Genomic DNA, 144,179 nt, shown 5'->3' on the forward strand with positions numbered 1-144,179 from the left:
AAAGACACAATAGTTAGCCTAATTCTCCAATGTTGGGTCCAGAGTTTTGTAATATATTACAAATTTGCTGAAAGAAACCTTTCCATAAAGTGAGAATTTGTTTCAGGAACTGCCTTACGTGAACATCAGAAAAGTTTTTTCTTTCTTTTCACTCAAAGGACAAGAGAAGTGAAATATTTCCTGCCATATCATTAAACAAGGATGTCACAGTTATCAGCAATTGCAGCCCTCCAGTGTAAGCCAGTGAGCTTTGAGGACCCTCAGGAAGGAGAAGAATACCTGCTATCTAGCCGCCATCAGACAATGGCCACTTCCCACAATGAGCCCTGAGGAAAGGAAGCTCAAGACGTGTAGACCTTGGATACTGGCTCCAGATGCTGAGGTGCGTATGAAAGGAATGATTTCAGTGAGCCCAGACTCTTGCATCTTTCCATACAGAGAAAAGCGCTAAATTCCTTAACTTGGAATATTTGGTTTTCTTTAACAATAATCATTTGATGTTCAGACTGCCTGCCCTTTGTTGCAAAATGGTATAACCTGGCTCCTCTCCCTCACCTCCTCGCTCAGCAGTAACCCTAACATCTCAGGGTTACTTGAGATGCTTGCTGTCTCCTGGGTTTGAAGTCCTAAAACTTCCCACCAAATAAAACATAACTCTCAACTTTTAGGTTGTGAATTTTTTTTTTAAGTCAACAGACATAACACTGTACTATATAGAAATGGAAATAAAGGCTTTAGTTTGAACAGTTCTCTATGTTAACTCTGGTTGTAAAGCTTGGATCCTGTAACACTTTCAGATTGGTTTATATTTATCTTTACTATTGAACACTGTGAGAGAGACAATGCTGTGTTTACCAAATCTTTTTTTCTTGTTCCTTTTCCCCAGCACACAGGAAGTTGTACCTCCCAGCCTTCTGGGAGTCAGTCAAGTTTGGCCATGTGACTAGCTCAGGCCAATGAAAGGTCAGCAGAAATGAAAGGTCCATAACCGGAGGAGGCAAAGAAAAGCCTTTGCAGAATCCTCCAGTGTAGCTCTTCTGCCGTCTCTGATGTGGAACCTCACATTGGGTTGGCAGAGCCAGAGATGGAAGCAGCTGGAAATGCTGAGTCACCACGTGGAGGTGAGCTGCCCTGGAGAGTCACCTGACCTACAGGTGACTAGTGCAGTACTATATATAACCTAGCCCATCCTGATTCAAACACAGGTGTTGTTCAGTTGCTAAGTCGTGCCCAACTCTTTGCGACCCCATGCCAGGGGACTGCAGCATGCCAGGCTCCTCTGTCCTTCACTATCTCCCGGAGTTTGCTCAAATTCATGTCCACCGAGTTGGTGATACTATCTTACCACCTCATTCTCTGCCACCCTCTTCTCCTTTTGCCTTCAATCACTCCCAGCATCAAGGTCTTTTCCAATGAGTTGGCTCTTCGCATCAGGTGGCCAAAGTATTGGGGCTTCAGCTTCAGCATCAGTCCTTCCAGTGAATTTTCAGGGTTGATTTCCTTTAGGATTGACTGGTTTGGTCTCCTTGTTGTCCAAGCGATTCTCAAGCAACACCACAATTCAAAAGCATCAGTTCTATGGTGCTCAGCCTTCTTTATGGTCCAACTCTCACATCTGTATATGACTACTGGAAAAACCATAGCTTTGACTAGATGGACCTTTGTCAGCAAAGTATAGTCTCTGCTTTTTAACATGCTGTCTAGGTTTGTCTAGCTTTCCTTCTAAGGAGCAAACATCTTTTAATTTCACAGCTACACTCACCCTCCGCAGTGATTTTGAAGCCCAAGAAAATAAAATCTGTCACTGCTTCTACGTTTCCCCCTTCTATTTGCCATGAAGTGATGGAACTGGATGCCATGATCTTAGTTTTTTGAATGTCAAACACAACGCTGGATGCTTTACCGTCATTATAAGTGAAGTGAAAGAACAGAATTCAGTAATGATCCTCTCTACACTCTAAGATAAAATTATAATGAACAAACTATAGCTTCAATTTTTTAAAGTTGTTGCCCTTAATGAGGCAGTTTTGCTATATAAGTATCCAGCTACCACTGCAAGCTACTAGAATAAGATATTTTCTCTTATTCCTTCCATTGCAACTCTAATCCTAACCAGCAGCCCTAAAACTAGTTCTTAGACTCTTAAGTAACAAAAAAGTGCACTCAAAATTTAAGAAATTGTACTATTATTAACTTAATTGGTTTCTGACAATTTTAAAATAATACTTTGCATAATCAGTATAACTTTTATTAACTTTTAAAAGTGTAGAGCATGGGAACCCACTACAGTATTCTTGCCTGCAGAATCCCATGGTCAGAGGAGCCTGGCGGGCTACAGTCCATGGCGTCACAGAGTCGGACATGACTTAAGCGACTCAGCACACAGCATGCACTCAGTAGAAGGCACGACAGAAAGGACTGGCTATTTCTGTCCTTTTATATGCTTTATAGGTCATGGAGTATACATAGATTTTTTTGAGTGTTGAAGTATTTTACTCATAACACAATTTTCCAATAATTTGCTTTAGGGTGAATAAAAATTTGTTGAAAATTCAGCTTTGTTTGCCATCATTAAACTCAAGATTTGAGAAAAACGTGGAGCTTTTCACCCTCCTTTCGGTCAGAATGCATATCCAGTATAGGGATTTCCAAGCAAAACGTGTTTAAAGAACTCCATTATTCTTATAAACTTCTCCTTCCAGATATTATGTAAAGATCCGGGCTTCACAATTTTCTAAAAGTGTTGGCTGTCCTGGGTTCGATCCCCGGGTTGGGAAGGTCCCCTGGGGAAGGGACCGGCTGCCCACTCCAGTATTCAGGTCCGGAGAATCCCAGGGACAGTATAGTCCGAGGGGTCACAAAGAGTCGGACACGACCGCGCGACTTTCACAGTCACTCACGCATTGGCTGTCCCGGGGATGCGCGCGCTTATTTCGCCATTCAGATATAACTACTAACTTTTCCGTTTCAGACTTTCAATAATTGAAACAGGGCATCCGCAGCTCAGAAATTGACCTCTCGCGGCTGTGCAAGATGGGGAGCGCCCTCCCCGGCGCCGTGGGGCAGCGCCCTCCGTGGCGCCGTGGGGCGTGTCGGGAAGGAAAGGGGACACTCCGTGGCCTGCGGCCCAGGGGGCGGGCCTGAGCCCGGCCTTCCCGGCGTGCCCCGCGCGGCGAGGGGGACTCTTAACGTGAAGCGCCGGGTGACTCAGCCGCGTGGCCGCGCGAGCTGGGGCAGGGAGGTTCGGGGCGCGCGCCGCTGCGGCACGGCCGGTCCCCGCGGCGGCTGCTGGCGGCGCCGTGAGCGCGCGCGCCTCCCAGGCGGATTCGGGCCCCGGGCTCCGGAGCGCGGCGGGAGCGTCAGGTAAGTGGTCCGACGCGAAGAGCCGGCAGGGTGAGTGCGGCGGCGGGCCTGGCCCCGGGAAATGCCTTTGTGTCGGGGGGTAAGGGGACCCGCTCCTCAGGACGGCGCTCGGGCGGCAGCCCTCCGGGTCGTACCCCCATCGAAAGGCCGCGGCGGTGCTATCATCTCGAGGAAAAACGTTGGCAAACGGGTTCCAGGCGCCGGTTTTCGTGCTGAGGGTAAAGCCTGGTAATCCGGGGAAGAAGAGGGGATCGCTTTGCGTGGACATAGGTCTGCACATTCGGGGGACAGCTGAAGTATAACTTGACTTTCCTGCAGGCCTTTGGTGTTTTTATCCTAAAGGAGGAGAAATAGTGAGAGCTCGGGAGTGTTTATAGATAAAACACTTGCCTGCGTGTTTTTGTTTTTGTTTTCTGGCAATTCATTGAATTCACTAAAAATTAGGTAGTTGGGTCGGACTTCTCGCTCTTTGCACCCCTTCTTCAAAATCTTCCTTCTCTGCCACCCACAAATTACCAGCTTTCATCGGTGCTGAAGAGCTGGGGGAGACTGAACTGGTAATTTTCATTTAAATAAAACCTTACTTTTTATAGCGTTGAGTGTCTTCAGTTCTGCACTATTCAAAAAATCTCTTCTCTTTTGGAGTTTGTGATTCTTTCTGAAAATTCCGGGATTGATCCGATTTATTTTTAAAGGAGAAACCAGTGAATAAACTAGCAAGATAACAGGCGGCAAGGAACTGTTAAACCCGGTTATGAAAATGCATTTTTCAGGCCCTTTAATTGTCCCCCTCTTAGCTGTTAAACAACTAGGAGCAGCTGTTACCTGAGAAATTAAGAGTTTTTAATGGTCCCCAAACAGTGCTGTTATCATAGCTGAATTTGATTAATCCAGTCAAAAGAACTTCATCCTCAACTTATTCTCACCCTCCCTGCACATCTGGGACAGTTCTTAAACATGAATTTGCGCCTTGAAAATGTAAATACCCCCCCCCCCCAAAATGTAAATACCCGTCTCCCAATTTTTTGTATATATTAAAATTGTTTATATAATTTTAAAGATTACTTTCCACTTGCAGTTATTACAAAATATTGGCTATATTCCCTGTGTTGTACAATAACATCCTTGAACCTGTCTTATACCTGGTAGTTCTCGCTTCCCACTCCCCACACCTTTGTTACCCCGCTGCCACCCTGTGATCACTAGTTTTTCCTCTATATCTGTGAATTGGCTTCTTTTTTGTTACATATTGGTTGTATTTTTTTTTACATTCCACGTATCAGTGATACCATACAGCATTTATCTTTCTCTGTCAGACTTTTCACTTAGCATACTGCCGTCCGAGTCCATCCATGTTGTTGCAGATGGGCAAATTTTGTTTTTCATTTTTAGTTGAGTATTAGTCCATGGCATATATTTATTACCTCTTTATCCATACATCTGTTGATTGACATTTAGGTTCCTTCCGTATCTTAGCAATTGTAAATAATGCTGCTATGAACATTAGGGTACGTGTATCTTTTCCAATTAGTGCTTTTGTTTTTTTTCAGATGTATCACCAGGAGTGGAATTGCTGGGTCACATAGATCTCATTTTAGTTTTTGAAAAACTTCCGTACTGTTTCCCATAGTGAGTGCACAAATTTACATTCTGACCAATAGTGTAAGATGATTCTCTTTTCTCCACATCCTTGCCAACATTTGTGTTCTTTTTGATGCCAGCCGTTCTGAGAAGTGTGCGGTGATAACTCATGTGGTTTTTATTTGTACTACTCTCAGAAATTTGATTCTGGAAATCAGTGATGGGTCCTGAGTCTGCATGTTAAGCAAGCACCCCCTTTCTGGGTCTGTTATTGGTGATCCAGGGACCACACTTAGAGAAACAGCAAAATAGACTGGCCTGAGAATTTTTAGAACCGGCCAACTTCCTTATCCTTTTGTTGATTTTTATTCTCCTTTGTCCCCTAGCCAATCATAAGCCAAGAAGGTCTGAGTCTTTAGAAGGAAACTAAAGAGTGCTTTCTTGGACTCTGCCATCAGGGTGAGTGAGTGAAAGTCACTCAGTCATCTGACTCTTTGAGACCCCATGGACTATACAGTCCATGAAATTCTCCAGGCCAGAATACTGGAGTGGGAAGCTGTTCCCTTCTCCAGGGGATCTTTCCAACCCAGGGATCACACCCAGTTCTCCCGAATTTCAGGTAGTTTTTTTTTTACCGTTTGAGCTACCAGGATATTGGGGTAGGAAATACATATTCTAATGCCTTAGAGATTACTGTGTACTAAGTTGCTTCAGTCATGTCCAACTCTTTGTGACCCGACGGGCTGTGACCCGCCAGGCTCCTCTTGTTCATGGGATTCTCCAGGCAAGAATACTGGAATGGGTTGCTTTGCCCTCCAGGGTATCTTCCCAACCCAGGGATCGAACGTGCCTCTCTGACGTGTCTTGCATTGGCAGGTAGGTTCTTTACCACTAGCCCCACATTGGAAGCCTGCCTTGGAGATAGTCTGTGCCTGTTAATCTGTCCTTTTATCTTTCAGGGGCCTGCTTCCGTATCATCAGCTCATTAGAAATGCCATTAGGCTAAATCTCCCCCCTCCCAACTAATTTCAGTCTTCTTCCCTTTAGAACCAGGACAGCTAATGCTGTGTAATTCTCATCTGGCCTTGAACTCAGATTTCCTGTTATGTAGCAGTACCAGTAGCATTTACAAGGGCTTTCAGTTTATCTGAACATTAATTCAGTCATCAGATACCCCAGTAATGCCTATTTTGTAGTAGGCCATTTTAGCAACAACATTACAAAGATGTCACAGGGTTGCATTGCTCCCTTGAGGCAAATATGAAGGCTGGATAACCTCTGCTGCCGAAAGCTTTTTCTGTTTCTTAGTCCTTCAAATATTAATAGATGTGTAGGGATGAGCTTAGAGTTAGGCTATGTGTTTTCTGACTTTTTTTTTTTTTTGTCTTTGGTTTCTTCTTAGTGTCTCACTTTTGTTCCTAACCTATTTCTGTTGATTCACAAAATACTGTTGTCTTTCCTTCTATAACCTGGGCTTCTTGATTATGGCGTCTTCCTCAGGGATGGGGGAGGCTGTTGGGCTGCCATCTATGGGTCGCACAGAGTCGGACACGACTGAAGCGACTTAGCAGCAGCAGCAGCTGCCCCTGAATCTGTACATGCCTACTCCTCCTTGGCTAACTGGAGTAGAAAGTGTAGGGAAATTGTTGGAATGCTGAATGATTTCTAGTTGGAAGACCCAGAGTCATGGAACTGTGAGGCTTAGAGATATAAGGGAACCTATTACAAATTTATACGGTGCAGTCCTCTTGCTTTTTTTCCCCCCGCCTCTTGCCTTTTAAGATGAGGAATCTAAGAGATGAGATGGCAGAGTGAGGACCCCTGGCTCCTAGCCCAGTGTTCTTCGCACTAAATCGTCTCAAGAAAAATGCTTCAAAAAGGGAAACGGTTTAGAGAAATTCAGTTATAAGTAGATGAAGAAAACTGAGACTTTCACATGAATACAAAAGCAATATTTGGAAAAATGGAGATGGAAGGAGAGTGTGTTCTAACCACATAAACCAGGAAGAGTAGGAATACTAAAATAAGGAATTCTGAACCTTGAAATAATGAGCAAATAGTTCTCTTGTAATCCCAAGAAATGTTATGAAGTTGGTATTTTTTTTTAATTCAGTAAAGGTTAAGTACATTGAATTTTTATTAAATGTTGGATGTTTGAGCAAAGTCCAGAATTTTTTGAACTTGCCATGTAACTATACTGTTGTCCTTACCCAAATTATTAGGTATCTCTGTTGGAGACAGAAAGTAAGACTGATCTAACTGCTAATCTGATTCCATATACCTCTTATGAGAAATGAGATTTTTGGAATAGTATATGCATTTCTGGAATAGTAGGAAAGAAAGAAGTACAGATGAAAGAAGAGAACCCCATGCTATTTTTCTTAGAGTCCCCACAGTAGATGTTTTTGGATTGTTCTTGTATATTCAGGAAGGTAGAATTAGAAATAGTAAGGATTTGGAACTTTCCTGGCGGTCCACTGGTTAAGACTCTTCACTTCCCCAGCAGGGAGTGAGGGTTTCATCCTTGGTGGGGAAACTTAAGGTTCAGCTTGCACCAGGGTGTGGCCGAAAAAAGAAATAATAAGGACTTATTAATTAGTAGACATTATTATGTACCAGACTGATTAGTAGACATTGTTTTGTACCAGACTCTTCACTCAATGTGTCTACATTTCTCATTTAATTTCCTCCATTTTATAGCCAACGAACCTAAGACATAAAGAGCTTAAGTTTGCCCAAAGTCATACACCTGTCAGTGGCTGAGCCAGCGTTCAAGCTTAGACCGACTCCATCAATTAATACTTATGCTCAGTAGTGCCCTCCTTATTCTTCACTGGGCAGTGGTTAAGAATGTGGGCTTTGGAGCCAGTTTTTCCTGGGTTTAAATCCTAGCTCTTTCATTTACTAGCTTGGACATTCATCAGTTTCTTTCTCTGAAATAGAGGTTGTAATAGTAGCTACATCAGAGGGTTATTGGGATTGAGTTAATTCATGTAAAATGCTTTGATCTACACCTGACTATTGTGAGTTCTCAGGAGATGCTGATTGTTAATTGGTTTTTTTAAAATAATTTACGATACTGTTGATATTTTCTTTAGATTTAGATTGTCCTTTCAGGTGTTGAAATGTTAAGGCTTTTATAGTGTAGATATAAATTAAACTTTCTTTCTTACTGTAACATGGGGGAGGCAGGGCTTACTAAAATTTTGGAAAGCACTGGGGTGTAGTACAAAGATCTGTGACATGATTTGGTTAAGGTTACTAGAGAAAGTTCACCTTTCTTAGAATAAAACAACTAATGATCTATACTTCTATAGGAGGGCCACAGTATATACCTTAAAACCATGTAAGATTCCTTCAGTGTATTGGCCTTAAAACTCTTTTGGTGGGAAAGGATAAAATTTTAATTTTTGCAGTTATATCTATGTATTTGTTTGCTGGGACTGCCATAACAAAGTACCACAAACTGTGTGGTTTAAACAGTAGAGTTTCCGGAGGCTGGAAGCCCAAGTTCAAGGTGTTGCTGGGGTTGGTTTCTTCTTAGGACTTGCTCCTTTGCCTGTGGGTGGCTGCTTTCTCCGTGTCTTCACATGGTCGGTCTTCCCTCTGTGCCTCTCTTGTCCTCATCTCTGCTTAAAAGGACACCAGTTGTATTGGATTAGGGCCCACTAATGACTTCATTTAATCTTGAAAAGTGAGTGTTAAGTCACTCAGTCATGTCCACTCTTTTAAAGAGCCACCACCTCTTTAAAGGCCACATTCTGAGGATTTAGGGTAACAGACTTCAACATATGAATTCTGAAGGAAACACAATTTAATTTAGCTCATAGCAGTCTGTTTAGGGAATTAAATGCCAGGTAATCTGTCCCTGGTGGCTCAGTCAGTAAAGAATCTGCCTGCAGTGCAGGAGACCTGGGTTTGATCCCTGGGTGGGGGAGATCCCCTGGAGAAGCGAATGGCAACGCACTCCAGTATTCTTGCCTGGAGAATTCCGTGGAGAATTCCAGAGGAAGCTGGTGGGCTGCAGTCTATGGGGTCACAAAGAGTTGGATACGGCTGAGCAACTAACACAGTCTGAACGTTCTCCACCTTGGGACTTGAGGATCATGCTTTATCCTGTGCCTGCCCACATGTCCTGCCTTCCACCTGTTCCTTAGAGCTTGCTGTTGAGTCCCCTAAGAAGCGCATCAGGCCTCCACCTTAAGTCCTTGTGTTGGATTTAAAGCTATCAAGATTATTCTGTCATCCTATTGAGTAATCTGCTTGAGAAACTATTTCATGTATTTAACCTAAATTCCTAATTTGTCTGGTATTCCTAATATTTCTTCTTGAATCTAGATGGAAAAAATGTCAAGATCTCTTAAGTAGTGATATGTCATTTTCCTCTTAAACTTTAAAAAATTTAAAGTATTCTAAGATTTTTTAAAAACTTCCATCATTTTCTCAAAGAGTTCCCTGTTTTTAGAGGTACATTTTCCTTTTATTTTTCTCATTTTAAAAGTAGTTAACACATTCATTTTAGAGACTTTGGCATAGTCAATAAAACAGTTTTTTAAAAATCACATATGATAAGCCTGTAGTTAAGGTAGAATATTAATATTTTTAATCTTTTTCTATGACTAGATTGTTTCAACTTGCCTTTTTAAAATCTAGTGTATCAGTACTATTTGATGCTATTTTAGTTATTATAAAACATTTTTAGTCTTTTCATGTGATGAATTATATTAATTTTTAGAATGTTAAGCCAACCTTTGTATTATCCTTTTTTATGTATCTGGGTTTGTTTTTTTTTTAAATAATTGGTATAGGATTTTTGTGCTTATGAGAAAAAGTCATCCATAATGCTTTTTGGTAATGTCCTAGTGAAGTTTTGAGTCAGTGTTATATGCAGGCCTCAGAAAATGAATTGGGATGTATGCCCTGTTTTCCTGTTCTCTGGAAGAGTTTATATTGATAAGATTGATACAATTTCTTCCTTTAAAGATGTGGAAGAATTTGCTAGTCAAGCCACTTGGTCCTGGAATTTTCTCTAAAGGATGGTTTTAATTGTGGATTATGGTTCTATGTACTATTTATATACCATCAAAATAATATATATCATCTATTTGTATATAAATACAGGCACATATATATTAAGTTATTTGTTGAAGGGTGTTAGTGTATACCATGTGGAGATTGGACTAGGACAAATTTTTTCTTCCTCAGAGAACCTCAGTTCTGCTCTTAAAGCCTTGGAATTGGTTGGATCAGGCTCACGCACATTATCTAGGATAATCTTCCTTATTTAACCTAAAATGATTAAATACTTTAATCACATCTACCAAAAAACTTTATAGTAACACCTAGATTAGCATTTGATTGAATAACTGGGACTGTAGCTCCTGGGCTGACATCTAAAACTGACCATCACAGCTCCTCCACAGTCTTGGCTCTCTTGCTAGTTGTCTGATGCCTTCAAACAGATGTGGGGTTTTTTTGTTTTTGTTTTCTTTTTTGGTTTCACCCATCCCATTCTGATGGATGCATTATTCTAGGGGATAGGACTTACCAATGCATGGAAGTCATGGTGGGAGCAGGGAGGAAGGCAGACTTCAACTTGGCACAAAGGAAAAAAAAATCCCCCCCCCCAAGCATTAGTGGCCGACAATAGGATGAGCTAATAATAAGCAAGAGATTCTTTATTTTGGAATATTTTTAGTTAGACCGGGCTGAACTAATAGTGTTTTTGTAGTCCTAGATGGAAGGTGATTTGGACCCCAGATCTTTTTGAGATTTATGATTGTGGGGGTAAAATTGGGAGCCTATCATCATCAGGTGACCAGCATTTAAAAAAAAACAAAACACCTATCATTTTCTGTCACCATTATTTTATAAAAGAAAAGACATTTAATATAAAAAAATGAAGTAAAACTTAGTTTAGGTACCAAGAAAGCATTAAACTAACATCTGCCACAATTCTTTAGTTCACATTTTAATATTTTTTAAATCAGGCTGTGTCTTAAAATCATGTATGTAATATGATAGCACTTTCTTGAAACACTGTTCTTAGATTGATGTCTTAGTCAATGTCAGTTGTCTTAGAATTGGGATAATAATTATGTTTGTATGCATGCATTACATTATCTCCGTTGCCCTCATTTTTGCTATGTCAGTGAAAACTTTTGACACTGATTAATACTGGTCCTTGAATCATCTTCTGACACAGTGACTGTAGATTGTCTCCAGAATTTTCAACATTTGTTCTATTGCTACAGTACTGCTTCATAGATCTGTCCCCTAAGACCTTCAGATCTTGCCATATAAGAACTCAGCCTTTCTTATCAAATGGCCTACTATATTGAATAATACATTTAAAATTTAAAAAATTGTACACCCTTGTACTGTTTAAGACATTATTGCTAATAGTATAGATCTTGGAAATTTCCTGGAAATTTGCCATTAAGTAATCTTAACTTCAGTGTCTCTTCCTGTTATATACCTTGGATTGTTCCTAGCTTAAAGTTGTCATTAGAATGAGCATAACTAGTTGAATCCATTAAAAGATAGAAGCACCCTGTGTGGAAATTACAGAATTTGATCTACTCTGTTTTTAGGTAATAAAGTTGAGAGTTATAGCAGAATTAAGTAAGGTCTTAAATTGAACTCGGAACTCAAGATTGTAAAATCATCTGCTATCTGGAGTTAATTGATTTAGAGGTTGTTTCAAAGCAACTATTTAAACAGAAAAGGTGCTAGGGGTGTTCATTACTGGCACGGAAAGGTCATATGTCTTGGCTCCAGATCTTTGGCTTGAGATCATATCTCCAAACTTGGGAAACTTAACATAGACTTCATGAAGTAAATCAGAAGTAAATCTCCAATAGGCAGAGATAGCACAGCTTAAGGGTACCATGCGTTTGACTCTGAAGCCAGAAGCCTATGTTTGAAGCCTGGCTGTACTATTTATTAGCTGTGCGACTGTGAGAACTTTTCTTAACTTCTTTATTACTCAGTTTCCTCATCTGTAAATGAGGATAATAATAGCAGCTACTTCATAAAGGTTTTTTGTTGTTTTTGTTAGTATTAAGTTAAATAACATTTATAAAGTACTTAGAATAACATGTAGCAAATGATATATGTTAAAATCAACAAAGGTTAGTCCATCTAGACTTAAGATGGACTGTTTGTGGTAATTTGGCATATTGAATCTCAACTGATTAATTAGTGATTCTAATGTAGAATGTGTTCTTGAGTAATTGGGTTTAGATTTGGTCATTTAAGGATGTAAGAAAACTTTGCATCTTGAAAGGGGTTGCAGTATTTAAAAACTTCTTCAGATAAATTAATGAATCTAAGTTTAAGGATTTACTGAAGGTTTTTTGAGTACTTTAAGACTGGCTTGATAGGCAGTTGAAGTACTAAAACGCAAAAAGAGCATGTTAAAAGATTATGCTGCTAAGTCGCTTCAGTCGTGTCCGATTCTGTGCGACCCCATAGACGGCAGCCCAACAGGCTCCCCCATCCCTGGGATTCTCCAGGCAATAACACTGGAGTGGGTTGCCATTTCCTTCTCCAATGCATGAAAGTGGAAAGTGAAAGTGAAGTCGCTCAGTCGTGTGTGACTCTTAGCGACCCCATGGACTGCAGCCCACCAGGCTCCTCCATCCATGGGATTTTCCGGGAAACAGTACTGGAGTGGGGTGCCATTGCCTTCTCCCTAAAAGATTATAAGTATCATTAAAAATGAAATATCAAACTTAGGATACTGGGGATTCAACTATATTTGTCTCTTTTTTGTCTTATTAGTGAGTAAAAAAGTTATTCTCTAAATCCTTTTGTTTAATAGTTCTTTTAATTAGGTGATTTGATAAAGTTGTAAAGGAAATTGTTTAAAGGCCTTTAGACAATTACTAATTGAATGTAAGGTCTTTAAGTCTTAAATTCAGGTAACTGTAATACAGTCTTCTGGCACAAAAGCTGTTTTTGGACCTAAGTTTATTGGCAGAAAGGCTATCAGAGCAGTAAGTTAGGAGCGTCAAGTAAAGGAGACAGGGAAGTGTATCCAAGCAGTTACAATCTCACCACTGCCGTCCTTGTGCTTTTATCTGCCAGCCTGGCCTCTGCCAGCAGCTCATACGCGGAAATGAAGGCCGGCGGGCACACTGCCTTTCTCCCCTGCATCTTCCAGCTGCTACCCTTCTTTCTGTCACCCCACTGAGATCCTGTCTCGTCTAGACAGTTCCAGTAACCTCTTACTCTCCTTGTCCATCTGTGGTTATATTTATTTTAAAGCAACATGTTGAATATGAAACTTCTCTATATAAAAACTTCACCTACAAGACAAAGTCCTTAACTCTATTTTACTTTATAATTCAAGGCCTCTGTAAACTAGCTGCAACTTATTTTTCAACCTGTGTTCTCCTAGGGCTGTTCTGTACAGCCATCTAAGTCGTGTGTTGTGTAGCTCCTTAAATGGTGGTGTGCGTGGGGTTCCCTGAAGTTGTATGGTATGATGGTTACTCTGTTTTCTGCCACCCTTTTGTATTAATCCTTCACTCTGACCTGGCTGGTCTACCCCTCCACTCCTTTCTTATAATAATAAAGCACCTTTTCACTCTTACTTTTCTACCTGTTATACATCATTAACCCTGTTTTATGCCCTTTCTTTTCTTTAATAGGTAGAACCAAAGTTCTACATCTAAGAACCAAAGTTCTCCACATCTAAGAGTGGAGTATTAAACAGCCATTAAAAGAATGAGGAAGATTTCCAGTCACTCCTGCGGGGTGAATTTTGAGATACGGTGTTAAGAAAAATAGCAAAGTACAGAACTGGATATGGTATTCCATCTTTTGCATGAGAAACAGAAGAATTAAGAATTTATATGTATATACACATATTATCTATAAAGAGAAACATGAAGGATAAACAAATTAATAAAACTAGTTATGTGCAGGGAATAGATAGGAAAATACTGGAGGGGAAGGGAGAGATATCTCTGAGCATTCCTTTTTTGTAACACTAACTTTTGAACCATATAAATGTTTTACATAATCAAAAAATAATGAAAAATAAGCTATAATTGAGTGATTAAAAAACAAAAATGAACCTAAATTACAGGACATACAGAATAAAATAATATAACTAAAAATAAAATAAACATAGCATGCTGACGATACATCCCTAGTGAAATGTAATTCAAGGACAAAAAGAATTAGCCCCCAAAAGACAATTAAACTTAGTGGGTTTAAATGTTAGTAACATTAATGTTATAGTTTTAAAACTGAATTATGAACCAAGATTTTCATTGTGAGAGAAAAGATATAGTACTAATATAAAATAAGTAAAGAAAAACCATAATGTCAAATTTGAGGTGAAAATATCAGTATAAACTCTGTTTGTGTTTTAAAAAATCTCCAGGTTTGCTTCTAAACCATTTCAGTAGACTGTGACACCCCAATAGATAAGACACCTGGTGTTCACATCTTGATTTATAAATGCTTTTGTCCATTAAAAAGAAGAAAGTCTTCTGGAGAATTGGCTGACTGTAAGTCAGGGTCAGAGATGGTGAAAGGTGAGCTTAGAAAACTTATATAGGAAGTAGCCTCAAAAAACCAATAGCTGCTGCTGCTGCTAAGTCGCTTCAGTCGTGTCCGACTCTCTGCGACCCCATAGACAGCAGCCCACCAGGCTCCCCCGTCCCTGGGATTCTCCAGGCAAGAACACTGGAGTGGGTTGCCATTGCCTTCTCCAATGCATGAAAGCGAAAAGTGAGAGTGAAGTTGCTCAGTCTTGTCTGACGCTTAGCGACCCCATGGACTGCAGCCTACCAGGCTCCTCCGTCCATGGGATTTTCCAGGCAAGAGTACTGGAGTGGGGTGCCATCGCCTTCTCCAAAAACCAATAGAATTGTGTTTAAATGACAGATGAAGGCTTGAAGGGAATCCCACTAGCCATACCTGGGACAATTTGAACCAATAACTGGAGAAGTTAAAAAAAAAGATGGTAATGGATCATTTTAATGCATTATATTAAAACAGATCTTTGAGTTCATAATTAAATTTTAAAAGGAAGATACAGGGAGAGTGAAGTAGTAGTTCTACTTCACAGAAGAATGCTAGACAGTAAATGTAGGAAGAATGATAAAATTAGAAAGTCATCATTTTGTAGTCCCAAACGTAAATGTATTAATAATTGGTTTGGGCAAGAATCATCAATAGATGCTGAAACCCCTGGGTGAAAAGTTACTGGGAGATAGGATATCAGATTTCTTTACAACAGAAAGAGCTGTTGCCACCACTTCATCCACATAATCAGACATTCCCTGTAGTGGGGCAGCCTGGCATTACGTGACTCTGATGTGATGGCAGTTTGAAGGGTACAACTGTATTCTTGTTTAAAAAAAATTTAACTTGTATCACATCACATGGAAACAATGAGATGGATGTTAGAACTGACCTACACTTTTTAATTTAAAATAATTTTTATTGAAGTATAATAGATTTATAATATTTTATTAGCACAGCAAAGTGATTCAGTTATATATTTTTTCAGATTATTTTCCACTGTAATTATTATCAGCTACTAAATGTAGTTATGTGTTAGATGGTGAATCCTTGTTGTGTATCTATTTTATATGTAGTAGTTTGTATTTGTTAATCCTGTTCTCCTAATTTGTCACCCTCCTCTTTCTGCTTCGATAACCAAAGTTTGTTTTCCATGTCTGGCAGTCTGTCTGTTTTGTATATAGATTCATTTGTATTATTTTTCAGATTTCACATGTAAGTGGTATCATAATTGTCTTTCTCTGACTTAGTATGAAATTCTTTAGGTCTGTCCTCCATGTTGCTGCAGATGGCAATATTTCATTCTTTTTTATGGCTGAGGAGTATTCCTGTGTGTGTGTGTGTGTGTGTATGTGCGTGCATACACGCGCACACGCATCTGTATCTATATATCACATTTTCTTAAGCCAGTCATCTGTTGATGGTCCCTTGGGTTGTTTTCATGTCTTTGCTGTTGTACATAGTGCTGCTGTGAACACTGGGGTACGTGTATGTTTTTGAACTAGTGTTTTTGTCTTTTCTGGATATGTGCTCAGGAGTGGGATTGCTAGATCATATGATGCCTCTATTTTTAGTTTAAGGAAACTCCATACTGTTTTTTGTAGTTGGCTGCGCTAATTTATATTCCCACCAACAGTGTAGGAGGGTTCCTTCTCTGACCTAGACTTTTTTTAAAAAGTCAATTTCATGTCAAACAGCTGTCCCCCAAATTGCGGTGGTAGGGACAGAGGATGCAGAATATGAAAGATTCAGAACAGCCAAATGTAAGGGATGAGCCTTGATTGACTTATGGATCCCAAAAAAGATGATGCAAGAAAATACTAGGCCAGTTGAGTAAATTTGCTTATTGGTTATATGTTAGATTATGCAGATGTTCCTTTTCTTAGACATGAGAGCAGTGCTGCTGCGTGTTTTTAAGAGAATGCTCTCATGCTTAGAATGTGCTTGCTGAAGCAACTTGGGTGAAGTGTTGTAATGTTAACTTTTAAGTGATTCAGAAAAACTTGTGTGGTGGGGGAGCAGATGATCATTGGTAGATCTGAAGGATATATAAGATTTTACTGGTTATAATAACTTTTTCAATTTTCTGTAGATTTGAAAAGTTTCAAAAAAATAATGTTGAGGAGAAAATCTTTGCTTCCGAGCCCAGCTCAGATCTTATCTCATATGAAGACTTCCTTTCCCAACCACACTGTCTAGAGGTGATTTTCGCTCCAACTTCGGTGTTTATTTTATAATCCCCGAACCTGAGTGCCACATAAGAGCTGCCTAAGAAGCTGACTGTTTAATTTTTAATCACAAATTCCAGACTCATTGTAAGAATAGGCCCGAGAATCTGGAACCGCTGGTTTGAACCACCTGTTCTGTTTTATTACCTAAAGTTGCTTGTCTTTTTCATATAGCCCCACCTCCTCAGTGGGAGCTTGGGGCCAACCCTTGAGAGCATTGCTCAGTCCTTTGTGTTGCTCCGTGCTGGCACACAGTGTGCCTTCCACACAGTAGGGGTTTGGTAAATAAGTGCTGGCTATAATATATATGTTGGGACTAATTTGTTGATAATCTGAAGAGACTACCAGAAACTTCTCCATGGTTTTGAGAGATTAAAAAAAAAAGAAACCTAGCTGATAAAAGCACTTAGTCAGTACAAAAGGTCCAATAGAAAGATGTGTAGTTTTTAGTTCTAAAACTACAGGTTTGGTTTATAGAAATAACATGTTTGTTACCAGCAAATGTTTGGAATTAAGAGTTAACAGTGGTATCATAGTTGAGTTTTATTGCCTCTGCAAGTGGATATATAAGGACTCTAGTACTTGATCTCTATGAAAACACAGATACCCAGAGATAGTTTTCTCCCTTCTACACTTATTGATGTGATTGACACGTGGCACTGTATATGTCTAAGATGTACAACATAATTTGACTTACTTACGTAATGATATGACAGTAGGTTTAGGGAACATAAATCTCATATAGAAACATGACAAATAGAAAAAAAGATTCCTTTTTCCCTTGTGATAAGAACTCTTAGGATTTACTCCCTTAGCAACCTTCATAGGTGAGGTAAAGAAAGCAGTGTTAATTATCTGTATCATGTTGTACATCTCCAGCACTTATTTATCTTATAACTTGAAATGTGTACCTTTTTTTTTAATGCTAAGATGATTTTTTTTAATCGGATAATTGAGAGGTTTTGGTATTGAAATTGAGATAATGAATGAAAGTTGAGGTTAGGTGTTAATGCAGGAAAGAAGAAACAATTAGAGATTTAAAAAATAAGGTCTTTGAAGATTTTTATAGGCTTGAAGCTGGTTTTGAGTATATAAAAAGTAATAATAGCTAACTTTTTTTTTTTTTTTTAGTGTTTACACATGCCATAGATTGCTTTGTCAGTTCCCTTAATTTGAGACTTAATGAGGAAATGGTATGGGAAATGGGAGAACATTTCATAGCATTAGTTCTTTGAAAAGAAAAAAAAAAAAGAGTTAGGGGAAGGGAATTGATCTTTACCAGGGATTAATTATATAGTTGCTTAGACCCACAGGAAGAGTATATAAAAAAGGCAGGTGTATGAACCTTGACCAGTATTCAAGAAAAGCAAAATCTTGCACAGAAAAGTATTCTAGTGTAGCTGCAATAGTAACCTAACTTGTAAATAATGTATTTATGTGTTAAAATAGCTGAAATAAACATTTTTACTTTGAATTAAAAACTTGACTAAACACTCTTATAAATAGTAAAAATGCTCTAGTATTAATACATCTAATTATGCACACATTTAAAAAATATTTCATTGGAATGAATTATGGCAGTAATATTTTTGGGTAAAGCAAATTTTTACTTCCATATAGTAAGAGAGCAAACAAAGCTACATTCTGAGTAATAAACTGGTATGCGTGCAGCTGCCATCTCCATTAAATTTAATGCTTTGTGAAACTTAATAATTCTAAACTAGCAATCACTGCAGAAAAAAAGTGAGTGGTTAAGATATAATTTTAAAGATTAAAAGAAAAAATTTCCCTGTTGACAACTTAAAAACCATTCTAGAAGTTCTAGATAAATGACAGAAAAATGATGTCAAGATTGTTAAATTGGACAATTGTATTGACAAATAAGATTAATCCGTGGAACAGAGTTTAAAAACCAGACCAAGCATAAATTATGTTAGTGTTTGATTAAAGTGCCATCTCAAATCAGTGTGGGGAAAAAACAGACTCTTGAGAATATATTAAGGCAGTTAGTTGGTTAGCCATTTGGATTTTGTTAGATCTGTGCTAACTGGGCTTCCCTGCTGGCTCAGCCTGCCAGTGGTGGGAGACAACAGTTCGATCCCTGGGTCGAGGAGATCCCCTGGAGAAGGAAATGGCAACCCACTCCAGTATTCTTGCTTGGGAAATCCCATGGACAGAGGAGCCTGGTGGGCTACAGTCCATGGGGTCACAAAGAGTTGGACAGGACTTAGCAACTAAACAATAACAAATTCCTGAGGGAAAAGTGGAAAGACACAAAAGGTCAGGTTCAAAGGGCAAGTTAGGCAACTGAGGCAAAAAATAATTCAGAGAATTCTAAAAGTAGTAGTTGTTTAACCTCTGTCCTGTCCAACTCTTGCGACTCCATGGGCTATAGACTGCCAGGCTCCTCCTCTGTCCATGGGATTTCCCAGGCAAGAATACTAGAATGGGTTGCTATTTTCTTCCCTTGGGGATCTTCCCAACCTGGGGATCAAGCCCACATCTCCTGTGTTGCAGGTGAATTCTTTCTCCTGAGCCCCTGGGGAAGCCCTAAAGGCAGTACCATATGTCATTTTGCTGAAATCAGAAAGAAATGTAGCTGAAATCAGTAGAACCATACAATAGAACATAGAAAGTATATTCAAAAGTGGAGGATGACGCGCTTCAAGAGCCCAATAAATGGTAACTAAGCAGTTGTATAAGGGAGATTCATATAACAGATGTGTCTCTTGCTTTTGTATAGCACTTCATGCTTTTTTTCCCATACATCTTAATTGAGAAAGGACTATCTAGCTTTGTAGTGGCTGATATCATCCTATTTTTATGGATGAAAACACTGATGCTTAAAGAACGTTTTCTTGGTGGTGAGGCTTAATTATCAATAGTAACAACGCCAAAGCCAGAAACTGCTTTGCCTCAGTCTAGTGGGTGGTCTTCGGAGAAGGCAATGGCCCCCACTCCAGTACTCTTGCCTGGAAAATCCCATGGACGGAGGAGCCTGCTAGGCTGCAGTCCATGGGGTCGCGAAGAGTCGGACACGACTGAGCGACTTCACTTTCACGTTCATGCATTGGAGAAGGAAATGGCAACCCACTCCAGTATTCTTGCCTGGAGAATCCCAGGGACAGCAGAGCCTGGTGGGCTGCCGTCTCTGGGGTCGCACGGAGTCAGACACGACTGAAGCGACTTAGCAGCAGCAGTGGGTGGTCTTGTCATCATACCTTGTCATTTATACTTCTAGGGAGATGAGAGCAAGCCATGGAAACATCCAGTGATTCTCGTCAAGCCCGACAAACTTGACGTGAATATCACTGCTATTACCCAATGTTTACCCAGCATGGGATTTTTTTTCCCTGCCTACTGAAATCTTTTAAGGCTCTTAAAGGTGAAATTTTCCAAGTGTTGATGAAAATGAATGACTTTTTGCTTTGTGACAACCTAGAGGGGTGGGATGGGGTGGGAGGTGGGAGGGAAGAAAGTCCAAGAGGGAGGGGATATATGTGTACCTCTGGCTGATTTATGTTGATGTATGGCAGAAGCCAGCACAATATTGTAAAGCAATTATCTTCCAATTAAAAATTTTAAAAAGAGTGAATGACTTTTCAATGACCACACTATGAGCTGTCATATTTCACACTATCTCACTAGCAAAGATGAGGAAGGTTGATATGCTGTTAGCCAGAGTTCTGGAGAATGGATGTTCTGTGCTGCCAGAAGGAGTATAAATTGGTATGTTTATAAAGGACAGTCTGGCAGTATACATCAAAACTTATTTACGTTTTTCTATAGTGATTGTATCTCTAGGCGTTTATTCCAAGGATATAATGGAATATGTGCCCAAAGATACATGTGCATGTATTTTACCACAGCTTTGATTTTTGAAGTATTTATATCTTTCTATATTGACTTTTTTTATTGAGCATAGATTGCTTTTATAAGCAGTAAAACACTGATGCTATTTTATATATGGAAAAATACAATTATTCTATCACAGGATTCTTGGATTATGACTATAACTCCTCGTATCATTAGCAGTCTGAAAGCATTATGCTTTTGAGATCTGTCCATGTGAAGTTTGGCCCCATAGGCATTCCAACTACATTTTCTTTTTTTTTTTTTAATTCTTTATTGAATTTGTTACAATATTGCTTATGTTGTTTATGTCCTGGTTTCTTGGCCATAGGGCATATGGGATCTTAGCTCCCAGACCAGGGATCGAACCTGCACCCTCTGCATTGGAAGGTGAAGTGTTAACCACTGGACCAGCAGGGGAAGTCCCCCAACTACATTTTCAAAATCTGAATAGTTCAGTTGCAAGATCTGAACTCAGTTACACAAATCACGTTTCCATAATCTTGTTTTCTTCATAAATGATTAGAGGGAATTGTAAGTAAAAAGAAGAAAATACATAGACTCATTATGGATTAATACTTGAGAGGGACTATGTTCTAGGGAGAAACCAACATGTCATTTTTTTTAGGTGCAAAGACTATATGGAGCAAATTCCACTATCAAAGATTATACACACATTTTCCAAGGTGGGGAGATTATAGTAAAGGTTTTGCCGTTCCGGGTCAGCTAGAGCAACTCTTTAACAAAATAGGGGCCTTCACAGGAGGCCTATGAAATAGATAAATAATATAGAATAGATAAATAATAGATAATAGATATATGTATTTGTGTAGCTCTTTAGAGTGTTTAAAACATGGTTTCACATTCTGTGTGGAAGTGATGCTTGAGCTGGCTCGCTGGATGTTTGTTTTGTTTCACAGCTCTACAGTCAGAGTTCCATTATTTATGTGTCTGTAATTCCTAGTTCTTTTCTGAAGCAGTCTCTTCAGTTACTGTTAGGTGTACCAGGGGTGTGCATGATCCTTTGGTGCTTGTCGTTGTATACTGCTATGACTTAGGTCTGTGTTGGCCACAGACAGTTTTGTAGCAATGGAGAACTATATTCAAGTGCTTTGCTTATTTCTTTCTTTCTTTTCTTTTTTTCTTAGATCTATTCTGAGGACCAAGATGCATTTGGGGGATGGTTACAGAAATGAGCCATGGTAGGCAATAAAAATATACATTCAAAGTTGAATGAAACATCCATCCTGGAAGGGGAGCAGACCCTTACCATAATGTTGAAACTCATTGCTTTGTTATTTGTTGAAGAATTCAGTGTCTGTCAGTTTGCTTCTTAGGTTTCATAGATCAAGAGGGTTTTCTTCTATCATTCTAGGATTATAGAAGAATTAGTTTATAGGGGACTTTGAGAAATGATGGTGGTTTCTTAAAGTGTGTGCCACTAAGCATTAATCCTGAGATGGTTTCTTGGGGGAAAAAAATGTTTTGAGGCCAAATTCTTTTGGAGAAACTGCAAATTGGGTCCTGTCTTGGAATTTCATGGTACACTTTGATCCTATTTATTGAAACATTGTAATAGTTAGAAACAACTTAATTCATAGATAGGAAAGCAGAATCATAGAATATTACACAGCAGTTAAAAATGAGTGAACTAGATAGATGTGTCTTCTAACATGGGTGGTTTTAGAATGTTAATTTCAAAAAAAAAAAGCATATTACCGAGTGAGAATGTATAGTTTGTATGTTTTTTTACAAATGATATGCTTTTATAGTATACCTGTATAACGCTTGAATTCTTTTGCTGCTGCTGCTAAGTCGCTTCAGTCGTGTCTGACTCTGTGTGACCCCATAGATGGCAGCCCACCAGGCTCCACCGTCCCTGGGATTCTCCAGGCAAGAACACTGGAGTGGGTTGCCATTTCCTTCTCCAGTGCATGAAAGTGAAAAGTGAAAGTGAAGTCGCTTAGTCGTGTCTGACTCTTTGCGATACCATGGACTGCAGCCTACCAGGCTCCTGAGAGGGAGAATTTTCATGTTTTATTTATAATAAAAATTAACTAAATACAAATAAAATGCTTGTCAAGTGCTCAGCAGGTTACTTTCTTTTTCTTCATTGGAGATACCTGCCCCTGCTAATTTTCAAGCATGTCTTTCTGTTTATTAATTCATTGTTGTAAGTTAAACTGAATTTTGAGCCCTGGTATTATTCATAGACTAGGAAGAAAATGTTTTCATTATAGTCTATTATAATGAAACTCTTTCACACATTGTAGGGAATAAATGAAGTAACTTATATAATGGTCTCGTCTGTGCGGATTCTCAAGAAATCTGTTTATTCAAAGTTGTTTTGTTCCAAGAGATATTTTGGAGAGCAACAAAAAGAAGTTTGAACTCGGTTCTGGAGCAGCTAGTGAAGAGTTAAGCAGCGCAAGTACACAGAGTGGAACGTGGTTCAAACCCAGTTAAGCTGACAGAAGCAGACCGCCTTTTGGTCCTTCCGTGTTAGTAGTGCTTTGTCCAGTTTCATGGATCTTCTTTATCTTATTCTCTAGTCTTGATTTTCATTTTGACATCTTCTGAGTCAAACTTGAAGGCAGTGGTGATTCTATTTGACTTTACCAGTTGCTAGGGATCAATTTTAAGGGGCCACATGTTTTGTGTAAATACATAAATACGTTTTTCTTTAAGAAAGGGTAATCTGGAAAAAGCTGTAGCCATATGTCAGGTTTTCCAACAGAACATTCACTTTATCTCCTCTGTGTGCCTTACGTTGTAAGAGCTGTTATCTGAGAATTTAAGATTTCATCAACTGTGAAAGTGTCTCTTTAAAATTATTTGCTTTCAGGCATCTGTACTGGCTCCTTTCTTAAAAAGGGCTCATTATTATATTGATATTTTGTGCAAGTTAAAACAGGACTAAATGATCAATCGTTATGCTCAAAAATGTACTAATATAGATTATGAAGTTATTCAAAATCGAATGCAGTTTAAAGTGTTTATTGGCACCTCTACGTGCTTGCATGTCAGGAAATTCAGAGTTATTATTAAAACATGTTCCTGATCTTAGTGATGAAACTTCTTCCTAAAGCATAACTTCTTCCTCCTGTATTGTTTTCATGCAATCCTTAGGCATAAACATTGCTAGTAATATGCCTCTTCTATCAGAACACCTAGTGGAACCTAGTAGAGTATAACTGGGAACGTGCTAAGTAGGATGACTTTCAGGGATGTTTGCGGCAGCTGGGCAGCCCCAGAGGGTGGAAAGGCTGCGGGGCAGGGTGGTCACCCAGAAGAGAGGTGCGAGGCGGCCATTCTGCCCAAGCAGCGGCTGCGCGGCACACGGCATCCCTCGGGAGGTGGTGTTCACCACGGCTGTGCACTGCTGGAGAGAGTTAGGCTTATAACCAGTGACATCTTGCTGTAATTTTGAGATAGGGGTCAAGCAAAAGGTACAGAAAGTGAAAGAGAGAACTTATAAAGGAGAACTTGAGCACCATACGTAAATTTATTATTTAAAAAAAATTATTTTTAGTGCCCATGACTTCCGGTTTCAACTGTCACGCTCGCACTGTAGTTGTGATTCTCATTTCCTAGTGCTCAACTGTTGCGGGAATGTATCTCTCAAGTTTTTGAGACATATGGGCTGGTTTTCTTTAATTGACAATTTGAACTCTCTGTCCCTTATGTGAATCTGTGGTATAAACACCACCAAGTTATTTTACCACCAGTTAATATGCAGAATTGAATGTGAATATGGGCGAAGTCAGTGGATTTGATGTCTGTTTATAAATAAAGTTTGAAATTATTCCCTAGTAACAAGTTTATCAGTGTTCTTTGTGATTTGGTAAATACAACTCAAGTCAGCCCAATTCCTCTCAGTATAAAATCACAGAAATGTTTACGATGTCATTTCTTCTCAAAACAAGAATAAGAACTCTCTGAGAGTTCTCTAGTTAGTTCTAAATCGTGCATATTGCTGTCTTCCAGGATTTCCCTGTGATCAAGCAGACAGTTCAGGACACACAGTCCAAGGATGAGTGTTCGCCGCGGCACTGAGAGCGACAGGCTACTGCAGCAGGAGGCCAGCTGCCTGATGGATGAAGCTTCAGCTGCAGCTCAAGAAAAAGAAGCAAACAGTCCAGCTTCTTCTGGTCTTCAAAATCTTACTTATCCTCTAGGTCCCAGGAATGATGGTATGATGATTAGCTCTTGCTTTAGTCTGGAGGGCTTTCTGACACCTGAGCACCTATTCTCCCAGAAGGCATAAATGTTCTTACTCTAAATAATATGTCCAGTTAATTGGCTTAGCTTACATATCACAATTATATAAAGCTATCACCAAAAAATCTCCACTTTAAAAAAAAATTATTTTTTTGGCTGTGCCATGTGGCACATGGAATCTTAGTTTCCTAACCAGGGATGGAACCTGTGACCCCTGGATTGGAAGCATGGAGTCGTAACCCCTGGACAGTTAGAGAAGTCCTTTTTTAAATTAGAGTATCAGATCAGATCAGTCGCTCAGTCGTGTCCGACTCTTTGCGACCCCATGAATCACAGCACGCCAGGCCTCCCTGTCCATCACCAACTCCCGGAGTTCACTCAGACTCATGTCCATCGAGTCAGTGATGCCATCCAGACATCTCATCCTCTGTTGTCCCCTTCTCCTCCTGCCCCCAATCCCTCCCAGCATCAGAGTCTTTTCCAATGAGTCAACTCTTTGCATCAGGTGGCCAAAGTACTGGAGTTTCAGCTTTAGCATCACTCCTTCCAAAGAAATCCCAGGGCTGATCTCCTTCAGAATGGACTGGTTGGATCTCCTTGCAGTCCAAGGGACTCTCAAGAGTCTTCTCCAACACCACAGTTCAAAAGCATCAATTCTTCGGCGCTCAGCCTTCTTCACAGTCCAGTTCTCACAGTACAGTTGCTTTAAAATCTCCATTTACTTAATCAGTTTAGTACATCTAACTTGGTGATAATAGTATAAGAAAAATAGTCTTGGGTTTGGAGATTCACATTCTAGCTGTAACCATGAATGAGCGCCTTACTCTTTCTGAGCCCTGCTTGCTTAATCTAGACAGCAAGGATGTTAATATTCTCCTTACCTCACAAGGCTGGAAGATACTGAGTTAATGGATGTCAAGGCTCTTGATAAATTGTTAGGTTCTTTTTAACTTTTAATAAAAACAGTAGCAACAAAAATAATAGCAGTTACCATTTATTGAGCACTCACTGTGCTAAAAGTTTATTTTTTTTAAATCAAGGGTGGCAGACTGATCAACTCTGAACCACTACCTGTTTTTATAAATAAAAACTTGAAACACAGCCATCATGCCCATTCATTTACATACTGTCTATGGCTACTTTCCTGCACTGTGGCAGAGACTGTGACCCACAAAGCCAAACATAATTACTTTTTAGCTCTTCACAGAAAGTTTGCTGATCCCTGCTTAGATTAATCTTTTTACAGATGGGGAAGCTGAGGCTTCAAAGGTTATTAGTAACTTGCTCAGGTTCACACTGCTAAGAGGTGGGGGACTGGGATTTAAACCTGTGTCTTTCTGGCCAGCCTTTGCTGACAGAAAAGCAGAGTGTACCTGCCACCCTAGAGTGCCCATTACAGAGAATTTATGCAGCGAATCTCATCCTGCTCACCCATTTAAGTAGGATGGAACCTGAGGCGTCCTTCAGGAATCAGCCCAATTTAATTGCCTCTTTGCTGGGGGAAAATTCAAGTATTCTGCAGAACTGAGGTAATAAATTAGGTACCTAGTTTCATTTTTAAAAACAGCACTTACAGTGTTGAAAGCCTGGCTTGGTGATTAAAGTTTTTCTTGCTACAAGCTTGCCCAAGGATTTGTAGAAACTTAGCTCTTGGTATCCAAACAGAGAGCCACATTGAAAATTTACCAGAGGCTATAGGATGTGAACCCTAAACAGGTTTTTGGTCTAAATTTTGGTTTCCTTTCCTCTAGAAGCAAATGTAGAGAAGGAAATGGCAACCCACTCCAGTATTCTTACCTAGAGAATCCCGTGGACAGAGGAGCCTGGTGTCCATAGGGTCGCACAGAGTCAGACACGACTGAAGCGACTTAGCATGCATGCATGCATTGGAGAAGGAAATGGCAACCCACTCCAGTGTTCTTGCCTGGAGAATCCCAGGGATGGTGGAGCCTAGTGGGCTGCCGTCTATGGGGTCGCACAGAGTCGGACATGACTGAAGTGACTTAGCAGCAGCAGCAGCAGCAGCAGCAGAAGCAAATGGGGAAAAATCAAGTATACTCTAGCTAACAGTTTATTTGATTATCTTAAGTGCCTGAAATAAAACTAATTTCTCAGAGGTCATGGACAGTAATCCTGTTCATGAATTATTGTAAACGAATTTAAAAGACGTGAAGAGTGGGAGAGACATGAAGGGTGGGAGTGAGACATTAAATTGTACCTATTTCATTTCTTTCTAAAAAAGTGTGAAGAAAATTTAGGAAAATGTTAACCAAATCCAGGTGATGTACACATACTGTATTAACTCTAGGCTTTGATATATTTGAAATTTTTCATTAAAAAAAACACATTCTTTTGCATTAACATAAATATACTAGGAGAGGTCCCTAATTAAAAGAATCTTCTGGGACTTCCCAAGCCATCCACACCCCCACTGCAGGGGATGCGGGTTTGATACCTGGTCAGGAAACTAAGATCCCAATGCTGCATGGTGTGGCCAAAAAAATTTTAAAAACAATCTTCTGGTAATCCTTTTGAAAATATTTTTTCCGTATCATCTTCTGTATACAGCCAGATTTCAGATATCTGGTTTTCAGCCTATTTACATGAGGTGGTATTATACATTTTTAAGTGCTGTTTTAACTGTTATTTCAGTTGATAGTTAAACCAATCCTGTGAGGTAGGTGGAGTGAACGTTATTTTCACTTTACAGATAATGAATCAGGTTTAGAAATGTCAGATTCTTTAAGGAAATGGCTCTTTGGTGATACTAAAACAAAAATTTTGATTCCATGAATGAATTCTAATCCAAGGCCATTTGCATTGGAACTTTTCCGTTGAGAGCAAGACCTGTCTGTTCAGAAAATGGTGTTGGTAATGTTAGGATTCCCCTGTGCGTAATGAAAATGCATTTTTCAATGAATTTCTAGGAAAAGTGGGGCAATTAAGAGACTATCACTATCCTTTTTGGAAAATAAAATTTAGAAATGTTTTTTAAGAATGTGGAAAACGAATAGTGTTGGCTAATGAATTTATCAAGTTTCTTAAATAAAATGCAGGAAATTTGGTCAGTATTTAGAGATAGAAGTGAAAATGAAAATAAAGTGCCTGTGAAACAAGACTAGGGGAGGTTTGAAAATATGGCAGAGAGTTGCTTGTTTTCCATAGAAATTCTTCTCCAGTGTTCAATCATTTTATTTTTTGGCCATGCCCCATGGCTTGCGAGACTTCCTTCCCTGAACGGGGATCAAACTTGGGCCCCCAGCAGTGGAAGCAGTGAGTCCTAACCACTGGACCTCCAGGAAATTCCCTGATAGTTATATTTTTAGAATGCGGGCATTACTGCCTTCATTGCCCTCTCCCAGCACACAAAAACATACACAACGCAGAAGGAAAAGCTCCTGGGCATCCAGTATGGGTCTCTAGTTTGTTTTTTCTTTATGTGCCCTGGACAAGAGTTTTTGCCTTTGGATATCTAAAGCTTGGGCATTTTCTTGTTTAATGTTTTTTGTTCTTGTTTTTTTAAAAGGACAAGGTTTATTTTTCTCCCGAGGCTTTTTGCCGTCAAGTTATTTTGGTTTGTTTGTATCGTATGATCTTTTAGACCTTCCACTTGACTCTGCCTCTCAGCCAGCAAATCTTCCGTTCCCTCACATGATGTCACTTCCTGAAGATGTCAAAGGCTCTTGCTTCCCGAGTGGGAATAAACGGAGTCATGAACCTTTCATTGCTCCAGAGCGATTTGGAAACAGCGCTGTGGGCTTTGGCTGTAACGTTCACTCTCAGGCGCCAGAGAAAGTGACACTTCTTGTGGACGGTACACGTTTTGTTGTCAACCCACAGATTTTCACTGCTCATCCGGATACCATGTTGGGCAGGTAATTGATGATAATTTCCTTCCAAATTAACTCTCTTCTCTATGAATAGAAATACCTGCTGTTTGCCTTGCATTAGATGTGAGAATGAAAACATTGAATCGCTTACTTTTCTACCTTGATACTTTTGTGAAACAGCATAAAAACCTTACATGTGTTGGTGATTTTGGGGGGTAGGTACTTTTGAGCCCCCACAAAGGGGAGTGCAAAAGGTCCAGGTGGCATCAATTTCTAAGACCTCCATCACTAATCAAGCTTTCTGAAACTAGATCTTTGTAACTGGCTGTTTTGTATGATGATGGCTCTCTCTGTTCTTCATGTTCCATTCTCTGTGCTGCTTCATTCAGAATATAGTCTTATTCTCCCCTCAGCATCTCCTGCCTCCAGCTTTTTATGACTCGAGTTTAGGAAAAGGAAAGCATCTGTTGAGGAGGATTACCGTCCCAGAAGTATTCTTAGAGCCTGGGCTGGGAGTGAGGAGCTCTCCTTCTAGCCAGCTGTACACACCTTAATGTGTAGAGCAGACTGGGATAAGAGTAAAATAATTTGAGTGTATACACACACAAACATTTGGCTTTTCATCTAGTACTTAAGAGTGGATCTCATCTAAAGATTTAACCTCTCTCCAGACTTTGAACTGATTTTAACTGAATTAGAAAACAGAATGGACCACACCATTTGCTGAATTTTAGGCTAAGTGAAATCTAAGCTATTCAAATATGTGTCTACTTACATATATACAAATGATGAACTGGCTGATGAACCAGCCAGTTTTAACTGAAGCCAAACCTATATATTTCTTAAACATATGACTTAAGATTAAGCTAGAACATTAAAACATTTTCTAAATTGGTCCTGTTTTAGACTTGACTTCATGTCTTCAGTCTTGGTATCTTCACCACCACTTTTCCCCAGGTCCCCCAAAGAAGGTGCTTCTTAGGATAGGCTATCTGTCTGAAGTAAGCTGTCTCTGAAAGTAGTGCTCAAGAAAAGAAAGGCAAGCGTTTTCTGGGTAATAGATCCCTTTATCTAGGTGGTTCATCAGTGAGTCAGCCGAGGTCATGAATTCTGAGAGTTTCTTGGGTTTGTTCTGTCCTGTGGCTACATAAAGTATTCATATCCCTGGCCACTGAGCATACAGATGTGGGCCACTAGTCACAGAGGACAAGCTGAGAAACAGAATGATTAGTGCAGATCCACGCCACTCCTGGATGAATGGCTCTGAGGTGGGGTTATGTTTATGGCCTGTTGTTCACTATTTTGATTCATTGCTAGTAAGCTACACTTCACCCAAAACATTCCAGAAAAAAGTCAGCATTCTTTGAAGACTACTTTTATCAGATGGATTTTTTATGTACAGTGCAGATTTGGAGAGCATGTGACTTTTTTTCAGACCTTGGAAAGCACCCAGTTCAGGGTGGAGCATAACAGTTTTGAACAGCTGGACAGCAGGGCTTCCCAACAGGTTAAGAAAGGAAAAGGCAGTGAGTCCCCGTCGGGCTGACTGACGATACCGCCTGCCCTGTCCTTCGTGCTGGCTTCTCCTTCCACAGCTCCTGCACAGACATGCAGCAGGGGTAGTAGGAGTCATGGGGCCAGTTTTTCTGGAAGGGATCTGAGAGAGGGAGGAGGGATGGGAATGGATGAGTATAAAAACAAGGTTTCCTCCCTGTGCTTTCATGACCTCTGAAGTCAGCCCAGAGCAGGCCTGCCTCTCTGAAATATGTCAAACTGTTGATGATCTAGTTCTTCCTCTCTTTTTTGGCTTGACCTGAAATTCCCATCATTAGTTACTCCCTGAATTGAAGAAGGGCATTTTTTCCAGAGCTCGGCTGTAAAATGTACCAGGAAAGGGAAAGCACTAACATCTGCACGAACTAGTTCAGATTTGTCTATCAGATGTTGAAAAGCAAAACTCAGAAACATCGAGGATGGCGTGCTGGATGGGTACATGCTGATGGGTGAGGGGGAGGAACAGGAAGGCTCAGGGGGAGACACTGTCACCCAGGATGCCAGTGCTCCAGAGACTTTGCAAGTGCCGCTGTGCGCCACAGAAGCTCACTGCCGGTGACCTGGGGAGGCTGCTTTGTTCCTTGTTGCACTCAAACACTGGAAGCAATTGCTGCCGCCTTTTTCTGTCTGAAGGGAGTTTCCTAAGACTTAAGTGTGTCTTATAGGGGTTGAGTCCTGGTGCTCTGTTTAAAATTATATTGTAAGAGGGGAATGGAGTCTTCCAGGATAAGGTGAAGAAGGGAGAGAAGTTTCATCTGTGGAGAATCCTGCTGGAGAGGGTAACACTGTTGCCTGGGTATCTTTCAGGATGTTTGGACCAGGAAGAGAGTACAACTTCACGCGTCCCAACGAGAAGGGCGAGTATGAGATTGCAGAAGGGATCAGTGCAACTGTGTTCCGAACGGTGCTGGTGCGTAGTGCCCTCATGTTCCATCCTCTTCCTGGGGGCATGCGTAGTCAGAAGCCTTCAGAGTTCCTCAGACTGCTCTGACTTCAGGGTTTGTCATTTCTAGTTATTGCCTTTCCTGCTTTATTTTCTCTTCCTGTAATTCTTAAGTCCTTCTTGCTTGTGTGAGCTCAGTCAGGTATCAGGTTGTGATTAAACATGTCAAGATGGCCAGGAGTCACTTTGCTGTCTAATGAATCACCAACTTGGTGATAGTTCTAGTAACCCAGCACTTTACCTGAACCAGGAATGAATGAGTCAAGGTTGAAGAGGGACGTTTTCATCTTGTTCTTTGACTACATTTCCTCTTTTCAATCTCTTTATAGGATTATTACAAAACTGGTATCATCAATTGTCCTGATGGCATCTCTATACCAGACCTTAGAGATACATGTGATTATCTCTGCATTAACTTTGACTTCAACACTATCCGATGTCAAGATCTGAGTGAGTACAGGAGAAGCTGCCAAATTGCATTTGAGCAGCTAAACTTTGAATTTGCTTAGAATTAACATTTTTATTACTAAACAGAAAGCATTTTCAGTGTGGGTTGAAGATCATCTGCAGAGAAGAGACATGGTACTAACCATTCCCTCTTTTGCTTCAAAACTCTGTGAGGAAGTAGAGTAAACACAGGAACGTGAGCGGGCTCTAAGGCTGGCTTGACCCCATGAGTCACCAGGCTAACTGCTTCCTCTCTTGGGATCTCAACTCTTTAACAGATAAGGATACTGATCCTCAGATACGACGTAAGGTTCAGTAATAGTCACAGGACATAAATTGGCTGGGTACTTCTTACATTTATCATTAACTTAGTGTTTGTTAAGTGCTTTATAGATGTGAAAGTGAAGTCGCTCAGTCGTGTCCGACTCTTTGCGACCCCATGGACTGTAGCCCACCAGGCTCTTCCCTCCATGGGATTCTTCAGGCAAGAGTACTGGAGTGGGGTGCCATTGCCTTCTCCAGGGGATCTTCCCGACCCAAGGTTCGAACCCAGGTCTCCCGCATTCCAGGCAGACGCTTTAACCTCTGAGCCACCAGGGAAGCCCTTATAGAAACTTGCATTAATTTTCACAATTAACCCTTGAAAGATGGGTGATAATCTCACTTAACAAATGAAAAGATGGAGAAATTGGCTTGTTCAAAGCTCTAAACTTTAAAGCTGGGATAACTGATTTCTGAATACAGACTCCATGCTCTTATTACCTAAGCTTTGTGAAATGATTTTAAAATTCTTTAAAGTTCATGATACATTTTCTTTCATGTTCCATGACGTTCTCTGGATGTGTGGTTTCTCCACTGAGTCTAGTACCCACTTAGAGAAAGTCCCTTGGTGTCTCCAAACCTTAGATTATTCCTCTCCTGTGGTACTCTAAATTGCAGTCCAGAGCATCTTCAGAAGAGGTGCTATAAAGAGTCATCCCCAAATAATGGTTAACCATTAACATAAATTAATGTTTGTGTTCTGATATTGCATGTTGAAAAAACCTCAACTGATCAGAATGCTCGGGGTTTATTAAACAGGAGATTGGTAGAATGTGTAAAGCATGTAACAAATTCAGCTTAATTATCACCTCAGAGCAGGAAACATTCTCTGCCCTGAAGTGAGCCACGTTTCTGGACCTTACCAATGATGACAGCCATTTACCTCATCATTTCACTCCGGTAGCGCCTGCGTTTGAGCAGAGGGTGTTCTCTTGCATTTGTCTCCCAGGTGCTTTACTGCATGAACTGTCCAACGACGGCGCTCACAAGCAGTTTGATCACTACCTCGAAGAGCTGATCCTGCCCATCATGGTGGGCTGTGCCAAGAAAGGGGAGAGAGAGTGCCACATTGTCGTGCTGACGGATGAGGATTCTGTGGACTGGGACGAAGACCACCCCCCACCCATGGGAGAGGAGTATTCTCAAAGTAGGAGCCCCGGCACGATGTAGATGTTTTCAGCAAGAAACGTGCTGCCCAGTCGTAGCTAGACCTTAGAACCAGTGGGCTGTCGCTGGTGAGCTGGTGAGCAGCACACTCACCTGGATGATCAGTCTGGTGATGCAGGTCTTTCATGCTGGGGCCTACCGTGAGCGTGCCTGCTTCCCACGCCTGCCCCTGGCATCCCTGCTAGGTCAGCACCGGCCACACGTGAAGAGGTGCTTTCATTCCTTTCTCCATCTGTTTCATTTTTAAACCCTTTTGAATTGGTAGTAATTCAAAATTCAGAAAATACAAAAGGATATACATCGAAAAGTTTTCTTCCCACACCTGCCTCATCTACCTAGTTTTCCTCTTCAGTTTCTTTTATATTCTTCCAGATTTATTCAGTGCACATACATAAGCAATTATGTACATGTTCTTTTCCCCAAATGATACCATATTGTAGAGGCTGTTCTATATCATGTCTTAACATTAAAAGCTCCCACCATCTTTTTAATACCTGTATAGTATTCCATTGCATGACTGCCATAATTGATTTAACCAGCCCTTTTGGTTACCATTTAAGCTATGAATTATGGCTGATGCTCCAGTGAATTATCTTTTTAAAGAAAGTCTTTTCACACACGTATATCTCTGTAGAATAATATCCCTAGAAATGGAATTTCTGTGTCAAAACCTTTGTGCTTTTATGATTCTAATAAAATTTGCCAAATTATCTTCTCTAAAGGTTGAGCCAGTTTATAACTCACAAAACAGTATATGATGAGTTTATTTCCCATTTTTCACCAAGACACAGTTTTACTGAAATTTTATATTTGCCACTCTGGTAGGTGAAAAACGGCATCTTGCTGGAGTTTTAATTTGCATTTCTTATTCCATGAATGAGACTGAACATCTTTTTAAAAGCCGTTTTAATTTCCTTTTCTGTTAACTGTAGTCATGCCTTTGCCCATTACAAAGTTGGATCGTTAGTCTTTTACTTAGTGGTTTGCAAAAGCTCTCTTTGTGACTACTCTCCATAGATATCAAGGAAATTAGCCCTTTGTAATAAGAGTGGCAGGTATTTTTCTCAGTTCCTTGTCTTCTTAGCTTTGTTTGGTTTTGGGTAAGCAGAGATGTTTTAGTTTTTCCTTTATGACGTCTAGGTTTTATGTCATATCCAGAAAGCCTTCCCTACTCTGAGACTATGAAAATTTCTTAACATGGTTTCTTATGGTTGATTTATTATTTAACATTTACTCTGTGATCCATATCAATTTTTTGGCATCAGGGCTCAGGTCATTCATTAGTCTGAATCTGTTAGCTCATCTCCTTTCTCTTACAAAGGTATTCACTCCATGACTAACCCCAGACTTATTTTTTCTTTTCCAGTTCTTTATAGCTCTAAGCTCTACAGATTTTTCAAATACATTGAGAATCGGGATGTTGCTAAAACAGTGTTAAAGGAACGGGGCCTGAAAAACATTCGCATTGGGATTGAAGGTAAAGAACAACCCGTCAGTATCCAGCTTGCATGGCCTGTGGGTATAGTTGGAGCTGTGGCCATATCTTATGTCCTTAAAACCTGGTTGCTGAGGGCCTAGAGAATAGAGACCCACATGGAAGCTACATTCCTACCCAAGTTTGAAATTCCAGTTTTTGTTTTGCCCGTATGTTTTCTTTTCATTTCCAGTTGAAAATGCTTTAAAGCAGCTGTAGGAATAAGTTCCAGTTAACTGCCTCAGGATACAGAGCAGTCAGGGCGAAGGACACTGGAGGGAAATGCAGGGCTCGTGGGCTCGCCACGTGGGAGGGCCATCTGTTTAGTCAGCTGTCCTGGTGAGGACCTTTCTGGGATCTGGAAGGGTCCTTCTGACAACTACCTTGGAGACTCGTTTTATTCCCTGCATATCTCTGAGGAATGTCTGGGTGTATTGACAGAACTGCTTTAAATGATTTGAGCAGGGGCTCCCAACCTGTGATCTCCATGGAAGCGTACTGGAGACTGACTGTCGGGAGAGTGCGGAAGCCATCCTGGTCTCCCCTCCGCAGGCCTTTTGACACCTGCGTTTTGCTGCTGTAGCTGTCTCGGTGTTGCCCACAGAACCTGTTACTGTGTCTGACTTAGGTTGGAACTTAAACTTGGAAGAGATTTTTGAGATCATCTATTAAACCTCTTTCTATTATGTCCTCCTTTATCTCTTTGATAACCATAGGGACAGAGGGAGAGGGGTCACTCCATTTCGCAGAGTAGCCCATCAGACTGTCCTACCATGAGAACATTCTTCCACAGTTGGTAGATGACCTCCTCCCTCTTCCGTCTTCGTTCCAGTTCTAGTCTGCGAAGGTGAATAAGATTTCTCCCATTTCCGTGTGACAGCCTTTTAGATACTGTAGGCAGCATCCCAGTTTTTCCTTTAGGCTTAAACATTTCACATTTCCTTACCTATTCATACAGGATGCCCTGTAGGCAACAGAATTAGAGGGCCACAATAGGATTTGTGTCCTGTAGTGCTGAAGCCAGTAAAAGACAGACCTGTGAAATTAGTAAGAGGCTTCTCCCCCTTCCATTAGAAGGAATACACTTTTTTGTTATTTCCCTTTCAGGGACAAGACCTACTAACCTGGGCAGGAGGGCAGCAGGCCGTGGGCACCGGGGGCTGGAGAACATGGTCTCCTCCCTGTGGTTTCACACAGTCTTGGCGATTTGGGAGGAAACTGATGCGGTTATAAAGAAGGAAGTATGGGAACCCGAGTGATCGATTTTCTGGGGTTATGATGGCCTTTTTTCCCCGTTTCAGGTTACCCTACCTGTAAAGAAAAAATTAAGAGGAGACCTGGCGGCCGGTCAGAAGTAATCTATAATTATGTGCAGCGCCCCTTTATCCAGATGTCCTGGGAAAAAGAAGAAGGGAAGAGTCGCCATGTGGATTTCCAGTGTGTCAGAAGCAAGTCCCTCACAAATCTAGTCGCTGCTGGAGAAGATGTCTTGGAGGACCAAGAAATATTAATGCACCATCCACCCCAAGTGGATGAACTTGACCGGCTGAATGCCCCACTTTCTCAGATGGCTTCTAATGACTTTCAGGATTAGGGCCGGCTGTGGGTCTGTCCCTCTGCAGGCCTTGTCTCTGTGTGGGATGCCCAGCCAGTCCTCCCCTGGTTTGTCTCACTGAGCAGGAGACATGCTTCTCCCCCGTCCTTTCCTCTTCTCCCATAATTAATCTGTATCCTTTTCAGGAAGCCTGTGCTTCCAGCAGGGGATGAAAAAGCACTCGCTGGTAATTAAACTACCAGCTTTGCAGCAGCCCTGGAAACTTGAAAATTTGGGGTCTGGTGCTGTTCACCAGGTCTGCATAACTGTGGAAGCAGAGAAGGAAGTCAGGACTCCTGTTGCCTCATATTCGGCAAAGCAGTTCTCATCCTTCGCACTCTGTTCTTGGTTGTTGTTGATTGTTTTATACCAGGCACATTACTTAGCAGCAAAGGGACCAAACTTAAAAGGAGACAATCTGTACCTTCTACAAGCAAACAGTGGTGGGATGCTCATTAGAGGTTAGTGAAGGTACCATCCTGGTGGCATCTGTGCCCAGGCTGCCTCTGGGAAGAAATAGGCTCTTATTCAAAATGTCCAAAAGGAAATTTTAAGAGCTTCAGTTCAGTTTTGTTTTTCATTATTGCAGTGAACAATCTAAAACCTCACGGATTCTTTGACAGGAAGGATAATGCGTAACAGTGTTTATGAAACCTTTTTAGCTGCAAGGTTTTTGAGCCTAAACAGATTATTATTCCTTTGGAATGAAATTCACACCCAAGTTGAAGAAGCTCTCCAGATCAGGCCACTTTGATTCTCCTGGCTCGGAATCTGGCGTGAAGCTGTAGTCTTCACCCTAGGCTAGCATGTTGTCTGGGTGTGTCTGGGAGACCTCAGATATGGTGTAACAGGCTTTTAAGATGTGAGCAGTAAGTTTCCAAAAGTACTCAGTTTCTCAGTAGAAAGACCAGTAAGAGCTCGGGAAGAAGGACGGGGGGTGGATCTGAGTGGGGAAGCGTCAGTGGTTAGGCTTTGTCCCAGTGTAGGATTTTTCGTTGTAGGTTCATTTCATACTATGGAATACTTTAGGTATCAGGGTATTTTGATTTTTAAATAACCTATCAGTTGCTCACACACTAGGTAAGAAAACTGTACTAAGATCAACCCCAAAAGAAGAAAGGGCAGAAGGGATCCAGCTTAGTGATTGCATCGCCGTGGGGTCACTCCTGTCTATACTGATGTCCCTGTGGCTGTGAACAGCAGAGCTCACTTCAGAGCTTATAGCTAGATGCGTCTTGAGACTTTCTCCCGTTTTGTGGTAGAGGTTGGCCTTCCAGTCACCGAGCCTGAGCATTTAAGAAGGGACACAGTTTCCTTCAAGTTCTTTAAGAAGAGGCCTGGTTTTCTTAAATTCCATATGATACCGCGTGTCCCATATTTCCATAAGATACTATAGGGAAGCTACTCAGTGCCATTTTATGACTGCCCTAGTCACAGTCCTCCAAAGGGAAAGTCAGGAGTGTGCTGACAGCTGTTTTCCAGGCTTGATGAACAAGAGTGTTCTTAAGGCGTGTGTTCTGCACATGTGACCAGGACCAGTGTCCCAAGGCACGTCAATGCTCTGTTCTTATTCAGAAAAATTAGGAGCAAGGGGTTAAACTGAGCCAACCCCCAGCTACAGAGTTACTCTGATGAACACTGGCATCCATTTGTATGGCTGATGGCCAGGGATGCCGTTGAGGGTTAGTGTTATTTTGTAGCCCAGAGGGTAGTTTTAATTCTGTGAAAAGAACGGGCTCATATTTGAGGTCAGGTTTGGCTTTGACCTTACTGGTACTACATTTACACCCATGAGTAGTTGACCAGCCCAGATTGTTTAACGGTGCTTCCTTTACACTTTTCAGTTGACTTCCATGCCATCACAAAGGAAACTGGAGTCAAACTTTTGTGTAGTCTGTAGTAAGTATGTATAATTTCTGTTTTATAGCTTATATATTAACATTTAGGGGTAAACGCGTCTTAGCTAACACAATTAGTCCTTGCTTAGGTACAAAGCTAGGTATGAAAGTATGGCTTGTACTCTGTTCTGTGTAAATAATTTAACTTCCTCAGGCTTTCACAAACTAGGTCTTTTTTCCCCCCAGAATTGGGCTGACGTGCTTTTGGACCCAGCGCTCGGGTTTGAGTGTGCTGGAAATGCATGGAGGTGTCACCAGGCGCTGGGGGCTGGGGGGCGAGCAGGGCCTGCAGGCTCCCTCTGGTGGAGAGGCGTGTCTTCGGCGGCCCCTCCCCTCTGGCCTGGAGTGAAGCATCGCTCTAATTTGGTGGCTCCTCTCAGCCACAGCTGCTGTCCCCAGGGCCAGGACATTCCACAGTTCTCTCAGGGCCAAGAGCTGGGTTACAGTCACTCCCATCAGGAGTCAGCTACTGGCCAGCTGGGCAAGAGGTGTTTCTCATGAAAAAGGTAGCACTCAGGTTTGGTGTTTTTTTCCTAAGTGCCTAAATAAGAAAGCCAGGCTGTTTGTACAGAAACATTTTCATAAGAAAATGGTTTTGCCCAGACTGTCTTATTCAGAGGTATCTGTGTCGGCAAGCAGATAAACCTGAATTGAGGTTTAGGATCTGAGTCTGTGTATGCATCAGGTCATAGATAGCTGATGAGGAAACAGTTGCCATTAAGGAACTGGATGCAGGCATGGAGACAGTGTTAAAATGTGTCTGAGATGACTTAATGGTTTCTCCAAAGTGGAGAAAAGGAATTAAAAGAATGACAGAAAAAAGGGTAAGGACGCTAGAAAGTAGCTTAATTTATTGCACAATATGCAATAGCCAATGCTGTTGTGAACTAAATTCCGTGTGGTAACCTAACATATGCAGGTCTGTGGAAACACTGTGGAATAAGCCCAGGAAGGATGGATAGTGTTCCAGCTGGTCCTCCTCGGAGGAAACACAGCCAGAGTGTGCTGGGAGCCTTAACTGAGTAATAGTCAATAGAAGGTTAAGAGTCAGTCTTGGTGATTCACTCAGTGCCACTTCTTGCCATCATTTTTGAAACTGTTAAACTGGGCATAGTTCAGAAAGCAGACCTGAGGCCTTTGTGGGAGATGGAGCCGTTCGTGCTCTGGCGGGATACCATCTGCAGGAGAACATGACATTTCCTCTTTAAGGCAAAAGGCTTGTAGGTTTTGCCTCTTTACTTTGTATTTACCTTTAAAGTTCCATTTGTTCACCTACCAGTGTTTACCAAGTCCTTACATTTGGGATGCTTTTTCTATAATAAAATGTTACCATTTGTGTCCATGTTGTTTTGTTGTTGCTGGTTTTAGAGTAGGTTTGGAGCCAGGGCGGCACACAGGCTGTCCGGAGGGTCTCTTCCTTCCCACACAGCTGGGAGCTTACCTGGAGTCCATGTGCGCTTTCCCCGCCCTGCGGCTCCTTGTGATTCCCAGGTTCCAGAGCCCTAAGGGTCTGCCTTCTCAAGTGTCTGGTTAACTTGCATTCAAGACCTCTTGAACCCTCAAATCCAACTAAGTAGGACCCTACAAAGCCAAATGTAAAATAAGGTAGGACAGCTCATATGTCTTATGAACTAGTTTTGGTTTAGAGCAAGTGAGGAAACATGGCAGGAGTGAAAGGCAGGTGAGAAGGTGGGTCCCTGGAAAGGACACCTCGCTCCTCCTCTGCTCTGTCTCGGCCTCTACTCGGGTCCTCCTGGACTCCCTCCGCTCACTTCGCCTGGGAGCTTATTCGTGATACAACTTCAAGGGTGCTAAACAAGCCGGCCTCCCTGGCAGGCCTGCCCTTAACAGCACAGAGGTTAAGAACATGCTCTGAAGACATGGCCTGTTGAGGATGTTCAAGGCCGAACTGCTTAATCATGGGGACACGCTGCCTAGGATGCAATTCCCTCCCTCAGAGGGCTTTTATAATTGCCTGGAGAAGACAGATCCATAAATAGTTGAGGTCACTTGGGAATCCCAAAAGGGTAGAGTAGCCAGTTCCTGTGAGGATTAGAGGAGAGTTCATGAGAGGATTCTATACATGACACATGAACCGAACTGTTAAAGACAAACAGTACTTTTGGATCCATGAATCTAAATGGAAGATATTCCAAACCAGTTCAACTGTATAATCAAAGATGCGAAGGTGAAACAGTTGCCTACTGTCATGAGGGAAGAGGATGGGGGCATGCAGAAGTAAGGCCAGAGTAAGGACTCCTGTATCTCAGACAAGGTGTTTGGTCTCACTGCATAAGCTATTGGGAGCCTTAAGGGTTTTATCAATAACCTCAGATAGGCAGATGACACCACCCTTAAGGAAGAAAGTGAAGAGGAACTAAAGAGCCTTCTTTGATGAAAGTGAAAGAGGAGTGAAAAAGCTGGCTTAAAACTCAACATTCAAAAACCTAACATCATGGTGTCTGGTCCTACCACTTCATGGCAAATAGATGGGGAAACAATGGAATCAGTGACAGAGTTTATTTTCTTGGGCTCCAAAATCACTGCAGATGGTGACTGCAGCCATGAAATTAAAAGATGCTCCTAGGAAGAAAAGCTACGACAAACCCAGACAGCATATTAAAAAGCAGAGACATTACTTTGCCAACATAGGTCTGTATGGTTTTTCCAGTAGTCATGTATGGATGTGAGACATGGACCATAAAGAAGGCTGAGCACTGAAGAATTAGTGGTTTTGAACTGTGGTGTTGGAGAAGACTCTTGAGAGTCCCCTTGGACTGTAAGGTCAAACCAGTCAATCCTAAAAGGAATCAATCCTGAATATTCACTGGAAGGACTGAAGCTGAAGCTCCAATACTTTGGCCATCTGATGTGAAGAGCCAACTCATTGGAAAAGACCCTGATGCTGGGAAAGATTGAAGGCAGGAGGAGAAGGGGACGACAGAGGATGAGACGGTTGGCATCACTGACTGGATGGACCTGAGATTGAGCAAGCTCTGGAGTTGATGGACAGGGAGCCTGGCATGCTGCTGTCCGTGGGGTCGAAAAGAGTTGGACAACATTGAGTGAGTGAACAACAACAGGTTTTATGCAGGAAAATGACATGACCAGATCTGAAATTTTAAAGAATTTCCTTGGCAGCAGGGAGAACAACAGACTTGAAAGGGGAAGGAATAGGAACAAAGAGGCCAGCAAAGAGACCACAACAATGGATTCAGCAAGGAATGATGAAGACTGGCAGGACGGACGAGCACACCCAAGAATTATACATGTTCACTGATGGGAGTTGTGTAAGAAATTTCTGGCTTGGATGGCAGGAAGAATGAGCTAGAAAGAAGGCAGTGGAAGCAAGAGAAGCTCCCTAAACAGTTTGTGCTGGTAAGAGGCCTTCCGGGTGGTAGTTTCTGATAAGCACTTGTTATGTGGGATCTAGAGTTCTGGGGAGATATTCTGGGCAGGATGGTCATTTTGAAGATCTCGCCACAAAAATGGCAGTTGAAGTCACAGTATGAGAGAAGTCATAGAAGTGAAAAGAAGGCAAAGGCACTGTTCTGAGGAGCCCCAGCACTTAGGCAGCAGCAGAACTACAAACGGGAAGTCAAAGAGGTGGAGCAGTTGTTTGTAAGTCAGCAGTGAGAGTGCCGCAGAGTGGTCAGGTAAATGGGGGCTGAAGAGAAGCCAGTGGACATGGCAGTTAGGACACCAGTGACCAGAGGAATGCTTAAAAAAATCAGTAGCATGTTTTGCACATGGGTTAATTAATACTAACACATTTCATACAACTGGAAGAAGCCAGAAGAGGGAAATGGAGTTAACACTGAGAAGTGTTCTTTAGAAAGTAATACTTATTCGTAGCTCCATGCCTCCGTCACTGCAGGGGAACGTACCTGCTGCTGCTGCTAAGTCACTTCAGTCATGTCCGACTCTGTGCGACCCCATGGACTGCAGCCCACCAGGCTCCCCCGTCCCTGGGATTCTCCAGGCAAGAACACTGGAGTGGGTTGCCATTTCCTTCTCCAATGCATGAAAGTGAAAAGTGAAAGTGAAGTCGCTCAGTCGTGTCCGACTCTTAGCGACCCCATGGACTGCAGCCCACCAGGCTCCTCCATCCATGGGATTTTCCAGGCAAGAGTACTGGAGTGGGGTGCCATTGCCTTCTCCGAGGGGAGCATACCTACCAGCCTCCCAAATCCTGGCCTGCACTTTCCCCTCTGTTAAATCACTGCTACTTGTAAACATCTCTGAGAAGTGTCCTCAACCTTCCCAGGAACTCAGGGTTGGCTTAACAGTACTGTTACAGCAACACTAATATAGTAGTAACTTTATAGTTGATGCCACAATTCTGTTAAGCCAACTTGCTGGCTGGGAACTCTTTCCTCACACCGATCTGTGGTTCAGAACCACAGTGGGCTCCCTACTGCTCCCTCGAGTGCCTGGGATTGAGCTCTGTGTTTTATGGATGCTTAAGTATTATGTGGGCAAGAGGTTTGTCTCTGAAAATATGCCTGAAAAGCATCACAGAGCCTTGTTTTTAAGTCAGTGTTGGCTTTGATAAGACAATTCCAGGGAAATGTTTGCTAACTAGGAAAGGAAAAAACACCATTCACTGAATCCTTTTTGCATTCAATTAAAAACACCATTTGGGTAACACACAGAGGCCCAGGAGAGAGTAACAGAAGGTGATCCAGGAAATGTATTTTCCAAGGAAATGATTCAGAGAAGGAGTATTAGCAATCAGTGGCAGAGGATTCTTATGTTATATAGATGAGCACTAAAATTAGCCATCTGCTAGTCAGTGCCTATAATCCCAAAGGAATTTGCCTCTTTTAAAAGTAATTCTTAAATAGGTACTGAAGAAAATCCTGATGTACTCCTGAATCAAGGAGACTGAATGCATCAGTATTCAGTTTCACTTTAGTACGTGGTACAGTTAAGTTCTATTATTTTCTAACTCCCCGCTAAGAGACAGAACCCAGAGACAATGGTTCCCGACATTTCTTGAAACTCATGAGCCACGGGAAGACAACACATTCTGTTTAAGCTGCATTTAAACAGATGCCTCAATTTAAACAGATTCCCACCCTGCTTGGTCTTTGCCTGAGGCTCCTTTCCTGGACCCAGAGAAGGCTCCTCACATACGTGTCCCGAGCAGAGCCCTGCTCTGGTGGACATCAGGAGCTGAGGTGTCCATCTTGGCAGCTTGTGGGGAAAATGGGGCTGAGTTGTACAAAGGGCCCACCAGCTGACAGCACTTTCACCAGCAGGTCTCCCCTGGGCCTCACTGCACTGAACTGCAGGAGCGCCCGCTGCCCTGAGACTGAGCCAGGTGCAAGGAGCAGGGGCATGGGGCCGACAGAAGACGTCTCTTCACACGAACTCTGGTTCAGAAGGGCGGGCTCCCATCTTCCCTGAGACAGTAAAGCATTCTGCCTAAAGATGGCGTTCGCTGTTGCAATGCTTTGCAGACAAAGGGGTTTAGAAGAAGCCACCAGCACTCTGCCTCTTGGTATTACAAGCCACATTTGCTTTAAAACACACAAATTTATGCAACTGTTTTCACACACTTTATTCAGAAGTTTAGAAGTTAAAATGTGGGCATCCCCCCAACCCCCACCCTGCCAAGAAAAATCATCCCATGCCACTTTCCAACATACAGACTATCACCCTCCTGTTCTCATTACCCATGCTTACACACTCCTGCAAAACACATGGGGGTCAAGACCCCAACTATTTGGTAATCCAAAGAAACTACATAGTTACACAAAAGACTCTCACTTCCTTTTCACCAGCAAACCATGAATGAAAGAATAAGGGGCAAACACATGATCTTCATCCAGAGTTAATATTTCCCTAAAATTCTTTTTCCTTCCTCTAAGTCATTAAAACCCAGAGGTTTCACTTACTACTGTCACTTTGATAATTTTTTTTTTTTCCTGAATGGCTAAGCTAGGACATACTTTCCTTTCATAGCTGATGTTTACAACCTCAAGACTGGCAGGAAGCAGTCTCCCAGTTGTGACTTGGCTACGACACTCTGCAATATGCAAAGTTATCACATAGGTGCAAATGACGCTTTAAGAGTCATCAAAAAGTTTTAAAGCAGTAATGCATTAATATGGAGCCTCCACATTTTTCTGATGCAGCAGAAGTTCTCTAAAGGTGGTGGCAGCTGTGAAAGAAAAGGCACTTCGTGCTAAAATTCAGAGGGTCTCTCTTCAGAGACCACCCCAGCAGAGAGGCCTGGTCAGCCCAGGCCCGCAGGTGACCCTTTAGGGTGGAGAGGACCATCCCCCAGGAAGGCATCTGCAAAGGAAAAATTTGTAATCATGATTCCAAGGCAAGATGGTTACTTGAAGTTGGGAGAGGAGAAACACTGAGAATACAAATATGGCCGCACCAGGGACTGAGAGGCGTGAGCTGTACAAGCGTCTGCAGGCGGGCTCTGCACTGTGTACTGGGCTGGCTCCCTCCCCGCTCCAGGAGGTCCTAGAGACACAACAGGAGCAGCACCTTAGCCAAGAGGGTTCCCAGCCTCCTGCTCTGCCCAGGCTCCCCCTGCTGTGTTCTCAGGAAGGCGCTTAGGTCCTGTTGGCAGCACTTGTGGGTACTGCTGGTCCATGGCAATATCCAAGGGGATTTTCTGATACAGTCGTGAAGAGAAGGTGAGGATTTTCCACGTGATCTGAGCCTCCTTGGTGATGCCCAGCAGCCTTTGGGCCTTCTAAGAACAAAGATGGATCAAGCTGGCCTCCTCCATCAACACTCAGAAAAGCAGCAGGAGTATTTTAGATGGGCAGGAGCAAATAAATCAAAATGGACTGAGAGTCTTTATCCTAGTACCATAAATAAAGTGCACCATGACTGAGGCTATAAAAAGCCACTTGCCAGAGGCTGAGGTCTGGGGAGAAACCACCATAACCACCCATCCAGAATGGCGGATCATTTCCTTCAGCCAGCATGCTGGCTGCTGACGCTCTTTATTGCTTTATTTCCTTTAGTACTATAAACTTTTAGCCGTAAAGAAAAAAAATACTTGGTGGGCTTGACAGGAAGCATGTCACAAAAACCCAGAACTGGCTGATAATAAGTTTATGTTACAGTCTCAAAGTTGGATGATGGCTGTTTTTCCCCCTTCGTTCTGATGAACTTAGGAAAATTTGAGGTTTTTTAAAAACATCAGATTGGCTCATGATACTTCTAAAGAACAGGACAGCCATTCATGGCCAACACAGTAGAAACAGTTGTCTTTGTTCCACTGGTCATCAGATGTTATGGAAAAGAATCCACTCACTATCACCATGGTCACCATGTTGGTGGGTTCCATAAACTTTCTGGAAACTCTTTCAAAAGAGTAGGTGAGAAGAAAACCATGATGTTGTACAAAGAACTCTGCTCGATTTAGGATCCCTTTTCAAGGAAAACTATTTTGCTGCTTTCATGTAGGAAGGTATCGCCCCCCGTGCAGTCAGGCCCTCAAAGCGCTTGTAGGTGTAATTGATGAAGACCCAGTCTTTGTTCTTGTAGTCTGTGTCAGGGTGATTACTTGTTGCCACTGGGAAAGAAAGAGATGTCAGAGTTGATTCACAGCCTTACCCTGATGGACTACTCAGTACTGAAGACGTAACATTCTGGAGAACATTCTGCAGATTTTCTACATTTGCTTGCCTATGTTCCTTGAACCTCATATTTTTCACAATATTTTTAAAGTTTTATTTTCCAACTTCTGTCATTTCAGGTTACCTAACCTTTAATTTAATAAACAAGAGAGCAAATCTTTGTGGTTGAGCCGTCTGAATGTGGGCGTTTGTATTCACTTTCCATTTGGCAAGGTCTCACTTGCTGCCCAGCATTAACACTGGACATATACTTACAAAGAGCCTGAAGAACTGAAGTTCCTCTCCGTGTTCTCTACCCTGATTTGTAAACATCACACCCAAATTTGGGGGACATAATGCACTGATAAGGCAGCCTGAGGTGGTGGTGGTATTACCTGTTGGCTTAAGAATATCAGATTCTGGAAACTCATCGAAGTTTGAGGTATCATCAATGCTTTTGATTTCAATAGATATTGCAGCAGGTCTCTCTCTGCCAAGAACAGACATTCCAAAAATTACTATGGTTAGTAATCATATGGGTCACAACTAAAGTCTGGGAAAGACCCCTGATCTGACTGACAGGGAAACTCTGTCCACTGACAGGCAGCCTTTATTTCCTTTGAAAAGCTATGACCACTGACAATCACACTAGCTGACTAAATCCAAACGAAACTGTGATGAAAAAATGTAACAATTATCCATAGCTAGGAAGAAAGACAAGAAAAATAAGGTGAAATTAAAATTCAAAGTTAGCATATTCCTGACAGCGTGCCCTGTCTGCTGAAAAGGGAAACTCAACCTCTACATGTCCCTTCGTGCAGGGCTCTGCCCTCTTCTACCAGAAGTGCCACCGAGTAGAGAGGCTAAAAGGTAAAGGTTACAAATCACAAACATGCAAATTAGGGACAATTATGAAACAGATACAACTTCATCTTCTGTTTAGCAATCAGGGAATGCTGGCTACAGCGGTGTGGGCAGAACACTGACAGCACTCTACGACCCACTCCCACGACAATTTCATGCTCCCCTGCCTCCCCCTCAACTCCTTTCTTCCTTCTCTACCCCCCAATAACAGCCTCCACCTGTGGGCACAGACTGTCCGGCTGGTGGCCCCCAACACTAGAGAGACTGGTGTGTCCGAGGTAAGAAGCAAGTGAAACACGATGCTCAGGCGGTCCTTTCACCATGGAATCCAAAGGTGTTTCACTTTGCAAACAACTGCTGGCTTCAACAAATCCTGTGGCACATGGCCGACAGGAAGTCCCAACTCCCAATCCTTAACAGGAATGAAAATCAGGACAAGACCCTGAATTTCTAAGAAGCTCTCTTCCCATACTTGGCATGCCAGTAATGGCTTCTAAATTACTATTAAGCAAGCTATAGACTCAAATTATCCTAAAAGCTTTTATATGGATATACCTGATATGTTCCCAGTCAACACCTTCAAAAAAAGAATTATTTTTGATTTCCTCAACTCCAGGGGCTCCAATTCTATGTTCCCATTCACAGCAGAATCTGGAAAAGAGAGGCTTTTCAGCACACCTCAAGCAGTCTCCTCAGAAAAAGAAAAGGAATAACCTTCCCCTTTTTTAAAAAAAAGAGAGAAATGGGAGGAAGCAGAGGGCAGACCTAAGAAATGATGAAATTTCTTAAAAAAAAAAAAAAAAAAAGGATTCATTCATCTCAAAAGGCCTAGGTGGGGGACAGGGGAAATGTTCTCTGATACCTCAAAATTAGATCCTTGGCTTTCTCAGAAATAGGAACTTCTGGAGGAAAAGTCAAAGTTTCTTTCCAGTTCATCACCTTCTTATATGTCTCTTGAGGGGTCTCAGAACAGAAAGGTGGGTAGCCTGTAATGAAAAGGGAACTTCGGAGCTTTCACATCCCAGAACTCTTGAATCTGAGTGAGATTATTCCACTTAATTTGATTCTAAAAGAATTTTAATGATCCTATGGTGTCCTTTCCTATGTGACATGGACAGGATTCCCACTCATCCCAGGAAACAACTAAACCAATTCTTCATTTCCCCCAAATCCAAAGTGAAGTTGTGCTTCTGACACCACTAGGGAGCCAGCTACTAGCTGGGGCTCAAGAGGAAGGACAGAAGTCGAGCTGTGGACACGGGGCTCCCTGGGCCCCAAGAGGGGAAAAAAAAGGATGCGGCACTAAGGAATAACCCCTTCCAGGAACATCCTTATCTGGGAAAAGTGACTCCACGCCTGAGAACTGCAGGGGAGAGGGCAGTCACAGCGTGTCGCTCCACGTGCCCCCCGCACGGATCACATCCGCCTCCACACGCACCCATCCCACGCTCCAGAGACAGCAGCCAGACGCTGCCACACCCACACCGTCATTTACACGGACTCGCTCTGGGCCACCACAGACGGGGCTCTCCTAGTGCTCAGGCATATGGCACCCCCCCAGACGCGTCCCCTAAATACACAGATACACCAAGCAAGAGGGAGAGGGGTCAGAGCAGTCCATGCTTTGAAGGCTTTGAGAGAGAAGGGGGACAGCAAGTAAGAGTGCTTCTAATACTGCCCAGTGAAGGCTCTCTGAATACAGTGGGTGTTTAATAAATGCCAGTGAATGAAAGAGCTGCCAGATGGAGAGGATGGAAAAGTCAGAGAAAACCATGATAAATGATCAGCAAAGCCACGACAGGGTGCCCGTGAGCCCAAATACAGTGGGATTCATTCGATGACCCAGAGTTTTCTACCCAGGAAACTTCATAGTGAAAGACATGGGGGGAGAAGTGCTCACTTAGGTACCCCAACTGAAACAGCCTTATCAACGCACGGCTCCTTCCTGACCCCAAAGAAAAATTCCCTGAAAGCACGCGACTTACCAATGAGCATTTCATACATGATCACCCCCAGCGACCACCAATCACAGAGCTTGTTGTACCCGGTCTGCATGAACACCTCAGGAGCAATGTAGTCAGGAGTGCCTACTGTGGAGAAGGCCTGAAACACGCACCACATGTCAGGGAGGCCTGGCAGGAAGGCGGACGCCCAGAGTTCTGTCCTAGAGACCAGAGGCTATGAGACCTCCTGGAGCTACCCACAGACTAAATAAGCAGGAAGGCCTCTCCACAGCACTTCCAAAATGAAAATAAAGCCTTGTCAGTGAAGTGAGAGGCCATTCACTCAAAGGCAGAGGTCAAGGGGATCTGTCAAGTATAATAGTACCATAACAGACTGAGTACCCAGTGTGTGCCAGGCTCTGATACTTTTATGCTTACGAGCCTATGACAAAACTCAGCAAAGAGGACTTTGTAGATAAAACTCTGACGCCCAAAACGGCTTTGCCTAAGGCCTCAGAACTAGTCAGGTGGTAGACCCCCGTATGGAAATTAAAGATAAAATTATAAACTATTGGTCAAAAGTTTATAAATATCTACTTACCAAACTGAAACATGTATGTAATAGTTCTTAGGCGGTTACTTTCTAAATTCAAATAATCTACTCTCTCACACCAGGACTGCAATACCAGGCAAAGTGCAGTCACAGCCTTCCTGTGCTCAGCGTTTGAGGGCTTCCCAGTGGGGAAAGCCCAGATCTAAGTGCTTTCCATGTTATACAACTTGTAAAGTTAAAAGCCACAGCTGTGTGGTGTTTTAAAAAATATTATCAAACAGTGCAAATGTATAGAAAAAAAAAAAGCACAGAGAATACAACATCCATGTACCCATTACCTATATTAAAGAAAAGTTAATAACCTGTGGTATTTTTCTCTCGGGTCGTCTGTCTTTTTAAAAGAAACTATGTAAACAAGAAAAGTGAGACTCCTTCCCTCTTCACTGAAGTCATAACAACCTGAAGTTGCTGTGTTATGACTGTATAGAAATTTGCATAAATGACAAATTACTCCTTGCATATTTCAACTCTTAATAAGGGGTTTCATACTGTGCTGTATTATTCTACAATACTACAACTTGCTTTTTCTCTTCCACATTATGACTTTGAGATTTACTCATGCGGCTCTTAGTTCACCCATTTCACTGCTGTGCACTGCTGTGACATTATACAAGCGTCACAATGGTTTTATCCATTCTTCTGTAAATGGACACTTATGCTGCTTCCAGTGTTTCATTCTAACAAGTAACACCTGAATAAACATTCCTGTAACACCTCCTGGGCACTGGGAGTATTGCTGGGTCTTCCATTATGAGCATCTTCAACTCAATGAGACATCTTTCAGTTGTCCTCCAAGGTGGACAAGTTGTCCTCCTCTTTAAACATGCCCAGTGGGGATAGCTCTTAGCGATCCACTTTCACCAACACTTGGCTTTGCCAGACTTCCATTTTTTTACCTATCTGATGAATATGAAATAGGATCTTGCTGTTTTCATTTGCAAGATCTCTAGTAAGGCTGAGTGCATATTCATCTGTTAATCAGACATTCAGTTTTCTTTTTTTTTCGGTGAATTATTGTTCAGATCCTTTGACTATTAGCTTTTTTCCCAGTTGCATCACTTTTTATCATTGATTCATTGGAATTCTTTTTTAACTTAAAAAAAAACAAAACCTTTTTAGGCCTCACAGTTTGTGGAATCTTAGTTCCCCGACCAGGGATTGAACTCAGCCTGGCAGTCAAAGCTCAGAATCCTAACCACTGAACCGACATGGAATTCCATTCCTCTGATTTTAAAAAGTAATTTTGCCACAAGTCTCTCAAACTGAGATCTTAGTTTTGTTTTTGAGCTTTGTAAAAATGGTATCATTCTACATGCAGTCTTCTCTTGCTACTTGATTTTTCCTCTATTTTGTTTTTAAATTTGAACCATGTTGTCACGTGTGGCCGTTGTTCAATTATTTTCACTGCTAAACAATATTCTATTCCAGAATGTAACGATTTTCCTGTTGATGGACATGGTTATTTCTAGTTTTCTGCTATTATGAAAATGCAATAAAAATTCTTATGCATATCTCCTGGTTCAGAGGTGCAAGAGTTTCTCCAGGGTATCTGACTAAGGGTAAGTACGCACATGAACTGGAAGATGATTCCAAAGGAGTTTGGACCATGTGGCTTGCCTCTTATTTTGCTTATATTTTTCAATATACAAATTATTCTTCTTTAAAGTAGTAAAATACACTTATTCCTTCACAATTTATACTTAATTACCTGCATTATTTCTCAGTATGTTATTTAAGAAACTCTTCCTTACTGAAGTCATACACATATTGCCTTGTATTTTCTTCTAAAATTTGTAAAATTTTATTTTCCATCTATAATTTTTTTGTGTATATTGTAAGGTATGAATTCATTTTTTCCATATGAATAATTGTACATTGTTTTCTTTCAAATATGCATGTTAAATAACATAAATGCCACTTTTTTAATCTTTCAAGTTTGAAATATGGATTGGGCTTTCCCCAAGAAATGTTAGCATTTTAATTCTAATTATAAAAGTTAAGAAACTATAGAAACCTCTTCAAATTAGACTAAATATATTCCAGCAAAGCTGGATGTTAAGTAAATCCTATTTGTCCGAAGATTTCCATTATAAAACTGAGATCTCTTGCTACAAAAAAAAGAACTTCAAGATACTAAGGTATAAAAAAAAAATCCTGGAGTTACAGGATGCGGGCAACAGCAGGTTCCAAACTGCTGTAACGTGCTCACCTGGGAGCCAGAGCCCCTCCCTGGGAGCCCATGCTCACTGCCCCACCTGTAAGTGCAGGTAAGCAGGGACCGGCCCCTGCCCAAACCTCTGCTTTCCACGCGGACGTGTCCTCCAATTTCAAGCTCTTAATACCTAAAATCTGTACTATTTTTTTTCCTTTTGTTGTCTAAGTGTTGTTTACTTAGTTGTTTACTAAGTGTTGTTGTCTAAGTGTCAATTGCAGCTGTGCTAAAAAGTTTTGTTCACTGTTAAGAGTAATTTCAGATGTGTTGCAACTTACTATTTCATTTAGGATTTTAGGGGAAATAGCGATTTAATTTCTTTCTTAATCACTTCTGTAAATTTTACACTTTAAAAAATTAACTGACAAAGATTAGACGCATAGATGTACTTCAACTTTTACGTCTGTTTAATAAATAAATTAAGGTTGACTCATACCTTGTGGCTCAGTTGGTAAAGACTCCACCTGCAATACGGGAGCCCTGGGTTTGATCCCTGGGTTGGGAAGAGCCCCTGGAGAAGGGAAAGGCTACCCACTCCAGTGTTCTGGCCTGGAGAATTCCATGGACTGTACGGACACAACTGAGAGACTTTCACTCATACCTACGTCCTAATCGGTTACTGGCCTAACAATCACCCAGGACCATGCTGGCACTACAAATATTAGAACGGAATTTAAGCAGCCAAAGATGAAGGTAAAGCCTCCACTTGTTTTCTGTGATTTTCAACAGACTGAAAAGTAACAGGCTGAAAAGTAACAGGCTGGGTGAACAACTACATATGTTAGGCTTACCCTAGAGCAATAAATTTATACTAAGCATTAACTTATATTAACCTTCCACTAGCAGAATGGGATCACTTACGAAAGGTCAAAAAAGCACAGGGTTAAATGACCTTTTGAAGACTGAGTAACGGTAGCTTTATTTCCAAGTTATCAAAGGAGGTAATATGAGGATGACCACTTCTGCTGTAGATAAAAAGGCAAGAACCTTAACCAGAGCATGAGAACCTAAGTTTATTCAAATTCAAGAACAGTAAATATTAAAGGTCATTTAACTCCAAATGTAGAACTCGTGGAACCTCCTTCCTTATAGACCTATAAGGCATTCCTAATAAGTTTGACATGACTCTCTGGTTTATGTCAAAGGGCATAAAGCTTCTCAGAGTATGAGGATAATTTAAGGTATTTAAGATTAATTACCCCCAAAATAAAAGTGGCCAAAGATTTAATCTTAGTTTGCCTTAAAAACTGCTTTTTAATCACAGAAGATTCCTTACCTTTTGTTACCTTCCAAAACACAGATAAATATCAGTCTCCCAGTAATGGAGGAGCCACTGTCTAAGAAACAGTTTCTTAGGTAGAGGGTCTCAACTTTGCACAGCAGAATCACCCAGAGCCCTTTTAAAAAACCAGGTACCCAGACTACATACCCCAAACCAACTGCATCATAACCTCCTGGGGTGGGACCCAGGCCAGACATCAGTATGCTCTGAAGTTTCCCAGGTGATTCTGGTGAGCAGCCAAGGCTAAGACCTACCGCTCTGTGACAGACAATAGAGGCATCTGAAAAGATTTGTTCCCAATGTTCCCTAATCCTTAACAACCTATGTAAACGGTGCTTCAACCACCTATAAAATTTAAACATTTAAAGAGTATCAGAGTTCCTAAGAAGGCTATGATGTGATTAGGTATACCAAACTTTAGTATCCCCAAATTAATGTTAGAAAAGATATCAAAGATTAGTCTCATTTACTATATTTCCAAAAATGTTTGGTTTAGGTTAATGCCTCTCCCAGGGCCTGGGTTTAACATAAAAATCATAATATTCAAAACATGGTCTTGAATGGACCTCAAATGAATCCAAAAAATGCAAGCCTTTCCTTTGATTCTTTCTTAATCCTAAGGCTTCCAACTTTCACATATGACTAACAGGTACTTACTAGCAACCTATTAAATGAATTATTAGAAATACCACAGAGAACCCTAATTCAGTGTTTTACTAAGGACTCTGGCCAAAACATAGTATTTGGCAAACCTGCCAAGTTACAACTGTGTACACCAACAAGCAGAAATGCCACAATTTCTAGAAACACACATGCATGATCCTCATTCCAAGTTAGTCACAGTTTTCCATCCTTGCCATTCTTGCTTTCTAATGACCCACTGCCAGTTTAGCTTTACTATTTTCAACTTGCTATTGGGTTTCTTGCAAAGCCTAATATGTAGGGATATACAGTCCTATTACATCTGGTCAATAATTTTCCAATAACTAGACAATGGGATATGTGCATTGTAATTTATGAACCAATGGATCAGAATAAAAGTTTGCCTAGACAGAACATTTCAGTGGTAAATTTGCACTATTTAAATAAGTTCCACCATGTTACTGAGATAATGCAATAATGTTATTTATTTTTAAGCTTATGGGGCATAATTTTATGTGTATATACACGAATTATTAAAGTAAGCATTTCTCTTAAATTTCTCTCCAGTTTTTAATGACCAAGTTCTTCTTTCTGCAATAACATAGGAAAGGGTGGGGCAGGCGAACTAAGTGAATCACAAGTTTGAGAACCACAGCCTTGAAGTTCCCGGTAGATATTTGTACTTAGTTTCAGTTTGAGAGAACTCCACCTCAAATATAACCTTTTACCACCATAAACAGAGGGAAAAGGTAGAAGAGGAAGGAAAGCAGCTGTCACTAATGTAAAAGGTCAGAATGAGGTCATCCACTGAAAATGTCATGACCAAAACAACCTCATTTTATATCTGCCCTCCTTCAAAATACAACTTTTGGTGCTCCCAATGTGACAGGCCTCCCTTAAGGTAATTTAAAACAAGGAATAGTAAGCTGCAAACATTTATCAAATGCAAATTTATGTGCATATTTCTAAACTGATTCATACTTGGTTTGTAGCATTTAAGAAGCCACAGATATTACTTACTAGCTGACGTCTATTTCTTTTCCAGGTTTCTGCTTTCCTTTTGGAATTCATGTTCTGAAAAGCTAAAAGTAGAGAAAACAAGTTCTAATAAGAAAAGTTCAGCAATGTTTACTACTTTTTTAGGCTCTGGTTCAAGCCACAGGAGACCCTCAAGTCTCGCTTTTCTCCCCACACACCAAGAACTCTGCATGATACATTTCCCACCAAATCCGTAAGCCCCAGTCAGAGGCGCTAAAGCATTGATTCAAAGCATCATGCAGAGAGTTTTAAGCCACACTTCTCTGGAGATAATATGACCAGAGAGGAGGACAGGCCTTAAACAGAATTACAAGGAACTGAATCAGAATTACGGGGAATTCAGTCTCATCAGAGAGAGGCGACGGTCCTCAAGTAGACCTAAAACATGCACAACTTTTCAAATTACTATCAAATTTCCAAGAGTAGTAACTCTTACATAATCAGAGACTTCTGTATATATTATACACTACAGACATAGCTTCCCAAGGATGAACTGTAATTTTACTACATAGTTTCAATGGTTTGGGGGTTTCCCTGGTGGCTCAGATGGTAAAGAATCTGCCCGCAATGCAGGAGACCTGGGTTCGATCCCCGGGTCAGGAAGATCCCCTGAAGAAGGGAATGGCAACCCACTCCAGTATTCTTGTCTGGAGAAGTCCATGAACACGGGAGCCTGGTAGGTTACAGTCGATGGGGTCACAGAGAGTTGGACACGACTGAGCGACTAACCCTTTCACTTTGACTTTTCAACAGTCTGACAGAGCGAAAGTAACTCGCTCTGTCACTGCAGAAAGAAGCACCAATGGTAAATCTAACCTGGAGTTGTTCCCAGGATTTTTTCCTCTACTACTTTTGTTTGCCTGCTCCTTGTTCATCCCTTGTAACCTTCTCAGGAGAGCTCCAAAGAATGCTTGTTGGGACATCTGCCTTAACACATTTGGTGGCCTTCATCTTCTCTCACCACACAGTACAAATCACAGGCAAACCTGGGGAGGTATTTTTATTCTCGAAAGACTTTAACTATGAGAATCTCCTACTCCATCCTGCATATTCTGGTTACCAGGGGGAATAGCTCTTCCAGGGATAAAAAGGCTACCATCACTGTTAACACTTACTGAAATCACTGGGGAGGCTGTGGTTCAGATTTCTATAAAATTCCGTCCTGTGTGCTTTTTTCAGTCCTGTGCAAAGGCCAAAGTCAGAAAGCTTCACATGGCCCTATGGAGAGGAAACAAGGGAAAGAACAGATGAACGTTCACGGATGTGGAAGAGAACATTATCCTCTCCAGCTCCGTGCATTACCCATTACGGCTCCACAACCAAAGGATGCTGCTGCTGCTTTTATTATGGGGAGAAATATATACTAGCAAATGAATTAAAGATCACTCCAAATCCTATTATACAAATATTATATGTTTTGGGTGTATCCACAGCATCTAATTTTACCTCTTGAACCACAGCATCTAATTTTACCTCTTGAACTACCTCAATCAATATTCTATGTTTCTTCAAAATTGTTTTTAACATCTATATAATAATCAAATGACTCAGTACATCATTGTCTACCTATCCCCACAATGCTACTTAATCCAATCTCAAGTCATGTGGATTACAATAAGCATCGCAGTGCCAGAGAGGGCCCGTGTTCCCAACCCTAGTCAGGCATGATACAGAGGATGGTCTTTATAAAAGGCTGTTTGAGCAAGTCTTTATTCACATAGCTTTTTCTCCACTTGAATTATTTCACTGGGATAAATTCCAAGGAGTAAACTATTCCAAAGACAAAGGGAATCAACTTCATTGTACAGTTCTTGATAAGTGTTGCCATACTGTATTCCAATCGTTAAGTCTTTGACTTCATCATTCTCTTCAAAGAAAACTCACACCTCCTATGAGCCAGGCACCATGCCTTTAAATGTGTTGTCTCATTTATAATTCTTAAGCCACCTTTCATAGACTCAGAGTCATTAAACGACTTGCTGGTGAAATGGCAGCACCAAAGCCAGAAGTCAAAGCTCTTTCTCTCCAGACCAGGATTATTTAACCCCTCTCCAACCCCTGATCTCATCTAGAAAATGCGTATCATGGTATCTTCCTGGCATGAATGGTGAGAATTAAGGCTTGTAAGGCTCCTTTCCTGGTTCTCTAAGGTAGAAGAGGGTGTTCTAGGGGTGGTGAGATTTTCCATTGCGGGACATTTGGTCCACACCAAAAAGTCCTTGGTATTTAGTTCTGTCTAAAATGGATGTTTTGGATTGGACCAAATTTCAAGGAACTTTTGTCATGAACCAAATGGCCATAGTCAGGACCAAATGTCCACCTACCAAAATTTTAGGTAGATAAGGAGGTAAAACCAAAACTAGGGGAGCAACTCTTGCTGCTGGGAGCAACTCTATACTGCTCAAGGTCACACAATCAGAAGTGATGTGGCCAAGGACTGAGCCCTGGTGACCTCCCCATCTGTGGTCTTTGGTCCCTAACATATAAACATCCCAGGGTACAAGGCTACAGAAGCCTTGCTTAAGAGTAGCTTTCTGTGTTGCTTTGGTTTTTTCAATCTCATTACGTTTGGCTGTGTGTGTGTGTGTGTGTGTGTATGTGTATACACACGCAAGCACAAGCATAAAAGGTAAACTACCAAAGATGGCTTTGAGCCTACTAACCTGCTAGTTCCCTTTTAGATTTGCAAATAACCTGTTCTACAAGCCAAGGAAGTGTTTCACAGTTTTAATTACATGTTTTACCTAGACAACTCCAGAACAGTCTTAAAAAACAGTGCCTGGAGCAAATGCTGTTCAAACCTAGATTTTCAGAGAACTCTGTAGCACTTCTCAGTATACAGCAGGAACTCAAAATGTCTACATTTTCACTTTTACAACCAATATGGCTAAACACATAAATGAGCCCTCTTCTACAAGTCTGGGCTGACATATTGTAGAGAGCATGTCTGCACCAAACAGGTGTCCCCAGTCCTCTTCAGCTAGATTGAGTCCCCAGCTCTTGGCCTTCAGTATGTTTGCTGGCCTTGAACACAGACTTAGCCTCCAGTGAAGCCAACACTAAGGCACTGGGTACAGGACCAAGGCATCTGAACCCAAGACAACACAGAGCAGAGCTGCTACTTTATTAAAATATATCTGAGCTTAAGGACAGAAAAATAATCTCATACATGTTACCATTTTACTATTCACTTTGAGGACACTAACTGTACATAAACTGGCACAGAGAGAAAGCTACTGAAGCTATTACACTAAAACAGTTGTTACTGGGACTCCCCTGGTGGTCCAGTGGTTAAGAGTCTGCCTACTAACGCAGGGGACACGAGCTCGATCCCTGGTCAGGGAGGATTCCACACGTCACGGCGCAGCTAAGCCCGTGTGCCACAGCTGCTAGGCCTGCAAGCTGCAGCTGCTGAAGCCCGCCCGCATGGAGCCTGCGCTCCGCAAGGGGAGACGCCACACATCCCACAGGCTCCGTAAGAGGAGCCACCACAGGGAGATGCCCACACAGCCCAAGTGGCGAACAGACTCCACTTGCGGCAATTAGAGAAAGCCCGAGCACCCGGCACGGCCAAAAGTACTCTATTTATTTAAATAAAAAATAATAATAAAAAAATATTTTGAACAATGACATTACATTTTTCTTCTTTATAGCTCTCTGTATTATTCAAATTTTCTACTATGTTTGTATATTATTCTTATAATGAAGGAAAAAACTATTAACCAGAAGAAATTACTAGACAAATCTACTCTCGAAACAGAAAGATTAAGGTTTTCAAAGAAAGTAGACTAAAACTTCAGATTTTTTCCAAAGACTGTTATCAAAAGACAGTAAGAAAGGAAAATACCCTATGAATTAAATTTACTTTCCTACTTAAAAGAATTCAATCTAGAAAACAATTCTATGTACCAGAACACAACAATCTAGAATTTTAAAGCTGGAAGGAACTTTGGAGCGTTTCCCAATCCATATATTCACTTCATAGATGAGTCAGGTCCAGACGGTGGAGTAACTTGTCAAGCAGCATCAACAACACAGCAGCACAGGGATTCTCTTCTGATTTGCTGAGAGTTTAAGAATCAGGCAACTCAGTTCATGTGCATGTCCAAAGCTAACTACAAAGAGGCCATCAGGGAGGCTGAGCAGGACTCCGCTTTAAGTGCAGGGCACAGGGTCTGGAAGCTGAGCTTTGTGACAGCTTTCTGTTGCTGTCGCTGTAATTCCTAGTTCTAGGCTGGGATCCTCAGCAGAGGGGTTCTTGACAGGGGATGCGTTAGTGTAGTTAATCATATGAGAAGATGATCATCTTTGGCTTCACTACAAAATAACTTAAATCAATTTTATGCTTAATAATTTTTCAAAATGTTCTTTAAGAGGAAAATTCAAATTATGGAATTCATAAGCCTTTCTTACCTTAAAAAAAAAGAAGAAAATACACCAGGGAGCTCACGCCCCCTACTGTGATTACGACAAGTCGCGCAGGGGTTAAGGCAGAGGCTGCTCAGACAGGTAGAGACACGCTGGTCAGCCTGCACACCTCACAGTACCTTGCTGTCCAGGAGAAGGTTGTCTGGTTTGATGTCTCTGTGGATGAAGCCAAGTTGGTGAATAGAGTCTATGGCTAATACTGTTTCTGCTATATAAAACTGAGTTTCCTCTTCTGTCAGCGTGTCTTTTTTCATCAACAGGGTCATCATGTCCCCTGGAAACAAGAAGGTACAAAGTACACACACGTACACACACAAACACACAAAACAATATGAGTAACAGCCAGTTTTCAGATATGTCCTCCCTACCTGCCACCATAAGGCGGTGCTAAATAGGCCTCTGCTGTGTCCCAGAGATGACCTACTATGGGCGGAAATGCCCAACATGAGCAGAAATGGTAAGCAGTTTCTAACACTTAAAAGATAAAATTTACAGCCACAGATGGCAAAACACTTTCACTAAGCTAACTGATGCTGACCCCTGAGCAATGATTTCCACTTTACTTTGGAGAGAGAAAGGAAATTTCTCCCACACTAAAATAATAAACCAATCAATCAATAAATTTGCTTAAGACAATTTTTTGGACTGGGGAAAGAGCTACTTTATTTTTCACTTGGCACAAATACCTACAAACTTCTCTAAGGCATTTCCACATTCTAACAATGGCTGTACTACAGTTATTAAACAGGCTGAGTGAAGTCAAAGTCACTCAGTCGTGTCCGACTCTTACAGTCCATGGAATTCTCTAGGCCAGAATACTGGAGTGGGTAGCCTTTCCCTTCTCCAGGGGGATCTTCCCAACCCAGGAATCGAACCAGGGTCTCCTGCATTGCAGGTGGATTCTTTACCAACTGAGCTATCAAGGAAGCCTAAACAAAAATGTAAAAATCTGGGGAGGCTGTAAACAAGCTTTCCACTGTCTATTCACAGAACACTAGAACATATATAAAAAAGTAGGATTTAGGTAGCAAAGTGTTAGTCAACAAAAGCTGTTGTAAATATGAACAGTAAATGCTACAGACTAGGATGTGTAATAACTGCCTCCCAAACATGCATGATGAACACCTCCCAAGACCAGTGGGGTTTTTTCTCCAGTGCTTATTTGTGGGTACAAAATGCTTTATGCAACTTTTACAACACAATGTCAGTATTTTAGCAGTAAAGTAACTTTGTTAGTTTTCTGCAAAGTCAAAATTTAAGTATTTCTGCTTAATACCATCAACATACAATGGTGAAAAAAGATTCTGATCCAATTCAACAGTCAGACGAAAGCAAAGCAAATATGAATAAGCAGTTTAAAGGTAAAAGAAACAGGAAAGATTCAGTTCACATTGCACAGAAAGCCATTTATGTTAGAAAATGGAAAAGAGACAGAAACCTCAGATTTTAATAGTGTGTCATGCTGCTTATTTCTAACTTTTACCCTTGGGCAAAAATTAAGGCACTTATTAAGATGCTCCCAAAACTTGAAAAACATGATTTCCTAATCACTCCTGGCAGCCACACATTTAATCTGGAGGCACATCAGTGGGGCCAGCTCTGAGGTACCTAAGTGGCCGCAGCGCAGTGGCCCAGGAGAGCAGCCAGGGGCCTCACCTGTGTGAGCGTGCCCACATGATCAGAGCGCTCAGGCCAGAGGATCTGGGCTGTGCAGGCCAGCCCCACCGAGTGCAAAGGGCAGGGTCCAGGGGACACGGAAAGCTACGGAAGACGACGCACGTAAGGCTTGTGGAGACGCACGTCAAGGGGCTGGCTGGTTCCTGAGCTGGTTCTTACTCCTATTTATAACAACTGACATCTAAATGTTAAAAAGTTTCTCCTCATTCTGTCATATAGATTCTTTTCTAACCTTCATCAGCTGTTAATAAAAAGTACTGATGACCCTAGATCTAACTAAAGGCTGTCACCAGATCAAATATTATGCCACAATTAGATTAGCTTTGGTATAAAAGCAAAAAAAGAGAAAGTTTTCTTTTTTTTTTCTACCAGTGTGCTCACAGTTTATCTGCTCACTGGGAAACAGACTGTGTTCCCCAGAACAGACGTATGTTCTATTCTGGGTTTACTTTGAAGCTGTCTTACAAGATGCACATGCCAAGTTACCAAAAACTTTAAATTTCAGAAATAAGAAACAGATTGTGACTACTAATATATGTAATGAGAAATTCACTCTTTATAAGTTACAGGGGGGAAAAAAGTTGAAGCAAAGAATGTAATAGCTTCAATCTTGTCACTTGGGTAAACAGACTGACAGGACAGGCAAAGCTCCTAGTTTATTTCTATATATTTAAAAAGAAAATAAATATCCGTCTGAAATCCTGAGAATGAGAAGGTTACTTTTATGGCCCTAAAGCTGTAGAAAGGTACTCAGCACAGACAGATTACTGACCTCCTTTACAAACCTAAAAAGATACAGAAAGCAACTTTGTGAGCACGGTTAAAAGTAGAAAGGAGGGTTAATCCATGTAAGAGAGAAACCACAAAACAAAAAGGAAAAATGACCTTTCATCATCAAGTAATTACCTCCAGGCAGGAACTCCATGATTAGGTAGAGGTTTAGCTTATCCTGAAAACTATAGAACATTTTCACAACCCACAAACTGTCTGCCTCCACTAGAATGTCACGCTCCGCACGAATGTGGCCAACCTGGAGGTACATGCATTGGATTAATGACAAGCCTTGCTCTGCTTTATCAGACTGCATATTTGCTTAAACAATTTAAATACTGTTGAGTATTAAATTGTGATGATGCAAAAGATACAGCTTATGCTTAGGCAAACCTACGAATTCAAAATTGACAACATTTGACTTGAAGGTATTCGGTGATGAAAACCTGAGTGATGAAAGGCTTGAAAATGGCAAAAATCAACGGCTTTAATGCAAATGGAAACTTTAACAGTGCTATAAAGTGAACCTCTTGATTAGTTAAAATTACCATTCTTTTCATATCTTTTTGTTCTAATAATTCTTTTTTGATCAAAGTAAGTCCCCAAGATGAGACTCTAAGCAAATCCTGTCTCAGGTCTTCAGAGACATCTGTGAAGACGGCACCTTGACAGTCCCAGATGCTGTGATGCCACAGTACCTGGTCACAGCTGTGCACACAGGAGGCACTCAGTTCTGACTGAACTGAAACATGACAACAGCTAAGAAGAGTTGTAGATTCATTTATGACACTGCCAGTTTTCTATTTGTACTGAAACATTTAGCTAAAGAGACCAAGCTAGGCCAAAGATTTGGGAGGATTACTTTATTAATTTATTATTATCAAGTTGACTTCATCTACTTTAAATATATAATAATAATCAAAACACTGCTGCATATCACCAAGTCACACCCCTTTTCTTCTTGTATAAGTGCTGTTAAGTTGCACGACGGGGTTGAATCAGATGTAAATTTATTACGACTCAGGCTGATCCTTGAGTAGAAGTTTTTATCTCAACATGTGCTCCAGGGTGGGACCTCCTACAATGTTTGGAGGTGAAGATATACCAAGTTCACAAACTGGCACTTCTACTGGCAAACTCAGCCCCTGGTGGTTGTTTTGTTTGATAGGATATTCTGCATGCTTGCCTTAATGGAATGTCTTCAGCAAAGCCAGGCGCGCTCTATTCCATTCGGACACAGACCCCAGAGCCTTCTCTCCTGTCTTACACCTAACCTGCCTCATCTTTCCGTGCTCACTCCTATGGGCCTAAAACTCCTACTGAGTTTTCAGTTTCTACCAAAACTGTTTTCAAGGAAATTTTTAAGTAACTTCAGTGTTTTAGAAATTTTACATTTTTACATCTCTACTTATGGCATGAGGGTGGGAAAAATGGAAGAAGGTAACGGTGATAAGGAATGGTGCCATAAAACTAGGATGAAGCCCAGTGAAGATCTGAGGAAATGCTCACGGCACTTGCTGGCTCTGCCCCAGTCAGTTACCACACAAAGACTGCACGAAGCTGACTTCCCCAACCTGTTCCGTGGCTCCTGTGAAGGCCTCTGCCTACTGCAGGGACACACGGAAAGGACAGGTGTGACCACTGCTGCCTGTCACTCACCTTAGAAGGCAGGACCGTGACTGCAACATTCCTGGTTTGTCACAGGGAAAGCTGCAGGTACGGTGGCCACACCCTGCCCTTTTCTCCTGGGGCTGAGACAGCAAGTCAAGAACTCAAGGTCTAGGGGTGGAGTCAGGCGACTTTACAGGAGGGTGGGCTCTGGATTCCCTTTCCCCTGCTCCATAAACACTGAGTGGGGTGGGGATTATGTGCCAGCTGTGACCCAGGGCACTAGGAGAGCAGAGGGAACAGTCTTTGGGTCCATCCTACCTCTACACGGGCATCACAACCAGAGGCTGTCCTTTCGCACAGGAAGAGAAATGGGAAGAGACTAGCTCAACACTGGTCTCTTATGCTCTAAAATTCATTTTCCAGGTAGCAGAAACTTCCATCTTGTGAGACAGAATAACAACCAGAACTCTAAATGGGTAGCTGTAATTCCTGCTCAGTTTCATAAAAGCAAATAAGAATTTTTCCTCTGGAGAGGGCACCTATACCTACAAGAAGTCAGGCTCTGAATCTGTACTTTGTCAGCCCCACTCAGAAGTGATGGATTTGCCCCACAAAGCTGCTGCCTGCTTCCTCAAGACAGCTGCCCCAGGTCATGTCTGTGGCCGGAAACTAACTGGACCATGCTGAGATCAACCCTAGGGAGCTGAGTCCATCAGCAACAATGGCGCTAACAATTTAAGTTAATTCATTTAAAATCCTAATTTGAACAGACATTTCCTTTATCTTCATGTAGAAAGTCTTTAGAAACTAATTTTGAAGAAGGTACAGTACTTGACAGAATGTCTTTAAACAACATGTTTGGATCATCCTCTGTTACCACCTGTTACCTCTATGAAGGATTAGTAAGTGGAAGTTATGACGTGCACTTCTCTTTACAATTTTACCCTACTATTCATTTGATAAAGAAATACTGTGAGTCTTGATTAAAACTACAGGAAATATATCTTGTAAAAATAAAATTTACTTGTGACATACAAACTATACGGAGTAATCAATACAGCTTCACATTCTCCTTTTCAAGATTAACTGAAGCTCCTACAGTGTCAATACCCTTATCGCACTGATTTTTAGATACATTAAGAGGGCTGGTGTGCATTTTGAATAAGGTTGGTGTTAACATATAATGTCTGAACATCTACTGCCAGGGTATTTGCTACTTCTGACCAAAATCCCTGGGAGTCTAAAGCTTCTGGGTAACATAGGAAAATTAAAGAAAAAATTAAAATCCCAAATTTTGAGCTAGCACTGAAATGAAGGGCAGAAAAGCCCTGGTGATTATAGCTCCTCTCAAGCGGCTGGAAGGATTGGGTGTGGGGCCAACCTCCATCCTGGCTCTGTGGTTCTGTATCTGGAGCTCTCCTTTCCAGGGGGGTCTCTCTGCCCTCCTGTAGCAACTGGTATTTTACAGAATATTTGCAGGCATCGCCCACTACAATCTGTTCTGCTAAATTAAATCAGATTTATAGAAAATCTGCCTTCTCACTTTTAATATATACTGTCTAATACTTAAAATCATACTTATTCTGCATAAAATACTGGATGCAGCTTATACATCTATTTGCAAAGTAGATTTGAAGTTTTAGAAAATATTCTTAATCATTAAATGAGTCTGTACTGCTGTGCCACCTTCATTATATTTTTTCAAATTCATTCCCAAAGAAGACTGGCCTCTCTCACGTAGTGATAAGCCACTCAGAAGATCCAAACTGGGTTTGCGTGAATTTACAGAATGAAGCATGTTAAGACCTATTTTAGATCAAACTCCAAATTCTAGTTCCTAAGTCTCAGTTCCAAGGTACAATACACAACTTTCCTCAACATTCTGTAAGGAACAAGCTACCACAGTAAGTACAACCTCAGAAAACTGCTCCTAATGACAAGGACAGCTTGTGATCAACTGTGAAACACAAATAGCAGATGTTTCTCTAGTAGACTTTCAACTTTAAAAAGACTGCACATAATGTCTTAGGCATTATTTGTACCTAAAATATATGTAACTGCTTCTACTGGGGGGGAGGCGAGAAAGAAAAGCAATATTATATGACAGGGCTAAAGAAAACTAAGAGAGGAATATACACTTCAATTAAGCAAAAAACAGTTTTAGAAGACAAAAATTCGTCAGGTAACTAAAATCACTGCTACAATTGTGCTTTACCTGCTCTTTTTCAAGCATATCTGCTTTACGAAGTATTTTCATTGCATACACATGGCCCGTATCTTTCTTCTGAACAAGCCGCACCTAAATATTATAAGAGAAACGCCAAGAGTTCACGATGCCAAACTAATGCTTTCATGTGTAACAAGAAATCATATTTAAACTGAAAAAGTACTGCAATTTTTATATAAGCAATAACAAAGCAGAAGAAAATGCTTTTCAATGTTTCAAAATGGATATATTATACACAGTGAGGTCAGTGCCGAAACACCCTCAGATATCTATCTCCACCTCTGAATAGCTCTGGATCCCTAGCTGAACAGATCAAGCTAATTCAAAACCCTCACTTTGGACTCATTAAACCCATGACACATGTCATCCAGTCAGCTCAAAAAAACCTAAGGAAATGTTTACAACAATGTCTAAAACAACAGCAAAAGCTAAGGCACAGGAAAAAAAACGCCTGGCAATGGGGGAGGAACTAAAATGTATAATTAGGGAAATAGAGTTTTCTGCAGCTCTCCTTTCTCTTTTTTATTTTCCTTTTTTTTTTTTTTAGAGAGAGAGAACAGATAATTTATGATGAAAAGAAATGGTCTGCAAACCCAAATACAACTCCTCGGCAAGTCCCTGCACATTCCCTCCTCCTCCCCCAAGACAAGTATGTTTTCTTCTCCCTGAAACATTATTTTCCTTGAGTCCCAGGTCCCCTCCTCGTTGAACATAAAGCTCTTTTAGATGTGGTCCTGTACCTTTTCCTCTCTCAAGAGGCCAACAGGGATTCTGAACACTGAGGGATCAATTTAATCTCTCACCTGTGCCTTTGAATATGTACTCACATTTCCCCTTGGTGCTGGTTTTTAATAATGTGCTGCTCCTTTTGTATTCACAACGATAGTGAAACTATTGCATCAGTAGGTTGTTCACTTCGGGTGCTTTCCACAAATGGGAAGGATCTTGCACAGGCTCATTCAAACCCTCCCCAGCAGACTGCCCTTGTGACCAAGCAGGATGCACTTGGACAACCAGCTGGGACAAAGCTGCAAATGCTTTCATTCTCTACCACCACCCACATTAACTTATTTCTATAAATTGTTTCCCAGGCCTATCTTTTCAGAGCTGTACCAATCTGGCAGGAAGAAATAAAGGGTGGAAATATGCTGCAAGTTTGCTCTTGGAAAGGCAGTGTAATGGGAAAAGCAACAGCTTTGAGATCAGGAAGACCTTGGCCCAGCTTTGGTACCACTGCCCAATGGATGTGTGACACTGGAACATTATATATCCCCTCAGGTTTAACCACATCATGTATAACATATTAGTCATGATTCTCGGAAAGAAGCACTCACTAAGCAATCAATATTGATTTCTTTCTACCTATCAACTCTCCCTCTAGATGAATACTTAAAGCATCAACATCATCTCTAGCAAAACAGAGAAGAACAAGCAGATCCCTGGGACAGTGAGAGGGCAAGAAAAAGAGGACAGAGAGCAGGTAAGACGCGCGGCTCAAAGCCGGGCCCACCCACTCCATGCTGCAGTTCTAACAGCCATCACAAGCTCACGTTACGTTAGAAGCTTCGATGTGCTGTGGGATTCCTGTATTTGATAAGTATCTGTGGTGTTTTTACCTCACCAAAGGCTCCTCTGCCTATTACTTTTAAGGACTCAAAATCTTCCAGTCCAAGTCTTGTTCTCTTCAAACGAAGAAACTCTGTTTCCTTCCGAGCATGCGCTGATCTCCGGAGTCGTTTCTAATGTTTAAACAGAGGGAGAGAGGTGGGAAGGGACTCTGCAACAAGTCTTATTTGTGGTTTAGCCCACCCTGAAAGCAGGGCCCTGCCAGACTAAGCACCATCTGTTCACACAGGAAAGCACCACAGAAGGACCCTTAGGAGGTCAGCCCTGCCTCCCAGCCCTCAGACACCATAACCACACTGAACAGAGGACGCCTCCTCTGTGGACGTGGATGAACCTGCTTCACAGCCTGTTACTCTAATGTTCCTAAACTGGAAGGATAAACTTTCAACATTTTTCTTTAACTTTTCTTATATACAAGTATGGTTTTTAAATTTCTCTCTGGAATTTTTACACATTATGGTTCATTTTATGCATTAACTTTCTATTGTTCCTACAAGTCTTGGGTATTTTTCACCATTTTCCTGGGTTCTATGATTCATTTCTCCTTTTGAGAACACTTCCACAGCCATTTCAGTTCTTTTCACAGTTTCTTATTTATTATATTTTCTGCCACATCTGTGGGCATTGGGGGGAAAGGCTGATTCGAGAGGTATTTCACCTTGACAAAAATTTCAGAAATTTGCTCCACTTCTATGGAGCATTTTCAGTGAATTAAAAATGCTAATTTAAAAAAAATGCTAATTTGCTTTTTAAAATTTTCATTTTATTTCATGTCTTCCTTTCCTTGGAATTCTAAAACTAATTAATTTACTACTACAGAGCCTAGAAGTCATCCTTCTTGGTATTTAATAATTAACTTCTCCCTCTGCATAAGTACTTAAATCCAGAAGCACACCAGCCCTCATAATTTCCTGTTACAAGTCAAAACCCTTCCTCCATGCGCCAATGCTAACAACCTGCTACACAAGACATGATCTGCCAGGCTTGGTTTCAAGGAAATTTTCCAATATTAATTACCTCTTCATCTTTGAGGCCTTCTTCTTCCATCACTTTTTCTAACTTCTTTTGTCTAAAAATAAAGACATATGAAATTAACATTTGAATGATAACTTTCTGTTAATCTATGTACAATTTTTTTTTTACTGATAGAAACAGGTCAAACTCAAAATGCTTCATTAAATCAACAAATTACAGTTACTAAGGCAAGTGAAAAGATTCTCATCCTTTGTTAGCTCTACATTTTGACAAAAATTGTTTAAGATGTTAATGCAACAAAGAATCTAATTTCAAAATGTAAAGTTCTCTCTCTTTGGGTGTGGTAGTTCTTCCTTAACAAACCAACAGCTGGTGTCTGATAACCTCTTCTATCAGGGTGTTTCTCTCCCTGCCCCAGACTGAAATCTACTTCTTTTGTTTTCACATCTTCCTCCTCCTCCCTGCCACAAGCACAGAAGTAACCAAGGTAAACACAGAATTTGGAGATTTAAGGGGGGGTGATATTCAAAAAAGGTGATGAGCGGCACTAATAAAAGACACAAAGCCACATGGAACAGCCAAAACAAACAATTACAAAACAATACCAAAAAAGCACCAAAAAAAAAAAAAAAAAACCTTGACATTTTAAATCCTTGGAGTAGGATACCTTAGAAACTGCATCCAAGAATATTTTTGACCTATACTCTCATACTGATTTGATAAAACTAAGAGAAACAAGTAAAATTTCCTGTTATTTATTCTGCATAATAAATGAAAGCACAGGGGCTGGAATCTCCTCTGTCCCTGTCAGGATCCCAGATAACAGACCAGCTGAGCAGGGCAGGGAAGAACAGACATATAGGCTACACGAAGCACCATCATGTGGTTTAGGCCAGCTGAGGCACCCTGTACTTCGACGTCACACAAGGATGGTTGACTCTCAGTCTGTACACAACTAGGAGCTACTAGAGGCTTGTACACAACGGAATGGTGTTTCTCTTTGAGAATGGCAGCCTGTAGTGAGCTGATGGACTATCAGGAAAAGCAACAGGCAGAGGAGAAAGGAGACAGGAGACAGAAGTGGGAAGGGACTCTGGAACAAAAAAAGCTATCATGAGTCAGATGGACAATAAAGACCTGGAGCTAGGGCTGGAAACTCAAAATGATGTGAACAGAGTCACTGCAAATATGACCAGTTGACAGGAAGAGTCAAGCGAACAGTCTTAGAATTTCTTGAGTGAGAGGATAATGATGCCACTAACTACGACAGGGAACACACAGAGAGGAACATGGGACGATAATGAGTTTTAGTCAATGAATATTTACTGCAATACCAGTATTTAGTGAAAATGAATATTTTTATTTAATTATATTTATTTACTATTAGAAATCATATTACAGTACAAATCCACAGGCTCAGATGATAAATAAGAATTTGCGTCCAAACTCCCAGGAAGTGAAAAGATCTACTGCAACTCTGAAGGAAGAAGAAAGCATTTGCATGACTCCCAGTCTGCCCACTCCTCTTCTCCTAGTTCCCAGAATGTCTGGGGATATGCATCTATGTGTGCATACACATCAGAGAGAGAAGGCTGCACCACTGGTAACTTCCAGAGTGAAAATTAATTCCATTTTTGTGGTTAAACAGTTGAAGTTGGGAAGAGTAAGAGTAAACACACACACAAAAAGAGTAAACTCATGGTAAGAACTGTAAGAACTCAACCCTGGTCAGCTACTTCTGGGCCCTGAATATCAAACACCATCATACTTTCTGACTACATGTTCTCTGAATGATCACACCAGACGGTGACAGCAGTCTTAACATGCTATCACACAATGTGTGTTACAGAGACTGCACCTTCTGAATTTTAAATCTAAATTCAAACTGTAAAGTATTCTACACTGCCGCTGCAAGTGTAATTAAACTGGTCTCAGTAGATAATCTGCCTGAGAGTAAAGTATTCAGCAGCATCAACATCTTGAACACAACCAGCTTCTTTTCTTTTCTGGCCACTGCGTTCAATTTGTGAAATATGAAATCTTAGTTCCCCAACCAGGGATCAAACTTTTGGGCCCTCAGGCAGTGAGAGCTCGGAGTCCTAAAACTGGATGGCCAAGGAATTTCCCTCAGATTTTTTTATTAGAGAAAATATCCAGAAAAAACCTACCATCCAAAATGATCCATGGTAATGATTCACTGGGACCAAGTCAAAGATCTTGAAGACACCAAAAATGGCATAACACAGTGACATCTTACAAAAGGCTTATGAATCACATCCTCTGTGAGACAATACCACAGAGTTACTAACTTGTTAGACTCATGTTGGCATTGTGATGACAAGAAAATGCCCATGCTTTTGGAGATGCATATTGAAGCAGACAGGACTAAAAAGACAGATGTTTCAAATTTGCTTTAAAACACAATAGCAAGAAAACATAAAATGGAATAGGGGCTGACTGTATGAACAAAGGCAGGCTCCTCCACTACACGTCTCTGACTGCAGGGCCAGGTAGCTTAACACCCCAGCTTCTGATGAGGTCACTCCAGCTCAGCTCCAATGTTCCAAACCAGGACCCTGAGGGGGACAGGCACTTCCACACATAGAGGCCACACCCAACCCCACCCAGCAAGGCTTCCATGAGCTCCCTTTATTAGGGTGTGAGACCCATTTCCCACATGAGACAGTAAGTTCTTTTGAAGACAAGGACCACATCTGAATCCTCCTTTTCCACTAAGAATAGTGCTTTGTACACAGCAATTTTTTTAAGATGTCTGTTGTTAATCGCTTAGTCGTGTCCAACTCTTTGCGACCCCATGGACTGTAGTCCACCAGCCCATGAACTTTTCCAGCAAAGAATATAGGAGTGGGTTGCCATTTCCTTCTCCAGGGGATCTTCCCAACCCAGGAATTAAACTCAGGTCTCCTGCATTGCAGGCAGATTCTACACTCTGAGCCACCAGGAAAGCCTAAGATGTATTTACTAAATTAAAAAAAAAAAAAAAAGTGTCACAATGTACGCACACATTCATGATTACTTGTAATCAGCCCCCTTTACTACACCTAATTTAGACTCGCCTCCAACACAGCTCGATTCAGAGGCAACAGGGATGGGAGGAAAGGCTAGTCTACTCTACAAGCGAGTTGAGTGGACAATATTGCTAATTTCTGCAGATGAGTCACTTAAAACCAGGGAAAATGGTATAGAAATAAACAGTGGGTATCTCCATGATCAAAACTGAGAATTCTCCAGAATTACCCTAAAAATGAATATTACACAAATCTTTAAAAATCTCAACAAATTAGTTTGACTTATCTAGTCAGTTCAGTTCAGTCACTCAGTCGTGTCCAACTCTTTGCAACCCCAGGCAGTGCTGCATGCCAGGCTTCCCTGTCCATCATCAACTCCTGGAGCTTGCTCAAACTCATGTCCATCCAGTCCGTGATGCCATCCAACCATCTCATCCTCTGTCATCCCCTTCTCCTCCCACCTTCAATCTTTCCCAGCATCAGGGTCTTTTCAATGAGTCAGTTCTTCGCATCAAGTGGCCAAAGTATTGGAGTTTCAGCTTCAGCATCACTCCTTCCAATGAATATTCAGGACTGATTTCCTTTAGGATGGACTGGTTGGATCTCCTTGCAGTCCAAGGGACTCTTAAGAGTCTTCTCCAACACCAGAGTTCAAAAGCATCAATTCTTCAATGCTCAGCTTTCTTTACAGTCCAACTCTCACACCCATACATGATTACTGGAAAAACCATAGCTTTAACTAGACGGACCTTTGTTGGCAAAGTAATGTCTCTGCTTTTTAATATGCTGCCTAGGTTGGTCACAGCTTTTCTTCCAAGGAGTGAGTGTCTTTTAATTTCGTGGCTGCAGTCACCATCTGCAGTGATTTTGGAGCCCAAGAAAATAAAGTCTGTCACTGTTTCTATTGTTTCTCCATCTATTTGCCATGGATTGATGGGACTGGATGCCATGATCTTAGTTTTCTGAATGCTGGGTTTTAAGTCAGCTTTTTCACTCTCCTCTTTCACTTTCATCAAGATGCTATTTAGTTCTTCACTTTCTGCCATAAGGGTGGTGTCATCTGCATATCTGAGGTTGTTGATATTTCTCCCAGCAATCTTGATTTCAGCTTGTGCTTCATCTAGCCTGGCATTTCACATGATGTACTCTGCATATAAGTTAAATAAGCAGGGTGACAATACACAGCCTTGACGTACTCCTTTCCCAATTTGGAACCAGTCTGTTGTTCCATGTCTGGTTCTAACTGTTGCTTCTTGACCTGCATACAGATTTCTCAGGAAGCAGGTAAGGTGGTCTAGTATTCCCATCTCTTGAAGAATTTTCCACAGTTTGTTGTGATCTACACAGTCAAAAGCTCTGGCGTAGTCAATAAGGCAGAAGTAGATGTTTTTCTGAAATTCTCTTGCTTTTTCTATGATCCAACGGATGTTGGCAAGTTGATCTCTGGCTCTTCTACCTTTTCTAAATCCAGCTTGAACATCTCGAAGTTCATGGTTCATGTACTGTTGAAGCCTGGCTTGGAGAATTTTGAGTATTACTTTGCTAGCGTGTGAGATGAGTGCAATTGTGAGGTAGTCTGAACATTCTTTGGCATTGCCCTTCTTTGGGATTGGGATGAAAACTGACCTTTTCCAGTCCTGTGGCCACTGCTGAGTTTTCCAGATTTGCTGGCATATTGTGTGCAGCACTTTCACAACATCATCTTTTAGGACTTGAAATAGCTCAACTGGAATTCCATCACCTCCACTAACTTTGTAGTGATGCTTTGTAAGGTCCACTTGACTTGGCACTCCAAGATGCCTGGCTCTAGGTGAGTGATCACACCATTGTGGTTATCTGAGTCATGAAGATCTTTTCTGTACAGTTCTTCTGTGTATTCTTGCCACCTCTTCTTAATATATAAGTCTAGACTCACCCATTCCTGGGGCCCAAATAAAACTGACACTTGCTCACTAGTAATAATCAAACATTGCACTTGCTCACTGTAATAACCACACATTGCAAAACTCATTATCAGATCAGACTAAAAGCAAACAGAAAAACCTGAGTAAGAATATGGAAGAGAAGTAGCAGCAGATGCTGGTTCTCAGAGGATAAAATGTACAAGAATTCTTAAATGATTTAGGGGGAAGAAAGGGGAAAGCACAAAATTATTGCCTATTAAATTAGGCTTTTGTGGCTTTAATTAATCCTCCAAAATAATATTTATAAAGAACAGAAACAACACAGATCATTTTGTAAAAAGAAATGCCAGTTGCCTCAGTTTTCATTTCAAACTGCTACAAATTATCCATTTTCTATGGATAATCTACAAATTTCTAATTTTCTATGAACAACTAGGCGATTATTAATACCTATCTCTCTTTATGGACACCTAGGATCACATGAGAGAATAGGAGAACTGCTATTGCTAGAGAAGCTTAACACAGAGGCCAGGAAAGGCAAAAGACAGATTAAAAAAATATGAAATTTGCATTATTGGATGTATTCAGTTTGCCACCTATAAGGAGCTTCAATAAGCATTCTGCCACACTAGACTTAGGGAATTTAATTGTTTAAACCAATATGTAGGATTACTGTAGTGTTTCTATGAAATAACCCAATGTTCTCATATTCTACTTTTACACAGGAGACAATTTCCAAATGATTTTCATTTTTCCTTCTGCTTTTATCTTCTGCAGTAAACCCTTTGTTCAAATATAACCAATGTTGGACTTCACTGGTGGTCCAGTGGTTAAGAATCCACCTGCCAATGCAGGGGACATAGGTTCCATCCCTGGTCTGGGAAGATCCCACATGCGGAGGAGCAACTAAGCCCATGCACCACAACTACTGAGGCCACATGCCTAGCTCTGCAAGAGAAGCCACCACAATGAGAAGCCCCACACTTGCCGCAACTAGAGAAAGCCCATATGCAGCACTGGAGACCCAGCGCAGCCATAAATAAATAAAAAGTTGCAAATATAACCCAGTGCTCTACTACAGAATGGCACAGAAGTTGCATATAAATGGGAGGAAAAACTAGAGATTTTAAAGACAACAAGACATATACAAACAAATATTTGTATTACAACCTGATCTCTTTTATTAGCCCCCAAATTTACCAGCCCAATACTTATTATTTCAAACTGCTCATCATATGTTGGAGAAGGCAATGGCAACCTACTCCAGTACTGTTGCCTGGAAAATCCCATGGACGGAGGAGCCTGGTGGGCTGCAGTCCATGGGGTCACTAAGAGTTGGGCACGACTGAGTGACTTCAATTTCACTTTTCACTTTCATGCACTGGAGAAGGAAATGGCAACCCACTCCAGTGTTCTTGCCTGGAGAATCCCAAGGATGGCAGAGCCTGGTGGGAGGCTATCTATGGGGTCGCACAGAGTTGGACACGACTGAAGCGACTTAGCAGCAGCAGTAGCAGCATCACGTTAGCCACATATTCATAATTAAATGTTTCTTAACCATCATTTGTCTCATATCATTAAAACTCTGCTTATTTGTCAAGGTTCTGTGATGTTGCCCCCATAACATCAAAACTCTTGAAAATCTCTGACAGTTCCAATTTGAGTTTACTTACTATTGTAGTAGCTCCTGCCAATCACTGTATTTAATTTTTCAAATTTTCATAGTTTTTAAAGGTTACAATCCATTTACAAATATCACAAAATACTGGCTATATTTCCTATGTTGTACAATCCATCCTTGTAGCCTTTCTTACATCCAATAGTTTGTACCTCCCACTCCACTACCCCTTTATGACCCCTCCCCTTTACTGGTAACCACTAGTTTGTTCTCTATATCTGTGACTCTGCTTCTTTCTTTGTTATATTTACTGGTTTGTGGTATGTTTTAAATTCTACACACAAATGATATCACACAGTATTTGTCTTTCTCTGTCTGACTTACTTCATTTAGCGATAATGCCCTGGATGTCCATTCACGTTGCTGAAATGGTAAAAATTTCATTCTTTTTTATGGCTTAGTGATATTCCATTTTGTGTGTGTGTGTGCACACACATTACAAATCTTCTTTACGCAATCCTCTATTGATGGACATTTAGGCTGCTTCCATATCTTGTCAACTGTAAATAATGCTACTATGAACACTGGGGTACACAGCTTCCTGAACTAGTGATTCTGGTTTTTTCTAATATATACCCAGGAATAGAATTGCTGGATCATATGGTAACTCTATTTTTAGTTTCTTGAGAAACCTCCATACTGTTTTCCTCAGTAGCTGCATCAATTTACATTCACACTGACCATGCAGGAGGGTTCTCTTTTCTCTACATCCTTGCCAACAATTGTTATGTTCTTTTTGGTGACAGCCACTCTGATAGGTGTGAGGTGATATTGTGGCTTTGAATTGCATTCCCCTGATGATTAGTGAGGCTGAGCGTCTTTTCATGTGGCTGCTGGCCATCTGTGTTTCCTCTATGGGAAAATGTCTATTCAGCTCTTCTGCCCAGTTTTCAATCGCATTGTTTGATTTTCCGATGTTGAGTTATATGAGCTATTTATATACTGCTTTTTTTAAAATTTTCTTGGAGTGATAAAACCCAAAATAAAACAGTCCTACCAAACTGTATCAACAAACTTAAGACCAAATATCAACTCATGTCCAAAAACGAGGACACTAAGGAAATGTAAAAACCAGAATAAGGTATCACCTCACACTGTTCAAAATGGCCCTCATCAAAAAGTCTACAAACAATAAATGCTGGAGAGGCTACGGAGAAAAGGGAACCCTCCTACACTGTTGGTAGGAATGTAAACTGGTACAACCATTATGGAGAAAAGTATGGAGCTTCCTTAAAAAACTAAACACAGAACTACCATATTACCCAGCAATCTCACTCTTGGGCTTGTACCTGGAGAAAATCGTAATTCAAAAAGATCCATGCACCCCAATGTTCACTGAAGCGGTATTTACAATAGCCAAGACATGGAAGCAACCTAAATCTCCATCAACAGAGAAACAAATAAAAAAGATGTGATACATACATGCAATGGAATATGACTCAGACATAAAAAAGCTGAAAACAATGCCATTTGTAGCAACATGGATGGACCTGGAGATTATCATTCTAAGTGATGTAAATCAGTTAGAGAAAGGCAAATCATATGGTATCACTTATATGTGGAATCTGTTTCCCTTGTGGCTCAGCTGGTAAAGAATCTGTCTGCAATGTGGGAGACCTGGGTTCGATCCCTGGGTTGGGAAGATCCCTCGGAGAAGGGAAAGGCTACCCGCTCCAGTATTCTAGCCTGGAGAATTCCATGGACTGTATATAGTCCATGGGGTCACAAAGAGTCAGACACAACTGACTGACTTTCACATGTGGAATCTAATTAAAAAATGATACAAATGAACTTATTTACAAAAACAGAAATAGACTCACAGATCTTGAAATCAAACTTACAGTTACCAAAGGGGAAACATGGAAAGAAGTGATAAATTAGGAGACTGGGATTAACATATACACACTACTGTAAATAAAACAGGTAACAAGTACCAACTGACTATTATCAAATAAAATAAGTAACTTAATCAGAACTCATAAACATTTCTTTGTAACTGTAACACCAGAAGCTCTGATTTCAACAGAGCAGTTGTATTTGAAAATAACCATCCCCAACAGGTTTTACATGCCTAGAGCATACAAATTTATTTTTGAATGCCCCATGATCCTAACAAAGAGCACTGTACAGGCTCTTATTTGTCCCAGTGAACAAAGCTAGCCACCACCCGTATAAAGTATCTTGCTATTCTGCATACAGAGCTGCATATTTAAAATCAAATCATATATCCCATGTAAATTATGATTTCTACCCTCCTGAAGAAAATGACTGCAAAAATCCTTATCCATACCTTAGCACACCGAATCCAGCAATATATAAAGAGAATAATGCATTTTGACTAAGAGGGTTTTACCCTAAGAATGGAAGGTGAGTCTAACATTCAAAACCCAGTCCATGTAATTCACTATAGTGGAAGAATAAAGAAAACACAAGGCGATCATCTCAAAGATGCAGAAAAAGCATTTGACAAAACTCAACACCCACTCATGATAAAAATTCTCAAACAGGAACATAAGGAAACTTTCCCAATCAATGAAGAGCATCTTTGAAAAACCTACCTTAACATCATAACTAACAGAGAAACAGTGCTTTCCCCTGTAAACGGGAACAAAAGGTGTCTACTCCCATCACTTACATTCCACACTGCACCCGAAATCCTAGTCAATGTGAAAAGGTAAAAAGAAAGAAAATGTGTACAGACTGGAAAGGAAGATGTAGAACTCTATCTGGGTATGATTCTTTACAAAGAAAATTCTAAGGAATCTACAAAAAGGCTACTATGAAAGTAAATTAGCAAGTTGTAAGGTTTAAGGTCAATATGCAAAATTCAGTTATAGTTCTATATGCTAGCAACAAAAAAGTGGAAAATGAACTTTCAAATACCCACTTACAATAGCATAAAAAAAATCCAAAAATATTACTAATAGACAAACAAAAGACATGAAATGCCTCCACCCTAAAACTACAAACTATTGCTAAGAAATATTAAAAACCGAACAAAAATAGATTGATACGCATCAAAAAGTCAATATTGTAAAGATGTCAACCCTCCCTCAAACTGATCCACAGACTCAATACAACTACAACCATAATTCCACCAGGCTTTTCTGCAGAAACTGATAAGCTGATTTTAAAATGTATATGTAAATTCAAAAAACCAAGAATATCCAAAGTAACCTTGAAAAAGACAAGAACCACCACCAAGTTGAAGGCTTATACTGACTTCAAAACTTACTACAAAGCTCTGATAATCAAGACAATCTGATACTGGCATACAGACAGACAGATAAATGAAATAGAACAAAGAGCCCAGACAGATTCACAATTATATGGCATTTGATTTTCAAAAGTGCCAAAGCAATTTAATGGGGAAAAGAAAGTTTGCAATAAAGAGTACTAAAATAACTGGATATCCATATGGAAAATAAATTTCAAACCCCATCTCATACCCCACACACTTATCAATTCAAGATTGATCACATAAATACAAAAACTAAGCCTATAAAACTTCCAGAAGAAAACATAATAGAATTATCTTCATGACTGAGGAGTAGGCAAAGGTTTCTTACAGGTCACAGGATGCAATAACCACAAAAGAAAAAAAAAAAAGCCAAATTAGATGAACAGGAAAGCCACGGACTGGTAGAAACTTTGCAAAACACATCTACAGCAAAGGATCACTATCTAAGATGTATAAAGAAATTCTAAAACTCAATAGTTAAAAAATTTGAACAAAAAAAAAAAAAATTGAACAAACACTTCACAAAGGAAAATATGGCCAAAAGGCATATAAATAAAAATGTTGAACATCATTTAATCATTAGGGAAATGCAAATTAAAAAAACAATCAAATAACACTGAGCATCCACAAAAGCAGCTAGTTAAAAGACTGACAATACCAATGTTTAAAAAATATATATATAAAGCAACTACAACTCTCATACATCATTGGAAATATTTTAGAAAAATGTCTAGCAACTTCTCATAAAACTAAACACATATTTATGTATATTTATGAGCCAAGAGCCAGCTATTTCATTTCTAAATATTTACCTAAGAACTGAAAACAAATGTTCGCGAAAAGATCTATACATAAATGTTCAGAGCAACTTACTCAGAACAGCCAAAAACTTTAAAAAGCCTAATTTTTTATCAATAAAAGAACATACAAGCAAACTATGGTATAATCAGAAAACAGAATGGTATTCAGGAATATAAAGGAACAAACTATGGACACAATAGCAAAATGGATGAACTTTTAAAACATTAGGCTGAGTGCAAGATGCTTTATTCAAATGAATCCATTTACATGTTCCATTTGTATGGAACAGACAATATTAATCTATGGTAGAAACAAAACCACAACAGCAGTGGCCAGGGGTTGAAGAAGAATCTCCAGGAAAGACCCTTCGGGGGTAATGGTAACAGTCTGTCTTGAGAAAGGTTTAAGTTGCTGCTAAGTCGCTTTAGTCGTGTCCAACTCTGTGTGACCCCATAGACAGCAGCCCACCAGGCTCCCCCGTCCCTGGGATTCTCCAGGCAAGAACACTGGAGTAGGTTGCCATTTCCTTCTCCAATGCATGAAAGTGAAAGTGAAGTCGCTCAGTCGTGTCTGACTCTCCGAGACCCCATGGACTGCAGCCCACCAGGCTCCTCCGTCCATGGGATTTTCCAGGCAAGAGTACTGGAGTGGGGGGTGCCATTGCCTTCTCCGAAGATTTAAGTTACACAGGTATATATTTTTGTCAAAATTCATCAAAATGTACCCTTAAGGTGGTACATTTCATTGTATGCAAACTTTAAACTCCCTTAAGAAATATATATATCAAACTCATTATACAAGCAGAAATATTCAGAGATAAAACATACAGACATCCGCAACATACTTTGAAGTACAAGCAAAAAGATTAAGATGAATTAATGAATGTATTAAGGGATGGACAGATCAATATGTGATAAATGATAAATGTAGAATCTATATGATGTCTGTATGGGTATTTATTGAAAACAATTCTTTCAACTTTTCTGTGCTTCTGAATATTTTCTTAATAAAATAATGGAAAAAAATTTTAAATGAGTTACTTCATGGATAGTACACACTAGATCAGTAACAATACCTGCCACTCTAATAGGGAAGACCCTTTGCTGCTGCTGCTGCTGCTAAGTCGAGGCAGTCGTGTCCGACTCTGTGCGACCCCATAGACGGCAGCCCACCAGGCTCCCCTGTCCCTCGGATTCTCCAGGCAAGAACACTGGAGTAGGTTGCCATTTCGCCTTATAAGCTTAAATTATATGTAATGACCCATCTCTGGTAACCCTGCCTCTCAAGTAATGAGCATTAAGCTAAAAGGCCTTTGTTTAACTCATAGAACAATCATGACCAGGCCTACCTGTGAATGATTGCAGGGAGGAAGAAATTAAAACAACTCCTCTGGAGGCTGACTAGAACCAGGAAATGTCTGACTTTACTCCCTCTCCAGTTAGTGGAAGAAAAGCCTTAGGCAAGGTGGTTCTTTAGAGCTATGAGTCCACCATCTTCTCAGTTTTCTCACTTTCAGAATAAAGTCACTATTCCTTGCCCCAACAACTCATCTCTCAATTTACTGGTCTGTCAGTGCAGCGAGCAGCATGAGCTTCGACTCAGTAACGCTACTACTACCACCACTCACGTGATTTCTAGGTGTGACGCACTTTGGTGGGTACTCATATGTGTTACATTCAATACCTACAGCAATGCTGAAAGGCAAGTAGTACTCTCCTCATTTTCCAGATAGGAGAACTGATGTGCAGAAAGACTAAAAATCTGTTCTAACCTCATACATCGACCAGATGGTAAAGGCAGGATTCTAAACCCAGATCTGGCTCCATAATGCTGCTCTTTCCATTATATCACAGTGCCTTAACGATGAACTGCAAGGTTTTGGTCCAATTAACTTCTTATAGTACCATGGAATTTTACGTTCTTGACCAGTAAACAGAAATAGAAATAAGTGGGTTATTAGCAAGGACCTTGGAAATCAACGACACTGTCACTCCACTGTAATGGAACTGGTTAGACCATGGTTGCTGCTACTCTTGTCTTCTTTCAATCATATTACAAATGTGATTCATGATACAAGAGAAGGATCCCAAAACCATGACTCGATTTTCTCAAAATTCTTTACCTCATTTCTCGTTCTTCATGTTGAGCAATAAGGTTGCTATAAAAATTCTCCAGTGTCACTTTGGTCATCGTCACCCTTTCCTTTGTGTGACTACTCATGGACGAGCAAGGTGTTGAGCCTGTCATTGCCATGGCTGCTAGAAACAATGAAAAAAAAGAGGTATTAGTTTTGGAGATGGAATCCACCAGTTCTGTACTCTCCTACCCTACTAGTAGGAATGTAAATTGACCTAAGTTTTCTGGAATACAAACAGTATAAAACAAAACCCAGACAAACAGAATACTTGGTGAAAACAAGTATACATTAAAGTTTTTTGACACAGAACTACCATGCCTAGGTATAAGGCCTAGAGAAACTATCACACAGGTTCCTTTTTTATTTTTCTTGTGCCAATGGAACCCGTGCTCCCTGCAGTGGAAGCGCAGAGACGAAACCACCAGACTGCCAGGGACTTCCCCACTCCACACAGGCTCTTAAGGGAACATGAACAAGATGTGTACTATAGAAGATGGTCCTTATGCCATCAACTGTGTTAGGAGAAACTAGAAGCAATTCAGTAAGCAAATCAACAAGTAAAATGCTGTGGAAACATACAAAGAAATTACCATATAGCAAAAGCGACATGAATATATCCTTAAGGAAGAGCGTTGCATTTTTCAGAAAGAAGGGAACAAGACCACAATACCAGACACATATATTAAGAACATGTAACACAGACAGTACCACTCTTTGCCATCTAGGAATCTACCTCGAAGGAATCAAAGACCCACAAGGATTCACACACAAGGGGATTCAATGCAACATTGTAATGACAAAGAAAAACTACAAGTAACTTGAATAACCAAGAACAGAACTGATTAAATCATGGGAAAGTCCTACAATGAAATAACATGCAGACAATTAAAATATCTTTAAATGTTTGTCAGGCAAGCCTTTAAAGAATAAGACAAAAAACATTTTTCAGGAAAAATATTTCCAATCTAATTGAAAATAATGTTATAAAACAGAACATATACCATTTCACTTTTATGTGTTTACTGTATATGCACAGAATTATTAGAAACATATATAAAAATGTTACCAGTGGGGAAAAATATTATTAGTGGTCTAACTCTAGGCAGTGAGAATACAACAGATCATCTTCTTGTTTGTGTTTTTCCACATTTTCTTCAATGAGTGTGTACTAAGTTACCAAGAACTTTTAAATTTAAAATTTCTATAATTTAAAAAAAAATCTATGACTAAAATCTTCACCTATAGGTATAAATGTACTGTGACATGGCTTATGGTATTCGACAGATGTCTGCTATCTATTTGAGTTGACAAGTTAAAACAAAGACCTATGATGGAAACAATACTACAAAAGAAAAAAACCTGAGTCATAACTTTAGTGATGAAAGATACCTTAAAAACAAGAGGCCCGAACTTCCTAGTTTTACATATTTGAAAACTGATACCAATGAGGTTTAAATAGCTTTGTTGTTACTTAGTCACTCAGTTGTGTCCGCCTCTTTGTGACCCCCATGGACTGCAGCATGCCAGGCTTCCCTGCCTTCACCATCTCCCAGAGTTTGCTCAAACTCATGTCCATTGAATCGAGGATGCCATCCAACCATCTTATCTTCTGTTGACCCTTCCTCCGCCTGCCCTCAATCTTACCCAGCATCAAGGTCTTTTCCAATGACTCAGCTCTTCACACCAGGTAGCCAAAGTATGGGAGCTTCAGCATCAGTCCTTCCAATGAATATTCAGGGTTGATTTCCTTTAGGATTGACTGGTTTGATCTCCTTGCAGTCCAAGGGATTCTCAAGAGTCTCCTCCATCCAGCACCACAATTCAAAAGCATCAATTCTTTGGCATTCAGCCTTCCTTATGGTTCAACTCTCACATTAGTACATGACTACTAGAAAAACCCTAGCTTTGCTATACAGGCCTTTGTTTGGCAAAGTGGTATCTCTGCTTTTTAATACACTGTCTAGGTTTGTCATAGCTTTCCTTCCAAGGAGCAAGCATCTTTTAATTACAAAAGTTTTCTTAAGGTTCTCCTCTTGATACTTAGCAGCTTTTAAAATTGTTTCGGAGATTAAATGTAGCCTTTTAAGAAAAGTGTAAACACATTATTACTAAGAAAAAAGACTTAACATTAAGCAATTTTACAAAAAGATACTGGGGGGGGAAATCACATAAAGAATAATTTTTTCAGAGAAGAGATTCAAAATCAAGGCTCTACTTCAGTCATTCACGATGTGCTAAAATGATCAGTAATCACAAATTCAAGACACTGAACTCGTCTCAATCTTACTATAAAATGTTATTTTTTATGGGGAAGTTTCTGCTAACATCAAAGCAAACTCAAATGTTTTTAGGATATCAGAATTCTTTTTAAACCTCTGTCTGGTTTATGAAGCTTGGGTGTGGTTCCTTATTTGTCAGCCTGTACCCCCTCCACCCACAATGAAAACCACATGCTCTCTAAGTTTGGTGAGGAAATTTTAAAACCAGATTTAAAAACAAGTCTGAAGCAAGAGAGTGCTTAGTACTCCTCCCCTGTCTGAAAATTTCCGGAGAATGTTCCAGTCTGTCTCTATACATATACATACACATTTTAACAAATGAAATTATTTCCACATAAAAACACAACTAAAGAGTGTTTAAGCTAAGAAAACAATGCCTTCCATATAACAGGCAGTTAGTAAACATAAATTGAGCAAATTAATGATTTTCAGTTGTCAACAAAGTTAAAGAACAAAATTACATTTATATTAATGGGTATATAAAAACTGGAGAACAAAATTTTGACCCATTTAAGTTGCTAGCATGTCTTCCTAAACTTTGTAGAAGATCAACAGGAGATTAAGTGCACTCAAAGTTACTCCTATAAAAGGCCAATAATGTTGTAACAGAATGGTTTTCAACCTTCATTCAGTCTCTAATGCAATGGCTAAGGTTACACTGTCCTTCCCTTCGGCCTTTCTTCAAACCCTCCCCCCCATCCTTTTCCTCTGCTCATAAATTCATAATTGATAATTCTAATAACCTTTCATCAAAAGTTACTATTGCCCTATAGCAATTTATAGGTTTTCTGGGTCAATCAAGTACTTTCCATAAGACGACTCTCCCTCAAGCTTTGACAACTCAAGCCTTCTTGTCCTGACCTATAGGCCACTGGAGGCCCTTGCCCTATTTCTTTCATTCTCCAGCTCAGAATTAAGAAATGATAGGTAAGCAAGGACTCTTAAAAGTTAAAAAAGAAATCTAACAGAAGAATGTGATCTTCACAAGTCGGGGCAAACATTAAAAGAAGATCAAATGAAAACTATCATTGTATCTAGAGAGTTATGCATGGTTAACTGACTGACTTTACAAAAGTACCCTGTGAACTCCATAAATATCCCCTTTCCTCACCAATTCTTTCTTTCTTTGTGACTGACAACCTAGTATCTTTCATTTGGACAATTCAACACTGGAGCTGAGACTATTCCTTAATAGTCACATATCTAATTTTTCCTCCTGGAACTCTAACTCACTGGAAAGCAAGCACCCTGTCTTATAATGCTTTTAATATTTTTCCCCATATCGGGTACAATGCTATGCACTTAGTTGAGTATCTTATAAAAGATTAGCTAGGAAAAATTGGTTTCTTATGCCCATTACTAGGAGCCGAAAATATGTATGTATGACGGGGGTGGGGTTAGGACATGGAATGGTTTTCTATACCAAGCGGAATAGAGTTGACCTCATCCCCTTAAGAGGAAGCTGCCATCTCTTGCCTGGGGGAGACTGGAGCCTGTTATTGTGGTGGCGGTTGTTTTACGCTTAGGGAAACCACATCCACTGCCTGGCTAATTCCAACTCGGAGCCAAAGTGCGCTGAAAGGGAGAAGAAAGGCAGTGGTCTCCACTCCAGTCTTCCCCTGTACACTTCAAAAAGAACAAGATTATCTTTGGGTCTGTTCGTCTAGTGGGAGCTCTGGGTCACTCTACCTGCCATTCTGCACACTTGAAGTCTTTTTGCACAGACTCTGCCCCAAGTCCTTACTTTCCTTCTCCACTCTCTTCTTTAAAGACGGCTTCACTACATTTTCCTGTGGTTTTCAGTTGGATTATCTGAAGCCCGGTACCCTAAGATTAACCATAGGGAAGGGGGCAGACGCAAAGGTAACCGCCGCCCCCCAAGGTGGGGGAGGGGGGTGGTTTTCGACAACCGCCTCAGACAACACCCCTCAGATTCTTAAGACTCCAGAAAAAAAGAAAAGGACGTGAAAATTGGTAACGACCGACAGACATCCTGGAGGGGACTGAGCGGTGGCAGCGAGGAGACAAAGCAAGCGACATGGAAAGAAGAGAGCCTGGCACCCCGCCCCAACAGCACTCGAAGACAGAAAGGACGGGGTGCGGAGCCTGGGAAACCATGTGGAGGACCGGCCAGGAGCCTCTGGAAGCCGGGAGGAAAAGCACTGACAGCAGGGGCCGAAAGGGCAGGGCTGGAAAGAAGACGCCGGCGGGAAAGGGAAAACCCCAAAAAAGAGTCAGGGAAAGAGGAGAGAAAGGAAAAGGCCGGGATGGACGGAAGACAACGGCAGCAAGACACTCACCGGAGCCCCGGGCTGAGGGGAGAGGCAGGGCTGGGGGCGGCGAACAGCCGCAGACGCCAGCCGGGCCAGCGGTCTCGAAGTGAGGCAAGGCGAAACCCCCGCAGCAGCTGCCAGCCGACCGGAGGAGGGGTGGGGACGCGTTAGGGACTCTGAAGTAGGGGGCCGCGGGGCGGTTGCGGGTGTGAAGACGACAGGAAGAGCCCCAACTGCCGGAAAAGACGGCAAGCGCAGGGGCCGAGGCTGCCCAGTCTCCCACCGCGGAGACAGGCTGGCGCGCCTACCAGGGTGACAGACTGCGCAAGCGTGACTTCCCGGAGCCGCGGCGCGAGTTCCGGGTCTGCGCATGCGCCCCCCTCCCCGCCCCGCCCCTCCTCGCCTCCTTCTGGCAGGAGAGGCCGAGTTGAGCGAAGAAGCCTGAGGGGTGGGTCCTTTTCGGGGTGGGCGGGACCGGGCTAGGCTTGCCGTTAGAGTCCTTTTGTTTTTTTTGTTTTTCATTTTGAAATAATTATAAACTCTCCCCCAAAGTGACAGAATTAGTACAAAAAGGTCCCTCTTACCCATCACCCATCCAGCTTCTCTCAACACCTTACATAACTACACTGCGTTATCAAAACCAGGAAATTAATATCGGCGGAGTACAGTGGACTCAGATCAGATCAGTCGCTCAGTCGTGTCCGACTCTTTGCGACCCCATGAATCGCAGCACGCCAGGCCTCCCTGTCCTGTCCTATCCAATGGACTAGACAGAAGCAATTAACTAGATGACAAACCTCAGATTTAACCACTCAGGCTTGCACTCATTTTTGCGTGTGCGCGCGTACTCGCGCCCATCTGCGTAGTTCCATTAAGTTTTTTCACTTGTTGTAGTCATGGTCCCCAACCAACTCTTGATTTCCATCATAAATCGGTCCCCACCCACCCCACCCCCTAGCCCTCCCCACCCCCACCCCTCCCCACCCCCACCCCCACGCCCATCTACACTCCCTTAAAGTAAGGATTAGCATACTCTGCCTTGGATGGGGTGAGCTCTCATAGGTTTGGACATCTGATACCGGATACGGGGAGGGCACCCCAGTGTGCACAGAACCTGCTTTTCAAGGCTACCCAGCTGCGGAGTCTGTCCCATCCCTTGGGTTAGCGAGGACCCAAGACTTTTGGACGCCCACTGGTTCCTTGAGAATGGAGCGCAGTGCCCTTGAGCAGAAATTATCAGGCTCCTGGAAACAAAGATGACAATGCCCCTGCCTGCCTTCAACAGAGGCCATCTAGGCAGCGAAAGAAGCATGTGTGCAAGTCATTCATTACTGTTTTGTGGTATTATGTGCCCCCAGGCTCTTGTGTATCTGTGTAAGACCATAAGGCTTGGTTTTAATCCTTTAAGCTTGGGGTCCTTTGTTTACTTAATGGTCTTAAAAACATAGGCTTTCCTTGACTGCTTTCATCTTGCTAGACTTCAAAGCCCAGTTTCCTTTAGTCTCAGCACAAAAAAACCACTTTGCTTTTCATTCTCCCTGCCCAGAGGCCCTTCTTCCCCAGTGCCTTTTGTTAAAGTCTTCCCTATCCTTAACGACTTAGTTACAGTTCCAGACTTTTGCATAGCACTTTTCAGTTTATGAACCACATGCAAGAACTTAATCTCATGTGATCCTCAGAACTCTTTTATTTTTTTCTTCTTCCATAATTATTGAGGTATAATTGACATATAGCACTGTATAAATTTAAGGTGTCCAAAATAATAATTTGACCTATCTCATGAAATGACTATGACAATAAGCTTAGTAAACATCCATCATCTCATATAAATACAAAGCTAAAGAAACAAAACTTTAGGGCTTCCCTTGTGGCTCAACTGGTAAAGAATCCACCTGTAATGCAGGAGACACAAGTTCAATCCCTGGGTCGGGAAGATCCCCTGGGGAAGGAAACAGCAACCCACTTCAGTATTCTTGCCTGGGAAATCCCATGGTCTTAGGAGCCTGGAGCGCTACAGTCTATGGGATCACAAGAGTCAGTCACAACTTAGCAACTAAACAATAACAACATTAGTGAGGAGGCTGCTGCTGCTGCTAAGTCACTTCAATCATGTCCGACTCTGTGCGACCTCATAGACGGCAGCCCACCAGGCTCCCCCGTCCCTGGGATTCTCCAGGCAAGAACACTGGAGTGGGTTGCCATTTCCTTCTCCAATGCATGAAAGTGAAAAGTGAAAGTGAAGTCGCTCAGTTGTGCCTGACTCTTAGCGACCCCAGTGACTGCTTATTCTTCACAGTGATTGGTTACAATATTAGACTTTTCTTAAATGATAGGGAATTGGTTAGTGGTTACCTCATAAAAATATTGGCGAAGAGTTTAAGTTCTGCCCATGATTTCCAGAGGCATAAGCAAGAAGTGACCAAGTCAAGTTAGTCTCCCTTGTCTTGCAAAATAAGATAAATTTTTTTTAAAAAGAAACAAAACTTTCATATATAGTATACAGCAGTGTTAATTATATTTATCATAGTGTCCATTACATTCCTAGTACTTAAATCTGGAAGTTTGTACCTTTTGACCACCTTCATTCAACTTCCCCTCCCTGCTCTGGTAATCACAAATTTGATACCCTTTTCTATAAGTTGAGTTCATTTATTTGTTTTTGATGTATAATTTATCTACAACTTTAGTTCCTGTTCTACAACATACTGTCTCAATATTTCTATATATCTCAAAATGCCTGTGTGTGTGCATGCGTGTTCAGTCATGTCTGACTCTTTGCGACCCTATGGACTATAGCCTGCCAGGCTCCTCTGTCCATGGGATTCTCCAGACAAGAATCCTGGAATGAGTTGCCATACCCTCCTCTAGGAGATCTTCCCAAACCAGGGATCAAACCTGTATCTCCTGCATTGCAGGTGGGTTCTTTACCACTGAGCCACCGGGGAAGCCCACATTTCAAAATGATGTAAGTCTATTTACTAGTGTCACCATACAAAGATATTACATAGTTATTGACTAAATTCTCCACACTGTACATTTCAGACCTATGACTCATTCATTTTGTAACTAGAAGCTTGTACTTTTAATCTCCCTTACCTTTTCCCCCCACCATTCTTACCTGCCTCCCCTCTAGCAACCACCAATTTGTTCTTTGTATCTATAACTGTTTCTGCTTTATGTTTGTTCATTCTACATATAAGTGAAATCATATGGCATTTGTCTTTCTCCATCTAACTTCACTTAGCGTAATATGGACCTCTAGGTCCATCCATGTTGTCGCAAATGGCAAGATTTTGTTCTTTTTCATGGCTGATTAATATCCATATATGAATATTATATGTATATATTTATATATTACATCTTTATTCATTCATCTATTGTTGGGTGCTTAGGTTGCTTTCATAACCTGGTTATTTCAAGTAATGCTGCAATGAACATAGGAATGCATATATCTTTTCTAGTTAGTGTTCTTGTTTTCTTTGGATAAATACTCAAGAGTAGAAGCTGAATCAAACAGTGGTTCTATTTTTAATTTTTTATCATAGTAGTTGCACCAATTTCCATTCCCACCAATAGTGCGTGAGGATTCCCTTCTCTCCACATCTTATTATCTTTTAGAAAACAGCCATTCTGACCTTCACGTCTCTTTGGCAAGTCACAAAGGTTAAGCTGCTGTTGTTTTACTTTTCAAGATCAAGGTCTTGCCCTTTATTTTTATTTTTTAACATTTACTTTTTAACTTTTATTTTATGCTGCTGCTAAGTCACTTCAGTCGTGTCCAACTCTGTGCGACCCCATACACGGCAGCCCACCAGGCTCCCCCGTCCCTGGGAGAGCAAGAACAGTGTTCCAGGCAAGAACACTGGAGTGGGTTGCCATTTCCTTCTCCAATGCACGAAAGTGAAAAGTGAAAGTGAAGTCGCTCAGTCGTGTCCGACTCTCAGCTACCCCCATGGACTGCAGCCCTCCAGGCTCCTCCATCCATGGGATTCTCCAGGCAAGAGTACTGGAGTGGGGTGCCATTGCCTTCTCTCTTTATGCTGCTGCTGCTAAGTCACTTCAGTCGTGTCCGACTCTGTGCGACCCCAGAGACGGCAGCCCACCAGGCTCCCCTGTCCCCGGGACTCTCCAGGCAAGAACACTGGAGAGTGGGCTGCCATTTCCTTCTCCGTTCTCTCTTTATAGTGGACTATAATTGATTTACAATGTTGTGTTAGTTTCAGGTATACAGCAAAGTGATTCATTTATACATATAAATATATCTATTCTTTTTAAAATTCTTTTCCCGCTTAGATTATTATAGAATATTGAGCAGAGTTCCTTGTACTGTACAGTAGGGCCTTTTTGGTTACAAAGGGTGTTTGTAGTGTTAAAAAGGAAACCATAGGCCCAAAACGGCATCATTTATGCTGAAGCCCAATATAACAAACTTAGATTTAATACCTCATCTAATTGCAGTTTTTACTTTCCCTGGGAATGTAGTCTCAGTCATTCATCCTGGAATTTTCTGACGAGCACCAACAAGGTAATCTGTCATTTGGACCCTCTCCATCCCACCCTCCACAACCCCTACAAAGGAAGAAGATGGAATCTGCATGATTCAAACTCCTCCTTTCCCAACATAAGGTGATCTGGCCTAAAACAATCCTTTCCTTTCATTTGCTAATTGCTTCCTTGCCCACCTTGCTCCTGCCTGTAAAAACCATCCATTCTGCACAAGGTCTGCAAGCACCTTTCTCTGTGCTAGCTGGGATACTGCTTGATTCACAAAGACTGAACAAAGTCAATTACAACTTAAGGGTTTACTTAGTGGAATTTTTGTTTTTTAACAACAGATAACTGGGCTATGTGCCTTACAGACAGTGCCACTATATAATTTCCCTGGAAGATAAAGATTCATACAGAGTAGACTAAGTCAGATGACCTGGGATATACTGGGCTACATCTAATGGCAGTTCTTAACTTAAGTTTTACTTATGACTTTACTAATACTGCTAGCTATGTTATTTGTATTTCATCTGTTTTATAAAATTGCTGTTTCTTACACTGCCAAATGTGTGACTGAGGCCTCTGATAAAATAATATATAGTTGCCTGTGAGATCGATGATGGTAACAGTGTAACTCTAGATATGGGAAGAAGCAACAAAAGGGAATGTTTTCCTGGACTAAGAGGCTAGTAAGACAGGTGTTCCAGAGAATTTTGGATACTGTTTTATGGCCTAGAACATTGAGTGGCCTGTCAGCAAAATCTTTGCCAAACCTGAGAATGGAGATTCTCAGCACCATGGGATAAAATGGTCATGAAATGCCCCCCTCAGAATCATGGTCAAATTTAGGAGTGAAAAGGGGCTCTGCCAACTGAAAACTGACACTTGCCATCTATATCCATAAAGATTAAATCATGGCCACTGCAACAGCTGACCTTCAACTCCCCTGAAAGGAGTTCAGGGTGAAAATCGGAAATGAGGCCCTCTGTGCTCTGGGAAAAACTGGCAGAACAGGTCTTCAGATAGTTAGATCTTTTTAGGAGAAGATTTTATGAGTCCCAATTCTTGCATCTTTTCATACCTAGAGAAACATTGACATCATTAATGGTAACATCTGCTTTGGCTATTAAGGAAAATTTTACAATTAAAAGTCAAAATAGAGTAGCTATGGTTCAGATATCCTGGGAAATAACTAGGCGATGCTCTGGGTGTACTTTCAGATTAGACCTTGTATTGCTAAACACTTGAGTTTTCTGAGTCGTGTCAGGCTTGGATGCCACCATTCTCAAAACAATGTCTGCTGAAGCTAGTAACTGCAACCTTACTTTTTATAAAGCTAGGCAACTGGCTACCTGGCTACAAGTCTCCCTGAAGCGCCAGGTCCAGACTGGGTTTCAGGCCTATTCTTCTAAAAAGAAACGAGATTTATTTTGTCTATTAAAATTCCAGTTATCATTCCTCCAATTACTTCTAATTGGGTATGTTACACCAAAATGGCAGACCAAGGAATTGAGATTTTAATCATACAAGACTCAGATCTAGAACTTGGAACTCAGGAATACTTCCAATTCAGTGTCTATACTCCAAGCTGAGGCAGTCCTGTGCTCCATTTTGACAGGAAGTTATCACAGTCATAGTTGCCTAGTTCCCTAAATTAAAACTGAGCAGAACTCTGTGGGGCCCTGGAGTACAGATCTGTTCTGTGTTCTCCATTTCTTGTCGGTAGGATATAGGCTTCATTCAGCCTCCTTGACCTCCCCTGAGTTCTAAAGGGTGGATTCAAACAATTGCTAATCAGGAAAGGGAGGGGATACCGAAAGAGAGGAGAAACAATCAAAGGTTGGTACAGCCTCCAGACATGGTCCTGGTTCCTTCTCCAAGAAATATGCATAACAATGTCTTTGAGTTCTTCTACAGAATTGGAGCCCTGACCCAGGTGGAGGACTAAATACAAGATTCCTGGAGCATAGTTCTGTTGCCTCACAACCAACCAATTAAAAAAAAAAAAAAGTCACAAACCCTGCAGCCCTCACCCCAAATGTTGCCTCCTGTTTCTGGGGACCAGTAATGACCATCCTGGTGGGTCTCCTGTTTGGCCCCTGTCTATTTCATCTCTGAGAGGAGCCAACAGTTTCGAACTAAATTGCTGTTATTTACAAGGGTGAATGCTGGTTTCAAGCAAAAAATAACTTGGCTTAAATCAGGTAGAGAGAGACTTCTGCTCTGCTAGGCAGGCCTACACCCATGCACAGCAGGAAGAAGTTACAGAAGAAAGACCTCTGCTCCAATTCTCAAGAAGTATCTTGAGTATGAAGTCTTTCAGGGGAGAGTTGTTAGGGGAAGCACACTGATTGAAACTTCCCACCCTGGCCAGGCACCATAGTAACTATTTGCATGAGTTGTTTAATGATAGGAGGTCCTGTTAAGGAACACAGAACTAATAAGCAACCACCAACTGGAAGAGTTCGGGAAAGGTCAAAAGGAGACACCGCATGTCCGGCCGCCTCCCAGAATCCTTTTCGCTGGCATCCATCTTGGCTGAACAAGGCGTGCACCACCAGGAAGAACTCTGAGTCAGAATGATTGGCTAAAGACAACCCAGAAACTAATCCCATCTCCATAAAACCCAAGACTGCAAGCCAGTTCTGCAGAGCTGTTCTCCCGGGTTCCCTTACCCTGCTGCTCTCTCCACCAGGGTGCTCTTTCCCAATAAAATCTCTTACTTTGTCAGCACATGTGTCTCCTCAGACAATTCATTTCCGAGTGTTAGACAAGAGCCCAGTTTCGGGCCCTGGAAAGGGTCCTCCTTCCTGCAACACTTCAAGCTAGGCTTCAACAGTATATGAGCTTCTAGATATACAAGCTGGATTTAGAAAAGACAGAGGAACCAGAGATCAAATTGCCAACATCCACCAGATCATAGAAAAAGCGAGGGAATTCCAGAAAGACATCTACTTTTGCTTCATTGACTACACTAAAAAGATGGGAATACTAGACCACATTACCTGCCTCCTGAGAAACCTGATTGCTGATCTAGCCCTGCTGCTGCTGCTGCTGCTAGTCGTGTCCAACTCTGCGACCCCAGAGACAGCAGCCCACTAGGCTCCTCTGTCTCTGGGATTCTCCAGGCAAGAATACTGGAGTGGCCAAATGGTGGCACTTTACCATGACTCCAGTAAGTGTAGTGGACACGTCATTCTTTTTGACCATCATGCTCCTGAATCCTTTCCTGTATTTCCCACCTCTTCCTCTCAAAACTGAAAATTGCAGATAACCTCTTTTTTTTAGGCTCCTACAGCTAGAGAGTAGGCACAAAACCTAAGTGCCACCAATCACTTATTCACCTTGATCCCCACCCTCGACCCCCCACCCTGCCCTCACCTGTGAGTTGGAAATTAGGGTGATCTGATCCTACTCTTATAATACTGAGCTTCATTTGCCTCACTCTGAAACTCTGGTGTTGTCAGATCTGGCCTTTATTTCAAATGTTATTTCATTCATTATGAATTTTTTTTTGCATTAACTGGTATTTTTTTTAAATATTGCATTGAAATATTACTTTGATTACTAATTTTTTGCCACCCTTATAAATCTTATGCCAAGGTGAATGTCTTGCTCACCTCACCTTAACCCGACTTCAGGCCCTGGAACGATCATTCTGAATCCATTCTGGTAAGAGTGGTGACGGCTCCATGTAATTTCTAGGGACATCCACAGAGGTCTCATTGGCCAGAATTGTATCACATGGTCATTCTTCCTGGGAAAGCAAACTCAGCTTTTTATGATCTTCTAGAGAGGCAGGCAAAGAAAAAAGAGGTTAGTGAGAAATGAATATTGGCTCATACAGCCAATAATATTTGCCCTGGCAGTATATATTTCTTTGCTCTTCTCTTTTAATCTATTTTACTAATCTAAATGGAGAAACAGACTTCCCTCGTATCTCAGTCAGAAAAGAAACTGCCTACAATGCAGGAGACCCGGGTTTGATTTCTGCTTCAAGCAGATCCCCTGGAGAAGGAAATGGCAACCCACTCCAGTATTCTTGCCTGGAGAATCCCCTGGACAGAGGAACCTGGTAGGCTACAGTCCGTGGGACTGCAAGAGTCGGACAGGCCTTAGAGACTAAACCATCAAATGGAGAACAGACGTATAGCAGGACCCTTATTAATTGACTCTTGGTTAATGGGAACACTGAACAGAGTCATTTCCTTTGTATTTTCTATTCTATATTATCTCTGCCTTTTTATAATTTTGATATAACTCACCAAATCCAAGTTTCTGTTTTATAACAGTTTTCTCTAAAAAACTCTTGGATAAACAAGCTTATAGTATACTGTCATTCTTCATCTCCGTGGGACTTGAATTACTTGGTTCGAATATTAGCACCTTTCTTTTTTTCTGTCTTGCTCCTTTTCCCAGTTTCACACCCATTAACCCTTTCCTTCTCTTTAAACATTGCTCTGAATTATTCTTTGTCCCAAAGGTAATACCTGCTCTTCCTCTGTCAAGGGGACCTGTGATTGTATCACCAACTGAAACTCAGCCTCTTGGCAAAGACCACAGTTCCTTAGGGAATAGGCTTCTTATCCCTGGCAGTGTGTGTCCGACCCTCTGGTGGCCGTGACATCAACTGCCTCTGAGTATTCCCTCCAGTTGAGGGCAGGAACCGTGCGTGGTGCCTGCTAGCCCAGTGTTTCTCAGACTTCAATGTGCAAACAAATCCCCTGCGATTCGGTTAAAATGCAGATTCTGGACTTCCCTGGTGGTCCAGTGGTTAAGACTTCTGGCTTCCACTGGAGGGGGCACGGGTTCTCTCCCTGGTCAGGGAAGTTCAGCATGCTTCGTGGTACAGCCAGAAAGGAAAAAATAAAATAAAATGCAGTTTCTGATTCAGAAAGCCTGGGGCAGAGCTAAGATTCTGAATTTCAAACAAGTTCCCAGGTGGTTCTAATGCCACTGGCCCACATACCTTGGAGTAATAAGGAATTTAAACATATATCTGAATGAAAAAGGAGGAGAAAATTCCCACAATCCAGCAGCTCTTGGTCCTCATCAGGGCAAAGACAGAGGCAAGGGAGGTATCTAGGGATGTCTCTGCAGCACTGAAGGCCCCTGCACTTGCATGCTCTTGATCCTGCGAGTGTGTTTCCTTACACTGTGAGTCCTAACACCTCACTTGCCCACCCTACTTTCAATCCCAGCCCCAGTCACTGCCAAGCAACATTTTGGTAGGTATTCCTTCAGACTACTTCCTTCCTTCCCTCCTTCCCTTTTCTTTTCTTTCCTTCTAATATTTTGTGCTTTCTGCTGTAGCCCTGAGAGATTGCTGCCAAAATGGGCAAGTTCATGATACCCAGAATGTGATGCTGGTCTTGGCTGGTCACTACTCCGAACGCAAAGCAGTCATCATGAAGAACATTGATGATGGCACCTCAGGCCGAATCTACAACCATGTTCTGGTGGCTGGAATTGATTGCTATTCCTGCAAAGTGACAAGTGCCATAGGCAAGAAGAAAACTGCCAAGAAGTCAAAGATCAAGTCTTCTGCGAAAGTTTATCATTCCAATCAACTCAGGCCCACAAACTACTCTGTGGATAACCCCTTGGACAAAGCTGTGGTCAATGAGGACATCTTCAGAGAACCTGTTGTCAAACGCAAGGCCAAACGAGAGGCCAAGTTCAAGTCTGAGGAGAGATACAAGACTGGCAAGAACAGATGGTTCTCCCAAAAGCTGCAGTTTTAGGTCTGTCTTGTTTCAGTCCCTAAAAATAACCGCCTCCCCCCAATTATGTTTTATTTATTTTAATGAACTTTTAAGCAACTAGATGTCCTCAACTGGCTGAAAGTTATCATCGCAGATAATAATGTTTATTGTTATGTTGAGTAGTGTATTGAAGTGAAGAGAAGTGAAGTCGCTGTCATGTCCGACTCTTTGTGACCCCATGGACTGTAGCCCACCAGGCTTCTCTGTCCGTGGGATTCTCCAGGAAAGAATACTGGAGTGGGTTGCCATTTCCTTCTCCAGGGGATCTTCCTGACCCAGGGATCGAACCCAGGTCTCCCGCATTGCAGGCAGACGCTTTAACCTCTGAGCCACCAGGGAACCGTAGTAGTATATTGGGAATCACAAATTTCATTAGAATAAATTAACTGCCAAGTGGTTAGCAATTTTCCTTTTTCTTTATATCAGTTTCAGGTGTACAGATTACTTTCTAATACACTCATAAACACAAATGGGATCATACTGTATATGATTATACTATATGTAATTTTACATACAGTATTATACTCTTTTAAAAAATATTTATTTCTTTATTTGGCCTCGCTGAATCTTAGTTACAGCATGTAGGGTCTTCCATCTTCGTTGTGGCCTGTGGGATTTTGGGGTCTAAATCCCCTGACCAAAGGTTGAACTCAAGCCCCCTACATTGGGAGCCTTAGCCAGTGGACCACCAGGGAAGTCTCCAGTATTGTACTTTCATTATAGTATTTGTCCATTTATATCTAATTTATGATAGTTTAAAACCCTCAGATTAAATCCTCAAATTTAAAAGCTTAGTATCAAATTCATTTAATGATCCTATTCCTCAAATATGTACATAGTTACTTTCTCTGAGTTGGAAGGATTATGAGTGGTTATTATTTCTTTCTTTCTTTTTTTTATTTCTTTCTTATATTTTCCTATACTTTCCAAATTTTTCACATTGGACTCATGTAACTTTTAATTTCATTTTTATTTTTATCGAAGTAGTATGGGCTTGAAAAACACAAAATTATCTACAATATTATAATGATAAATAGCAGTTTCTTGCCCCACCCACTGCCACTGGAGTTAATCAGCAAGCAGCTGCTTTCAATGCTTTTAGTTGTTTCTTCTGTTATTTATCCCCTTGTTTCTAAATAACATTGCTTTTTCTTAAATTTCCAATTTTAGATATTTTTTTTTAATTTTAGATATTTTTTAACTTCCTCAGTGAAGATGATTTTACTTATTTGCACCACAACTTCCATGTAACTTCTTCCACCACCATGATTTTCCTTAAATCAATATTTTATTTTCCAAAGAAGACATACAGATAGCTAACAGCATGTGAAAAGATGCCCAACTTTGCTAATTATTAAAGAAATGTAAATCAAAACTACAATACGGTATCACCTCACACCAGTCAGGATGGCCATCTTCTAAAAGTCTACGAATAATAGATGCTGGAGAGGGTATGGAGAAAAGGGGACTCTCCTACACTGTTGATGGGAATGTAAATCGGTGCAGCCACCATGGAGAACAGCATGGAGATCCCTTAAAAGACTAAAACTAGAGTTACCACATGATCCAGCAGTCACACTCCCTGGTACATATCTGGAAAAAAACAGAAACTCTAGTTCAAAAACATATGCATATCTTTTTGCTATGAAAACCCCAATTTCATAGCAGCACTGTTTACAATAGCCAAGACATGGAAGCAACCTGAGTGTCCACTGACAGAGGAATGGATAAAGAAGATGTGGTACATACATAGAGCGGAATATTACTCAGCCATGAAAAGAAATAATGCCATTTTCAACATCGTGGATAGACCTAGAGATTACCATACTAAGTGAAGTAAATCAGAGCAAGATAAATATCATGTGATATTGCTTATATGTGGAGTTTAACAAAATGATATAAGTGAACTTATTTACAAAACAGAAGCAGACTCACAGACATAGAAAACCAATTTATGGTTACCACAGAGGAAAGGAGAGGAATCAATTAGGAGCTTGAGATTACCAGATGCATACTACTATAGAAAAAATAGATAAAACAAGGAGCTAGTGTATAACACAGCCAAGTATATTCAATATCTTGTAATAATCTATAATGGAAAATAATCTGGAAAAGAATTTATGTGTATTTCTTACATATATGTAAAGCTGAATCACTTTGCTGTACACTTGAAACTAACACAACATTGTTAATCAACTGTACTTCAATTATAAAAGATTTTTAATTCAGTGTTTATAACTGAACCAAATGAGGCATTATAATTACCCTGTCTTTTTTTTTTAATATTTATTTATTTATTTGGCTCCACTGGGTCTTAGTTGAGGCACTCAGGATCTTAGATCTTTGTTGCAGCATGCAGGAGTCTTAGTTGTGATATGCAGTATCTTTTAATTACAGCGTGCAAACTCTTAGTTTCGGCATGTGGGATCTAGTTCCCTGGACAGGGATCGAACCCAGGCCCCTGGCATTGAGAGTGCTGAGTCTTAACCACTGGACCACCAGGGAAGTCCTATTACCCTATCTTTTTAAGCCATGTTTTTGTTTTCCTGGAAGTTAACAATTGCTTCAGGCTTTTCCCTTGCATAGGTCTAAGATATCTGTCACTGATTTATCAGCAAGTTCTCTGTCAAACTGGATAGCTTTTATCAGATTATGATCAAACAACTCTTTTTTTTTCCTGTAGGATCATCCTTCCTAGAGTTCTCTGTGTTAACCAGTGTTCTCCAGAGAAACAGGCAATAGAGAGAGAAACAGATTTGTTTTAAACATCAGAGTTGGGGCTGCTGCTGCTAAGTTGCTTCAGTCGTGTTCAACTCTGTGTGACCCCATAGACGGCAGCCCACCAGGTTCCCCGATCCCTGGGATTCTCCAGGCAAGAACACTGGAGTGGGTTGCCAGTTCCTTCTCCAATGCATGAAAGTGAAAAGTGAAAGTGAAGTCGTTCAGTCATGCCCGACTCTTCGAGACCCCATGGACTGCAGCCTACCAGGCTCCTCCGTCCATGAGATTCTCCAGGCAAGAGTACTGGAGTTGGGTGCCGTTGCCTTCTCCGAGCTGGGGAGAGCCAGCAAATTCTAAATCTGTAGGACAGGCTGGAAACTCAGGCAAGGGTTTGCAGTCTTAAGTCTGAAATCCATAGGGTAGGCAAGTAAGCTGGAAACTCAGGCAGGATTTCTATCATCTTGAGGCAAAATTCCTTCTCCCTTGACAGACCTCAGCCTTTGCTCTAAGGCTTTCAACTGAATGGATGAGGCCCACCCACATTATGAAGGGCAGTCTGCTCAATTTAACAGTCAAGTGATTATACGTGTTAATGATTCTAAAATATACCTTCACAGCAATATCTGGAATGTTTGACCAAACAAGGGACCATAAACTAAGCAAGCTGACCCATAAAATTAACCACCACACCCTCCATTATCCTAAGTAATCTTTTTCCCATTATGTTTACTTTTTTTCTTTTTTGGTATTTCCGTCCCAGTTAATTTCATGGCCTTCTCTTTAAAATTCAACCACATCTTTCAGTAAATCTGTCCCAGGTGAATTAAGACAACCCACCAAAGAGACTTTCCTGGTGGTCCAGTGGTTAAGGATCCACCTTGCTGAGCTTCCCTCGTGGCTCAGTGGTAAAGAATCCTCCTGCCAGTGCAGGAGACACAAGTTCGATCCCTGATCCAGGAAGATCCCACATGCTGCGGGACAGCTAAGCCTGTGTGCCACAACTACTGAGACTGTGCTCTAGAGTCTAAGAGCCACAACTACTGAGCCCACATATTGCAACTTCTGAAGCCTGAGCACCTAGAGCCTGTGCTCTGCATCAGGAGAAGCTGCTGCAATGAGGAGCCCACGTACCGCAAGTAGAGTAGACCCTGCTCACTGCAACTAGCCAGCAACGAAGACCCAGCACAGCAGAAAATAATTAATAAAATTATATGCATATTAAAAAAAAAAGAATCCTCCTTGCAATGCAGGGGATATGGGTTTGATTCTTGGTCAGGGAACTAAGAGTCCACGAGCAACGAACCCCATGCATCCAATTACTGAGCCACATGATACAACAAAGATCTCACGTGCTGCAACTGAGACCCAACGCAGCCAAATAAATAAATGACAACCCATCAAAGAACTGGTGCTAAGATAGACAGAGTGGGAGAGTCAGAGGGTATCTCTTCCACCCTCATCCAACTGCCTTCTCATTTCCATGTCTTTCCCACTGTCCCAGGAGAGCACAGGGGGACAGCATATACTATGTGATAACTGCCAATAATAAAGGCTGGTCAGAAAAGAATTTACTTGCAGCTGCAGTTCTTCAGGGAAGCCTTAGTATAATCAGCTGGCCCTGCCACCTGGTCATTTTTATCTTAATGCTTAGGCTACAAACCTGAAAACTAAAAAAAAAAGAGCACTAAATGCAAAAGTAACTTTTCATATTGCTTCTCGGTTTCAGACTTCTAGATATGCCATCAATATGCTGTACAATGATAGCTTTGGTCATGATTTTGCCTGCCTAGAGTTTTTATTTTCTTTAAACTGAATGCTTAGTGATGGGGCCGAAATAATTGAAAGTCTTAAGAAAAACAGATTTTAAATTAATTTTTTCCAAATGACTGTGTGTGTGTGTGTGATTATGAGTCAGTGTTTCTTTGGGAATTGAGGGGAAAAAAAATCTCAAAAACAAATGCAGGATGTGAAGTGTGGCACAGTGCATACACTTTTCCTACCTGTTTTGAGAGTGAAAACATTCGGAGGGAGAGAATTAAACCTTTTGCAGCAAGGAGAGAAAGAGAACTATAATTTCTGAACAAAATGGGTGACAGAAGCAAGTTCCCCAAAGAAAAAATAAATCTGAAAGTCAGAAGTGAATAGGAGAAGATGTCCACTGATCTCTTTGTACTTAGATGGGAACCTTCCTATAAAGTGAGTGAGTTTCTGAGGCTCCCATTGTTGAAAGATTTTCTTTCAGTTGGTGGGCTGGAGAGCTCAGTGAATCACGAGACTCTCAGGCTCCCTTAGGAATGTGCTCAGTCTTCCCATGTTTGCAGAAGCCCCAGAACTGTCCTAACTGCCAGATAATAGCTGATCTCATGTATTCCCTAAAAATAGCGGTATGTGAATCCCAGTCGTTCTAAATAGAAGTAATAGGACACACTAAAGTGTTCCATATACGTAAGTTTGGAAAATGCTGGGTTAAGTAAAATTATGTGAGTTTCTTTTTTCCACTTTTTCTTTTATTTATTTATTTGGGGGAGGGGGCACGCCACACGGCTTGTGGGATTTCAGGTGCCCAGCCAGGGATTGAACCTGTGCCACAGCAGTGAAAGCACCAGGTGCTACCCACTGGCGGGCATGTGTGCTAAGTCATTTCAGTCACGTCCAACTCTATGCAACCCTATGAACTGTAGCCCACCCAGCTCCTCTGTCCAATGGGATTCTCCAGGCAAGAGTACTGGAGTGGGTTGCCATGCCCTCCTCCAGGAGATCTTCCCAACCCAGGGATCGAACCTTCGTCTCTTATGTCTCCCGCACTGGCAAGTGGGTTCTTTACCACTAGAGCCACCTGGGAAGTCCCCCTACCCACTGGACCGCCAGGGAATTCCCTATATGAGTTTCTTTATTGCAGGACTTCTTAGGTCCTTAAATATCATTGTGACTCTCCATCAGAAATGTTTATTGAATAGTGAAGAACACAGATCTAACTACTGATCATGTGGGGGCGGGGGCGGGCCGGTGTAGGAGAAAAGGGCCAAGAGGATCATTTGCTCATTCTTGCAGCATCAAGTCAAAGGAACAAAGTTCTCATAAATTCCCCCTTTGTTCTAAATTGCTAACAGCTATTTCAGACTTCAGTCTTATCAGAGCTAGAGATCATTTCATCTAATCCTTCCCGGTTACAGATGTGAAAACTGGCCTAAGGAGAGTTGCCTGAAGTCATAGGTGAATTAAAATGCAAAGTTCAGTTAGACCCATCTTTGCTGACTTCCTGTTTATTGATCTTTGTCCTGCCCTGCGGTGTGTCTCCATGAGAGTGAATCCAGACTAGTAAGGAGCTGCTACTGCACGGTTTTGACAAATCTGGCTATTATCAAAAACGAGATCTAAGCCAAGCTGATGGCCCATGTTATTTCAAACAAATCTCAGTATGGCAAAATAAGTCCTACTGCCACGGGCATTTGAAGCAGCAGGATTTGACATGTGATTTCAACACCAGATTCTTCATTTATCTCTGAGCCCATTGCCTCAGGATGTCTTCTTTGAAAACTGAATTGTAAGTCAGATAGATATCATGGTCCATCTGTCTTTGAAAGTGTTAGTTGCTCAGTCTAATCCAACTTTTTGCGACCCCATGGACTGTAGGTTCCTCTGTCCATGGAATTCTCCAGGCAAGAATACTGGAGTGAGTTGCCATTTCCTCCTCCAGGGGGTCTTCCTGACCCAGGGATCCAACCTGGGTCTTTGGCATTGCAGGCAGATTCTTTACCATATGAACCACCAGGAAAGCCCCCATCTCTCTTTACAAAGCTTTTATTTTGTTAATTAAAAAAAATTTTTTTATTAGTTTTGGCCATGTTTATTTTTTTAATTAAAAAAAATTTTTTTATTAGTTTGGCCATTATTTCCCTGACCAGGGATGGAACCCATGACACCTGCAGAGGAACTGTGGAGCCCTAACCACTAGACCACATGGGATGTCCTTATACAGCTTTTAAAAAGGTTTGTGTTGTTCAAAAAATAGCTCAAGGATTATAAAAGGTTCAAAGTGAAAAATCTCATTCCTACCTGTCTCCTACCCTTCCATTCCTCACCTTCCCTCTCCACATAGTTAGCTGCTGCTATTAGTGTTCTCTGTATCCTTTTTGAGTTCAGAAATGGACAGAGAGATGTTTTTTTTTTCTCCCATATTTATAAAGCCACAAAATGGCATTTTGTCTTTGTTAGGCAAGACTCTTCCCCTTCAGCCTCTTCAGAAAAAAGAGGATTGTACCAATTCTCTCCAGGGGCCCTTCTCTCTGACATTCTCAGAGGCTGGGAATGCTTTAAGCCCCCTGCTGCTTGACGCTGTTTGGCCTTTTGGAAAATCACACTTGCATGGCTGGTTTTGTTGGTGACCTCAAATTTAGGGCATTCAGGGTGTGTCTTGCAGACTCTGGTATTTAAGAAAATCCAATACACAAATGTCAACATTTCCAAAGCAAATTAGGGAGTGGCTGGTTGTATTAAAAACGAAACTTGCCAAATGATTCACCAAAGGCATCTTTTACATGTTTACATGTATTTGCTTATTAAATAAATAGTACTTCGTACAACATTCAGGAAAATATACAATGGAAACTTTCTGCCTTGATCCCAGGTCACCAAGCTCCCTCCCCACAGGCCACCTTTGTCACCAGTTCCTTGTTTTTTCCATATTCTTTATTACGCAAAACACATCCGTATAGATCCTTTTCTGATACGAGCACGCCAAGCACACTGCTTTGTACCTTTGTATTTTTCACTGAAAAAGATATCTAAAAATCCTTCCACATATGGACAAGTGGAACTGCCTCATTGTATAGTTTTTCAATGGTAGATATACCAAAATAAATTAATCTAAAATGGGTCATTTGGGAATTCCCTGGAGGTTCAGTGGTTAGGCCTGGGCACTTTCATTTCGGGGCCCAGGTTCAATTCCTGGTGGAGGAACTAAGATCCCGCAAACTGCACAGCATGATCAAGAAAAAAAAAAAAAGAATAATGAAAGGGGTCTTTCTTGTTTAACAGTGAATTCCATTCCTCCATGGATAATCTGATTTAATCCCTAACATCCTGTTTTCAGTTGCACTCTTGTTACAGAAAGGAGATTCTCTCAGGGTGCTTCCCTTTCTGCACATCAGAACAGGCATCACTGCCTATGGAGGTCCGTGAGTTCCTGCTCAGTTGAGTCCAACTCTCTGTGACCCCCATGGATTGTAGCCTGCCATGTTCCTCAATCCATGGAATTTTCCAAGCAGGAATGTTGAAGTTGGTCACCATTTCCTACTCCAGGGCATCTTCCAACCCCAGGGGTTGTACCTGCGTCTCTTGAGTCTCCTGTATTAGCAGCAGGCGGATGCTTGACCACTGCACCACCTATGGAAGCCCCGCCTGTAGGTGAACTTGTTCCAATCAGAAACTCACAGTTTTCACCTCCTAAATCTTTTTTTAATTGACAAAACTTCTCACATATTTATTACTGAGTCAATCAACTAAGAGAAAAATCATTTTCTCAAGAAAACACATCTAGCTTTCCCCACACTGATGATATGGTAGAAAACAAGTAACCTGATACAGAATAAACATGTGTCCATCTCCTTGTGCGATTCCTTACAGACCCAGCTTGCTCTCCTCTGGGAGTTCTAACTCAGTTTTTAGCCAAATCCACTGCCGACTGGGATGACTCTGCTTTTGTTTTTTGGCCAGGAATTGCTCATCCTGAGTGTCTTGTGAGACAGGTGATGAACAGAGTCCTCACCTCCTAAATCTTAAGATTGAATCTCACACTGCTTCAAGACCCTCAGATCTTAATCTTTTTTTCCCCCTTTGGCTGTGCCATGTCACATATGGGATCCTAGTTCCCAGACCAGGGATTGAAACTGTGCCCCCTGCAGTGGAAGGATGAAGCCTGGACTGCCCAGGAACTCCTCTCAAAGCTTAATCTTCATACTTTTTGGAATAAGCTGCTTTCTCGCTCGCTGCCTCTCCACCTGTTCCTCATTACTGAAGCTGAACAAACTAGTGTAGCACTTTTTTTAAGCACTGAGCTTTTGACATCTGCCTCCTTCTCTGAGACTCTGTAACCACTAGCAGTGCTTCTCTGGGTGGTCCCCAGCTCTGCCCTCGTAAGAATAAAACTCCTCTCCAGTCGTACTCAGTTAATATATGATTGGTTAGTTGAATGACGTAATCAGGCACTATGTACTCTATTAATAGTAGGTACTATGATTATTGGAGAAGGAAATGGCAACCCACTCCAGTACTCCTGCCTGGAAAATTCCATGGATGAAGGAACCTGGTAGGCTACAGTCCATGGGGTTGCAAAGAGTCAGACACAACTGAGTGACTTCATTTTTTTTTCTTTCTGTAGTTCCTTTTGGAGAAGGAAATGGCAACCCACTCCAGTATTCTTGCCTGGAGAATCCCATGGACAGAGGGGCCTGGGGGCTACAGTCTATGGGGTTGCAAAGAGTCAGACACGACTGAGCAATTAACACCCATGTACACACACTATGATTATATCTTCTGTCTTTAGTGTCCCAGCCCAAAGAAAGAAGACATGATACCCACGAATATTTTATAATCCTAATCCTGGTTGACCTCTTATTTCACTTATTCACTTCCCTTAGTTCTGTGACATGACATTCTCCTGCTTCTCTTCCTACCTTCTCAGTTTCCTTTGCTGATTCTTCTTCCTCTACCACGTCTTTCCCCCAAGTGTCATGCTTTGTCCTCTTTGCTGTCCTTGAGGCATGTCCATGACTTCTGGGGCCCCAGAGACGAGCCCTGTGTTCTGATCAACCCCAAAGGGATGTTTACAGCCCCTATCTCTTCTCTGAGTTCTGGGCTCCTAAACCCAACAGCCTCCCTGCCATCTCTTCTTGAACTGACTGAGATGAAGCCTCTGCCACCTAGAGGAATCAGAGCTCAAAACAGAAATACAGGTACAGAGACAGAAGGCTTTGCTTGTGCGTCTGGAACTCGTACCGATTCTCCTGGCTGTTTCAGATCTGCTTTCTCCAATTCTTTGATTTCACTAACCCTTCCCATCCACTGACCAACCCCAGTTAGCCACTAGACACACTTGTCCAGCCTTTTCTCCACCTATTTAGGCCAGTTTTCTACATGGGCTTCGGCTTGTGTCACTTCCTACCTCCCATTTGCTAATGAAGGCCCGCCCCCGCTTCCATCCTCTCTCCGTTACTTGCTCTCTCGACTAGGGCTTCCTTTCAATGTCTGTTAAAGTTCCCCAACCTGAAAGCCTCTCCTTTGACCTCCTATCTAGCTCCCACTACTGCCCTTTTAGCATTCTCTTCACAGCCTAGTTTTATGAAAATCTGTCTCTTTCTATCATCTTTATTTCTACACCTCCCACATCTCAGCCTCCCACAACTTTTCTTTCTTCCCTCAATCTGCTGAAACTACTCTTGACAAAGGCAACACAAAATCTCCTGTATTTAACCCAACAGTCCTCATGTTGCTTTGACCTCTCTGAAGCATTTGCCACTATTGACCAGTCCTTGATCTTCCTTTCTTTGCTGTTTTCCTCATGACACTCTTTCATAAGTAGTTCTGGGTGGCTCACCTGGTAATTGCCAGTCGAGGGACTTAATTGCCTTTCTACCTTCACAAACAGCTAACTCTAACTCACCCTTCAGGTCTCAGCTCAGGGCGTCTTTCCCTGTCCTCTGAGACCAGTCCGAAGGGCTTCCTGTGCTTTGCCAGAGTAGCAATTATCACAGATTGCAATTAGATGCGTAGGGTCATTCTACACCAGTGGCTTTTCCCCTGAATCATATCTAATTTCCAGGGACTCCTGTAGTGACAAGACACAGGGGAGAGTGACTTTCTGCTCCTGAATATCACCTGTGATGCTGGCTAGGCTGAAATATACTGAGGGTTCATGGTCCTTGTGAATCCTAGGTTTAAAGGGATCTGAATGTTTCCCTTCATCCTCCTCATGTATTTACATTTTTCCCCCTCTATGTTTTTCCGGACTTTGTCCAAAGCGATCATTGGGAATGATTACAGCAGCAGGGTACCCTGATAGTGGCCACACAGCCTCTTTGTGTGAAATTTTGCCTAGCAACCACTGAAGACGCCAAAACAGTTATCAGGGAGTTCTTCTCATCGCATTTCTAAGTCCACCCCAGAAGGCCTGGTCTGGTAATGTGGGCACAGCACTGGGCCTTGTGTGGAATGCACTAGCTCCTGAGTTTCCCAGTCACCCTCTCCTCAGTCTGGGGACTTTGAGCTTATCCAGAGGTCAAGTCAACTCTGGCCAACCTTCCATGTTGCCTCTGCAGAGGAGTCCTTTCTGTTTCTCAAAGCCAGGAAAAGACTCCTCTTTCAGTGAGGTATACCCTTCCCTGAGTTGAGACAACAAACACTTAGTTTACCAAATGGGGGGAAAAGAAGATGCTGGGGACAAAAGCCACCAGTTAATACTGCAAAGCAGCCTCCTGACATAGGTGCTGTGGATGAGAGTCAAGGGAAACAGGGATTTGGAGGCAATAGATGAATCCAGAACTGCCTGATGCCTTTAGTAGTTAAATAGGCGTGGTGGCTCAGGTGGGAAAGACTCTGCCTGAAGTGTGGGAGACTGAGGTTTGATCCCTGGGTCGGGAAGATCCCCTGGAGAAGGAAATGGCAACCCACTCCAGTCTTCTTGTCTGGGGAATTCCTTGGATAGAGGAGCCTGGTGGGCTTACTGTCCATGGGGTCACAGGGAGTAGGACATGACTGAGTGACTAACACTTGGAGACATGACAATAGGAAAGAAATCATTTTTCGAGCGAGTAGGAAAGGGGCTGTTTCATCTTCAGTGTTACACAGAGGAATTTTTGGGGGGAAGTGTGAAGAGTTCGTGATGGTTGAATCACAAAGGGTATGTCATTGTAACTATTAAGAAAAATAAAACGTGCTTAATGCCTAAATGTAGCTAGCCAGAAACTTAATAATCACCCACATATCTCCCCTTAATTACCTAATTAATCTAATTACCTCCTACCATCTTTTGACTTTTCTCTTCCCACACATCCCCCCCTTATTAGTTATTACCCAAATGACCAGCAGTCACCTAAACAAAAAAAACCCTACACAGGTTGCCAAGAGAAACCACATATTTGAGAAAGACTCCCGTTATATTTTCTTGTAACTCTATGTTAACATACCTCCTTTTTTTAGAATCTGAAACTCTGAAAGAAGAAGAAAAGATGTAAGTGGAAGGCAGAGTGACCTCATGCTTTTCTGCAAATACTGTTGGTTCTCTACGGGCAGGAAGCTGACTCCAGAGGCCTCTTGCTTTTTGATAATCCCTCAGGACACAGCAGAACAAGCATAAAGTGTCTGAATACAGGTGACGAAAACTTGACTCTGCCAGCGCAGAATGTGTCCAGCTGCCTGCTCTCTCAATACCAAAATGCATCTTGAAATCTTCCCTTTTTTGTTTATTGAGAAAGATTTTTTTAAGAAATTGGTTTTTGCCAAGTTGCAAAGCATACAGGATCTTAGTTCCTTGACCAGGGATCAAACCTGCACCCCCTGCAGTGGAAGCCTGCAGCCTTAACCACAGGACCGCCAGGGAAGTCCTGGATTATTGAGAAAGACTTTAAACAGTTAAATAATTTTTCTTCTTATTGACACCCATGCCTTGGAAATCTGGCCTTCAGGGACCCCTGCTGCTGACTTTCTCCCTTGATACCGTTCTCTATTTCTGCCTTTGTTTTTTGGATCCTCTGCTTTCTTATTTTTACTTACATCTCTCTTTGGAGAGAGAGCTTTGGAAAAACCAAAATAATTGGACTCTAGGGAGAGCTGAGCTGCAGAGCTGAGGCTTAAATGAATCAAGAAAATAATTTTTCTCCAAATCATGTTTTTATTTTGAAACTTTGCTTAAAAACTGGTTTCTAAATGAAGTATTCTTTTAATTTTTATTATTATTATTACTATTAACAAGTACTTTTTGGGTACCTGATCAGTGAATATTGTACTAGGTTCTTCAGCTGGGTTTTTTCAGCTGATCATCTGGCATCTAAGAGAAATAGGAATCCTTACTCCTATCTCAGAGACTATAAAACTGAGTGTAAGAAATAAGGGGCTGATAAAGGGCAGACAGAGGCGAATAAACAGGAAGCTAAGGAAGCTTAAGTCCCAGAGCTCTCTCCTGCACGGGCCCCTTTCAAAGTACTGCCCTTAATTCTGAATCCATAAGCTCTATTCTTCTCCTTAGGAAGAGCTTTCAAATTTGCACAAAGCTTTGGTCCCCACTGGGAGAGAATTCTCCTGCAATGCGGGAGACCTGGGTTCGATCCCTAGGTTGGGAAGATCTCCTGGAGAAGGGAATGGCTACCCACTCCAGTATTCTGGCCTGGAGAATTCCATGGACTAGTAGAGTCCATGGGGTCGCAAAGAGTAGGACACAACTGAGCGACTTTCACTTTCACTTTTCGGCCCCCGAAAGTCTGGATCTGTCCCTGGTGTGGAGTAGGTATGTGAACCCAGAATTATGTGCCTGGGAAGTCTATGCTCTTCACACAGAGCTACTGTTCATTGTGACATATGAGTCAGAAAATACAACTGCTGCTCCCTAAATCTGCTGTAACCTTGAATGCTCCAATAATCTTAACAGAACACTCTGTTCAAATATAACTTGAATCATTCCTTTGGAGGAGCAGAGACTTCTATCAGCAGATACTTACCACCATCTGGCAGGCGGGGTGAGAGAGGCCCTGTAAGAGAGTAGTTCAGAGGATTGTCTTTGAAGCTGGCAACCTGGGTTAGAATCTGGATTCTCCCACTTTATCCCTAGCTGAGTGTGCTTAGGTGAGTTATCAAACCTCTCTGTGCCAGAATTTTCTCTGCTGAAAAAAATGGATACAAGAACAGCTTTTACCTCAGAGGAGTTTGTATGTGCCTGGGTGTACATGTATTAAATGAACCAAAAGGGTTTCCAAACTGTTGGTCAAGACTCGTCAATGAGTCATGAAATCAACTTAATGGGTTAACCGTATTTTTAAAAAATGAAATAGAACCAGAATATAATCTAACACAGCATATCAGAATGCACTGCCCACAGTCAGGATAGGTAATTGTCTTCTGAAATCTTTAGTCTCCATTGTATATGTATGAATGCTGTGTGTGTGCTCAGTTGCTGCAGTTGTGTCTGACTCTTTGCAACCCTATGGCCTGTAGCCCACCAGGCGCCTCTGTCCATGGGAATCTCCAGGCAAGAATACGGGAGTGAGTTGTCATGCCCTCCTCCAGGGGATCTTCCTGATCCAGGGATCAAACCCGAGTCTCCTGTGTCTCTTGCACTGGAGGTGGATTCTTTATCACTGAGCCACCTGAGAGCCCCTGAGTGTGTGGCATTGCTCTGTAAAATATATGTCTTATGGTGAGTCACCACCCTAAAGGTTTGAAAACCTGAGTGACTACAGCCAAAGCAGTTAGAAATATATGGGGCAGCTCCTGCGTGTGTGCATGCTAAGTCACTTCAGTCGTGTCTGAATCTTTGCAACCCTATGGCCTGTAGCCCACCAGGCTCCTCTGTCCATGGGATTCTCCAGGCAAGAATACTGGAGTGGGTTGCCATGCCCTCCTCCAGGGGATCTTTCTGATACAGGGATCGAACCTGTGTCTCTTATGTCACCTGCGTTGGCAGGCGGGTTCTTTACCACTAGAGCCACTGAAAAGCCCCGGGCAGCTTGTGAACCCTCAGTAAATATTAGTTGTCATCATAGCCCTAAACCTTGTGGAGTAGCCACAATTGTGCTTAATATACTTCAAATGCTATATTTATCTGTTGTCTCACATAATTCTAATATTCTTTATCATAAAATAATTTATTACTACAAAACCATGCATATGTAGAGTAGAAAACTAGAAAATCCAGGTAGGGGGATTTCCCTGGTGATCCAGTGGTTAAGACCCCACATTTCCACTGCAGAGGGCACAAGTTCAATCCCTGGTCATGGAACTAACATTCTACATGTCATGTGGAATGCACCCCCACCCTCACCCCCGCAAAAAAAATCCAAGTAGGCAAAAATAAATATTTTTATAAAATATTTTATTTTAATAAAATATTATCATCCCATTACCGGAGATGACCACTGTTAAGAGTGAATATCCATCTGGATCTTTTCCTACACACACACTTTTAAGCTCAAAATTATATCCTTTGTATTTTCCTTTTTTTCAGTCAACAATTTTTTGCTTTCCACTCTCATATATTTTCATTTTATCCACTATCCAGACCGTATTCAAATTTCCCTCCAAAATGTACTTCTTAGCAAATTCATTGCAAGCAGTATTGGTGCAGAACTGTTCATTGATCTGGCTCTAGCAGCCCTTCGTGCCTTCTGATCCTTTTGTCATGACTTCGAGAGAAACCAGGCCAACTGTAGAATGTTCCATTTGCTGATTTGTCTGTCTACTTCCTTGTGGCAGTGTTTATCTTGCGCCCTGCATTTACTGTAAATTAAAAGCTATATTTAGGGACTTCCCTGGTGAGCCAGTGGTTAAGAATCCACCTGCCAATGCAGGGGACACGTAGGGTTCCATACCTGGTCTGAGAAAGTCCCACAAGCCGTGGCGTAACTAAGCCTGCGCAGCACTAATATCCCCGGTGCTCTAGGACCTGTGCTCCTCAACAAGAGAGGCCACTGCAGGGAGAGACCTGCACACGGTGACTAGAAAAAGCCTGTGAGCAGCAACGAAGACCCAGTGCAGCCAAAAGTCAATAAATAGATAAACTTTGAAAAGTTATAGTTAAAGGTGTAAGAGACTCACTTTAACCATTCTGGCTAGACAGCAGCTTAAGTAGTGTTGTGTGTTCATATTATTTCATCAGAAAGTTTAGATTCATCACTGAATCAACCAGTCTTAGGGGAATGACAGATTCTCCCACTACACCATCACATCCACCTCACCCCAGGTGTGAGATTAAAACTGAACTGGTGTGGTATTTTTGTGTGTGTGTAATAAAGTTTTATTAAAGTATAGAGGAGACAAAGAAAGCTTCTGACATAGGCATCAGAAAGGGGCAGAAAGAGTACCCCCCTGCTAGTCTTCAGCTGGATGTTGTTATATGGTGTGTTATATATCTGTGTGACCCCATAGACGGCAGCCCACCAGGCTCCCCCATCCCTGGGATTCTCCAAGCAAGAACACTGGAGTGGGTTGCCATTTCCTTCTCCAATGCATAAAAGTGAAAAGTGAAAGTGAAGTCGTGTCTGACTCTTAGCGACCCCATGGATTGCAGCCCACCAGGCTCCTCCGTCCATGGGATTTTCTAGGCAAGAGTACTGGAGTGGGGTGCCATTGCCTTCTCCATTCAAAGTCCTAAATCTCATTAAAATCATCTAAGTTAGATATAGGGGAGACTCTGGATGTAACTCAGCCTGGGACAGAATTCTTCCCTATCTGTGGGCCCATGAAACTAGAAAGTAAGTCTCCGGCTCCCAAGAGACAATGGTGGGAGACTTTCCTGGCAGTCCAGTGATTGAGACTCTGCACTTCCACTGCCGAGGGCCCAGGTGCAACCCCTGGTCGGGGAACTAAGATCCCACAAGCCCTGTGAAGCAACAAAAAAGGAAAAAAAAATAGGAAAAAGCAAAGAAATTTCCCAAGAAATTTTGAACTCCAGTCTTGTAAACTCCATTGAGGGTTTCTTTTTTTTTTTTTTTTGCTTTGTTTCACTTTGTTACTTTGTTTATGTATTTATTTATTGGGCTGCATTGCAAGTTGCAACACACAGGATCTTCAGTTGCATTGTGGCACCTGAATTCTTAGTTGCGCCATCTGGGATCTAGCTCCTCTACAAGGGATAGAACCAGGGCCTCTCCGCATTGGGATCGAGAAGTCTTAGCCACTGGACCACGGGAGGTGTCCCTCCATTGGGTTTTAAGGCCTGGGAATAATTCCTTATGGCTCTCAGTTCTTTTCTCTGGATTTGAAGCTCTATTTTCTGAGTCATCCTTCCTTTTTCATGAAGATGCAACTGTTTGCAGCTGAATCATTTTATCAGCCTGCTTCCTGTCTGTAGAATTCTTCTTTCATATTCTTACCAACATATAGTACGGATAGGCTTTTTAATTTTAGCCATTCAAAGGGGCAGGGGTTACCTAATAATTTTTTTTTCGGTTGTGTGGCTTATAGGATCTTAGTTCCTCAACCAGGGATTGAACTCGGGCCCTCGATAGTGAAAGGGTGGAGCCCTAACCACTGCGCAGCCACGTAACTCCCTACCTAATGATTTTTAACAGTAGTTGACAATACTTGCTTGAATTAAATGCATTAGAGCTTACAAAAATGTTGATTTATTATTTCTACTTTAATTAGCTGGCATTCTTCAGTAAAACAGAACTTTCATAAACTAAGATTATGTAGCTATCCTAAATATAGTTCCCATTAGAAAGAGATTAAATGTTTAACTCCTTCCCTGTAATTGCCAGTTTTCAAAACAAAGAGTTATTTTCATCCTTCCATGCCTTTTTTTTTTTCCTTCCATACCTTTTTGATCAAGTAGGTCATTCTTATTTTCCCATTTCGCAATATGAAACATATGACTATGAGATTCAAAAGAGTTTAAGGAAATTGCTTAAGGTCTCAATCTCAGTCAACAATCAAGAACCCTGATAAGAGTTTGCTTCTAAAATAAAAGTCTTGGTTGGTTGCCAAGGTTCTTTGAGGATTTGTCACAGTCTGCCTGAAAGGCTGCCTGCTTCCTAGTTCCGTGCTCAGAGTTATTGAGAAACATCCCATCTCCCCACCATTAACTCCCTCCCCTGCAACAGGGTCATTACCAATAGGGTCTCACTGGTGTGTTGCCCTGCTCAGTACCTGCTGATGCGAGGCAGAAGCTAAACACTGGGCCCAACAGGCCTGGAACACTTTCTTTTGCCATGAAACACCCTTCACCGACTTCTGTTTGAGCAGACTGCTTTTCTTTCAGAAATGAGAATTAATTAGGGCTGACCTCCTGGGCTCTTTTCCAAGCAAGGATGAGGCTTTTTTTTTTTTTCCCCCAAGTGGCAGAAGAGCAGGTTTGGATGGTGGAGTCAGTAAGGGACACTGAAACTAAGCAGTGGATGGAGTGACGTTCGGCTGGAAGGCTCTGAAACAGAGGTTCAGTTCAGTTCAGTTCAGTCGCTCAGTTGTGTCCGACTCTTTGCGACCCCATGAATTGCAGCAGGCCAGGCCTCCCTGTCCATCACCAACTCCCGGAGTTCACTCAAACTCACGTCCATCGAGTCAATGATGCCATCCAGCCATCTCATCCTCTGTCGTCCCCTTCTCCTCCTGCCCCCAATCCCTCCCAGCATCAGAGTCTTTTCCAATGAGTCAACTCTCCGCGTGAGGTAGCCAAAGTATTGGAGTTTCAGCTTTAGCATCAGTCATTCCAATGAACACCCAGGACTAATCTCCTTTAGGATGGACTGGTTGGATCTCCTTGCAGTCCAAGGGACTCTCAAGAGTCTTCTCCAACACCACAGTTCAAAAGCATCAATTCTTCGGCGCTCAGCTTTCTTCCCAGTCCAACTCTTACATCCATACATGACCACTGGAAAAACCATAGCCTTGACTAGACGGACCTTTGTTGGCAAAGTAATGTCTCTGCTTTTCAATATGCTGTCTAGGTTGGTCATAACTTTCCTTCCAAGGTAGCGGTAGCAGTTGCTAAAATATTCAAAAACATCAGTGTCCTTTGGTAAATACCTGCTGCTCTGAGACGCTCCCACCACACCCCTGTCTTCTTCCCATCACAGCACCCAGTCTCCCCTTTTCACCCTCCCACGATTGTCTTCATCATCTAGGGTTCAGGCTGAACTATGGTTAAGTGTGTTTAACAGCCCGCCTGGGTGTGGACACAAACTGGATTGGAGTGCTCACTGGTGTGACCTGGCACTTATATTCTAATTTGAACATGAACGTGGTGTTGTCAGCCACTGTTGAGACAGCCTAGATTCTGCCTACCCTTGGGGTCATGTATGCATGGATACTGGGTTATGATGTCACATGTATTTCTTAGGCTTGGGATCAAAAGTTTGAAAAACCGAAGCTAGGACATACCAGACAAAGGAGGCTGAACACAGAGGTACACAGCTTGTTTCTGGAAAGGAAAGACAAGATGACTAGGAGGTAGGCAGGGCCAATATGAAAGCTGTGAGACTCCTGGTCAGTCAAGGGTGTCTGGGAAGCAGTGAGAGTCAGATGTGGGGTACAGGATGGAAAGATAGTGAACTGGAGGTCTGAAGTACAAGGGAGACTTGAGAAAGAAGCATGTGTATTGGATGTATGGTTCGGGCATAGAAGAATAATCACTCCACCAAAGATAAAGCAATGAGCCTAATTCCTGAAAGTCAGGAGGGTTCCTCATGGACAGAGACATACATGAGTCAGGAAGAGACCAGGAGGGAATCCTAAGGGCTCCTTGAATTAGTGGGCAGTGGAGGAAGAAGCACTCTGCTGGGCACTGAGCCAGAAAGTGGGGAACTTGCAAATCTGGAAGGGAGAAGACAGAAAGGCAAGGGTAAGGGCTCAACAGGCTGAAATGTAATAACAGGTCAAGTAAGGCAAAGGCCCCAGAAGTCTGGGATGCTCAGTAGTAGCATGGGCCTACAGTTACTATCCTGACTGTAGGCACAAGCCTGGCTTTGGTCATTCTGAACTCCGTCATTACATTCTGAACTAAGTCATTACAAAATGACTTAGACATTTTGTAAATCAAGTAAATTCCAGAGAAAACCACAGGGTGATAATTACTGTGTGTGCTATAGGAGCAGTTACTACATATAGAGAAAGATATTGCAGGCGGGTGTGCTGTCGGGGAAATAGAATTACACAAATGCTCTGGACAAGTGACTTAGACTCTTGTGACTCAGTTTTCTTATCAATAAAATGGAGATAATACTGGGAATTCCCTGGGAATCCAGTGATTAGGACTCTGAGCTTTCACTGCCGTGGCCTGAGTTCAATCCCTGGTCAGGGAACTAAGATCCTGCAAGCCGAGCACCACGGCCAAAAACAAACAAAAAAACCAAAACCAACCAAACAACAGCAACAAAACATAAAAAGTCCAATGGAGGGACTTCTCTGGTGGTTCAGTGGCTAAGACTCCATGCTCCCAAGGCATGGAGCCCGGGTTCAATCCCTGGTCAGGGAACTAGACCAGACTAAAAGTTTGCATGCTCCAACTAGAGATCCTAAGCTCCAGCACAACCAAATAAATAAAAAAAAAATTTTTTTTAAGCATAAAATGAAGATAGAATATCTACCTGAGAGAGTTTCAAAAATTAGACGAGAAAGAGAGACTCTCTGAACTGGGTTTTAAACGTTGTTCATAAGCCATATAAGCATATGCTAAACTATGATATCTATGGCACCAGCTACCTAAAACTTTTTATACTTTCTGGGCTTGAGTTTCCTTGCATTGGGGTACAAACTCTGGAAACTCAGGAAAGAGGAAAGAAAGAAAGACAGCCATAAGAGAGCACAATAAAGACAAAGACAGACATAAGCACACGTGAAAAATTGTGACATCGGCACCTCCACTCTGCCCTCTTCAGTTGCTTCTTGTAGCTGTTTTTGAGACTAAACTTACTTCCCTAAATTTGTGACTTTCAGAGCGCGAGCCAAGGTCACTAAAGACTTCTCACCCCCTCACTGTACAAGCAATCCTATTCTGGCCTGGATCCTTTTCCAGACTTCTCTGTGGGCCTGAGAGCCAAATAAGGTAATACACTGAGGCACCAGCGAGGCGGGGAGAGGGTGGAGCTGAAATCTGAACCGGAGTTCAGGAACAGAGCTGACTCTGGGGGCTGGGTGCAGCCAGGAAGACCACTGTTCACGTGATGTGTTGTTCCCTGGGGTTCCCGGAGAAACGTGGGGGACTGAAGAAACAAACACACACCCAGAGACATCAAGGCAGTTTTTCCAAATGGTCACAATTCATGAGCTTGGCTGCTTTTCACTCCTCAAGTTATCGCTAGGCTTCAGAGTCAGATCTGGGGTTTGAATCCCACCTCTGTTCTTTACAAGCTGTGTGACCTTGGGCAACTTACTTAACCTCTCTGTATCCCAGTTTCCATTTAAGTGCTACAGTTACATTTTGTAAATCAAGTAAATTCCAGAGAAAACCACAGGGTGATAATTACTGTGTGTGCTATGGGAGCAGTTACTGCATATAGAGAAAGATATTGCAGGCGGGTGTGGTATCGGGGAAATAGAATAACACAAATGCTCTCAGCTAACTTCAGTTGTCACGTGACACATCCCCAGACTAGGGGAATTCAGATGATCAACTGATGGTTATCAGAAAATAATTTGCTATTGTTCAGCCACTATGTCATGTCTGACCCTTTGCGAGCCCATGGACTGCAGCATGCCAGGCTCCCCTGTCCTTTTCTCAGAGTTTGCTCAAATTCACATCCATTGAGTTGGTGATGCTTTCTAACCAGCTCATTCTCTGCTGCCCGCTTCTCCTTTTGCCATCAATCTTTCCCAGCATCAGGGGTTTTTCCAATGAGTTGACTCTTCGCATTTGATGACCAAAGTATTAGAGCTTCAGCTTCAGCATCAGTCCTTCCAATGAATATTCAGGGTTGATTTCCTTTAGGATTGACTGGTTTGATCTCCTTGCAGTCCAAGGGACTCTCAAGAGTTCTCCAGCACATAGATCATAGCCTTGTCATAGCAAAGGGCTTGAGTAACTCATTGAAGCTATAAGCCATGCCATGCAGGGCCACCGAGATGGACATGTCATAGTGATGAATTCTGACAACATGTGGTCCACTGGGGGAGGGAATGGCAAACCACTCCAGTATTCTTGCCTCTAGAACCCCATGGGCAGTGTGAAAAGGAAAATAATCATGGATCAATTTAAAAAGAAAGTTTTAAACCCTCATTATTTCAGCTCTTTATTTCAGTAAAAAGAATTTTCATTAGATGTAATTATAAGAAATGGCCAAAAAAAGAGAAATCTTCATCTTACCTAGAAGTAAATGCTAATTATTTTTTTTTCTTTCTCTTTTTTTAGCTTTTTATTTTATATTGGAGTATAGCTTATTAACAATGTTGTGATAGTTTCAGGAAGATAGCAAAGGGACTCAGTTATACATATACATGTATACATCTTCCCCCAAACTCCCCTCCCATCCAGCCTGCCACATACCATTGAGCAGAGTTCCCTATGCTATATGATAGGTTAAATGCTATTATTCTGTATGTAAACTTTTCTGCTTTTTTCTCTGTGTCTATATATATGTGTGTGTGTGTATGGACATACATATACATACATACATATATATATAATACTCATATATTTGAAAAATAAATCCTCCCTGCATTGTTCTATAACCTGTGTGGGTTTATGTGGGGGTCCTTTTGGGGGGGCGGTGTTAAGAATAGCTCTGAATCCTCTTAAAATCCACTAAGTGGCCATCAGCCTTCTCGGTTTCCTTACACAGAAAATTTCTATTTATTGATTCAATGTTTCCCAATCTGTTTGATTCTGTAACACACTTTAAGAGGACTAAACATAAGGAGGATACAACATGGTGAATGGGAGGAAGTATAACCTGAATAGTTACAAATTACAAACTGAAATGAACAGGTTTTATTAATAGTTTATAAAAGAACAGGTTATAACCTGATTCGCTGGCCCTGCCCCTTAAACTTGAAAACAAAAACAATGAAAGCTCATGAAGCAAGCTACAGAATTTTGCCTGTAGAATAAAGCTTTCAGTTCAGTTCAGTCGCTCAGTCGTGTCCGACTCTTTGCAACCCCATGAATTGCAGCACGCCAGGCCTCCCTGTCCATCACCAACTCCCGGAGTTCTCTCAAACTCATGTCCATCGAGTCAGTGATGCCATCCAGCCATCTCATTCTCTGTCGTCCCCTTCTCCTCCTGCCCCCAATCCCTCCCAGCATCAGAGTCTTTTCCAATGAGTCAACTCTTTGCATCAGGTGGCCAAAGGACTGGAGTTTCAGCTTTAGCATCATTCCTTCCAAAGAACACCCAGGGCTGATCTCCTTCAGAATGGACTGGTTGGATCTCCTTGCAGTCCAAGGGACTCTCAAGAGTCTTCTCCAACACCACAGTTCAAAAGCATCAATTCTTTGGCGTTCACTTTCTTCACAGTCCAACTCTCACATCCATACATGACCACAGGAAAAACCATAGCCTTGACTAGATGGACCTTTGTTGGCAAAGTAATGTCTCTGCTTTTGAATATGCTATCTAGGTTGGTCATAACTTTCCTTCCAAGGAGGAAGCGTCTTTTAATTTCATGGCTGCAATCACAATCTGCAGTGATTTTGGAGCTCCAAAAAATAAAGTCTGACACTGTTTCCACTGTTTCCCCATCTACTTGCCATGAAGTGATGGGACCAGATGCCATGATCTTCGTTTTCTGAATATTGAGCTTTAAGCCAACTTTTTCACTCTCCTCTTTCACTTTCATCAAAAGGCTTTTTAGTTCCTCTTCTGCCATAAGGGTGGTGTTATCTGCATATCTGAGGTTATTGATATTTCTCCTGGCAATCTTGATTCCAGCTTGTGCTTCTTCAAGCCCAGCGTTTCTCATGATGTACTCTGCATAAAAGTTAAATAAGCAGGGTGACAATATACTCCTTTTCCTATTTGGAATCAGTCTGTTGTTCTGTGTCCAGTTCTAACTGTTGCTTCCTGACCTGCATACAGGTTTCTCAAGAGGCAGGTCAAGTGGTCTGGTATTCCCATCTCTTTCAGAATTTTCCACAGTTTATTGTGGATAAATAAATAAAATAAAGCTTTATCTGGGTATAATTTAAATTCTGAAATATGTGGCAAGCAATCAAGACATACTAGGGAATGTACATCAACTATACTTCAACAAAAATAAAAATAATTAAAATAAAAGATATGCTAGAAGAGAAGGGTGAAAAGAGACGAGGACCACAACTGCTCTTTGCTCTAAGATCAAGGCTGGAAAGATGGCAGCAGAGTCTCTGGGAAGTGTGGGGAGGGCTGGTAATGAGAGCTTCACTCTCTTTTTTCCCCCCCTTTTTGGCTGTGCTGGGTCTTGCGGGCTTCTCTAGTTGCAGCACTCAGGCTTAGTTGCTCCAGGGCATGTGGGATGTTAGTTTCCCAACCAGGGATCAAATTCGCGTCCCCTGCATTGGAAGGTGGACTCTTAACGAACTTAACCACCAGAAAGTCCCTTCATACTCATGTTTGATGAACATTTGTCACCTTCCATGTGTCAGGCTGGCTTCCGTCTCAAGACAGGAAGGGATCTTCTGGCTGGGAAGAGGTTTAGGAAAAATCAAGGATCTATCAGGTCTCTTCTGGATACTGAATGTAAATGTTCCATAAATGTTCTGTAAAATGCTACACTATTATGATATCATCACCAGCAAGCTTAGTCTCTTTCTCGATCTCCTCTTGTGGCCTTTCTCCTTTGCTTTTCCTTTTTTTCTTTCTGACTTCTTAATTATGGGAAAATGTCAAACACATAACAAAAGTAGATAGAGCATAACAAATTCCGTGTACTCATTACCCAGCTTCAACAATTCTGAGCTCAGTCTTGTTTTATCAGCTGAGGACTGGAGACTCAATTGACAGCCCCCATCCCCGTGTGTGTGTGTGTGTGTGTGTGTGTGTGTGTTAATGAATTAAAAAGTTTATTAGCCATAAAAAAAATTGATTCTTTAATTCTTGTTAAGTTCCCTGTAAAACAATAAGCTTACAGAAAATTTCTTCCTCATGAACAGAAAATCACTATGCTTTTGGTCCAAGATATGTTGGGATTTTTTCCTTTCTTCTTCAGATGACAGACAGATGGATGTAGCGGAATCCATGAACAAGTGTACTTGCCCCAAATGTGCAACATAAATATAGAAACGATGAACGGAAGCCTCATAACTGATATTGGAACAGGGCCCTCTCTGAGCCCTGGTGAATCCTCTGTGTAGAATTGCCACATCCCCCCAGTGCCCGCTGAGGTCGTACGGCCTGTGCGCTTTGTTCCACAGCTGGCATTCTTCCTCTTCCAGACGGGGCTTTGCTTTGCTGAGAGAGTGCCCTGAGGAGCCCACGTTAGTTAGCCCACAGCGGGTCAGGCCAGGCACGTTGAAGATGGGAGGGTGGTAGGGAACTGAAGTGAACTGCAGAGGAGCCCATGTGGGTTTTTTTTTTTAAGTTTATTTTTATTTATTTGTTTGATTGTGCTGGGTCTTAGTTGTGGTATATGGAATCTTCAGCTGCGACATTAGTTGAGGTCTGCAAACTCTGGAGTCCGGTTTCCCAACCAAGGATTGAACCTGGGACCCCTGCCGTGGGAGTGCAGAGTCTTAGCCACTGGACCACCGGGGAAGTGCCCCCATGTTACTTTGAAGCAAACCCAGAACATATCATTTCATATGTGAGCCTCTCAGCATTTATCTCTAAAAAGGTAAGGACTTAAAAAATCATTTAATCATCTTTCTTTAATGTCATCAAACATTTAGTCAGTGTTCAGATCCCACATCAACTGTTTATCAGGAGACGGAATGAGATTTCACAGATACAAAGCTCAGTCTCACAAGACCACCCTCCCCTTCAGGAATTTTGGTAGGGATTGCACTGAATCTGTAGCTTGCTTTGGGTATTATTGCCATTTTAACACTATTAAGTCATTTAATCCATGAATAGGGGATATTTTGCTTGTTAGAATTTTAAGTCTGCTATGAGAGACCTTTGAAATAGTTCAGAGGATTAAATGTACTAAATATACAAGTGTTACTTGATACATTTAAAGGAATTAAATCAGTCAAGTGCATAGATAATGTTAACTGTTTAGGAAAATTCTGTTTAACTTCTGATTTTTTTTGGCCCCTCCATGCAGCATGTAGGATGTTAGTTACCCAACCAGGAATCAGATCCTCGTCCCCAGGCATTGGAAGTGTGGGTCCTAACCACTGGATCACAGGGAAGTCCCTTGAGTCTATTAAAGATTTATCTAAGGATGGTGGGAATTATTGATCTTATTTTTAAAATTAGTTTCTTAGAAAATAAAATAACAATGATTCAAAGTTTAGCTTAACTATACGGAAAGAAACAGATTTAAGAATTTGAAACTTTGGGGACTTCTCTGGTGGTCCAGTGGCTAAGACTTTGAGTTCCCAGTGGAGCCATCTAGGGTTCATTCCCTGCTCAGGGAACTAGATCCCACATGCAACTAAAGACCCCACATACCCAAACTAAGACTTGGTATAGGCAAATTAAATAAATAAATAAAAAGAATTGGAAACTTTGTCAAATTTAACATTAATCAGAACTCCAAAAAAAAAAAAAAGAACTCCAGAATCATTCACTATTCTTTTCCAGGCACAAGAACCCTCCTCAGAAAATAAAATGTCCAGGGAATTTCCTGGCAGTCCAGTGGTTAGGACTCCATACTTCAAACTGCAGGGGGCAAGGGGTTTGTTTGATCACAGGTTGGGGAAGTAAGATCTTGCAGCCAAATAAATAAATAGTCCAACTGTTACCTGGAATCTTCCACACGGTGGAGGGCGGAAAATCTCCTGGGTGAACTTTCCATACTTCTAACATACCACTGTAGCAGCTCTAAGCCTTCCAGAGAGAAATATAATAAGTATTCAATTAATGTTTATTGACTGAAAGTGATAGATTTAGATTTGCTTCACTGAAAGCAGTTAGTAGCTTGGTAAATACTATGACCAACCTAGATAGCATATTGAAAAGCAGAGACATTACTTTGCCAACAAAGGTCCATCTAGTCAAGGCTATGGTTTTTCCAGTGGTCATGTATGGATGTGAGAGTTGGGCTGTGAAGAAAGCTGAGCACTGAAGAATTGATGCTTTTGAACTGTGGTGTTGGAGAAGACTCTTGAGAGTCCCTTGGACTGCAAGGAGATCCAACCAGTCCATTGTGAAGATCAGCCCTGGGATTTCTTTGGAAGGAATGATGCTACAGCTGAAATTCCAGTACTTTGGCCACCTTATGCGAAGAGTTGACTCATTGGAAAAGACCCTGATGCTGGGAGGGATTGGGGGCAGGAGGAGAAGGGGATGACAGAGGATGAGATGGTTGGATGGCATCACTGACTCGATGGACGTGAGTCTGAGTGAACTCCGGGAGTTGGTGATGGATAGGGAGGCCTGGTGTGTTGCGATTCATGGGGTCACAGAGAGTCGGACACGACTGAGTGACTGAACTGAACTGAACTGAACTGAAATACTTGATATACAAATAAATACAAGTATAACATGAACATTTTACATATTCATAAAATTTCAAATCTCTTTCTCACTTTGTGTTTCAACCACACTGGCCTGTTTTTCTTTAATTCTTCTAACTTGCTACAGTAACTTTATATATTCAGTACCCTCTTCCAGGAACTTTCTTCTCACAAACTTTGCCAGACATCTCCTGCTTCTGCTAAATCATCACTTCCTCCAGGAAGCCTCCTTTGGTTTACCTAATCAGGCCAATCTTTCCTATGATATGGTCTTAAGACACCATTTCTCTCTCCAGACCATTTTCTACATAAGTAATTTCACAACCAGTTATGTGATTCTTTTTCTAATTCCCCTATATCTTGGAACTCAGCCCCATGATGGGAGCCTAGGACTCTGTTTTGGGTTTTGACTTATCCCTCTAAATTCATCTCAGTGTTTGGAAAATAGAAGGTACCTAACAAACACTTCTTGACTGAATGAGTGAGTGTTAAATATGCAATATGAGCCAAAGAACTGTTTCAGGGACTTCCCTGGTGGTCCAGTGGTTAAGAATCTGCACTTCAGATACAGGGGGTACAGGTTCAATCCCTAGTCAAGCAACTAAGATCCCACATGCTGTGTGATGTAACCTAAAAAAAAACAAAACTGGTTCAGGGAATAATATAAAAATACATAGAAGGGCCATATGTCAAAGGATCAAGGCAATTAGGTTTAAAAAATTTTAAACTATGTGATTTGCAGAAACACTATTTTCATATAGTTGTCTAGGATATAGAATTAAATTGAGTTTTTAAATGATTATTTGTTGTCATGTGTGGTTATTTTCCACTTGTCCATGTAGATCAATACAATCCAACAGATACAATGTGAGCCACACACTTAATTTTAAGTGTTCTAGTAGCCACAGTCAAAATGTATAAAGAAACAGATGAATTTTATTGTAATAATATAGTTGATTTAACCCAATACATAAAAACATCATCACTTCAACATGTAATCAGTATAAAAACTAATAAGATCTTCACCTTCTTTTTGAATACCAAGGTTTTGAAATCCAGGAAGTATTTTTAAAGTATGTTTACATTTATAGTACATGTCAATTCGGACTCAAATAAGCATGAGCCTAGTGGTGGTTGTATTGGACACTATAACCCTAGATCAGTTTCCAGTCTTCTCTGTCCTCCTCTGTGCCCTTGGAGGTTGATCTGGGCTTGCATCACTCAGCTCTCTTGTCCTCAGATTTCCAGATAGCCTTGGGCAATAGAAGGCACTATTAAAAGATGGGAGTATAGAAAGAGAAAGAATTCGGTTATTTCATTTCTGGCCACCCCCACCCCTGCCTGAACTGGGCTGCCACATTTCCTATACCGAAGGGCCTCTCTTCATAGCTACAGCGTTTGTCTGGTTCTGGTAACCCTGCTCCCTTCCTTGCCCCATTGGGCTTAAAAGAGTTGCCTCTGGGAGTTCCCCACTGCCCTGTGGATTTCTTGAACTCAAACCTCTGTAAATAATTACCTCTTCAGTTAACCCTTTGTTTGGTATGCCATCTGCATCCTGTGAGGACACTGACTACATCAAGCAGTTAATAAACTATTGTTATGGTCTACACTCTTAACAGATTTTTGTTCGTGGATACTTGAAATCAATCACATTATTGAAAAGTTCTATTTGTTATACATAATGCTAATAATGCCTGATCATCAGTAATTTTTTTTTTCTTTAAAAAAAATTTTATTTTTGGCTGCCCTGAGTCTGCATGCAGGCTTTCTCTAGTTGTGGTGAAGTGGCTCAGTCATGTCTGACTCTTTGCGACCCCACGGACTGTAGCCTACCGGGCTCCTCCGTCCATGGGATTTTCCAGGCAAGAATACTGGAGTGGGTTGCCATTTCCTTCTCCAGGGGAACTTCCCGTGACCGGGGTGGGGGCGGTATTCTCTAGTTGAGCTTCTCATTGAGGTGGGTTCTCTTATTGCGGAGCACAGACTCTAGGTGGCGCTGGTTTCAGTAGTTGTGGTGCTCAGGCTTCGGTGCCCCTAGGCAGGTGGGATCTTCCGGGACCAGCAATCGAATCGGTATCCCCTGCATTGCAAGGTGAATTCTTAACCACCGGACCATCAGGGAAGCCCAATAATTTTTTTAATTAAAAAAAAAAAGGTGGAGAAGGAAATGGCAATCCACTCCAGTATTCGTGCCTGGAGAATCCCATGGATGGAGGAGCCTGGTGGGTTGCAGTCCACGGGGTCTCAAGGGGTCGGATACGACTGAGCGACTTCATTCACTTCACTCATGTAATTTATGTACTGGTTTTATGAGGACTGAGTGGTATTTATTAGATTTTTTTTTCTGTCCAGGAACCTAATATGTATCTCCATTTCTACATATCTTGTTTTTCATTAAAATCTTGTAATTTTCTGCACAATATATTCTTTACTGTTTTTGATACATTTATTCTTACATGTCTATAATTGTCATTGTCTTTTGATTAGATTATATTTCCAGCCTATTAATAAATGGCTCTTGGTGTTCAAAAAAAAAAAAAAAGGTACTTAACCTACTGTATACCATAGAGAACTATACTCAATACTTAAAAAAAAATTTTTTTTTAATTTTATTTTTTGGCCTTAGCAGGGACTTGCAGGAGATCCCCATTAGGATTTGAATCCAGGCCACAGCAATGAAAGCATTGAGTCCTAACTGCTGGACTGTCAGGGAATTCCCTCTACTCAATAGTTTGTAATAAACTATAAGGGGAAAGAATCTGAAAAAGAATATATATATGATATATATATATATATATTAATCGCTCTACTGTACACCTGAAACTGACATGACATTGTAAATGAAGTATACTTCAATTAAAAAAAATTTTTTTTAAAGCACTTAGCAAATTGGTCAGAGAAAGCAATGGCAACCCACTCCAGTACTATTGCCTGGCAAATCCCATGGACGGAGGAGCCTGGTAGGCTGCAGTCCATGGGGTTGCTAGGAGTCGGACACGACTGAGCAACTTCACTTTCACTTTTCACTTTAATGTATTGGAGAAGGAAGTGGCAACCCACTCCAGTGTTCTTGCCTGGAGAATCCCAGGGACAGGGGAGCCATCTATGGGATCGCACAGAGTTGGACGCGACTCAAGTGACTTAGCAGCAGCAGCAGCAGCAAATTGGTAGCAGGCAAATTTTAGAATTGCAAGATAGCTTACAGTCATGGTTATAGACAGGGTAATGAGAAGTCTGTGTCAGAGTAATTTCTGTATTTGGAATCCTTCTGTTTGCAAGTAACAGGAAAAAAAAAAACTGAAAGTGACTTAGAATGAGAGGCAGAGGTAGGGAACATGTATGTTCACACAACTGGAAATCTCAAAAATGGAATTGGGTTCAGTGTTTCTTAAACAAGAGTCTAGTCCCCATTTCTCATCTCTCCCTCTCTTTTGGTTGGGGATCTATTGCAGGCTGCTTCCTCCCTTCTAGAAAGAGGATGGCTGCCAGGCTCAAGACCCTGCTAGTCAGAGAAAAGGAACATACCTCTCTCTCTGGTTGGCTTAGTGGCAGTGCTGACAAGATAGCTAGTTCATGTACAGCAACACTGTACATCAATAACTACACTGCTCTTATAAATTTATGTGGGCATTTGGGGCAGTATACAACTCACAGGGTCTTAAATTGAAACGGTTTCTGTATAAAGGATAATAGATTATGGCTAGAATGCAGCTAATACAGAACCTGATAATATAAAGATAACCCCAGGAAGTTATCCTTAGAGTTCAAATTTGCAATCACTTTAACCAGGAGCCCAAGCACAATTTCATGACTTGTAAAAAATATGGAATGTGAAAACTGCTAAAGTCTTACATTCTACATTTAGATTGTGGCTATTAAAAGTTCTAAAATTACTGTAATTTTGCAAATTACAAGTCCCATTAGCTGACAGGTCTGATTGGATTACTCATCCATTCCTGAACTAATTGGGGTAAGGCAAGGAGGCTACTAAGAATGGGGATGATTTAATTAACTAGGGGTGCTCATGCCTCTACCCCTAAAAAAATAGGGTATAGGATCCAGCCACACTTTAGTCAATAACATGGTCTACTGTGAGAATCCTTCCTCAGAGAAAGTCAAAAGATACTTGTTTGCTACAACGCATGATCCCCATTCAAGAATTTCTGATATGTTTCCTTGAAGCTTCCTATGATTCTAGGGTCTACACAAGAGTGGCTGGTGGTTGAATAAATTTAAAGAAACATTAAAATAGTCTATAATTTAAATGGATAATTCACTGGGCTGTGGTTACCAGAAGATGGAAAGTCTGTGTGGATGACGAGAAGAGGAGGTTCAGAAGGTATTTGAAAATACAGTGGGAGGGATTAAGAGTGCTCCACTGAAAGATGCATGCTAGACTAGCATTACACACACACATAGTAACAACAAAAATAGGGGAAATGGTGGGAAAGAATGGGATATGAGACGTGAAAAAAAACAATTTTTTTGAACAAAGATTGTGCCAGCTGATTGACATACATCATTTATTTTAAATACTTAACCAAGTATGTTTTGATCACCTGCTGTGTATCAGGCTTGTTTCCTGGCCCTGGGGATGCAGGAGTGACCACAGGAGACCAAAGCTGAAGTTCTTCTGAGGGGAGACAGGACGAAACAACCCTGCATTGATATAATTACTCCATTTTATGGAGAGGAAAGCAATCTTGAGTGAGGGTAAGGGACTCTTCTGCAGACACTCTAAGTAGCAGCAGTGCTATGGTCCAAATCCAGGATAGTCTGACTTAAAAAAGGCTCTGCTTTGGGACTTCCGCTGCGGCCCAGTGGTTAAACCTCTATGTTTCCGCCGCAGAGGGCCTGGGTTCAATCCCTAGCCGGGTAATGAAGTTCTCACATGCTGCTGGGTGCAGCCAAAAAGAAAAAAATATAAAAAAATTTTTTAAAAAGGTTTGGTTTAATAGAAGGAAATAAAAAGAGGAGAAAAATTTACCTTGGAGGAGGGGAGCAAATCAAAGCAAATTTATGTGAGCCAGAAAAGAAAAACAATAAGAGAAGGAAAGAAAAGTAAGAAACAGAAAGGTTTTGCTAGAATCCCTCACCTGGTAAACACCCAAGGTAAGGCCAGCTCAGGGTCTGCCTCGACCACTGCATTTCTCCTTCCCTACTCTTCCCCCACTCCAGTACTCTTGCCTGGAAAATCCCATGAACGGAGGAGCCTGGTGGGCTGCAGTCCATGGAATCGCTAAAAGTTGGACACGACTGAGCGACTTCACTTTCACTTTTCACTTTCATGTATTGGAGGAGGAAATGGCAACCCACTCCAGTGTTCTTGCCTGGAGAATCCCAGGGAAGGCGGGGCCTGGTGGGCTGCCGTCTCTGGGGTCGCACAGAGTCGGATACGACTGAAGCGAGTTAGCAGCAGCAGCAGCAGCAACTCTTCCCTTGCTGGTATGGAAGCCCCATTTTACAGATGTAAAAACTAAGGCTCAGGGCTATTAAATCTTTGTATTTTCCCCCCACTATGGATAAACCTCTCAGAGCCACAGTAAGAGAACGCCTGAGAGAAACAAAACAATAATTGGTATATCTTTCAGGTAACGGTGGGAAAATACAAGTTGTTAGTGCTTCTCTTGAGAGCAGATTTAGCATAAGTCAGACCCCACTGAATCTGCTTGCAATGCGGGACACCTGCGTGGATCCTTAGGTCGGGAAAATCCCTTGGAGGAGGAAATGGCAACCCACTCCAGTATTCTTGCCTGGAAAATCCCATGGACAGAGGAGCCTGCTGAGCTCCATGAGGTAGCAAGAGAGTCGGACACGACTGAACAACACAGACTCCAGTGAAAGCGGGTAGGGAACACCAGGCAAACTTCCTAACTGAACTCACTATTGTGAGGAAGGGGCTTTTGGTGATTTTTCTGACACGTGTGCTAAGTCGCTACAGTTCCACTCTGGGCTGTAACCCGCAAGAATCCTCCGTCCATGGGATTTCCCAGGCAAGAACACTGGAGTTGCCTGGGTTGCCAAGTCCTCCTCCAGGGCATCTTCCCTCCCGCAGGGATCGAACCCACCTCTCTTTTATCTCCTGCATTAGCAGGCGCGTTCTTTACCACTAGCGCCACCTGGGAAGCCACAGTCGCTATATTTCTCTCCCAATAGTTAACCTTGTGGCTCGTGGGTTTTTTTTTTTTTTTTTTAGGGGAAGTAGAAAACAGAGGAAGGTATGAGTGACCCACGGACCCCAGCCCTGCCCTCAGGCCAATACAGCAGCCTTTGCTAGGAGAAAGGTTCAATCTTCTTCAGGAACTTCCACTTTCATTTGCTAGATGTGGTAGTTTCCAGATGGCCTGGAACGCAGTCTCATTTGCGTTTGCGTTGCTATTAAACTTTTCAAGAGTCCGTGATAATGCACCATCGTCTCGGTCAAATCCTGCAGTTTGCGTGAGACGTGAGATACCAGCCAGAGTTCCAGACTTTCTAGGCTTGGGCTTTTCTCTAACTGTGGGACCCCGGTTGGTACAGTCTGGTGGCAGCTTGATCACAAAGCCTCATTGACCTTGGGAGCAATTCCGAAGTACTTTCCTAAACGTGATGGTCTTAGTTCCACCCTAACCGCTTACGAGGATGAAGTAATTAGTGAATACTTTAATAAGTATTTAATACTTTAATCTTATTAGGAGCAAAACGTTTTATCAGTGAGAGTAACAGCGGAGGTGTTCTTAAACCCCCGCCTATTTAGAGGTGAGGGAGACGGGACTGAGGATAACTTGGAAGTCAGCAACTAGGGAATTACACCTGAAGGAACTCCGGACCTGAGACACCCCTCAGCCGCCTCTACAGACAAGGCGCCAAGACCTGAGCGCGCTCCCAGCAACCGCGAGTCTCGCAGCGTTTGTAGCCATTACGTCACGGCGTTCTCCGCCTCTCATTGGGCGAGCCCATCCAGTCATGTGACTTTGGTGTGTCATATAAATAAGGGCGAGGAGACGGCGGTGGTCCGCCATTTCGTGGACGCCGGGTGTGCGAGAGCATCCGGGGACGCCGGGCGGGAGGTGGACCGGGAAGACCTAACCTAGGTTCTGTGGATTTGAACCTCCGCATTTCTAACCCAAGATCTCGGTAAGCGAACGACTACTAAAAGAATGAGGTGGGAAATGGGTCCTAAAGGGGCCGAAGTGGGGATAGGCCAATGGCGGCGGTAGGATGAGACAAAGAGACGGTGCCGCCATTTTGTGACGTTCAGCTAGGGGCTGTGGCGGGGGCTTTTGGCCCCTCGGAGGTATACCCAGCCCTCAAAGTGGAGATGTTTTTAATCCTACACTGGGAACGGAGAGGCCGTGAGCCGGGAAGGGAGATTATCCGGGTCGAGGCGAAGGGGGACTCAGTAGTCGGTTGTACTTTAGGCCGCGGCTTTTCAATTTATGGCGCCTTTTTTTTTTTTTTTTCGGTAGCACGTTTCCTTAGGTAGCTTCTCATCGTTTTTTCCCTTCAGGTCACTAATCAAAACTGAGCCTTTAGAACCATAATGATTGATTTCGATGCTCATTTTAATTTTTATTTATTTTTTTTAACTTGAGTTCACTTTTAAAGTCGGGAGCCAATAACTTTTTTTTTTTTTAACCGACCTTCCTTGAGCTGAATTGTTCTTGTGACTTTTCCTATTGATGCGTGGGCCTGAAACTGGTCACTGTAAAGTTTCTGGAAAAGGGAAAAAACACATTCCCCAGCAATGGTTTGGTCTCAGAACTGGTTGCAGGGTGGGGTCACGCAATTAGGATGTGTCTGGACTGGTTTTTTTTTTTAATTGGATAAACCCAGAGTGAGAAAAGAATGGTAAAGCTCTTGAGCTGAGTTCATGGGCAGACTGCTTTTTTATGCAGTTGATAACTGGCCTATAAGTTGATTAGACATTGCTTAAGTGACTATAAGTATCTAAAGTTTGTAAAAATGTAAGCCCCCTGGGTGGCTTAAATTTTATGCAACAAGTGCTTTTTTTCCTGAGGTGAAATTAACATAAGCTTCATTTTAAAGTGCCCAATTCAGAGGTATTTAGTATGTTCACATTGTTGTACAGCTATCACCTCACTAGTTGGAACGTCTTTTATACCCAACGAAGTGACCTGTATACCGAAGCATCCATTCACCTTTTGCCCTGTCCTCTCTCCCAAGCCCCTGGTACCTACTAAAATGTTCCTGGATTTGCCCTTTTTGGATAATTCACATCCTTGGAATCGTAATATGTGCACTATTTCGTGTCTGATATCTATAACTGTATGCTCTGACACATTTGTAGCATTTATGGGTACTTGATTCCGGAATAATTTGGATAGTACATTTTGTTTATGTACCTGTTGCTGGATATTTGGCTTGACACTTTTGGGCTGTTGAGAATAGAGTAAGGTACATTTTTTAAAAACAGATTTGTCTTGCATTGTGAGGAGTGATGCTGGTTAACTTGACCTGTGAAGGCACATTAGTATCAGTTTTCTTGGTGATTGTCTTCAGCGAGTTGTTTGATGTTTTTGAATTTGCTTCTGAGTAGGTGATCCTACTCTTGTAGGTGAAATTAATTGAAATAGGTAAAATCCTTAGTTTCTACTTTGGTAAACACTCCTCTGGTGTGTTACCTTCCCCGCCGCCCCGCCTCCCCCCGCTTTTCAAGGAGGCTTTTTTCCCCCTCTTCTTTCACAATTTGTTCTGGCTTCTGTGCAGTTACCGGTAACCATTGGGATAGTCCTAGTTTTTGGGGTTTTAGTATTGCATTCTTTCCTGAATCTATTTTTCACTGTGGATTATTTTTTTTTTTATTGCAGAAATGCATCGTGATTCCTGTCCATTGGACTGTAAAGTTTATGTAGGTAATCTTGGAAACAATGGTAACAAGACTGAATTGGAACGAGCTTTTGGCTATTATGGACCACTCCGAAGTGTGTGGGTTGCTAGAAACCCTCCCGGCTTTGCTTTTGTTGAATTTGAAGATCCCCGAGACGCAGCTGATGCTGTCCGAGAGCTAGATGGGAGGTAATTTGTTGATTAATTAATGATAGTTTATTGTGTTTTAATATTCAAAATCTCTAGGATATGTGACTTTTAGATGGCTTCTTTGCTATCTGAAATTGATGTTATTGGAAATTTACATAAAACCTTTTTTTTGGCAATCAAAATGAACAATTTGTGAAGATACCTAGGAAGTTTTTTTATTCAGTTGGCCATTGGAGAAAATAATTTTAATGGTCAGCTTGGGTGTGTGGCTTCATGTGGTTGAAACATTTTAATCTAAATCCACCACAAAGCATCAATCATGTTGTCACCTTTGAATTGTGTCTAAAAGAATTGTGGCTCAATCATCCCTCTTAATGGCCACAGATTGTAAGTGGATATGGTTATATGGGTTTATTGTACTATTATCTTTTTTTGATACCTGTTGGAAATATTTGTTTAGGAAGTGTGGATCATATAACAATGTTTCCCTTTGCGTTACAATATTCTGTTAGCTGGCTGGTAAGTTAACACCTGAGTCTTAACAGTGAACAGGTGTTGCCTTTCTTCTTGGCATTTGAAAACTTGGGTTTCATGAAACCAAGGAACAGAATTAAGATCCAAAAATTAAAGGATCTGTGAGTTGACTATAAAGATATGTAAAAGGTCATTTATCTAAGCAGATTACGGAAACATTTTTCCAGGGCCCCACCTCTTCCCAATCACTGTCCACATATGGTGGCTTATCTAAACTTAGTGATTGTGGATCAATGAGTAGGTGGACTATAAAGGTTTTTTTTTTTTTTTAATTGTTCTCAGCTACAGTTTCTTATGTTTAAACTGTTGTGTGATGATTGAAGGGAAAGGAAAATGTAAAATGTCCAGGATGCTTCTGTCCTGTTTACTGATGTTTGCTTAGAGGGGATGGGGAGGAGAGAGACCAACAAATGGAGTATTTATGATTGGTAAACAGTTGCTGCATCTTCCCAAGGAAGAAGTCAAAACAGGATGTACAAATGAACTAACTACCTTGGAGGATGAATCTAGGTTTTCACACTTAAATTGTAACTGTTAACATTGAGCCCAATGATCAGACTGACTTAACAGCAATAAAACACAAGGAAGTTGGTTTTCTTTACTAGAAAAAAGATAAGGAACTAAAACGTGCTTTGGTATTAAGGATTCTGCAGACATACAGTTGGATTCTTTGCAAAGAAGCTAGCTATAAAAGGGGGCTTTGTGTTTGTTTTTTCCTTGCTTTTAATGCACATCTCCTAGAAAATTAGTTTGGCTGTTTTAAATTCACTGTTTCTTTCCCTCCTAGAACACTCTGTGGCTGCCGAGTAAGAGTGGAACTATCGAATGGTGAAAAGAGAAGTCGTAATCGTGGCCCACCTCCTTCTTGGGGTCGTCGCCCTCGAGATGATTATCGGAGGAGGAGTCCTCCACCTCGACGCAGGTACTTAGAGAGAGCGTGTTTAGAGGTATTGGTGTAGCTAATAGGAACAGGTATCTCTCTTAAAGTTTGTTGGTGGGTTTTAACTTTGAAGAATCAGGTTTTTACGAAGCGTTTGTTGGGTGTAGTTTGGGATATGTGAGTTGTGCTGAGTGTTGGCTTTTGTCTTTAGGTCACTGTTCATGTTGGTAGTCAGTAACTTCTATCTTGGATCTGTCTTCTAGTTCATCTTCTAGTTGCATCTTTCCAAGTCTTCCCTTATACTTCAGTTTAGGCCTTTTTCCATTTCTTGACTCCATAATGACAAACATTACATTCAACTCTAGCTCTTCACAAAAATGTGTTTTCTACTGTTAGCACGATTGTAATATTTATCAAACAGGCAGCTGTTTTATTGTTAAAACTGGTAAAGTAGAAATCATTCTGAAACTAAAGTCACTGACCAATAAAGGGGGCTAAAGTAATCCCAGTCATCTGTTCTTCAAACCCAAATAGGAGAGAATGCAGGTTTTTTTTATAATTGAAAATGGCATCATTCTTGGACCAGGCAGTATTGTCTGGATGCTAACTCCACATCTCCTCAGACCTCCAAAATAGTTTCTATAGGACTGAATTTACCTCTTACAGGTGAGTGAAGTCCTAGGAGATAGGAGTTCAAAATCTTGCCCCTTTTGCTGTTTTGAAAAACAAAACAACACACTGTTGCCCATCATAATAAAGAGTATTTGTTAGCTAATAGATGGTTGTACTGATGGCTTGTTTTTCATTTTTTTTTGTGCTTTTTGGTCCATCTATTAATAAAAATGAACCCCGTTACAGAGTCACCATCATGTCTCTTCTCACCACCCTCTGAGTCTGCATTAGCCAGTCAACTAGCCCTTTCAGCGTCATGTGACCAGCGCGCCCCATTCAGCTTGGCTGGTGTCGTTTCACATGACCCAGGCATGGCCAGTCGTCAGGTTGCACCGCCCTTTGGTTCCCGAGCATGCTGTTTTCTCTCAGCCTTCTCTCCAACCTTAACCAAATCGGCAGCAGCCACCTCGACCGCCCACACATTCCTGGCCAATCAGCTCAGCTGTTTATTTACCAAATGTCTTCACAACAACTACAGCAGCAGCCTTCGGCTAACAAAAAAGCAGGAAAAATCCACAACACCCCCTTCGCCAACCAACTAAATCCAACGCAACATCTGGCAAAACCTTTTCAGCAAATTCTTCCTGGCCGTCAGTCCGGCAGCCTCACCTCACCATTTCTAGCTTGTTGAAACCCAAAAACTAGTAAGTTTTTCCTGCTTATACAGTTTACTGCTGGTTAAAATAAGGAGTAAGCGGCTTAAAGTAATTCTTTTTTCTGGATCAAAGGCTGGCTGTGCATAATTGAATGGTAACGTACATATATATTGCTTGAATAAAACTTTTAAGGGTGATAGGGAACTCATAATGTAACTAGACCTTCAAGTGAAACTTATTTGCATGTGTGAGATGCCAAACTAAAAATTTTAATAACTCTAACAGATTTAGCTTTCCTTTCTAGCAAAAATTTGTTGAATCCTATCACCTTTAAATGGTTTTACTAACAGTTTTCAAAATTTTTAAATTTTGGGGGTGAAGTGGGCCAAGCTAAGGTAATTTTGATAAGTCTAAACACACTCTTAAATGTGACGATCACAAATGCAGTTCTAATGTAGCACTTAATGGCATCAATATTTACACCTAGCGCGTTTTCACAAAATTACACTATCCACCTGGTACCTAAGTCTTGTCATGGACTTACAGGTTTGCATGGGTTCCAAATACTGGTTTATGGTACTGTTTTTGGAACTACTTGTGGGACTACATTTTGGTGTGGTGTTTGGGTAGTGAAGTTAGTTTGACATGAAGTTTTGCATTGGACAGATCTGCTGTGAAGCATTCTTTGTTAAAGTGAATCCATGATTGGAATACCTGCTTTTCACTTGAGCTTTTGGTTCCTTAATCCTTCTGTGCCCTTTTTTTGTTTTGTTTTCCTTTAAAAAATTTTTATTTTTGGACGATGGGTGCCAGTTCTTCGGCACATTCACTGGGCCCAACAGTGAGATTGAAAAGTTGGGAAATGCCTCACGCCATAAATGCTAATTGACAATTAGCCTAATTTTTCTGTTTTCTGCTTTTAGATCTCCAAGACGGAGAAGCTTCTCCCGCAGCCGGAGCAGGTAAAGTATCTTTGGGGGGCCACATTCTCAGAAATGGGAGTGTTTGTGAAATTTCTAAGCTGTTTTCCAGATGACTCAGTTAATGGCAATAGACACTGACTTTAGTAATGAATCAAGTAACATATAGAACTTTTAGCTTTCAAAAACTTAGACATTGTTGTGTGTAATCCTGAATGGCTCCGTTTTTCTTTCTCCTCTTATTTTAGGTCCCTTTCTAGAGATAGGAGAAGAGAGAGATCACTGTCCCGGGAGAGAAATCACAAGCCGTCCCGATCTTTCTCTAGGTCTCGTAGGTAAGATCTTTAATGACCTGAGCCATTTAAGAGCTTACATACATAATATACTAAAAACAGAAATAGGTCTTTTAAGCTACTAGGACAAAATGTTTTATAACTTTACTGTAAAAATCTTTTGATGAAGTTTTGCCTGTAACTGAGTTACCAGATGTAACTTTTGTTTCTGTTTTTCAGCCGATCTAGGTCAAATGAAAGGAAATAGAAGACCAGTTTGCAAGAGGAGTGATGTACAGGAAATAACTTCATTTGACAGGAGTATGTACAGAAAATTCAAGTTTTGTTTGAGACTTCATAAGCTTGGTGCATTTTTAAAATGTTTTAGCTGTTCACATTTGTTTGTCTGTTGGAACAGTGACACAAAGGTGTAATTCTCTATGGTTTGAAATGGATCATATGAGGCATGTAATATCAAGAATTGTTACTTTACAATGTTCCCTTAAGCAAAATTTAATTTGCTTTGAATTTTAGTCTTGCATAGGCTGATAATAAATCTCTTAACTCCTGCCCAGTCGATGTTTAACATGATGGAAATAAAAACTGGCAAAAATTGGAAGATTTTTTTTTTTCAACATACCTGGGATATGGTATGCAGCTGTAGTAAGCAGTTTTTTAAAGCTGCTGTGAACTCAAAAGCCAGCTGGAAAAATTAAAGCTGCACCCTTAAACTAGATTAGAGGTTTAAAAAATCCCACTAGTCTTCACACTGGACAAAAGGTTGTCCAGTTGGTGTAGAGTCTAAGAAGTTTCAAGGAAGTTAGTTTACCTTTGCTTTAGGTTGTAAGTTCATTCTGTGATTGCTATATATGAATACATAGCTCTTTGTAACGTTCTTTATTTGGAAATATGAGACTACTCAAGATAACAAATGTCCTGCCAGTTTAAGGGTACATTGTAGAGCTGAATTGAGTTACTGTGCAAGATTCTTTTTTCATGCTGTCATTTGTAATATGTTTTGTGAGAATCCTTGGGATTAAAGTTTTGGTTACAAATTGTTGTTTAACCTGAAAGCCTGTTTTTCCTTGCAAAACTAAAATCTGAGCTTGGTACCAAGTCCAGGTGTAACATTCCTATTGGAAGCCATACTTATATTTTCTTGTAAAGTGCTTTTGAAAATAAAATATAAGCATAATTGTAATAGTTGAACCCACTATTACCATAGTTCTTGTCCCACAGAAGGCAGTTGGTTACACAAATCTTATTTTTTAGGAAATACATTTGAGGCTTTTGAAGTGAAGGGACTTTCTGGTGTCTACCTAAGTGATATGTCTTTAGGAGCAGAAGCCAGTTTAAAGTCCATGATATTCAGTGACCAACATTTTAAAGTATAGCCACCTGATACATATATAATCCAAAGTTGCCAGTAAAAAAAAAAAAAAGCTTCTATCACTAGCATGAAAATGTTCCACAGAGCTTTAAAAATTGCTTCCATTTTATATAATTTGAGGTGTTGCATGGGAATTCTAAATTGATCCATCATTATGTGAAATTCACTACATGGTTCAAATGTAACAGTGCAGAATTGAAATATGGAGGCATGCATAATCTTCCTCTTAGATATCTAGAGGAGTTGTAATTTCAAACTTCTGTGCAATTAGATTAAATCATAATGCAACAGTCTTGTGGCTTAGTTTCCTTAAATGTGCTATTTAAAGATAGTTTTGGATTGTGCTGTACTGACTTTTCTTTAACATGAAAGACAAGTCATTGTGTTAATCTATAAGGATGTTTTATGAGAAATTCATCCTAAACAAGTTTATTTCCAGTGGTCCTTCTTAACCTTTCACAAAAGTATCAAGGGAGAAGAGTCCTGGTTATCACGGGAAAACTGATGTCAGTGGAGTTCAGTATGATCCTTTTTGGCAGAAGACATTTGTAAAACTGCCTCCTTATTTACTGAGAGCTCAGGCTTTGGGCCTTCTGGCTTTCATAATGAGCTTAAAAACTGTTGGGATCAAGCAAGGCAAGATAGGTACTGATTCTTGGAAGTAATGTGGTATATCACTATTACACTGCTCTTACAATGAACATGGATGTTTTTGACAGTATGCAACTTGCAGAGTCTTAAATTGGGCTTCTGTAAAAAGGAACAATTATAGCTACAAAGTGGCCAATACAGACCCAATATAAAGTTAACTCAGATTTATCCTTAGGATCCAAATTTACAATCACTTTAACCAGAAGCCTTAGCACAGTTCTATGGCTTGTTAAAAAATATGGAAGGCAGAAATTATTAAAACTTTGTATTTTACATTTACATTGTGGCTTTGAAAAAGTTCTCTGTAGTTAACTAATTTCTGAAATTACAAGTCCTATTGGCCAGTGTCTTGGATTCTCAGTTGAATATTATACTGAAAGCAGTCACAGACTTTGACTTGTGATGTAATGATGACAGGTGTTCACTAGAGGTCACTGTTAACACTTGGTGATAATTTAAGGAACATATCTAAGAGTATAGTTTTTATTTTTGCAGAAATAGTTAATTCTGTGGTTCTCAATTCATTGTGGGTTACATCTGACCTCCATGTCTTAAGCAGAAAGAGAAGTTTAGAGATATAGATACCTTTTACCAACTATTTCTATGTTTTTTTACAGTTCCATAAAAGATAATGTGATGAGTAGATGGCATCACCACCTTTTTAGTTAAACTCACCCGTATTTGGATGGAAAGTCCTGGTTGCTTTTTATTGAAGCGTCGTGCTTCATATTTCTGCAGTGCTTTATCAGGAATGGTATTTTCCAGGCCTACTGATTGATTTTTCCATCCCTGGGTTATATAAGAACCACTGGTTAGTACTTTGTATCAATGTGCTTTTATTTTCGGAATCCCCAACATGATTTAGTTGTGAGATCTGGTTGGTGGCAATGTCTTCCAGTTGTATATTTTTGTACTAGACTGTTGCCTTCTGGTTTTCTTTTCTTTTTGAGAACATGAAAGACTTTATAATTAAAGTAGCTGAAGAAAAACTGGGTTGGAGTATATTTTTATCAAAACAGTCTGATGCTGTTGGATTTAATTTTATATATCCACACAAATTCTCTTCATTTTACTTTATTAAATTGGCTGCTTCAAAAGAATTCAGCTGTACACAGAATAGTTGTAAGGTTCTGAGAAGAGATACTGAAAATTTGTCTTGATAAACCTAGTTAACTGCTTAATTTTGTTATGCAACTTAATGTTTAATTGAGACTGCAGAAATTCATAATATGGTATTTTCATAATTTTGTATCCCGGTTCTTTTAACTACCTGGATGGAACACAAGACAACAGCCAAAATGTTTCCCAGATTAACACATGAAGTACTTGTGCAGAATGTTACCTTTTTTTTTTTTTTTTTAGTTTTTCCTTGGTTCTCTGACTTACATAAAGCATTGTGACCATTTAGTGCCTTATCTATTAGTACATATATGTACTTAGTCTTGAAGTGAAAATTTCTGGAAACATTGATACTTACCTTCTTGTGCTAGTCATCGTTTGGGGACTAGATGAGATGGAGAATATTTCACTTTATTTCCAGAGCAAAATTATACCTTCCAGAAAAAGTAGGCTGTAGGTGACTTCCCCCCTCTTTTTGAAGTTCATTTATGAATTGGCATTTTTGTTTCAGTATATAACTCACAGATTTTATTTGGGGCAAGTTAGTATCCTTTTAGTGGCCTTTTTTTTTTTTTGTTAAGTCCCCAAACCTCAAATTGGAGCAAAGGGGGAAAGTTGCTGAAGAAAATTACTTAGTGAATGCTGTAGGGTTGCTGTTTGTATCGGTCATTTGGAAAGGGAAATGGAAATGACCAACATAAAAAACATTCTAAGTTTTGAGAGAACTCCCTCAGGAAACAATTTCTACATACTTTTAAATTTAAGCAGCTGGCACTTTCTTTTAACTCAATCCAGCTGGCTCTCTGCAACCGAATTTCTTTTGTAATGAGAAAATTTTAGTTTAGGAAAAACCATCCATGTTAACTTTCAACAAAAGTATCTTGTAAATAAATACAAAATGGAGTGTTGATTTGTCATTTAATCCTTTTTGTGTCACACTTTCCCCACATGGCAGACTGACAGGCATTTAATGGGGAATGGGGTGCGGTGATAAGGAATAACACCAGCTCTGACTCAAAACAGCATAGGTAATACTTGACTTTTGTCCAATGTTGGGATGTTGAAACCTTGAACTAAATAGTAATAAGTTCTCTTGTAGATTAGAATGATTTAAGATGTTGGTTGTAGGGATTTTAAATGTCCTGAGAGGCTCTTGGATCTTGAGTGAGGTGGCAAACATTTCAGGTGCTTTGAAAAGCCCCTTACGTAGCAGTAGTGGAAAACAAGTGAATGTAAAGAATCTGAGGTGAAGAAATGAGTATAAACAACTTTAATCGTAAAGTACAAGTTAGAAGACAGGAGCAGTGGAGTGCATGTTTTACTGAACTTGGACCAATTTCCATCTAAGTTTTTATTTTGTTTCAGCCCTATTGCTAAATAAGTAATGTAGGATAGCTTATGTAGCTTTAGTACTGGTGGAAAGGCTAAAAAGTTGGGAGTGTTACTGCTCTAATGAAAATGTTAGTGGGGATAAGAAGTTGACTTAACTGATAATCCTGGTTGTCTTCAGTTGGCAATGCATAGAAGCTGCCCACTTTTGAAAATAGGAGTAGATGAACAATGATAGTTTGGAAAGGGTTAAGAAAGCTCTCAGGATGGTGGAAGCTGGGGGGAAGATGGTTGGCATAGGAAAGGAAAGGAAATTAGAAGTTTTTTGTTCTGGTCCTGTCTCTACTCACTTGGCCAGCTGTATCCTCCAGGAAAGGAAGTTTTTTTGAGTACTGGTCTGCCAAACATTATCCATGACTTTATTATGAAATCATAACCAGTTGAGAGGTGAATCTCCTTGTTAAAAAGGGCAGAAAAAAGTTCCTCATTTATCATTCCTCATCCTGCTAACCAATACAGACAGTCTTGGTGATTCAGCCTGTGATTTGACTACAGTAGTACAAAAGCAATATGCAGAAACTCCTTTGAATTTTGATCTTTTCCTGGGCTAGTAGTGGTCGGCACCGTACTCTGTTGGTGCTGGGCACCAAGGGGCAGCAAGCCAAGCCTTGGCTCCCAGACTGCCAGGTGATCACAAAGGTCGATTAATATGCTTTAAAAGCATTCTGTACCCAGAACCATTTTGTTTTTCATTCTGTTCAGTATTCAGTGAGTTACATGAAAGATTCAGTACTTTGTTCGATGTTTTTGCCCAACTGTAGGCTAATGTTCTGAGCACGTTTAGGTGAGGCTAAGCTCTGATGTTGGGTAGGTTAGCTATATGTTAAATGTTTTTGACTTGTGTTTTCAATTCATCAAGATACGACCCCATCATAAGGAAGATCTGTAGTGTATTCAGCACTGAGGCCATACTAGACTCCCAAGCCTTTGTTTTCTGCTTACTGTGTTTTTATTTTACAACCCAATTGTAAGACACCCCTATATTGTGACGAACAGGGTTTAGGACTTACCTTTCTAGTTGTAAAATATGCTTATGGTAAAAGTAAATATACACACACTGGGGAATTAATTCCTTTCTAGAGATAAAAACTTGTTAAAGTTTTGTTAGAAAGCTAGGCATCCTGTGATGAGCAAGTATTCATACAGCTAGAAGTGCTGTGTGTCCTTCAGCTTTTGATTACACGTCTGAGGCACGCTAATGTGAAATGCACTGTCTGAACTTGCATGTCGTCTGGGCCAGTAGTACGGCTGTTACATAGTCAGGGTTTGTGTGTGTACTCAGTCGTGTCTTGACTCTTCGACCCTATGGGCTGTTGCCCGCCAGGCTTCTCTGTCCATGGGATTTTTCAGAATGTTGGAGTACCATTCTTTACCAGTGTGCCACCTGGCAAGACAGCTGGCTTTATCCTGATGCCTAATTTAATGACTAAGATGTCATTGTCAAGGAGGACAAAGCTGTGCTGATATAGATGGGTTGACATTGTTTCCATCAGTCCATGTTGACTATTTTGTGTCATGGGCATGCGTCAAAGCTGTTACTGGTTGCTGTGGCTGTTCCAGTCTCCTGGTCTTGACATCACCTGTGGTCACCCTTAAAGCAATGTGAGACCAACATTGGTGAGTATTGCAGTTTATGTGAGGACTGGTAAACATCAAACTTTCATTTGAGGGGGCATTTTAATTATTAATAATGGCAACTTCATAGAGAAAAGTATACCAATTATGTTTTCCTTTTTTAAAATAATGGAATCTTAGGGAGAGTACCCCAGAATTCCATGGCTAAGAAGGCTGTTGCAGAGATTCAGGATAACACCTCCAAGTAGGCACATTTGAGTGATCATTTAGATTTTGACAGTGGACTTAGTGATTAAAGGTATTGAATTGCCTCCAGCAGCCACAGCTTGCTGACCTGGAAGAACACTAAATGATTTTGATTGATTCTCATAGAGGTGAATGGAAGGAAGTGCATCATCCAAGATGGGTTCCTGAACCAGGGCCAACTTTGGGACTTGAAAGCAGGTGACAGGAATAAAATAATTAAAAAGAGTCTCAGTAATAAGGTAATGTACTCATGCGTTATTGAGGAAGAGACTGAAGTATAGAGAAGGCTGGACAAGTTGTCAAGGAGTGATTGAGCCATAATGGTGTAAACCAGGTTGCAATACCAGGTGTAGAATAACTGGAAGTGGCTTGGAGTTCATAGTTGGGAGTCCTATATTTAGAGACGAGAAGGTGGAATTGCCAAAGGTCATGCAGGGATGCTGGCAGAGCTGGGATAAGGATTGCCTCAACAGCTACTGAACTGCTGTTCCAGGGAGCAGTATAACTTTAAGACTTCAGGGTTTGAATCCTGGCTTCCTCCCAATGGCCAGCTGCATAATTTTTGACACTTAATTTTTCTCATCTTAAGACAGGTTAATTACCTTTGAGAATGTAGTAATGTGATGCAGATATGGCACCCAACACAGACAACACTGCTCAATAAGCATTAGCTCGTACGTGGCAGACTAACACTGGTATGCATCTTGCAGTCAAGGAATGGCTTTTAAGCACAACAGGGCTTCCCTGGTGGCTCAGCTGGTAAAGAAAAACTGAACCACTTCAGTGCTGGGCACGCAGGAGTGCCCCCAGTGCATACGAGTGTTTCTCTGGTCCTTACCTACTTTTGAATATTTTGTCCTGGTCCTTACCTACTTTTTGAATATTTTGTCCAGTTTGAGGGGATGTTGCTTTCAGGGTTGCAAGGTCAAGAGGAACATTTGTGGTTACAGGGGTCCAGGCAGATTTCAAAAAGGGGGCTTCTGAAGTCACAAAGATAGGAAGGATAAGGTGGGTTCTAACTGCTAGATGGCTCCTTAGAAACAGGTTTTCAAATTAGCCCAGCCTGTATTCAGATTTCCATCTTTGTGTGTGTCTGGGACAAGTCACTTATATTTTTAAATCTGGGGATAATAAAACATTTCAGAGGGTATTAAACTGATTAATCTTTGTCCGTGGTTTTTTCCACTGTCGGCTGCATACTGAAATCTCCTAGAGGAACTTTTGAAACGAATACCTGGGCCGTGCCCCCAAATGTTCTTATTTAGTTTGAACAGGTCAGTCTAAAGAGCTTACGATTTGTTAAGATCAGAATTAAGATCTGTTTCTGATCCTGCAATATAGTCTTTTGGGTGTATTTGCTGCCTCCTCACCCCAGTTCTCCCAGGCCTCCCTGTATGTAGAAAAAGGCGCATCCCTGTTCTTGCCGCTTAACTTTGCTGGGAAAGGCAGCACCGACGACTGGGTGCTGCCCAGTTTTCGCCGCCCCTGGGTGCTTGCTTTGGTGTTGCCTAGCAGTTGGATGAGACTGTTTTTACCAGAAAATCCTGTTTTGTTCATTCATCAAGTTGGTTGCTAGTGCTTGAGCAAAGTATGGGAGAGAAAATGGAAAATGGAGCTGAAATTGAAATACCATGTGCTGAGCATATGTACAGTGCTTTCCCTCATAACCAACTCTTGATGTTGGGGTTACCTCATTTACTCAAGAAGCTCAGAGAGGGAGAGTGGTCTCGACTCTTAACAGACTTGGGGCTCCCTTTGTATAAAAATATATTTTGTAATGATCCTTCACTATCCTGAAGTGAAATCCATTCTCTGTGTTCACTATTTAAAGAAAAAAGCAAGGTGAAGCCTTAACTATAATATAAAAAGGAGAGCAGTTTATAAAATAGAATGTATTTGTGTATGTTGGGTATGACTGCCAGAAGACACGAAATAAGTCAGATGTTTGAACCCACTTGAAGTTGTTCCATACTTGACCTGTAAGAAAAGAGTGAAGGCACATGTAGAAATCAGAATAAAAGCTACAGCCAGGGAGTAATGAGACCATACTTAGTTGAGTATGATAGGAGAGGGAGAAATAAGCTTAATTGAAGTAGGGATAACATGTCAGACAAATACAACAGATCACTGAATTGAAGAAGAAAGATAGCACAGTATTCTCACAAATGAGTTGGGCCTTAAAACTATAATGTCAAAAAAAAAACTCACAATGGGATTTCCTGGTGGTCCAGTGGTTAAGACCCATGCTTCACTGCAGGGCAACCTGGTCATATCCTGCAGGCCACATGGCCAAAAAAAACTACATGGGGTGAGGGGAGTGTAATAAATAAGTTCTGTCCCATTAAGTTAGGAGGATTTAAGTGAATTAATACATGAAAGGTGCTCAAAGCGTTCTGTCACTTTTAAACAAAGTATGAGGTAGTATATAGGATCACAAGGAGTTGGACATGACAGTGGCTGAACGACCACAGTCCTTTGGTAGAAGGGGAATGACAATTAGGAAAAATTGACTAGTCCCGACTGCACAGGGTAAAGTACAATTCTAGACAATGTCTTTATCCCATTTAATCATTTTCTTTAAATGGCTTTATGCAGACACTTTTAATACTTTCTACCTGTACTTGGTTCAGACCTGTGGGCATAGGCAGTTCTTTGTGTGCCAGACATCGCGTGTCTCTGTCCTCTTCACCCGATGTCAGTGATGCTCCCTGGCCAGTGTGACAACCATAAAAAGGAAAAGAAAAGCTGCAGTTTCCCCAGCACCCACCAGGAGGCAGTACTGCCCTGTTGAGAATACTGGGCCAGATTTGCCTGGGCTCACACACTTGTTGAGTAGAATTGTGTCTCCATTGACTCCAGAGTCTCTTTTTTCCACTATGATAGTA

The 144,179-nt window shown here is 41.3% G+C and overlaps 3 protein-coding genes, 1 long non-coding RNA gene and 2 pseudogenes across 20 annotated transcripts; 4 read left to right on the forward strand and 2 right to left on the reverse strand.

The window, feature by feature from the left end:
- The first annotated feature begins 3,287 nt into the window (after nucleotides 1–3,287).
- On the forward strand, nucleotides 3,288–39,358 carry KCTD20 (potassium channel tetramerization domain containing 20). 13 transcript variants are annotated; one of them, XM_059880323.1, is made up of 11 exons: nucleotides 3,318–3,363; nucleotides 4,914–9,224; nucleotides 21,716–21,769; nucleotides 22,841–23,068; nucleotides 24,555–24,760; nucleotides 28,390–28,663; nucleotides 30,980–31,082; nucleotides 31,445–31,565; nucleotides 32,833–33,030; nucleotides 34,417–34,527; nucleotides 35,826–39,358. In XM_059880323.1, the coding sequence occupies exons 5-11, from the start codon at nucleotides 24,601–24,603 to the stop codon at nucleotides 36,116–36,118; spliced, it is 1,260 nt and encodes a 419-aa protein (XP_059736306.1). In that variant the 5' UTR covers nucleotides 3,318–3,363; nucleotides 4,914–9,224; nucleotides 21,716–21,769; nucleotides 22,841–23,068; nucleotides 24,555–24,600; the 3' UTR covers nucleotides 36,119–39,358. The 13 variants fall into 13 exon arrangements, with proteins under 13 accessions (NP_001094563.1, XP_059736306.1, XP_059736308.1 ...); XM_059880325.1 differs by lacking the exon at nucleotides 4,914–9,224 and having other exon boundaries at nucleotides 3,318–3,393; XM_059880330.1 differs by lacking the exon at nucleotides 4,914–9,224 and having other exon boundaries at nucleotides 3,318–3,393; nucleotides 22,925–23,068.
- Nucleotides 39,359–43,567: 4,209 nt separating this feature from the next.
- Nucleotides 43,568–85,171, reverse strand: STK38 (serine/threonine kinase 38). Of its 5 annotated transcripts, none has more exons than XM_059880387.1 (15): nucleotides 84,890–85,171; nucleotides 81,955–82,112; nucleotides 80,296–80,431; nucleotides 67,563–67,614; nucleotides 66,536–66,658; nucleotides 64,908–64,991; nucleotides 61,217–61,340; nucleotides 58,753–58,907; nucleotides 55,321–55,423; nucleotides 54,188–54,249; nucleotides 48,461–48,578; nucleotides 47,338–47,461; nucleotides 47,031–47,126; nucleotides 46,007–46,101; nucleotides 43,568–45,568 (listed from the first exon to the last, which is right to left on the reverse strand). In XM_059880387.1, the coding sequence occupies exons 2-15, from the start codon at nucleotides 81,959–81,961 to the stop codon at nucleotides 45,438–45,440; spliced, it is 1,410 nt and encodes a 469-aa protein (XP_059736370.1). In that variant the 5' UTR covers nucleotides 81,962–82,112; nucleotides 84,890–85,171; the 3' UTR covers nucleotides 43,568–45,437.
- Nucleotides 65,389–67,595, forward strand: LOC132343600 (uncharacterized). Its single transcript, XR_009492514.1, has 3 exons — nucleotides 65,389–65,568; nucleotides 66,301–66,399; nucleotides 66,775–67,595. It is a non-coding gene; the product is annotated as an uncharacterized lncRNA (long non-coding RNA).
- A 9,270-nt stretch (nucleotides 85,172–94,441) lies between the features above and the next one.
- LOC618881 (large ribosomal subunit protein eL27-like) lies at nucleotides 94,442–95,094 on the forward strand (annotated as a pseudogene).
- A 24,470-nt stretch (nucleotides 95,095–119,564) lies between these two features.
- On the reverse strand, nucleotides 119,565–120,022 carry LOC112443874 (protein transport protein Sec61 subunit beta-like; annotated as a pseudogene).
- Nucleotides 120,023–129,065: 9,043 nt separating this feature from the next.
- Nucleotides 129,066–135,543, forward strand: SRSF3 (serine and arginine rich splicing factor 3). Its single transcript, NM_001034700.2, has 6 exons — nucleotides 129,066–129,187; nucleotides 130,882–131,089; nucleotides 132,372–132,506; nucleotides 134,656–134,694; nucleotides 134,901–134,987; nucleotides 135,165–135,543. Exons 2-6 carry the CDS (start codon nucleotides 130,884–130,886, stop codon nucleotides 135,190–135,192), a joined length of 495 nt encoding a protein of 164 aa, NP_001029872.1. The 5' UTR covers nucleotides 129,066–129,187; nucleotides 130,882–130,883; the 3' UTR covers nucleotides 135,193–135,543.
- Nucleotides 135,544–144,179: the final 8,636 nt, after the last annotated feature.

Source organism: Bos taurus, chromosome 23 (genome assembly GCF_002263795.3).
Source record: "Bos taurus isolate L1 Dominette 01449 registration number 42190680 breed Hereford chromosome 23, ARS-UCD2.0, whole genome shotgun sequence".
Classification (NCBI taxonomy): Eukaryota; Metazoa; Chordata; class Mammalia; order Artiodactyla; family Bovidae; genus Bos; species Bos taurus.

What these genes read in the sequence shown, in the direction of transcription:
- KCTD20 (NM_001101093.1), top strand. Translation starts at nt 24,601, where the DNA reads ATGAGTGTTCGCCGCGGCACTGAGAGCGACAGGCTACTGCAGCAGGAG. An exon ending in CCGGATACCATGTTGGGCAG is followed by an intron (nt 28,664 to 30,979) that starts GTAATTGATGAT and finishes GGTATCTTTCAG; the next exon opens with GATGTTTGGACCAGGAAGAG. An exon ending in CTGTGTTCCGAACGGTGCTG is followed by an intron (nt 31,083 to 31,444) that starts GTGCGTAGTGCC and finishes ATCTCTTTATAG; the next exon opens with GATTATTACAAAACTGGTAT.
- SRSF3 (NM_001034700.2), top strand. Translation starts at nt 130,884, where the DNA reads ATGCATCGTGATTCCTGTCCATTGGACTGTAAAGTTTATGTAGGTAAT. An exon ending in GTCCGAGAGCTAGATGGGAG is followed by an intron (nt 131,090 to 132,371) that starts GTAATTTGTTGA and finishes TTTCCCTCCTAG; the next exon opens with AACACTCTGTGGCTGCCGAG. An exon ending in AGTCCTCCACCTCGACGCAG is followed by an intron (nt 132,507 to 134,655) that starts GTACTTAGAGAG and finishes TTCTGCTTTTAG; the next exon opens with ATCTCCAAGACGGAGAAGCT.
- STK38 (XM_059880387.1), bottom strand. An exon ending in GCAGAGGAGCCTTTGGTGAG is followed by an intron (nt 64,992 to 66,535) that starts GTAAAAACACCA and finishes TATAATATTTAG; the next exon opens with GTGCGGCTTGTTCAGAAGAA. An exon ending in AAAGAAATAGACGTCAGCTA is followed by an intron (nt 48,579 to 54,187) that starts GTAAGTAATATC and finishes TGCGTGTTTCAG; the next exon opens with GCCTTCTCCACAGTAGGCAC.